The sequence below is a fragment of the Ambystoma mexicanum genome, chromosome 2p (assembly GCF_040938575.1).
Source record: "Ambystoma mexicanum isolate Mex_15411 chromosome 2p, UKY_AmexF1_1, whole genome shotgun sequence".
In the NCBI taxonomy this organism is placed as follows: Eukaryota; Metazoa; Chordata; class Amphibia; order Caudata; family Ambystomatidae; genus Ambystoma; species Ambystoma mexicanum.
The window spans coordinates 1,333,913,994-1,334,058,172 of NC_090923.1; positions in this window are offsets into that span (position 1 = coordinate 1,333,913,994).

Here is a 144,179-nt window from a genome sequence, read left to right on the forward strand (position 1 = left end):
TCCCCTTAAATGATATAATGGGGCACACCTTTACCAGGTCAAACCACAGCATTTTTGCCGCAAATTTTTGTATAGGCAACATTTTTGCTGCGATTTTGTCAGTGCATACCCACTGGTCGAACTACTGAACAAACAATGCGTAAATGCGTCTTAGGTTCCTTGTGGCCATGAGCCTAAAGGCATTTAGGCCATTATCTGCCTGTCACCGGACCATTTTAATAAACTCAAGCCATGCCAACATCAAATTCCTTCCTACCTTTTATGACCAGTTCTAATGGCAACCCTTAACACCATAAACATCCTCAATCTCAGTGCACCTGAACAAAGTTTTAAATGAGTTATGTTAAGCCTAGCACTACTATTACCCATCACAGGCTATGCCAAGCTGCGCACTAACTGAATAAATGTCCACCCTTGCAAATGTGATGCAATTGTTCATTTTTGAAAATATCTAATCTGGCCCAATGGTGGGGAATTGGGTACTTAATCAGCAAAGACTTACTACACCTTGATTGTCCCGCAACGCCTCTCTTCCCTTCTTTATACAAGGCCAACCGTACCACTCAGCTCATTACCTGTACCATGACCAGCTTCCCATATGATCTTTTCTCCACTTAAGGCATCATTGGTCCTGTATTTGAACATAAACAATTTGTTATTACCACAAAGCAGATCATAAGGCATTCTGTTGCCACCCTTTTGGGACTCTTATGTTTGTCCCGAAACCTTTTCCTTGTGGATAGATACCTTCCCAATAAAGAGAAAATCAGTAGTCGCCTAAATTATTAATTAGCCACCCTGCAATTTCCGGAAACTCTTAGTAGGTTCAATTTCTACACCCCCGTATGGACCACCTACTCCGAAAGTAATGTCTCCTGACCAACCCATTCAGTACTTCTGAATGGGTACCACTCAAATCAGGCTCACCCAGTTGAGGGCACGCCCACTGTTCCAAATGCATGCTCACGGCTGCCACCTATGCTGGAGGTTAAGCAAAGCTAGACAAACCTGCTGTTCTCTCCCACAGCTTTGCTGCGGTGTGAAAATACAATGCTGCTATTGTAATTGTAAATTATCTTTTGTACGTGCTGCAACCAAACTATCCTGTCACCCAGTAGCGAAAAGACACCCCATGTTTAACATCTATCCCCGGTGCAGGCACATCAAAATAAGCAGCTCGTATTTGTCATCATTTTAAAAACATGATGTATGGACAGATCAGCAAGGTGCCTCGAGGCAGTGATCCCATGTTCATGAAGTGCTCATGCCAATACACAGCCCCCATGAAATCCCTGCACTACACATACTAACCAATTTTGACATTTAAAATAAATGATCACATTCCCATGGAGTGCTCGTGTTAGAACACCGAAGCAGGGGGGTTGAAAATTGAGGGCACGGCGTCACAGGCACTTTACTGCATTTTCCCAAAAACATTAAGGCCAAAAATGCATCGAGGCGGGCTGCGGCTGCGAACAACTGTATGAATAAGTCACAGGAATTAAACTGCTTGAAGATATTTAAATGTGTTGAGTGGGTCCATCTAAAAATCGAGCCCCCATTACATAACCGCACCACACGCTCTCCAACTTTGTCCGCCAACCCAACACGGGGTCCATTGTACCCCAACCCAATGCCAAAACATTGCTCAAATGAACCTGAGAAAAAAGGTGTTACTGCTAGAAAACACAATCTGCTCAAGTGATGCAGCGTTGCTACCCTAATAGAACACAAATGCAGTTATAGGATTGCGAACCCAGTTAAGTGAACAAGAAGCCTGGCTGCGGTCATCTTCTACTGTTAGGGAGGATTACATTTATGGCTAATTTCCCTTACCTACTGAGTCCCTCAGCAGCTTTGCTGGATTTCTGGGGTTTCTTTTTTCTACCTAGTAAGAGTGTGAGCCTTTTTCAAACTCTTACAGTGTATTTTTTGTGTGTGTTGTACTTTTTGTGGTCATGGGCTATGGAGTGTCACCAACTCCCTAGGCATCATCTTTTTACTTGTGTGTCACCCAGGACCTTTAGTTCAGTGACACAGGGTTGTCTTTTAGACTTCCCTTGTGAACTCCATTTCTGGGGATGACTACTGCCCCCCAGAAACACGTAAAGTCACCATTGGGTTTACTAGTCCTTTTAAAATACAGATCCAGTACAAGCCATCTTACAATGGAGTACTGGAGGAGAATATCTTTCCCCTGTACTTCTGTAACTCAAGGGGCACTTTGTGTCCCCCTTCCCGACTCGACATGGCTGGTGGCAGTGGTAACTATCATTTTTAAACGGATTCCTGTGTTAGTGTTCTGGCTGTGGTGACAGACGTGACCATAAAACCTGCTACCCCATATCATTTTTATCGTGGGTCCTAGCATGGTTTTTCGTCATTTCATGTTGGAAAGGTCTTTCTTTTTGTTTGCTGTTCGCGCCAAACCAGGTTTGGTTTCCTTGTTCGCCGTCCTTTGGCGGGCTACTGCAAAGAAGCCCTCTTTTGGCGTCTGGGTGTCTAGGTGGGCTGAATGTGAGGGAGGGGTTTAATAACCCCCTGCACAGAGTCTCCTTGGAGACCCAAGTCACACTTTGTGTCGATTGGCTGAGGTGGTTGTCTGGGCTGGACAACCCCCATGCTGTGTGATTGACAGCCAGGATGTGTGAATGGGGGATTTTGGCATAAAAGGCAGGACTCTTGGGCTGGAAGTCAGAGTCGCCAGTGGAAGTACAAGAACCGAAGAGAAGTGGAGAAGAAGACAGCTGCTGCAATTCCTGGATCCCGGTGAAGCCCTGTTGCAGTCCTGAGCTATCTACCCTTCAAAGACAGAGAAGATCCAGTCCGGAGTCTTCTTCCCTTGAGCCTGGTGGGATCAACCAGCTCACCTTCTACAGCCAGAGAATCCTCTTCTGGGTCGAAATCGCTGCACTGAGCTGTAGTGGTCCGGATAGCCACCAGAAGAGCCCTCTCCTGTTTTTAAGGATCGCACCTTTTATTCATCGATGCTTTACTGCTGCTGGCTTCATCCCTGGGTAGTTCAGACCGCGCCAGACATCCTCCTTCTTGTCCCCATGACTGTAGCTTCAGGAACCGCGAGTCTGCAGGAACTACCAGGAACAACTGCCGTAGCAGCAGCTTTCTTCATCCAAATAAGGTACTGTGTCCATTTGGTCGTCTCTCTGTCCGACCTTGAGGAATCGGGTGAACCCTTTTCCTTTCCGAAGGCTTGTCCTTTCTTCCCTCCGTCTTATAACATTTGCTTCCCTTTGACAATATCCAGTACTCCTGGCAACTTTAATCTTGAACTATTCTAACTGTGTGATCCTCGACAACAGAGCCCCTGCTCCATTTGACACAGGCGCAGGCCTATTGACTTTTATCTGCCTCTTAGAAAACGTACTCTGATTCTATTGCCTTGACAAAAGAATTGCCTATGATTTTATCCACTATTGCCTTGTTTTAATTCTATGTGCTAAGTGTGTTTGACTTCGGGTGCATTTCTTCTCGCAGGTACCCTTTATTTTCGTAAGACCGAACTGTCATTACTGTCAAAAAGTGATCGCGTATTAACCCACGGTAACGTCTTTGTTTCGAAACACCGGTCTGTCAAATCCTAATGTACTTACCTTGACCTGAACAAGAGGAATCGGTTGTGTGTAGTATATTTAGAGTGTGGTTTTATTTAATAGAAGTGAATTGTTTTGTGAACAGATGGTATAAAAATAAATGTACTTACATTTTTTAACCAGAAACCTTGAGTCAGTGTTTGCTTGAGTCACAGTAATTGTAGTCCTTTGTGTAATCCCTATTACTGCTCATTTGCTCTTGAGATAAGTCTGACTGCTCAGTCATCGCTACCACTTTACTTTGTAGTACGGGTTTGTACCAAAGGTGAAATTGTCCTATCTCTTGTAGTCTTAATTGTATGTAGTGTTCCCTAAAGGTACTGCATATGATTCTGCCTAATATCTAACATCCCGTTTTGACTAAACTAATGATGCTCCACAGAACAACTGACAAGAAAAATCAACATAGTGAGAATTGACATTTAAATTATACTCGTGAAGTCACATTCAACAGGAAATCCCTGTGCATACGGTCAAATGGAACCCTTCATTGCTATAACATAGCTTGGAAACAAAGTGTTCCTTACAAGGCGTAATTGGCAATCCAGTAACTTTTAATTTTTTTGCCCTTTGGATTTTAAAAACAACATAGCGATCTTCACAAGACAATTTCATAGCTGTATTAAAAACATGTGGCTATCCATGTTGCAACGTAGGAGAGAAATACCTGGTGTACACACACCGCCCAGAGTCATAGCTCGCCCAATAGCCTGGTAACCCAAAACACGTGCTTTATATTAGTGCCCCCAGCAATCGAAACACAGAGGCGTGGAGGCCATCCTCTGTGTCAACCATAGCTGGGACCCGTTCTTGGAGGTCGTAACCAACAAAACACATGCTAGAGACATCCAGGTAGCAGGACCCGGGTGCCGGACAGTGGATGCACACAGCGACATGGGCACATAAAGGCATAAAATACAGCTTTTAATTAGGGGAACATACATACAATGAACAGCCCCGCAAAGCAGCCTATGCAAAGACACTAAGGCCCACAGAAGGTGAAAAGGGCAAACCTTTCAGAGCAGATCCGGTGCGGCACGGCGGCCGCATTAACCACATGAATACTAAAATGCCTGGTGTAATCTGCAAAGCCCATGAGGCGCCTAACTCTGCAATCCGACATACTCTGCTCCCGCCCGCCTGAAAAATGAAGAGAAGTTGGACCAACACCAGGGCTTCTGGGGTCCCAGCTATGGGAGGCTCCAACACCTCCCATTTTGCCCAAAGAAATGCAGCAGAGTCCCAAGCAAGCAGCAACATGTTCCAAACTGTGTTTATTTCTGACCAGCAAAAAAACACACAGAGAGCTTTGTGCACAGCAAAAATCCAGGCACTGTCTACCCCGGGGCTGGCTTGCAAGCCAGCTTTTAACACACTGAAGGCTGACATCACAGAATTGGGCCAGTTCGCAGAAACCTATCTTATCCTGCGATTGGCTGCTAAGTGATAGGTTACCTATGGAGCCCTTATAGGAAGCCTGATCTTTGGACATTAGGACTTTTGCGTCAGTGGGCTGGTTTAACTGAGCCACCCCCATTACCTAATTCTAAAATTGTTGCATTATGAATTTGTTCCCATTAGTTTTAGCTGAAACAGGCTTTTCACCCCTGGGCCCTCAGCGTTCATTGGCCAGAGCTGAGCCATTCTTGTTACAATTATGTTTCAAATGATGTGTGGGTTTTTGCGAAAATGTCTTTCGTTCCCAGGGAAAAACAATGGGCCCTGAATGTTCTGCTCTGACTTGCATGTATTTGTGAGGAATTAAAAATGCTTGTCTGCCAGAGTTCATTGTCGTTCAAGGAAAGGAATCTTATCTTACTGTAAGACCTTGGCTGCTGCTGGGTTTGCGAGGAGCATTGCTGAAGTCAGCACAAATCCCCACTGTGGCTGGTGTTCAGTGAGACAAATGCACTTGGCTGTAATTTTCCTGAAACATGGCTTTACACTGCAATTAGATGAGGTTAATTCATATAAGCATCTGCAAGCCTTTAAACAGGGATTCTTGTGTTTTGTAGATTCTGGTATTGCTGCATTGAGGCTACTGCAGCATGTAGGTTGCAATGTTGGTGAAGTGGGTGTCTCTCAGCATATTTGTCACCCATGGGTGTACTGGATTCTGGTGCAAATGATGAGTGCGTTCCTTATTCTTCCTGCTGTTCTGTCTCTTCATCTGCCTGGGGTGAGGGGGCAGGAGTTTGATCTCGATTTTCCCTCTTCAGCATCAACGTTTAGACCATTTGCAGTGGCACAGCGGCCCCGCAAACAAAAAAAGGGGAAGCCGCAATTTTATAATTAGCACACACAACATCTTTTCTCCCAGAGTAAAACCGCCATTGAAAAGCACATAAGCATTTTTACATTTGTACCTAGTTGTAATCACCCAAATGGAACCCACTGGGAAGTGTACCACCCACAGAATGCGACCCCCCCAAGCCCCGACTTCCTTATAGAGGTGGGTGGTAGGGGCAAAATACCAGAGCCTGAGTGCCCTCGGTTGTCGATACTTACAAATAAACTGCTTGCTTCACTTTAATGATGAAATCTACTTCAGGCAGGGGGGGCGGTGAGGGGGCTGGAAAGAGGCTGAGCCGCCAGTCCCCCCCTTATATCCCATCCCCAGGTATGCACTGGATCTGCTGGCCCTGGGGACGCCCCTTCCTCCCAGGGAGGAATGATGGGGGTTCCCAGCACAGGGGAGGGGGTTGCCAGAGGAGCGGACTGCTATGCAGGTTGTCCCTCTAGCGCCCCCTGCGGGGGCTTGGACATCCCCATTTCACAGTATGTATATGTATCTGTTCTCTATCTACAGAACTGTGTAAGCATGTTCTTCGTGTGTACGAGTGTGTGTTTGTTTAACACTGTGCATGTTTGCGAGTGTGCTTCATGACTAATATGTCTATGTCATGGTGTCACTAATGACGTCAGCGCAGTGGTTTCTCTGCATTAGTCAACGTCATCCATCGTGGCATTTGGTTCCATGACCACTGTTGAAGCACCTATATCCATAAACATCTGAGAGAATACCTTTCTGCTTACGAATAGTGAGTGACTTTGTGCGTTTTTGACTCTTTTCGAGCTGTCATGTTCCTGGGGGCGACGAGGGGCATTCCAGGGACCCTCTCTTCAAGTCGATGGACGGGTTAGAAGCCATGAAGTTAGATTACGTCCTTGATCTTATTGCGTCGTTATCTTCTGGCTGCCTTTTTATGTACTTTCTTCTGTATTGACCAGCCTTAGCTGTACTACTGGATGCGTCCATAGTGCCTGTGCCTTTATTTGATTGTATCGCAGGTCCTTTTTCATATTTTCACCTTTACTTATCTTCAGTTGTCTGCGACAATCTTTTCTTGATGCAACAACATCATAATTTGGCTCAGGTTCTATAACTTCTTCCTAGGGATCGTCACTGGATTCGACAAAGGTTGACTCCCTGGGAAGACAGTTTTTGCCCTGTCATCCACCGAGACCATGGATCGAGATGGAACATTTTTCTCACGTCCCTGGCAGGAGTGCTAATAGTATAGTGTGCAGCACTAAGGGAATGAAATTTGTTCCAGGAGGGAAGTCTGTTTCTGAATCTCAGTAGCAGAGTGAGTAGAGCGCCCACTTTCACATCTGTGCAGCGAATCCCGGCAGGCCAAACTCAGCCTTTCGCCAAACTCAGCCTTTCATCCTTCCGAGGTCGATAAAGGAACACTAGACACCGTGGGTATAGGCAGCTCTCAGATGTCTGAAGGTTCGTAGCACTATATAAATGCTAAATAATTATTATTAATAACAGTTTCAAAGCAAAGTTTATAGCTTCGATCTGTACTAAAAAGCCATATGTTATTTTATGTTGATGTTGAGCCATTATGGCTCATCCAAGTCATCCCCTAAAAGACTCTGACTTCCAGGCTCACACCCGGAATCCTCAATGCATGAGCCCAGTAGGTCATGGGGAACACGAGGGTCCTTGGTTGTGATCTACGTCGGCCACCAATTGCTTGATATTATATGTTCCGAGCAAACAGTGCCCATCACTTTAGGACTTGTTCAGCAGGGCAGCTGTTGTACTTCTGACTGGAGGGATGAATGGTTGTTTTCTATCTCTGCAGATGCGTTGCCAAGCCCAAGATGTCTGATGATGTCTGGTGCAACGTTCCTTGAGGGCACTTTCAAAAACGTGCTCATTTTGGAAGGCTCATGCACTGAGAGGCATGCGGGTTCTGACTCTTGGTACATATAGTTGCAGAGGCTGCAATAGAGTCCAAACCATTTACAGATATCGCCAGTGTCGATTTTCCGGTTTTAAAACATTTTCCTTTCCGACTACAGGAGTAAGGTTAAAGCGGGAAACCAGGTGGTTTAATATATAAAACGCTGGCCTTTTCTGGCCTTAACTGCAATTAGCCAAGATAAACAGTCTGTCCGCTTCACCAGGAGGTGATCAAAGATTTTGGAGGGGGAAAAAAGGCATTAAATATCACTGCGTTTTAAAGTCCATAGAAAGCACGGCTGGAGGAGACCGGCAGCTAATGGTCACTATGGCAATCAATAACACCGCCCCCATGCCTCGAATAGCGGCTCAGCAGAACTCGACGGTAATTACAATTGCAGGAGCGTACTGAGTAAGTGTACACCGCGTGTGTTTAATAGCAGACATTCTGTGTCCCTTTTATCACACAATCTCGCCAGGCAACAATGGCACCATGCGAATCGATACGGCAACACTCGTCTCACTCTGAGCCCGCGTGCAGACAGCGAGAGCGTGCGCTGGAGGGCGAAAGGCAGACTTATGGGCTAAGCTTGACAAGATATTATGATCAAATGATTCTGTTTCCTTGGCAAAAAGAAACTAAAGATGTAAGATATCTAAAAATAACATTTTTTTCGTTAAATGGTTAAGAAGGGAGCAGGTGTCAATCGAGAGACACATCGGAATGAAATCATGACAACTGTAGATGTAAATTGGAGTGATGAAATTGGTCATATTAACTGAAATTTGTAATTAAAGTTTATATAAACTACATGTTACAATAAAAAAGGCAGACTTATGGGCTAAGCTTAGTGCCCATTATTTTTCAGGAGTACAGCTCAGGGGCAAAGAGCTTGCCTTGAAAGTAAGACAACACAGAGAACCACAGGTTCATCCCCAGGTCCGCGCTTAGAAGCCTCTGGGTATTAAGCCTCAACAACCTATCATCATGGTCAGACTGGGACAAGAAATAGGCCACGACACCCAAAAAAAAGTGGAAGAAACCCACCTCACGAACCTTGACCTCTGATGATATCACTTTATCCCACCCCCTCCCCCAAGGGATGAAACACGACCTTTCACCCCTTGACAAAACAGGAAGTGGCATCAAATAGCATTGTTCCTAAGTACACTATGGAAAATGTGGTTATGATTTCACTAAATGGAAGTTAAAATAGAAACAACATCACTAGAAAAGGTCAATAACATTAAAGTTCATTGTTATGTATTCTGTCAGACACCTTCTTCCCATTGCCCATCTTACTCACGGAATGCTCTATGCCCAGCCCCGTGCCTATGCCTTCAAGAAATGTCTTGTCCATTCCCCATCCCCATCAGACACCCCATGCCCACAAATCACTTTCAGGCAACTGCTTCCCTTTGCCCACCTAATTCATGAAACACTCTGTGCACACATGGCTTCAGACATTGCCTCTCCTTTCACCTTCTCATCATTTTCCATCTCGTCCAGGCACCCCAAGCCTGTTCAGGCACCCGCATTCCATTGCCCATCTCTTTCAGCCACTCACCCCAATCGCAAACGTACTACTTTGAGACATGTCCCTCCTTTCAAAGACGTTTTGCTCCCCTGCTGGTGCCCATCCCCACCAAGGCCCGCAGACTTCCACTACCAGCATTGCCCAACGCAGAACTCATGATGCGGCCCTGCTAATTTCCTTAAGTCATAACCTTTTCCCATCTCTTTCAGGCCCCATTGCCTTGACTTTCCTCCCCCACGTGCACCAGAGACTCACTGCCCTTCAGTTTCCTATCTCTTAAGAAACCCCATGCTCAACTATCGCTGACGAAGAGTGCCCCCCGCCTCCAGACACTGTGTCAGCTTTATCCAGGTACGCCCCACTTTCCTCAGGTCATGAGCCCTTTCAGGGGTGATCCTTCCACTCAATTATCTCCTGAACCCCTTTGAGGAGGACTGCCCTTGTTTCTCCCTTATTGGCCTTCCTGCGAGGTCTCTTTTCCAACCCCCTTGCCCTTCTGGGCAACCCCACTCTTCCCCTTAGCACTTAATGTCATTATAGAGGCGGAGGGCTCAGGCTCCTCCCAAATCCACTCCCCTGCAGTGTGAAGCCCTGTACCACTCAGTGTTTCTCTCACCCAGGACTGGCAATGATGAAAGAGGGATAGGACAGCCAGCAGCACTACTCTCTTATCCAGCTGCCCTACAATAGTTGCAGGGGGCACTGTGTGATAATCCCACAACCAGTACTCAATGTGGCTGCAGGGGCAGCTTTTCCAGCCACAAAGGGATGCCAGTAGGAAATCAGTACCTGTAGAGGTCGGTGGTCCTGCCATCTCCCTCCCACCCCTCCAGGCAAGTCGTAGTATGCTGTAGGGGCGAATGTTCCAGGCGTTTTCTCCCCAGCGCCCTCCACTCTCCCAGTAACGGAAGTCCCTGCAGCGGTTGAAAACCTTGCTTCATGCACCCCAACCCCTGCCCAACTACCACCTCAAGCATCATGCCCACTGTGATGCTGGAAATGCATCGGAGGAACAGGGCCTCCCTGTCCTTGTTCTGTAGTCCTTTTTCATGTGTGTTCTGTATTTATTTCTGCATAGGAGTCCATGTGGGACTCGTGGCAGTGCAGCTCTTCCTCTTTTTGGTTTGATGTACAGACCTTTGGGATACCCTCATGGCACCCATGGGTGGCTGTACAACCCTGTACCCCTAGTGTATGTTTTTGGGCACCTGTGTGTGGCCCACAGAGCAGGGTATGGGCTGGTGGCAGCTCCATGCTGAATTTGACAGGTGCTCTGAGTGTCCTCCATTTTTAGATACCCAGGCCCCCCAGCCATTGGAATCATTTGATTCCTGATAGGAAACAAAATGGCCCATGTGGCCTCTTGCTTTCTATTGCCTGTTACCTTGTATTCCCAAAGTCCCGGGAAGCCCTGACTCTGTCCCTTCCCCCTGACTGGCTGTTGGGTGGAAGTTCCAAATATGGTATTGTGGGGAAGTCCAGGCCAGACTGGCTGGAGCCTTCCAAGGGACTGTATGTTGTGGGTACACCCTTGGGATGGGACCTGGGTGAATGGAGTGTTTGCCCAATATGCACTTCTTGTTATGGGTGTCTGGTTTCTAGTACATGACACAAAGACTGAGACAGCCCTGCCCAAAACTGGTATGAATGCAGTGTGGCGTGCTGAATGGCTGGGTACTTGTCCCAATACACATTCTTTGTTGTGAGTATCTGAAGGGAGGAGAAGGGTATGAATGCACTCTGAGCCTGATGGGCCGCCTGCCTGCATGAATGCAGTGCTGAATGATTTGTTGCCTGAGTGTGACCCAGCAGAGTGAACGGGAGATCAACAGTATATCCGGGGGCCTCTCACTGATGGAAATCGTTCAGAAGCTAAATTTGATACTTGATGCTTATCCTTGAAGCCCAGCTGGAAGAAGAAGACTTGCTGCTGCATTTGCTTTGACCCGATCTGAAAGCTGTCGAGTTTGTCGAGGACTGATCCGAGATGGGACATGGCTAGGAGACCTCTCCCTGAGCTGCGAGGGAACATCGTGCAGACTGCTAAACTTTCACAGAAGCACCCTGGAAGCCAGCCCTCAAAAGACTGAAGACCAGAGACAGGGACCCCCGAGGCATCGAAGTAAAGCACCTGGACATTCCGACCACCGGCATCGACCAGGGTTAGGAGGACCACCGTAACTGCTGGAGGCCCGTCGAAGCCGTGTTGCCCAGAAGCGGGGCCAGCTTGACGCCATGCCACTGATGACCAGAGCCACAATGCTCCATTGATTAAGACATTTGAATCCAATGACTCTCTCCCCCGCACCGCCCGCCGCTTTTTCCCGCTGGAGAAAGTCAAGGCCACCGACGCGCCAAGGAGAATCCGCCGGTGGGTTTTCCGCCATCCTAAGACCACAAAGACGCTGACGACCCAACGCCCTTGCTGGGCCAAAGTTATTCAGTGAATCTTTGCGGCAACTAACTATAGATGCCGAGGTGCACCACACACCTCGTCTTTGCAGGACGTCCATGACTGATTATTGACGAGCACCGCCAGGACCGAAGCTGCTGCCTCAACGCCATCAAACCTTTTCATCGACGACTCTCGACGCCAAAGCTCACCTTCCGCGAAGACTATCAACGATCCGTGACTCCTGCCTTAAAGTGGGTCACTCAAGAAGGATCTGTCGACGACCCATCGAAGAAATCTGCTATTCCAGGTACATTGGGGTGGTAGAACCTTTATAGAAGGAAATAAGACTTTAATAGACAATATATGGTCTGGGCTTGTTTTATATCTTTATTTACAGGTTGCCCAGGTGGGGGATCCTCATACAGAACTGTGCCTAGCGGCACAGTATCCTGCCTATTGTTTTAACCAACCTGATTTCCTCCTATGTCTATTGTTGGTTTACTTTATGAACTGATTTGTATGACATTTGAACTGAGTACAGTTGATGCATTTTAATGGAATCAAAGTGTAATGGTGGTACCACATAGAAACTGTATATATTTACCATTTTAGATTAACCTGAGCACAAAATGTGTTATTGTGATTGTGTATATAACTTGAGCCTATTCATATAAAGAACTGTGTGTTCACTAACATGATGTGTGGACATTCCTTTGTGGGTGCTTGGGGACTACACTGTACTTAAGAACCAGCCGCATCACCTCCTGAGAGCTTAAGCCTTGATTGCTCGTCCAACGTTACCAAATAGAGAATATTGGCTGGGGTGCTCTGTGCCTCTTCTCTGCCATATAGAGAGCAGCAGTACAGATACCCCCTCAAGTCTTTACACCCACCTTGCCTCACCCCTTCCAGTACCAGAAATCTCTGTAGGGGTGGATGAACCAGACCCTGCCCACCGCACCCGGTCCTGCTCACGCTCCACCGCCTTCTCGCTCCCGAACATCTGCAGCGTGAACTTGTTGAGTCCGGGCTGAAGCATGGAGCTGAGCTACTGCTGCATGAATCGGGCCCCAGGGATGGCAACCTCCTCCTGTCCCGGAGTCAACCGCTGCAGCTCTCAGCCAAGAAGGACATCTTGTCTCTGGGGGTAATCTCTGGGCCCCCAAGCCCAAGCTCTTGCCGGCACTCTCCGTTCGCACTGCCCTTTTCCGGGGACCCCACCAGAGCTCACGGTGCTCTGTCGCGCTCCACTGAACCTGTGGGGGACACCCGCCATCTCTGAGGGTCCTCAGGAGCCCTGCATAGTCCCGCGCTTGGCGAGCCGCCACCTCCTCCCCGCACGTCCATTGTAGCATTGACGAGGAGAGTGAGAAGCCGGGAGCTCCTTCCTCATGACCAAAATCATGCCCCAGCAGCAGGGTCAGAGGCCCAAATAGCCTCAGTCAGTCACGTGGTGTGACGTCACGTGAGTCGTGGTGGCAGCTGCATTTTCAGTGGTCCAATGGCCCACCTGTTGTTCCGGCGGCCCCCAAGCACCACAACAAGTTGCTTTTAACTTTGCAAAGTCCAACAAATTTGTTGCTTCCTGAAAGCACCATAATGTGCGTGCCGGCGCCACTGTGCCGTGGTCCCAGCCAGGCCTATTCCAGTCCAGCTCTGCTACTAATTATGCCATTGCAGGTGCAGCAGGTGCTTTTTGCTTTATTTTTTCGTCACATACACAGGTGTGGGCAGAAACCCGCCCCCAGGGACTCGGCCCCGCACAGAAATTATTTCAGTCCAGCCACGGGCCGAGTGGACGATGGGCCAATCCGATCCTGCCTATCATATTATCATAGCTTATGTGGTGTAAGTGGGGCCCCTCTAACCCTCGACAAACCACTCAGCTGACCATGCAGCTGTCCTTGCTGCTACAGTGATTAAATATCCTCATTGCAGGCCCCTCCATACCTGCCTAGGAGACTCAGGGTTTTTACGCTCTTCTCCGGGTCTCCAGGAAGAGCAATTCAAGGAAATCCATCCACACCTCGACCTGATTGACTACAAACACACTGTTTGTGTTCAATCACATGGAGGTGTGGGTGGACACTAGGGATCTGCAACAGATCTGAAGGCCGATGCCCAGTTAGCAGCATCTCCTGCACTGATGTGAAGAGAGTGACACCTTGTGTTAGGGAGAATTCTCACCCGAGTTCTAATTCCCTCTACCTTAGAGCCCTCCAGCTCTTTTTCTATATTTTGAACTTTTCATTTTCAATATGTTTTCTGTGTTTGTTTCTTTGGATATGGAGTTTCAGACAACTCGATAGGCATCATCTTTTTTTTTTTTAATGGTTTGTTTGGGAACCAAACTTTTCATTATGTTCTCCTTTTTCTGCATCTCATTTAATTCACAGGACTATTTTTCCAAAATTTGATGATAGTAAAAATTGATGTTTTATCGTTGCTACTGAGAATTTGGGTCCATCTTTCGTGCGTGTCGATCTGTTTCTCTGAGATACCAAAAAAGTCCCTGAACAAATTTAGTTTCTCCGTCAATGCAGAACATGTCATTACTACATGAAGAAGAGTTTCAGTACTGTTTTCATGCTTGCAGAATCTACAATGTGGATTCTTTGTGTCCAATTGTTTAGTTTGTACTAGACACTCCCAAGTTGGAAGTATATTCAGACGAAGGGACAGGTAAAGCTCTCAGATATTTTGATCAGGAAATCGAGCTAGATATTCTGGAAGTTCGTTTAGGGCTCTTGTTTCCGTTTCCCATCTGAGATATCTTTTGTATTGGGTTTGTTGGTCTTGCGTTTTAATCCAGTCATTGCATTGTAATTTGCATTTAGCGTATTGGGGTGTCTGTATCAGTATCTCTTCAGAGATTTGTTCCCCTTGCATCACTTTTTCAATCTTCGTTGACCACTGGGATAGTGCAGTCACGTACATCATGTTCTTTTTTTTTCGGAGTATCTCGATTGCAGGAATTTTTTTGTTTAAAATAACTTTTCTGTAGAGATCAATTTGTTTCCACTCTATTAATGATTCGAGTGATTGTAGGACAAGTTCATATCGAATTCTCGGCATCGGAAAATTGGACGGCAATGCTAGTGTTTTCCTCCAAAATGTTGATTCATACTGATGCCACTTGATATGGTGTTGGATGATTAAGGTTTCTCCAACGTAAGTGAGTATCGAAACTACTTTTTGTTTAAATAGAGCCACAACCGGTTTCCATGAAAATGTGCTAAATTTGCTGTGAAAGAAGCGACCTTGGCGCGCGAGCGATAGGGCTTTTGTTTCCAAGTGTTCTTTCCATTCCTGTTCATTGTAAGATGGGTTGATCAATGCACCTAGGTATTTAATGCTTTTCACTAGTGCAATTGGTTGACCTCTGAGTGTGGCTGCTGGATTTCTTTGTTTCTTCCCGTTTTGGTTTATCAACGTCATCAATTTTGTTTTCGCCGTGTTGATTTGTAACCCATTGTCTTTCATCTATTGGTCTAGTTTGTCAAGGCTAACTTGAAGGCCAGTCACTGTTTTATCTAAGATGATAATGTTGTCTGCATAGATCAATATTTGTACGGGTTCGTCATTTATCTTCGGGGGATTCGTCACTGTCTTTTGAATTTGTTCGACAAAGTCTGAGGTGTAGAGGTTGTATAGGATCGCTGCCAGTGGACATCCTTATTTTAATCCATTCCAAGTGGCTATTGGACTAGTCACAGTTCCCTATTTTGTTAATCTAACTCGAATCGTAGTGTTCGAGTAAAGTTGTTTGATCGGATTAAGAACTGCTGCCGGGCATTTCCACGCTGCTAGTTTCCCCCATAATTTTTGCCGATTGACTGTGTCAAATGCTAATTTTAGGTCTATGAAGACCGCGTATACCTGTCGTTGCTTTGTTCTGGCTTCTTGCTTGATCATTTTTAGCAGCAATAGTTTGATGTTATTTCCTACTTTTCGGACGAATCCGTTTTGTCGTTTAGCTAGTCTTTCGTTTGCCTCTGCCCATTGATTCAGATTTTTCAGGCGGAAAGAGGCAAACAATTTCCCAAAGGGTCCAGGAGGGCAATGAGTTTCTAGTTTACAGGATTTTTCTGGTCGCCCTGTTTAAAAATTGGGATAAGTGTTGCACATTTCCAGCTGATCGGTATTTGTATCATTCGATTGATTAATGCTGCGCGAATAGTGCTGGCCACTGTTCTGGAGCGGATTTTATGTTTGTGTTTGAAAGACCAACAGGCCCCAGCACTCGCAATGTTTTCAGGTTCTTAATTGTCATTGCAATATCATCAATTTTCCATTTAAGTTCCCACGAGGGGACCGAGTTAGGTGTATCTATTGTCCTGGAGCCAATCCTCTGCTTGTACATGTTTGTGAAGTGCTGTATCCAATCCTGTTCTCTACTTCTTGAATCATCATATTTGACGACTTAGGATTATGGTTCAAGAGTGCCCATAGTTGCCTCGTGTTTCTTTGGTTCAGGGCTGTCAAGATTGCTTCTGCGTCGGTCTTGTGTAATAAGGCTTTTGCTTCTTTCATCCTGTTTGTGTATTTCTGTTTTTCTTTTTTGATTTCTTGTCTGGATATTACTGTGTTCTGTGTTTTTAATGTGTGTAGTATATTACAGTAAATTTTCTTCATCTGGTTAATCATGCCGTTAAAATGGTGCTTGTGGATTTTCTCTGGTTTCTCCTTGTTTGCAGTGCGTTGTTGGTAGTCTCGTAATATCCATTCATAGTTTAGTTTGTCGTTGTCTGATTTTGTCGTGGATTCAAATTTCTTTAAGAGGGAGGGCATCTACTCGAAGTTTATTTGTTCCGTTGTTCAGTTCTAACTCTGGGAGTTTCATTCGCGCCAGGTTGACTCGTGATTTGTCCCAAGCTATTGGGATTAGATGATGGTCACTATTCATTTGCGGATGATTGGTGGGAGTTCTCAATGTTTGTAATATTCCTTCTGAAATTAATATATAGTTGATGATGGCTCTTCAGTTGGCGTGTGTCCATGTCGGTTGCATTCGCCCTTGCTCATCTATCGCAGTTCCTGTCAGAGTTAGATGGCGCATAGCTACTTCCTTGACCCATTTTCTCGCTCTAGGGGTTAGATTGAGCAGCTGCCTTGGTGTTCCATTTGGATTGAATAAATGGATGTTCAGGTCCCCAGCGAGTATAAATTCGATCTGGCCAAACTTATTTGACAGAGTGTCTATTTCGTCACATATTGAGTCGATAAAGTGGTTGTCATTCATTGCTGTTGGGTTCCAATAAAGAGTAAAGATTCCTAAGTGTTTATGTTGAAGATTTCCAGTACGTTGATTAGTCTCTAGGCGCTTCATGAGTAAAATCAAATATTGGTCCAAAGGGTGCAAATTCTTCTTAGTTATTATGGACCAGTTGGGATCTATTTTGGTTAAGATCAACATTCCTGGTGAAGGCCTACCCTGTTGCGGATGTATTGCAGGATTTGTATGTGTGACATATCCTTCACAAATTACTTCAGAAGTCAGCCATGTCTCTTGCAAACATATTATGTCCATTTTATTCTATTCCTTGGCGCCTTCAGAGAAAATATGAATATAACCTCTAGTATTCCATGATCCTAATGAGTATCCTTGGTTTGGGTGCTCAGTATTGGTTGGTGGTTATAGATATGTTGTCCGGGGGTTTCTTTGATCCTTATAGGGTTCTTGATTGTGATCTTCATGCTGTTGGTCATAAGTCATGTCCCGCCAGATTTCATGTCTCTTATAGGCAATTTTTGAACTATTTTTTGATTGTACGGTTCTATCTGGCTTGGTCTGTTCTTGTGTTTCTAAGTATTCATTTGTGTGATCCTTTCGGGTCATGGTTTGATGATTTCGCCATTGTTTATTTTTTTTGTTACTGTAAGTATAGCTTCCAGCTACTTCTTGACAAATGAAGCCCAGTCTAGCTAGTTGCCCTTTTGCGAGTATTATGTGCTTCTTCGTTGACTCTGTATGTAAGTCGATGTGTACTAGGTGCTGTTGGTCATCGTTTGGAAAGGAAATCACTTCGATATCCTTGGATCGAATCAAAGCCAGTTGTGGGATTACATTAAACAATCGTAATATATTTGTTCTGTTTAATATTGTTGGCTCTTGTGCTTTAGGACTTAATTGGTGCAAGGAGATCTAAAGGTTTTTGATGTTTTTCTCGGGTCAACGAATTTCGGGAGTACTATTGTAAGTTCCAGGTCTTCGTCCTCAGGTTGTGTGGCCGCTGAGCCAGAGAGCCATTCATTGCGGCACTGCTTTCATCATCAGAGATGCCAGAGTATGATAGTGTCGCATGTATAGATTCGTCGTCAGAAATAGAGTTGATCGATGAGTCACACGACTGATTTTCATGGTGCTCATCCAACATTAACAAATCTTTATCTTGTGGATGCCTCGTTAGATCGATTGTTGAAACTTGAATTTCTGATTGTCCTGAAGGTGTTGGGGACAGTTCGTCTTCTGACTGGGTTGGCTTCTGAGCTTTTATTATAGCTATTAACTCATCGATCGGTTCTTCCGGCGGACATGGTGAAGGTTGCTGAACTTGATCAGGATTTTGCGTCACTTTATTATTCTGCCAGTTTCCGGGCAATTGCTCATAATTTGGGTTTGTTTTGACATGCTCGTCTGATTGTGGTAGTTGAAGTTTCCTCAGAAAGGCTCTGTTAGGGAGAATTCTCTGTTTAGGCTGAATTTCCTAACCTAGTGAGTCCCCCAGCAGCTTTGCTGGATTTCTGGAGTTTGTTTTTTTTTCTCCTGCCAAGAGTGAGTCTCTTTTCTTCACACTCTTGGACATGATTTGAGGGGTTCCTTTGACTGTTAATGTGTTTTATGGGCTGTGGGGTCTTTTACTCCATACGGTCTCATGTGTTTTTACTATGTGTGTTACACAGCACCCTCAGTGCAGTGACACAGGGGTGTCATAGTGACACCCCACCATAGACTTCATACACTGGGACTGACTACTGTCTCCCAGGGCATGTAAAGTCACCATTGGCTTTACTAGTCCCAAATTATGAACAGAAACCAGTACAAACCATCATATTGTGGACGTACTGGTCGGGGCAATTCGATTGCCCCGGGGTCTGTTAGTCGAGGGGGCAGTCTCCGTCCCCCCTGAGCGAGTTTTGGCTGGCGGCAGTGGATACTACTTTTTATATTCGACCGCAAATATATCTCTATGGAATTTTCCCATTGTTCGAGGCTACCAACTTTAATTATTTAATTCTCATAGCCTCGAACATAACGTCGGTTTATTTATTTAATATTAATTCGCTGGTTGGTATTTTTTGCCAGAACTCGATTCTAAAATGGCGTTTGTGTTCTCTTCTGTGACTCCAACCCAAGTCGAGCCCTTTGTTCCACTTTTTGGCGGGCTTCTCCACAGAAGCCTCCAAAAGTGGTGCAACTCTGTCTGGGTACCACAGGGTGTGTGGGAGGGGGTTTAGGCACCCTGGACTGAGTTACCTTGGTAACTCAAGTCGCACTCTTGTGTGATTGGCCCAAGTGGTGAGCCGGACGGCTCACCACTTAGCATGTTTGATTGACAGCTAGGCTGAGTGAATGGGGGTGTGCTGCATAAAAGCAGGGATTTTGGGACTGGAACTTCAGAAGTCGCCACAGGACCTGAGAATCCGACGAGGGAGAAGCTAAGCCGACCTGCTACGACGACACCACCAGTGGAGCCCTGCGGAACCGACTCACCACTTCCCGACGACAGAGAAGATGTCCCGGCTGGAGAGTCTTCTTCCCTTGACTGGTGGGCACAACCAGTTTACCTTCTTTTCCTCGCATCCCAGGACGTCTTGTGGTCGAATTGCCTGTGCCAAGCACCCACGCAACTGGATAGCCACTTACCACTGGACCGCGAATAAAAGGACCGCTCCTTTTAATTGAGAACTCCGTGGCTGGTTTCTTCCCTGGCAGTGCAACGGACTCCTGTCTTCCTCCCCGACGAGATCATCTCTTCCCCCAGACGAAGCACTGACTTGCATCCCCCCTGCCAGGAACAACTGCCCCCGCTGGAGTATTCTCACCAATTTAAGGTACCGTGTCCGCCAGGCCTCCCTTTCTAAAGATTGCTACAAGGTTATAATAATCCCTTAACCTTCTGGACTGGGCTGGCCGCCTTGACCATCTAACTGGTCCCTTTCTTTTGGTCCAACTCTTTCTGAACTGATTTCGAGACTTTTGGGCACTTTGAACCGTGTGACCTTGGACACATTTCGACCGGAGCCTCTTACAGTGGGTCTGGCCTTGTTAACTTTGACTTTACGGTTTTAACCTGCCTTCTTCTCCTACTGTGTTCTTCTGAAAGTGTTGAGATCTGTTTCTATCTTTGCTCTACCTTTCTCTCCCTTTTAAACTGATTGATTAGAGTGCCATCTTAGTTAAGCGCTCACCGCTGTCTGAAAATAAGTGTTGCTTTACTTAAGACTTGTCTAACTAATCGTTGAAGGGAGTGTATATAATTTAGTGACCGTGTTTTTGAACTGCTTAATATTAGTGCCTGTGTGTTTTATTAGATGTGGTTTTAAATAAATACTTATATCTCTTTTACACCAAGCTCTGGTCAGTGTTTGCTTGTTCTACTGTGTTCTTTTGACCTATTGTGAATACTCTGTATACTGCCTAACTCTTCTTGAGGGAAGTCTGACTGCTCAGCCACAGCTACCAAGTGAATCCGTGTGGTACAGACTTCTACCAAGTGGGTTTACTGCCAAACACCTGTAGTCTTAAATCTTTTGCAGTGGTCCCATAGGGAACTGCACAGGTTTCTGCCTAACAGGCTCTTGAGCCCGTTTGATGTTTTTTTTATTTCTTTCTTTTTCTTCTTATTGGCTTTCACGTTGGATTCCCGTTTTGTTAAGTGAAAGATGTCAAATGGCGTGCACGGTGGCAGAAGCGCCTTGCTTGCCTGAAGAGTTGTTAGCCCATCTAGTACACTCAGCACTATTTGCTGTTCGATTTGTTGGGCTGTAGCTGGTTGTGGCCCAAGGTCCAGGTGATTTTGGGTTAATATTGTATTCGGTGAGCGAAGGGGAGCCACATGAGTTTTCGCTTTATCCTCCATACGTTTTTTTGGTTATTGCTGCTAAGGTTTCCGTCAGATTTTTGTCTTCTCGATCAGCTCTTGCGATCTCAGCGAGGCAATTTTGGCAAGTTCTGGTAGCCTCCGCTTCATGGTTTGAACGATCTTGGATATATTTAATATGATTGCTTCTGTATTTATCTGTTTTGAATGTATCAAGGCCAATAGAGTTGCTTGGTCTTTTGTGATGTCAACCATGGCATCTTGAATTTTAAAAAAAGGAACCATTGCTACTGACAGTACTGCAATTAGTACTGCAATTAGTGCGTTCTGTAGATCGACCATGGTGGCTGGTATTCTTTCATGTGGATTCTTATCATTTGCGCTTTCATGATGTTGTTCCTCCTGCCCCTGGTGGGTGCTATCCTGGTGTGGTTCCGAGCCTCTTCCTAGTGGGGTGTATTGCAGTTGTTCAGTTGTGTTCTTAGGGAAAAACTTGGTTGACGAGTTCAGGGACGCTACAACCTTTTGCCTTCTAGGATTCGGCATTGGGGTCGACATTGTGTGGGTGTTACTTTCTTTCACCTTGTACAAGTTGCCAAAAATGTCCTTTTTCCGTTCATGCAAGTTCATGATTTTTTCTATTTCGGTTATGTCTACTGATAGCCGTGCAGCTCATCCACAGGCCGGGAGGTTTGTCTTATCCCACACTATGTCTGTTGTGGTTAATTGTCTGAATGTTGTTTGCCATTTTTGTATTGCCATCGATGCTTTTTCTTTCAAGGAGGTATCCTTTAGAGCTTCTTCATGTGTGTTCGGGTGGTTGGGCTCCAGAAGCATCAATTTCTGATTACACTGGGGCACTTCCGGATTCTGATTCTGGGGCGTTTGAAGGTTGCCACCATTGTTTCCTCTCACTTTATGGATGACGGGGTTCTGCATTGTGGGGTGAAGTTTCCCGCTTTGGCGCCATGAGTCAGTTGGTTCTGTCTTTCCTCGGTAGGCAGAGCTTTGGTTTGTTGATGTAGATAAAGCAGAGAGGTTTGCAGTCTTAATTCCCTGTTTGGTCGATATGGAGTGGTTGTCTCTTTGGTGTAGAGATGGGACCTTCTTGCACATGCTCAGTAGCAGGTAGGTACATGGGGGTGTTGTTTGGTATGACCGGCGAGTCAGGAGTTATTGGACAGTTTCAAGACGTAGTGTTTGTCACTTGCGCCGGAACTTGTTCTGGAGGACTTTTATCATCAGCACAGATTTCATTTTCGGGTGAAGGGATGCTCAAAGTCTGCATTCATCATCTGTCCATCATTCACTTTCATCATGGATTTTGGGGGGGTTGTGTGATCGTTGGTCTCCATTGTTTCTTGTACACTAAATGCCACTTGGTCGAGCATTGTGACTGGCAGGGTGGGTTTAAGAACCTTGGACAGATTTGTCAATTTTTCATCCTGTTTTTCACGCTGTCTAGTGCGCGGTCCAGTCGTAGTAGTAATTTTTTTTCCTCCCCTCCTGTTCTCCACTCCTGCTTACCAGCCCTGTTTTAGTGTTAAAGGGCTAAATGTCGGGCCAGTGCTTCGGGGGGTGCGTTGTTTCAAATTGAAGTTTCACCGTTCCCAGCCATGAACAGCAGAAAACAGTAGCTTTCAGACGCCCTTACCTCCTGTGCAGGCTGTACGCCGCAAGGGCTGCAAGGGTCTGATTATGTACGCCTCTTCCTGTGGGTGTGTCAGATCAGCTGAGAAGAATTGTGTGGGGTCGCGCTCTCTTGTTCAAACTGCTACCGGCTCCTGTCTGTAGGCTTACGCGAGTCACAGCGTGGGCCAAGCTGAGTGTTTTACGATCAAACATTGCAGACAAATGCATAGCTCAGCTTCTCTCAGCAGGTCAGTGTCAAGATAGGTTCCTCTCCAGCCGAAGAGCAGAAAACAGTAGCTTTCATACGCCCTTACCTCCTCAGCGGGCTATATGCAACAAGGGCTGCGAGGGTCTGATTATGTATGCCTCTTCCTGTGGGCGTGTCAGATCAGCTGAGATGAATTGTGTGGGTCCGCGCTCTGTAGTTCAAACTGCTACCGGCTCCTGCCTGTAGGCTTACGTGAGTCCGAGCGTGTGCCAAGCTGAGTGTTTTACGATCAAACGTTGCAGCCGGATGCACAGCATGGCTTCTCTCAGCAGGTCAGTGTCAAGATAGGTTCCTCTCCAGCCGAACAGCTAAAACAGTAGCTTTCAGACGCCCTTACCTCCTCAGCGGGCTATACGCCGCAAGGGCTGCGAGGGTCTGATTATGTATGCCTCTTCCTGTGGGTGTGTCAGATCAGCTGAGACAAATTGTGTTGGGCCACGCTCTCTAGTTCAAACTGCTACCGGCTCCTGCCTGTAGGCTTATGCGAGTCAGAGCGTTGGCCAAGCTGAGTGTTTTACGATCAAACGTTGCAGCCGGATGCACAGCATGGCTTCTCTCAGCAGGTTAGTGTCAAGATAGGTTCCTCTCCAGCCGAACAACAGAAAACAGTAGCTTTCAGACGCCCTTACCTCTTCAGCTGGCTTTACCTTTTTCTTGTGTGTCACACAGCACCTTCAGTGCAGTGGCACAGAGATGTCTTTCAGACTTCCCAAGGTTTGAATACTTTCTCTGGGTCTGACTGCTGTCTCCCAGAGCGTGTAAAGTTAAATTTACTTTGCTAGTCTTTTTGAATTCATAGACCCAGCACACACTATCTTCCTATACAGTGCTGGAGGGGTGGCCTAGCACCCCTTGTGTCTAAATACTCATGTAACAGTCAAATGGTACCCTTTCCTCTTGAAGTGGCTGGTGGCAGTGATTTTAGAATGAACTACCATGATTTTTCCCGACCGCGAACACCGGTAGCTAAAAATCGGGTCAGCCATGTTTTTCAATATGGCGCCCAAGACCCCTCTTTAAAACAGACTCCAGTCATCTTTTTTTGCCATTTCTTTTAGGAAAGGTCCTTCTAGTGATTGTCTCTGCATGCCAAACCAGGTTTGGACCCTTTGTTCAATGCCCTTTGGCGGGCTTTAGTGCTGAAGCCCTCCTCTGGCGCCTGAGTGTCTGGGGTGGACAGGATGTGAGGGAGGTGCCCAAAACTCCCAGTGCTTAGCCTCCTAGGAGACCTGAATGCACTCTGGTGTGATTGGCTGGCGGACTGTCCGGCAAGGAGAGCCACCCTACTGGGTGACAGCTAGGCTGGAATGAATGGGAGAAAACTTTTTAAAAGGCGAGTCTCCAGGACTGTAAGGCAGAGTTGACCACTGGAACGAAAGAACCGAAGACGAGCTGAAGGAAGACGACTGCTGCAACTCCTGGACCGTTGGTTTGCCCAGTGAAGCCCTGCTGCAGGTCTGAATTGCTTGAAACGCCATCAACAGAGAAGTCCCTTCAAGGACAACTTCTTCCCTTGAGCTGGTGGGAACAACCAACTCGTAAGCCACCTGGACACTGTCTCCATACTGGTCGAATTTTCATCAGAGTGCTGTTGAAAGCCGGATAGCCAGTGAGAAGGATACCAGTTTGTGGACTTTAAGGCACTCACACCTTAAAGCTGATGTTTTGCCAAGCTTGTAGCCTCTTCTCTGGGCAGTGCAGGAACCTCCCAACGTCCTCTTTCTTGTCCCCACGACTGAAGCTCAGGAACAGCGAGATCTGCAGAAACTGCCAGGAACAAGTGCCTCAGCTACAGCTTTTCTTCATACTTAAGGTACTGTGCAAACGCAGTGTGGAAATCCTTTCTGCCTTGGTGAAACTTTCCCAAATTTAGAGTCTTGTTCGCTCCTAATCCGACATATAACTCTTTTTCTGGCAAACTACTTCTAAGAACATTGACAAAGACTTAACCGTTTATTACCAGAACTGTGCTATACTATCCAAGACACTGAACCATTGACTTTGGCCCAGGCCTATTGAATTGAATTGCCTGTTGTAGTGAACTGAAATCATTTGCCCTGCCGATGAAAGTAATTGTGCTTTAATTCTTTTAACCTTTGTCTTTCTACCCCTTTTGAAAGTTACTGAAGTGCCATTTTGCTCCCACTTCAGGAGAGCCTAACTTGTTCAGAAACGTATTGGTTGTGTACTGTAGTGTATTATAGTGTGATATTGAGCTGCTTCTTACTAGTGGAATGTTTTCCAACTGACTGTGTAAATAAATGTATATTATTTTACCAAGAAACCTTGAACAGTGTTTGTTTGAACTACTGTGATTGCAAGTCCTTTGTGTAACATCTTGTACTGCTCACATCCTTCTTGGGATACGTCTGGCGGCTCAGCCACTGCTACCACATAACTTTGTAGTACAGGCTTGTACCAAAGGTTATATTATGCTTACACCTGTAGTCTTTATTATGTGTAGTGTTCCCAAAGGGTACTGCATGTAATTCTGCCTAACACTGGTGGCAAGCGGCGAGGATAAAATATAGTTATTATAATGAGAGTGCTGCTCTTACCTTTGTTCAAATAACCTTCACAAGGCTAAGCACCACTAGAAAAGCAATTGTTTTATCATGCCTGATATGGATAGCTACATACAGGAGACCCTAGACATTTTAGCATTTGATCAGCTGAGAGAATTGTGTAAAGTTAGGAACCTCACTGTTAAAGGCAAAAAGAATGAATTGATAGAAAGGTTTTGGAATGCCAAAGTCAAAGAAATAGGTCAGATGTACCTACATCTGATGAAAATGTGGAAAATGATGAGGATGATAATGTTTCAGAGTCCAACTCAAATGTTATTGATGAGTTAGATGAGACAGAGGTGTCTCAAGATGTAGGCCTCACTTTACCTCTACCTGCTCTTAGGCCTCAATCTTTTGCCACAGGGGCCCTACAAGGTCCAATGCTGAGTCCAGAGTGTGTCTCTCTTGTGAAGATGAGACTTGAGTTAGAATTCAAAAGAATCCAAGCCCAAACTGAAAGCAAACATAAAGAACTTAAACTAAGGGAAATGGATTTACAACATGCTCTTGAAATGAAGAAGTTGTGTTTTTAGAATGGTTCTCTCCCAGAGTCTTCTAGTTCTTCCAGTCCTAAGAGGCCTTGAATGCCCAAAGATGCAGTAAGTATGTATGAGGTTAAGCTTGATATTTTTGATTGGTTGGCAACTTTTTAATGTAACCATGGGATTCAGAACATTACAGAGAATCAGCTGATCCTTGGCTTTTTTCTAGGCTACCCCCAGTTGCATTTGATGTTGTAATGGAGATGGGAGAAGTAGACAGAATGGAGTATGAAAGTGTGAAACTAGCTTTGATAGCTAGGTTTGGGAAAACTCCTTCCCAGTATTTTAAGAGGGTTAGAACCCTCAAAAAGCATGATGGTAACCCTTGGGCTACCTGGGTGTTTGAATGTTTGAAACACTTAGATGGTTGGGTTAAGGGTTACAGAGTTAACACTTATGAAGGTATGAGAATATGTTTATGTTGGAGTCTATCTATGATGTATGTCTGCTCTCCTGAGCTGAGACAGCACTTGGCTGACTCAAATGAGACTGATCCCAAAAATTTTGGCAAGAGCAGCTGACTCATGGGTGGCCAACAGGGTGACTCATAAGGATTCTGGGGCCACTCATAGAAAGGATGAGGGAAAGCAGCACAAAGGTGAGAATAAAGATAGCTCTAATTCCAACCAACCAGAATATCCCCCCCAAACAACAGAAGGGTAGACCCTGTGGGAAACCTGGTAGGTCTAGTGAATCCTCTGGTGCCCAACCAGAGCGAGGTCAGCAGAAACCCCCATTCCAGAGAGCATATGACAAATGCTATGTCTGTGGGTCAACTGACCATATGAAAGGAGATTCCAGATGCAAGGGTAAACCTGCAGGGGTCAGCACTGCCCCCTTAGCCTTCTCCCCAGAGGAAGAAGTACAAATGGCTAGTGCCCACTTTCAACTATTTGCTGAAGAACTCTTGGGTCTTCAGGCCACTGTATCCTTAGAGTTCATGGGTCTGGGTAAGAAACAGAATATGGGTGTGTATGACTCCATTCCAGAAAACTCCAAAGGGTATTATATGGACAGTGTTCTTGTAAATGGCCAGGACACCCCTGCCATGAGAGACACTGGGGCCAGATGAACAATTGTGGATGAAAGCTTTTTCAAGCCTGAGGATGTTGGTAGGGCACCCAAAGTTCCCACAACATTTCTGGAGGCCCTGTCCAGTTGGTTCCAATTCTACCAGCTCTCATTCAGTGTAATAATATGACAGTGAGGATTCTTGTCAGTGTCCAGGATGAGGTGCATGGGAGAGGCTTGTTGGGGAATGATTTAAAAACTCTAGGAGTAGTATCCAGAACCCCCAGGCCTCCCAGTGAGAGAAAACAGAACCGCACCAAACTGGCTAGAGAGGCAACCTTAAGAGACCACTCTGAGCCTGTGGGAACCTCTACAGACACCCCCACTCTAAGCCCTTGTGTTAGTAAATTGACCTCTAACCAAGGCACATCTGAGGCTAGAATAGTAGGGAAATGGGAGCCCCAAGCAGGCTCCATCACTGCCCATCCAATTGTAAAGTCTTTGACCCCCCTGCTTCCGGGGAAGAGGTGGATAGACAAATTGGACCTCTCTCCAGGCCTGTCAGAAATGGTAATTCTCAAAGCTGGTGGAAAACCAGGAAAAATAGGTCTAAGGCTAAACACCTTAAGACTGTTGGATCTTCTACTGAAGGCTCAGTGTAAATCCTAGTGTTCGGAGGGAAACTTCAAAGCCAGGTAAACTGAGATCTCAGAGGAAGTGGAATCATGTATCTTGCTTGACCACAGCCCCTCCAACGAAGATGCCTGAGACCCAATCTGCTCCTGAGAGAGAGGTGGTGAGGAACCATGGATGCCCCTCTAGATATAAGGGATCCCTTGAAAAAGGCTATTGCAGGTTCAGAGGTCGTCACAACTTCTGAGGGACTGTTAGATCAGATACCTTAAATAAGAGAGATGTACCACAACAGGTTTGTAGGTCATATAGCTTACAAATGAAAACCACTGATAAAAAGTGTCATAGCAAGGGTTACAAAAGGTTGCTGGCGTACTCCACAGGCCATTTAACCGACTTGCAACAAGAAATCCATCCTGGTGGGGATTAGATCCTCCTGTCCCTTAGTCTGGGGGGGACGAGCGTTAGGGAGAATTCTCACCCAAGTGCTAATTCCTGCTACCTTAGACCCATCCAGCTCTTTTGCTATATTTTGGGACTTTGAACTTTCATTTTCAATGTGTTTTCTGTGTTTGTTTCTTTGGATATGGAGTTTTAGACAACTCCATAGGCATCATCTTTTTCTTGTGTGTCACATAGCACCTTCAGTGCAGTGGAACAAGGATGTCTTTCAGACTTCCCAAGGTTTAAATATCTTCTCTGGGACTGACTACTGTCTCCCAGAATGTAAAGTTAAATTGACTTTGCTAGTCTTTTTTAAATTCATAGACCAAGCACACACTATCTTCCTATAGATTGCTGGAGGGGTTGCCTAGCATCCCCTGTGTCTAAACACTCATGTAACAGTCAAATGTTACCCTTTCCTCTTTAAATGGCTGGTGGCAGTGGTTTTAGAACGAACTACCATGATTTTTCCCGACTGCGAACACCAGTAGCTAAAAATCGGGTCAGCCATGTTTTTCAATATGGCGCCCAAGACCCCTCTGTAAAAACAGACTCTGTTCATCTTTTTTTGCCATTTCTTTTAGGAATGGTCCTTCTAGTGTTTGTCTCTGCGCGCCAAACCAGGTTTGGTCCCTTTGTTCACCTCCCTTTGGTGGGCCTCAGTGCTGAAGCCCTCCTCTGGCGCCTGAGTGTCTGGGGTGGACAGGATGTGAGGAAGGTGCCCGAAACTCCCAGTGCTTAGTCTCCTAGGAGACCTGAATGCACTCTGGTGTGATTGGCTTGCAGACTTTCCGGCAAGGACAGCCACCCTGATGGGTGAGTGACAGTTAGGCTGGAATGAATGGGAGAAAACTGTTTAAAAAGCGAGTCTCCAGGACTGAAAGGCAGAGCCGACCACTGGAAAGAAAGAGCCAAAGATGAGCTGTAGGAAGACGACTGCTGCAACTCCTGGACCTTTGGTTTGCCCGGTGAAGCCCTGCTACAGATCCGAATTGCCTGAAACTCCATCGACAGAGAAGCCTCTTCAAGGACGACTTCTTCCCTTGAGCTGGTGGGAACAACCAACTCGTAAGCCACCTGGACACCGTTTCCATACTGGTCGAATTTTCATCAGAGCGCTGTTGAAAACCGGATAGCCAGTGAGAAGGATACCAGTTTGTGGACTTTAAGGCACTCACACCTTAAAACCAACGTTTTGCCAAGCTTGTAGCCTCTTTCCTGGCCAGTGCAGGAACCTCCCAACATCCTCCTTCTTGTCCCCACGACTGAAGCTCAGGAACAGCGAGATCTGCATGAACTGCCAGGAACAAGTGCCTCAGCTACAGCTTTTCTTCATACTTAAGGTACTGTGCAAACGCAGTGTGGAAATCCTTTCTGCCGCAATGAAAGTTTGTGAAACTTTCACAACTTTGGAGTCTTGTTCGCTCCTAATCCAAAATATAACTCTTTCTCTGGCAAACTACTTCTAAGAACATTGGCAAAGACTTAACCGTTTATTACTAGAACTGTGCTATCCTATCCAAGACACTGAACCATTGACTTTGGCCCAGGCGTATTGAATTGAATTGCCTCTTGTAGTGAACTGAAACTATTTATCCTGCCAATGAAAGTAATTGTGCTTTAACTCTTTTAACCTTTGTCTTGTTACCCCTTTTGAAAGTTACTGAAGTGCCATTTTGCTCTCACTTCAGAGGAGCCTTATTTGTTCAGAAACCGATTGGTTGTGTACTGTAGTGTATTAGAGTGTGATATTGAGCTGCTTCTTACTAGAGGAATGTTTGCCAACTGAATGTGTAAATAAATGTATATTCTTTTACCAAGAAACCTTGAATAGTGTTTATTTTAACTATTGTGATTGCAAGTCCTTTGTGTAACATCTTGTACTGCTCACATCCCTCTTGAGATAAGTCTGGCTGCTCAGCCACTGCTACCACATAACTGTGTAGTACAGGCTTGTACCAAAGGTGAGATTGTGCTTACACCTGTAGTCTTAATTGTGTGTGGGGTTCCCAAATGGTACTGCATGTAATTCTGCCTAACACTGCGCACTTTCTTTTTAAGTGGTTGAGTAGGGTGTGCGGGGTCTTGGGGAAGGTGGCGTGGCATGGGTGACATCATTCCTCAGGTTTAGAATTTGGGAATGTAGACAGGTATGCGCACCTCCTCCTCGAACAGCAAAAACAGTAGACTGCCACTAGAAACCACTCTCCTGCCACTATGCTGAATGATTAATTCTTAAACAGCCTGTTCCTCATCCTCAGAATTGTGAGTTGGGATTGTATGTCAGGGGGCATTATATCGAGGTATCCACTGAATGAGCAACTAATATATCAACATATTAATCAAAATCATTACAGGGGATATGGGCCAATGGACAATGGCCCATTTACTTTTGGTTGTATTGGTAAGACAGAGACAGTGCCCATTACCAGTGGGATCTGGTTAGTTACTAGGCAGGACATTTAGCCATGGTCAAAGGCCCAATTATCCAAAGCAAGTTGGCTCGGGATAACATATAGCATAACAAAAAACTTGAAATTCAGTGAAAAAACTTTACAAAACACAGTTCACTTTATATGGCTAGTGCCATAAAAGTTACAATTAATACATTATCAGACATCTAAAAATGCATTGATCACAATATCAATCACTGATGCCCGTTATTCAGCCCATTAGTACATACATGCCATCACACCAGGGATTAACAAAGAGATACAAATGACCTAATGGTGGACACGTGCAGGGAGATGCACAGTAGTCACTTCCCACAACTGCTAAATTAGGAGGGTTTTGAAGTAAAAAATGAGATCATCTAAACTCTGTCTTGACTAAAGTTTTTTTTTCCCCAAATATATAGATCACTGAAAGTATTTTAACAAAAGAATACTGAATCAAACAGATAATTCGACCTCACTCAATTGTGCTAAAGACAATATCCATTAGCACATTGTGCAGATATATGTATAAACAGGTGTAAGCCTTTTACCTACAAAACTATTGTTCATTTGCACGTACAATGGACACGAATTCTATGGCACGACAAGGAGGCTCATATTATGCTTAACAATCTTTACTACTGACCAAATAGCAGCAAAGAAAAAATTGGAAAAAAAAAAAATAACTTTTCTTTAATACAGAAAAAACACAGAAGTCATAAGCACCACAGTGCATGAACCCAGTCCAAGATGGGGCTAAGAACTAGCCCATGAACCAATCAGGATGAACCCACCCCCATAAATGTCCTTTCCTCTAATGAAACTTCCTCTTTCTTTGTTGCTGATGCAATGAGATAATTCCTATTTGTTTCACGCTAGTCCTTACTTTCTGTGAGGGGGTTATTTTATACATTGTATCTGTGATTCAATTATTTCTTTGGACACCTTGGAACTGGCGTTCGCCTGTTAGAATGTTGGGGGAGACTGTAATTATCTTGAATACCGCTCGGCGTGAGGCATTAGCCTCGCCTCTGCCACGCCCAGAGTCGGCCCCCTTTGCTTCTGCCCTTCCCCTCCGCCCTCCCCCGTCCTCCTCCCCTCCCTTTCCATTAAAATTCTATAAAAATGTTATGTTACGCCTGCTCGGCGTGCTCCGTGTATTTGCGCATAGCCCCTTCCCCCCTTGTGTTCGTGCCTGCTCGGAGCCGTGTCACAATACTCGCCTTGCTGAGGCGTGAGCGTATTTCCACTTGGTCACACCGTGTGTGTGTAGAGGTGTGGACTACGCAGTATTCGCCTGCTCGGCGAATCGCGTAATTAACTGCCTCAGGCAGAACGTGTACAATTCACTTCGCGTTGCTCACGCGAGCCTTGATTTTTCTTTTTTTTTCTTTTGTGCTTTGCTGGTTCACATATTGCCTGCTTGGCTCCCGGGTTTCACCTGGACTAATTTCATAATTTTATATTTTCATATACATATATATTGGATACGCAATTTTGTCCACATTGCTCAGGTGGAGCGTTTATAGACCTGCTTGGTCTTGGGTTGTCTGTGGCTGTTGGGTGTTACTTATATTCTGTTATACCTTTGTTGACAGCATGCAGTCAGCTAAAGGAGTAGAGGGGGTCCCTGTGGTAGATGCCAGCACCCAGGTTAGGGCTGCTTCAAAGAAAAGTGATAGACCTGTTGAAGGTTTTGGTGCTATGGGGCTGGGGGAGGCTTCTATGATTCCAACTCCGTCTGTCTCCAATGTTATAAGGGATTCAATGGACTCAGCCTTGTTGAATTTAAACTCTACCTTGGCTTCGGCATTTGACAGATTAATTAATAAAATTGCCGATTTTTATCCCAATCCTGTTCAGGTTCCTTCTACAGTACCCAAAAAATGCACAGCCAAATCTAAATATCTCTAAACTAAGCCCGGTTCAGAACTCTCCCTCTTTCCCTGACTCCCCGGTTAGATCTTTGAAACGTAGGTTCAGGGAGGGTATTGCTCAGTCTTCTGCCCCTATTATAGTTACCTCTACTCCGCTTTCATCCCCTGACTCTTCTGAGGACTCAGATTCTCAGCCGAAGAGGCCTAAGAGAAAGGTTTCTTCTGTGGGAATGTCTCAGGCAACTGATGACCAATTGTTGGATGACAGTGGGGTGCCATTTTTTGATCCCTCTCTCATACAACACCCTAGATCAGCGGAATGGCACCCTTCGGAGGCGGTTTCCGCGTTCCTCCATCATTGGGTCAGGAGGTCTCTTCCGAGCAAAGACAGGAACAAGTTAAGAGCAGAATGCCCCCGGCCTATTATTCCTGACAAGGTGGCAATGACCCCAGTGATTGATCAATCTATGGTGGCTTTCCTGTCCCAGAGGGGAAAAGACCCAAAGAAGGGGGTTGACGGGGCTCTCAAGGGTTGTCAGGACAAGCTGTTGGACATGTTAAGTGCCTTGACCCAGATATTCGAGCTGGCAGAGGAAGCTGCCATTAACGAGTCACAGATCGATGTCCGGGCGCTCAGGCACTGGGTACAGCATTAATTTTGCCTGCTCTGCAATGCTAATTGCAGTATATCAAAGGAGAGGCGCAAAGCTCTCCTTAGGCGCATAGATCCTAAGTTACAGGATATGGCAGAAGGAGAGGCTGGCCCCAAGGCACAAGGAAATCTTTTTGGAGATAAATTCATTAAAGACCTCTCGGCCTATGTGCATACATTTACCGCACTAGACAAGGCCCAGACAAACATTAGAAAGGTGTTTGCACCTAGAATTTTTGATAAGGCCGGACGAGGAAGAGCCCGCTCTTCTGGCCGTTCCCCTTTCAGGAGCTCTTCCCATCCCCAGCAGTACGCCTCTCGGGGGGCTCATCACTCTCCCTCTGCTCGAGGATTCCAGACGCCCTTCTACCCTCAAAGAGGAATCCAGTGGAGAGGTCAACATGGCAGGGTGCTAGTAGAGCGAGGTCCGCTCCAGGTATTGCCTCGTCTCGTAAATGTTTCTTCCCACAAAGGTTTGGGGGGCAGGTTGGTTCGATTTCTTCATCAGTGGAGGGGTCTCACCGTGGATCCTTGGGTGTTACAGACGGTTCAGGGGTTTCAGATAGAATTTTACTCCCCCCATGTCAGCTATCTCCACCTCCTCCTCTTGTGTTCGATCAAGAGAAACAGAGGCTGGTGGATACGGAGATTCAGGATCTCATTTTCAAGGGTGCAGTGGTTCCAGCCACCTTCAGAGCTTCCCAGTTCCTCAGCACAATTTTCCTGGTTCCAAAACCCGAAGAAGGGTTTCGCCCTGTGATGAATCTCAGAGCCCTCAACTCATTTGTAGTTTATCATCATTTCAAAATGGAGGGCATTCATTTTTTGAGGGATACCCTTCTCCCGTGGGATTGTATGGTCAAATTGGACCTCAAGGATGCATATCTGGTGGTTCCAGTCTTCCCTCTTCACCAGGAGTTTCTGCAGTTTTCATGGGGGGGTCGCCGTTGGCAGTTTGCCGCCCTTCCGTTTGCCCTGTCATCATCCCCGTGGTGTTTCACCAAGCTCATGAAGCCGGAGATGGCTTTTCTCAGGTCAAAGGGGATCAGGAGTATAATTTATTTAGACGATATGCTTCTCCTAGCTCAGGATCTCTGAGTTCTGCAAGGTCATTTGGATCAAACAATCTCTCTGTTGCAGGACCTAGGGTTTGTACTAAATGCCAAGAAGTCCAAATGTGGTCCTACTCAATGTGCCCAATTTCTGGGCTTCAATATAGATTCAAAGCGATGCATCCTTCTTCTTCCAGAGTCCAGACTCTACCGGATTCGGAAGGAGATTTGCTTAATTTTAAGAAAGGGTCTGGTGTCCCTTCGTCAGTTAGCGAGGGTTGTGGGAATGTTGTCCGCCTCCATTCAGGCTATATTTCTGGCACCCCTTCATTACAGAGCGCTTCAACGTCTCAAGGGAAGACATCTGCGCAAAAGTCTGCCATATTGTCAAAGGGTGATGCTGGATCAAGAAGCCCGGTTGGAGCTTCATTGGTGGCTCAGACATATGGATGCCTGGAATGGCAGGGCGATCTTTGGGCTGTCCCCAGATGTGGTTCTCCAGTCAGATGCCAGCATAGCCGGTTAGGGGCCAGGATAGGTCAGACTTCCACTGGGGGAAAATGGTCAGATCAAGAGAAGTTGCTCCATATAAATTGTCTAGAGCTGCTGGCAGGTTCCTTCGCGGTCAAGAGCCTTCTCAAAGACCAAGTGAATTGCTGTGTCCTCTTTCGGATGGACAATATTTCAGCAGTTCGGTATATCAATCTCCTGGGGGGACCTGCTGAAAGGCCCTTGCGGCAAGGGAATTTTGGCATTATTGCCTGGACAGGAATATTCTGTTACAAGCAGAGTATCTGCCAGGTTCTAGCAATATAGTGGTGGATTGGAACTCCCGTCCCCTTCAGGACAGGAGCGACTGGATGCTGGACAAGGAAATTTTTGCCTTGATTCAGTCTCTTTTGGGTCCCATTCAGATAGACCTTTCTGCCTCTCATCTCAACTGTCAGGTTCCTCGGTTTTACAGTTGGAGACCGGACCCCCTAGCACTGGCGACCGATGCGTTTCTCCAGGACTGGTCGGGCCCTCTGCCCTATGCTTTTCCTCCATTCACCATGATAGCCAGGGCGCTGGTGCAACTGCGCAGGCTACCATGGTAATAGTGACCCCATTTTGGCCCTCTCAGTTTTGGTTTCCAGCTCTCTTGGAGTTGGCGACAGACTATCCTCATCTTCTCCCTGTCCACCCCGGGCTCCTCACAGACCCGGCAGGTCTTCCTCACAACCTGGTACTTCAGGGACATATTTCCCTTTTGGCCTGGAAGATTTCAGCTCTTCCTGGTGCTTCAGAGGCCTTTCGCAGGACTCTATTAACATCATCAGAGACTCTTGGGCAGCCTCCACCAAGGCGGGGTACTCCTCAGCATGGGGTTGCTGGGTTAGCTGGTGTAGGGCTAGGCACCTCAATCCCATTTTTGCTCCTCCGGTAGACATAGTGAATTTTTTAGTGGAATTGTTCAGAGAGGGCAAGGCCTATAGCAATATTAATGGCTTTAGGTCTGCGATATCGTCCGGGCATGTTCTGGTTAAAGGGGAACCAGTTGGGAAGCATTTCCTGGTAAGAAAGGCCCTTAAGTCAATCAGGGTTAAGGTTCCTCCTAAAGCCAGGTATTCCTTTCTGTGTGATGTTAATAAGGTGGTGAATTTATTTATTGATTGGCCTCTTAATAAGGATGTATCCCTTCAACAACTTTTTTCAAAGCTAGAAATACTTCTATGTCTTGTCTCCATTAAGAGAGTGGGCCTCATTCCGAGTATGGCGGTAAGGGATAGCGGCCACCGGTAACGAGAGCGGTGGCGGTGATCCCTTACCGCCATACTCCGAGTTCCCTTTGCGCCCTCGCCCTTAACGCCTGCTTTGAGCAGGTGTTAAAGTCGAGGGCGCAAAGGGGCCTCCAAGCCAATAACGGTGACCGTAATGAACGGTCACCGTTATTTGCATCTTCCCCATTCCCATTGAGCACTATGGGGGCTCATTTGGGAATGGGGAAGAGCCCTGGTGAATGGGGAATTACCGCCCCGCCAACCTTGGAATGGGGCGGTAATTCCGCCATCCACCAAGGCGCTGCCGGTCCGGGTACGGCGTCAACCAAGGCGTTAATAGCGCCATTGGTTAGCGCCGTACTCGGAATGAGGCCCAGTGTCTGATATCAGAACTCTTGATGTGGACAATAAGGTCTTCTCTCCTCAGGGAGTAACTTTCTTTGTGACTAAAAGAGCGAAATGTATGAGTTCTTCTGTTTCTTATCCTGCATTTCCTGAGAATGATAAGTTGTGTGTGGTTCAGTGTTTGAAGTGTTTTGAAGCTAAAACAGAAGGTCTTCACCCCCAGGTACCTCGGAGCTGCTTATTTCCTACCGTAAACCTTATAAGGCAGTGTCCTCAGCTACTTTGGCTAGATGAGTTAAATCGGTTATGGGAGAGGCTGGTATTGATATCTCTTCCTTTAGGGCTCCTTCGGTGAGGGGTGCTATGGCATCTAAGGCGGCTTTCCTTGGGGGAGGCTTGGATCGGATTCTAAAAGCAGCTGATTGGTCCAGGGAATCCACTTTTAAAACTTTCTATCATAAGCGGACTGATCATGTGGTTTTTAATGTGTTGCTAGGGCTTTGAACTTCCATAATATGAGCCTCCTTGTCATGCCATAGAATACCTAATCCCCCGCACTATTGTGAGTGGGGGTTTAGATTCTATTAAAGACAAGGAGGCAATTATTATCCCACCCACACACCCATTGTTAATGTTTGTTCACTTTTTCAGCTTCAGGTTGAGGAGCTTGAGGAAGGTGATCTGGTGCAAAGTTTCTGGAGTTTTCGCCTGGAGGAGTTGGCTGTTCAGTTCAGTTCTTCGTTTGGATAGTGGACCCCTTTTGTTTCGTTTCTATGGCGTCTTGTCGCAGCTTCAGAAGAGGAAGTGTCATTAGAGGAAAGGACATTTATGGGGGTGGGTTGATCTTGATTGGTTCATGGGCTGGTTCTTAGCCCCATCTTGGACTGGGTTCCTGCACTGTGGTGCTTATGACTTCTGTGTTTTTTCTGTATTAAAGAAAAGTTATTGTTTTTTTTCCCAAATTTTTTCTTTGCTGCTATTTGGTCAGTAGTAAAGATTGTTAATCATAATACTCGCCTCCTTGTATTTAATAGAATCTAAACCCCCACTCACGATAGTGCAGGGATTAGGTATTGCAAACTCTTAGGTCAGGAATACCAATCAGGCAAAACTTTGGAGAGTATGCCACTCATACGTGGGCCCAAGGGAAAACATGTCTCACTCAGTTCACATGTTGCTCTTTAGTACACAATGTCCCATACTTCTTGATCGGCTTACTTCACAGATCCAGCCTCACCTTTTACTATAAGGGCTCTCTCGCTGGCTTTAGTCATACTTTATGTCCATGGCCCTGTTCTTCCGCCAAGCACTGATTTATCTGCTGCTAAAACGCCCTTTACAGGAAGCTAACGCTTGAAAACATATTTGTTGAGCTGCAGCGGTACTGTACTTTGAGGGAACCGCGGGACGGCACTCGCATCCACAAAATGTCAAATGAAACCGACATAAAATAAAATCATAAATCAACACCTCATCCCTGAAGCTTTTCAAGTGAGCTGTGCGTTGATACCTGACAGGCTCGCCAAATGTATATGCGAACCTTGGGACTATTTTCTGTGTATCTGCAGTGGCGGGAACAGGCAATTAAACCTGAATGTTTCATTGAGGGCCGTCTAGCGGCTGGGTGTCACGCGGCCTTCTGCCGCCAGAAATCTAACGGCTCCCTTTGCACCAGAGAGCTGACTGAAACTGCGCGTGAGCATGCAGCAGCCATGGAAAACTGCCCAGAAACCGCTCATCTGAAAACCCGAGAAACCACTGTACTGTGGTGTGGAGGATTCAATCTCTGCTGTCTGTATCGGGCATTTATCAGGGAACTCACCTATTTGATACCGAGCACATTGTATGTATTGATGGAACTCACCTACTTGATACCGAGCACATTGTACGTATTGATCTCTGTTGTGCCGAGCATTTTCCCCTTCCCCACCCACATTCCAGAAATGAAACAGCAGCATCTGAAAGCTACTACTGTTTAAATGACTGATATTTGTTTAATTAAACAGAATCGCTTGCAAACTGTTCAAGCAATAGTTTTCTGGAGCAATGCAGGAATCCTTAACAATCATTTTCAATGGCAACAGTTTGGGCTGTTTGTGTGGGTATGGGAGCGGCACTTACCGTGCACTGCTGTTGGGTATTAACTGCCCATTGATGGTAGCAGCAGCAAAACTGTGCATGTAGCTGGGGCTCTAATGACAGTGCCTGGCAAATGCCGGATGCATACACAAGCCAAAACTGTTGGTTTTTCCAATGTTTGTTTTTAAGATGACTTCAGTGAAGGACATGCAGAGTGCTTATAAATCGAGTGGCTGAAGGCAGACCTGGTTAAGGCATTTGTATTGCACCGGTAGCATGTTTACAGCTCAAATTAAGCCATTAACTGTCAGAAGACTGTTTTGTAAAAACACAGGCATGCACTTCAAATGCAGTTTGATGGAAAGGCTTGAATCAAGCAAGCTCAACCAGTTACCATGAGGGGGCGTTTTAGGCAGGGAAGGGCGGTAATTGGGCAGGAATGGCCATAGGGATTACCATAGTCAAGGGCAGTCAATGGGTGGGCAAATAACCAAACAACACCTGCAAGCTGTGTGTCGCTCCTTATGTGCCATTTCTCCCAATCAGTAATACAATAATTTCGATGTATAGGGTGCGCAAGTGCCACAGAATAGCCCAGACTAAAAATGTATATTGTCCTTTTTGTTGCCAAGCTGTACAGGATCTCAAACAGCCTTTATGCGGAGGCACTGATCGAAGCATGTAATCAATCTTTCAAGTCATATTTTTGTTTTTTTGTGTTACAACTATTTAGGACTCTCTGCATCTTTTGACTGGGTCCATGCAGATTACATTTGTTTTCACGGTTTGGGAATTTTTTTTATAACCTTTGATTCATTAATGCTGGATAAATTGTTACATTTTAAAGTTTGTAGTTTTTATGTGGATATGCCTTTTAAATAAGGAAGATTCAGTTGTATGGTTTCAAAACAAAGCTTGCATCAACTAATAAACAAATTATTAATAATAATAATAATAATAATAATAATAATAATAATAATAATAATAAAGAACATAATCTGAACTGTTTTGACACCCTGCTACATTCATTGGAGATCGTTTTAAAAACGAGCGTAAATTGCACGAAGGGGACCGCTTACATGCGCACTTATGTGAAAACAGGTGCCCTCCGAGCAATTTTCGTCAATTACACTGTGGAGTGCAAAAGAGAAGTGTAAAGTGATGGCAGAAGCATCTTTACAGCTCTCCTTTGCACTGTGCAATGCAAAATCAGTAAACGCTGCCTTCCATTTAATTATGGCAGGCAGTGTTTACAATGGGCCTCATTACAAGTTTGCCAATTGTGCCAGTAATAACGTTTACCAGCGCCTTTCCGCACCAACAAACTACAAGTTTGCCAGTGGGGGGACTGATCTACCTCCAGCCTAGCGCTGGAGGTAAGTCAGGCACCCCACCTTCAAAAAACAGCCGGTATTACGCCTTAAGACTCCATGGAATGGGAAATTCCCACCCTTCTCGCCATTTGTAATCTGCCAGTAATTCCGGCAGACCAAGTGCCTGGAACGATATTATCATTTGACGATATCCCCCAGGATTTACCCCGGGAATGCCACCAAACTTATATTTTTTATTGTATTTATTTCTAATGAGCCCCAATGAGTTCCTATGGAATCCGCCGGCTTTTTGCTGGTGTAAAAAGCAGGCGGATTCCATAGGAATTAATTGATTTTATACCAGCGTGAAAATGTCATGCTAGCATGAATTCAAGTCGTTTTTGAATGCGAAACGCAAAATGGAGGCAGAGACGTAACTTCCGTCCTGCCCCCACCATCTATCTTCAAAAACAATGAAAATGCCCGGGAGCATGAATGCAAGTGTTAAGACAGGGGCAACAACTTTACCCCTGTCCTTTGCACCTTCAATAAAAATCCGGGGACTTCCAAAATGAGCCCCACAGTGTTTGCTCATTATAGCCATGAATTCCTTCTATCTCACATGGACATGATTTAACTCTCTTCCCTGCATCTTTCTTCAATCTTAGAAAACAACAGGGTCAGTCTTTACAATACTTTGTGTGTCAAGATGACCATTTGTGTTCAAAGTTTATGCGGAAATGGCTAGTCCAATAAGGAAAATGCTGCATTTTTCACTGCTCACTAATGCGTTTGGAGCACCCTGCCCTTATTCATTGTTGTGACTGAAATGTTCAGTAGCAAATAGGTTGAAAAACAGTGCGCAGGATCGTGAGACTTAACACCTTCTTGTACATCAATGTGCATATGACAAATTCATTATTAACAACAACAACACTGCAGAAATGCAGACATCTATTCCACATAAAGCTTCCGCGCACTGGTAACTCCTGGCTTGCCTTGCATAGCTGACCTAATTGCAAACTCTGCTCTGATACCTCTTCTCCCAATAACACAGCACATAACGTGCTTTCACATAATCAGACATAAATTCCAGTATAACCCCAGGTTTATTTCATTCACAAAGATTCAATGAATTGTATATCTTGAGGCATTAAGAAAAAAATATTACTATATCAACAAGTTGACAGTGAATAGGTACTCACGACTGATAAAGTGCTTTGAAAACCAGTTATAGCACAGTGCTCTGTGTTTGATGGTGGTCAGAAATCAAAGAAAAGCTCAGCGTTAGCAATAGGGCATAACCACAAGACGGGAAGCAAAATACTAAGGGCCCGATTCATGGAAAAGAGCACATTAATCCCACAAATGCTACGCGCTGAGACCGACACTGCGCGGGCCTGTGTGCAGAATAAAAAATGTGTGTCCCGTGCATACATGGAATTGTCTGCACAAAGTAACCGTATACGCAAGTCGTGGCCGCACCGCCCCGAACATGCCCCCACGCAAAAGAAAAAGAGCAAGAATAGCTACCTTTGCGTGCACCTCCGGGTGCAAATATAGGCACCCTTCAAACAGTGCATGGGGTCCCCCACAAGCAGGCCTGCATCTCGGGGACCCTGTGCGGGGTCCCACGTAATTGTAACCGGCATCCTGAGGACATGCATACAGTTTCATGCAAAGCATTTATTTTTCCAGTCAAACTACATGCAAACTCTTGTAAACAGTCCCTGCACCCCATTATGCTCTATACACGCACCCCTAAGTGCCATCGGAACCCCATCTGCATGCACCCACCCCTAAATCCGACATGAAAACTCACCTCCAGAGTTGCGATTCCTCCACGATTCTGAGGGAACTGTGTGGGTATTTCGCAGGCGAGAGGTTGCACGGTCACCTCCATGAATACGCTTTGTCATCCGCATTTGTGGGCATGCTATGGACCGCCTGCGGTCTGTCCCTCGTAATGGCCACTTTCTGGCTTGTTCTTCCCGATTTTGCGTGTTCCACCCCATATTCCGGCCACTATGCAGGCCACGCCCAAACCCTTTGTGGAGTCTCGTGCAAGGAGCTCAGCCACTCGCAGTGCCATGCCGAGCCTGCACAAACTCCATGTAAGTCCCGAAAAAGTCCAGCGCAGTCGCTTCCATGAATTGACGAGCAGTGTTTTGCACGCAGTTTGACATGCAAGTACCAGATTTTACGCACAAATAATACCATGAATCGGGCCTTAAATCTTGAAAGACACACAACAGTGACTACACAAAGTACTGATCATTTTCCTCCTGGTGCTTGGGGAAAAGGGATAGGATGAATACGAGAAATAGAGCCAAGTGGGCCAGCACACAAATTCGCAAACCATTTATAGGTCGCACGACTTCAATGTGTTGACAATGTTGCAAAGTGTATTTAGAAAAACACAGTTTGGCTTGAGGGAAATCGCCTCATGCCCAAAAAACGGAAGAGTCCAGAAATGTGACAAATTGATATTTTTATCATTCCAAACATGGATATGAACATGGATTCTACAGCTCCAAATGCACTCTCATCTCATTACAGGCAGGCAGTGAATTTATAAACTTCTGTGACCCCCACAACCAAAAGATACATTCCTCGCTCTTAGGCCAAATGAGATTAGGTGAACAGTATAGGCATAATTACAGTCTATAGGGGAAAGATAATTTGATTGGTCTGGCTAGATCTGGTAGCTCCACCCGGCACCACCCCCCAGGTCAGTGCAAGCCTTGTCAGTTTAGGAAATTTACCACCATGTGAGCAAAGATGATGTGTGGGGAAGGTGAGCTCAGAGCACCGCCTGCTTCCCACTATTGTTTCACCCCTCTGACTTCCCAGTCCTTGAACAAGGACACTCCATTCTCCATCTTCATGTTTTGTTGCATTTATTCATCTTCTGTCTTAAATTCAATGGGAATTACCTTATCTGTCTGAATGGGCCTTGGTCCCCAGCACCAGGTCACGTGTTCAGGAACAGTAAACATGATTTTGCCTGCTGGCATTTATGAGGGATTTCGTCCTTTTTGTACTTGCAGGTGCTGTATTGTTTCTGCTTACTCAAGCCCTCGCCCCCAGCGTCCTTGGTAGCGCGGGACATGCTGCCAGGCCTGTTTTGAGTCTCTCAGAAAAGTCAGTGTACCAGGCCTCAGCCCTGTGTTTTGAGCTTTGCCAATTCTTTTCAACGCAGCTGTGGTTTCCATTATGCTTTCATGGCTGTTGTTAATGGCAATTGCTTTTTCAGTGTCAGCAAGCAGTTCATGTGTGTTGTTTTGCACTTTGCTAATTTCTCTGCGGGTGTCTTCAGCCATGTTGCTTTTTCATGATTACTTTGGTGATGTCATCTGGGTATGGTCTGTGGGGCTGCTTCAGTGTGTGGCATCCATCATTTTAGGGGTATGCTGAGGGGATTGTTTGAGACCCCCTCAACAGCTGCATTTGAAACACATTCCCCCCTTGCAGTAGATCAACATTGTAAGTAACAACAAGTACATATTAAGTGCAATCTAGGTTCTGCAGTGTTAAGGGAGTAGCCAAAAAGTACTGAACCCATTACTGGGTACAACTTCCTGAAAAGTATTTTTAAGAACATTTATGAATTTATGGTGGCCAGTTGTAGCCTAAAATCCAAAGGGAGCGAGTTCCAGAGTTATGGGGCGACGACTGCAAGTATTTTCTTACCAATTTTTTTCAATCTGTATGTAACACTGTTGATATCACTGGATGAAAACCTTCTGCAGGGAACGTAGTTGATGAAGAGTTTTGGAAGGAATTTGGGAGCTGAGTGTCATATTGCTTTCTTTGTGATGCACAAGGACTTGAATTCAATTCAGTGTATTTCCCAGAGCCAATGCAGATTCTGATGAGCTTTGGCAACACAGTTGCATTTTGTGGGTCTGAAAATCAAGATGCCCTGTTTTGCAAAGTTCGCTGTCAGGCAATATCTTTCCTTCGGAGATCGAGAAGGCTGCCACAGTAGTCCAGTCTCAACATTACCTATGACGGAGTCTTTCAGATTGTATACTTCTTGTCCAAGGCATTGGGAATCATTTGCAGATGACTGAATAGGAATTGACACTCGCTCACTCAAATTTGTTGAGGAAAGGAGAGATATTGAACAATGATGATGCAGAGATTTCTTACATGGCTGATGGGGAGCTGTGCTCAATTAGTGAGACCAGAACTTGGGAATGTCAGCAGCTTGGGAAGTGAAGAGGGAAAATGGGATGATCCCTTCCTCGATTCTCATACAGACCATGGCCTGAAACGTCACGACCCAAGCACCAACTGCGGGAGGAATTCAACCCGCTCACGGATGCCCCAGATGTCAAGATCCAGTGTGGCCATGCCTCACACAGCTAGGGAAGCTGTCCGTCAATCAAACCACAGGCCGGAGCCTCAGATGGAGCCGATACTAATCGTATGGATCAACTCGACTAGACAGCAACCACAAAACACCGCCATTGTTAGAGATGCCATGACGACATAGCCAGTAGACAAGAACACACGTGCAACCAAGCACATTTTTCATACGTACACCAATCCACACAAATAACATACTCAGTGCTATGACGTAGAGGACCATTTACACTCACACATACATTGTTGTTATTTTTCACATAGGCCGCCTACAGCCCCGCAGAAACGCAAGATGCCAGAAGAGATTGTGAACATGCTTGCAGACGCTTCCCTGCTACTAAAACCACGAAGATGTAATGAACTAATGTATAAGGACCTGTGTCGCCCCGCACGACCCTGTGTCACAAACCATATGCCGCCATGCATAGACCAGGCCAGAGTAGACCTCAGCACCGCAGGAGGCTGCAAAACCAAAATCCCAGTCCCAGAGCGGCTCAGACGGAGCTGCAAGGTGCTGACCGTGCAGAACAAACCCTGATGAGGGCCTTGCAGCCAAGGCCACAAGGTTGCAACTTACACGAGCTGGGAACGACGATGGTCCCAGGCTTGGGGGATCGTGGGTGGACCAATCAGGACACGGGGGGCTAACTACTGACGATATTACAATTCAGCCAATCACTAACCCACTCTATGTAACTACTTTTGTGCAACTAATTTTCGGGATGACCCACGCATACCACCTGACCTATTCTCTACCAATAATTAACTTTTCAATATGTGTCTATACCACTTGGGGAGCCAACCCGAGGTGGCGTTAGGTTTTGGGGGACGTTTCCCAGGTGACGCACGTTGTGGCGTCATGTAGATAGAAAAAGGGCATGCGAGCCCACCATTGCTGAGATGACCCTGGGTTACCTGTGATCCCCGAACCGATCCCTGCCTGTTTGTGCAAATAAACAGCAGTAACGCTCTTGCTCTTGGTGTGTCTCATAATCATTTGGAACGTGGGAGGAATTGGGGCCTCCCAACCCCCGGAAAATTACCCCGACAAGTTGGAGGCACTGCAGAGATCTGAGATTGAGAGAGAGATCACAGTGAGGCCGCCTGCACGAAGGTGGCCCCGCAACGCGGCCCCCTGTGCCGTCGCCCCCTTTGGAGGACTACAGGACCATCGCGGAACTGCGAGACGACCGGACAGCGCAATCCAGAGATTGGCCGTCAGGAGCCGAATTGAGAAGTATCCTGCCCGCGGTTGGCGAGTGTCCAGACGTGGTCTAGATGAAGTGAGGCGGTGAGCTGATTGGGAGGGGTGCCCGCAGTCGAGCGGCACTGGCAGGCGAAAATCGATGTGAGTATGGCACACACAACCAGCAATGTAATGTTGTGTGGCTGGCGCAAGGAGCTGTAACAAGGGTGGCAGATGGTTTTTTGCAGTGTGTCAAGAAAAGATTTTGGCCATTGAGCAGCGATGATGTGTAAGGCTACGCGGGGACCGGCACGAGGGCCACCCCGTTTAGTATTATAGAGTGAGCTGGGAGGGGCTTAAAGTACCCACATGTGACTGGTGAATCGCTCCGATTGGTCTGGATCATGGACACCTGTGTAAAGGGGGTGTGGCATTCCTATGAGATGGCATTTTTGATCAATGAGTAGATGAGGATTCATATTGATGGAGTGTTCTAGCTCGGTAAATAGATGACGTATTCCTGCAAGAGGTAGCTTGATTGTTTCTCGGTGCACAAGATAGTTGGCTGGTTAAGTTCCCCCAGTGAGGGAGCGTATCACATGCGAGGCGACGCAGCATGCGCAGTCCAATTATAATAACAAAGTGATTAATGACTACTCCACTCCAGGCGCGATGGGAAGACATCTGTGGGGATTGTGGGGAATAACATTGTCAAAATAGCGTGCATCCTATTTACTGTTGTAATTGTACGTACCCGTATCTCATTTGCAGTAGTTGGTGACGTCACCATAGTTTGCATAGGACTCTGCGATCTTTCTGAATCGTGATCAGGGCAGAGGCACGCGGTAAAGGAGGGGTGAAGGGGGAGAGACAGCCATGCATGGAGAACGCTGGCGCGTATCAATAAAGGGGGGGGGTTGGAGATAGTGCGACAAGCGGGAGGGGGAAGAGAAGAACAAACACCTAGCAGGCGGTGAAATAGGAGGGGAAAGGAGGAGGAGTTTGAAGGCACTAGAAGGCACACTGAGTAGCGGTGGTGCAAGGAAGGCGGGCGGCTCAAAAGCACGCCGCGCGGGACACAAAGCCGCAGGGGGTTTCACGCACCACGGGTCAAAGGGGCCCTAGCTCCGGAAGGAGAAACAAAAGGAAGGTGATATTGCGGTGAAAGTGAAGAGGGCGGTGGCGCCCGACACAGAAGTATTGTAATAAAAACTTGCTTTTCTTTGCAGCGGAAAGTCGGAAGACCCCAGTTTACGGGGCCAGGTAACGGTGGTGCTGAGAAAGTAAAGTTTTAATTTATTTTCAAATTTGTTTATTGGCATTTTCATTAGTATCAATACACAATGTTCATTTGTGCCATACGCTTGTAGCGATAGTGGTATTTTATCTTAACATTAACATTATACAAACAACAATAACCGTCTCCTAGCTTAGTTCGCCTCTTGTATTGTCTCTTGTCCTGGGGGGGTTGGGAGCGAGGGGGATCCATCTGGCAACATCAGAGGGGGATGGTTCCCAGGGGGCTTCCATCTGTCACAATTCTGCAACCTTGGTTGACCCTTGGGTGAGCCGAGAGTGGGTCTAGTCTAAACTCTAGCTCAAGGGGGCTTATCATCAGAAGGGCGAAACACATGTCTTGTGAGTTCCTTCCATGCCTCGAGTGACATACTAGAGTCATCCGTAGATCTAGCAACACATTCCTCCCATGCCTTGGTCTCAGCTAGCACCCAACGTTCAGTCTCATTGTGCCATAGTTTGTATTGTGGGCCCGCAGGCTTCTTCTAGGCCACATTACGGATACGCCGGCCCACACGAAGGCCTTATAAAGGCGTTATTTTGCCCCCAGGACCCCCCTTCCTGACGACCTTCGACGAGGGTGGAGGGCAGGAGCCCCCCCTCCCATCCAGCAGACCACCCGGCAGCAGCAAGTGCAGATCCGCTGCACTGCACACGGCGGCCTGCCTGTCTATGTCTCTCCCGCTCGCCTGACTTCCCCATGCCGGGCGCGACGCGGCTTCAAAGCGAGGCTGAGCCTCGATCTGGGCACTACTAAGCCCTCTGCTTCCGCCGGCAGGCGGATACGCCGGCCCACACGAAGGCCATACAAAGGCCCTGTTTTGCGCCCTGTTCGGCGCATGGGAGGCGTAGCCTACTCCTATTGCGCCTGCTCCCTAAATGCTGCAAGGACCTTTGCTCACTGCCTGACGGACCCATACCACCATGGTAAACCCAGGGGCTTTTATTTTTTCCTTACATCTCTTAATAGGGGAACCATCAATTTGACATTTTGACATTGGTAACCTGCAAGCTTATGCTAATCTATGCTCACTGTGCCTTGTGCAACTTAGTCATTACCTATGCTTATCTATGCCCACTGTGCCTTGTGCAACTTAGTCATTGCCTATGCTAATCTATGCCCACTGTGCTCTGTGCAACTTAGTCATTGCCTATGCTTATCTATGCCCACTGTGCCTTGTGCAACTTAGTCATTGCCTATGCTAATCTATGCCCACTGTGCCCTGTGCAACTTAGTCATTGCCTATGCTAATCTATGCTCACTGTGCCCTGTGCAACTTAGTAACTGCCTACTCTGATCTGTGCCCACTGTGCCCCTGTGCAACCTAGTCATTGCATATGCTGATCTATGCCCACCGTGCACAGTGTATCCAGCTCCACATCATGAGTATCACACTTTGCAGCCTGCTATTGTACCTATCTGCAATTATCTTCCACCATAGAGAGGACAGTAGCCTCCCTACTATGCTCACAAGACCCCTAAATTCCACCATGACCACCCTCTCTACTGACACCAGTATGGAACACCCGGATCTGAATCCCCTATCCGAGTTTCCCAGCAACCCATGTAGTCTACTCTGTCGAAACTCTAGGCTCAGAGCTAGACTCTCGAAACTTTATGAGCCTCTGACCAGAACCCTACCTCCTAACAACAAAAGATCCAATACCCAGAAGCCCAACACCAACATCCCCCCAAAAAACAGGATACTTCCTCCCACTACCCAGACCAAAACTGTACCACCTCATCCGTCATACCACCTACTCAAAGGAGGACTAATAAATGCAAGATCCCTGATAGCATATGCCACAGATATCTGTGATCTGATAGTGCTCGACAATCTGGACTTCATCGCCATCACCGAGTCCTGGCTGCACAACGCAGCAGGTCCCCTACTCTCCTTAGCCATCCCAGAAGACTTTACTATATTCAGGCAAGATAGAACCAACACGCGCGGCGGTGGCATTGCCATCATCGCAAAGACCAGCTTAGATATGAGAATCTCACCTACAATAGCAGCTGACTCATGTGAATCACTTACTATCAAACTTCCACTAGCTAGCTCCCAAACTTTGACGATCCACCTCATCTACAGACCACCTGGTCCCTTAGGGACCTTCGAGGAGGATCTCCATAATTCACTCTCCAACAACCTTAAAACCTCTTCACAACTACTTGTCCTAGGGGACTTCAATTTGGGCTTCAATGACCCTTCAGATAAAAATGCCACCATCATTGCCAATTCCCTCTCAAATCTGGGCATGACGCAAAAAACTCTTGAACCTACACATAATAAGGGAAGAATCCTTGATTGGCTAGTAGACTACAATTGCACTGCCAATATCAAAGCTATTATCCCTCAACCTTGGACAGACCACTTCTTCCTGTCATTTGAACTATCTACCTCCCGACCACCTTCACCAGCCTCCATCATGACCCAGCCTTGCCCAACAAGAAACAAAAAGAGCATCACCAGAGACAAAGTGATCCCAGCCATTCTACCTACACTTAACGGATTAGTAGATCATCTAGACCCAGAAACACTAGTCAACGAGTACAACAAAATTATGCTAACTACCCTCTACAACATCGCACCCTTGAAACTCAGAAAAAGTAAACCCAAATCTCACCTAAATAAATGGTTTACCCCCGAACTAAAGGATTTGCGACTACTTAAGAGGAGCTGCGAAACAGCATGGAGGCTCACCCCTTCAGTAGACCATAAAATGAAACTAACAGAAATCTCCTCCCAATATAAAAAAGAAATCCATCTGGCCAAACAGAACTCCTTTAATAAGCGGATCTCCAATGCCAATTCAAGCATGAGGGAACTATTCACCATCCTCAAAGAACTAGAGTCACCCATCCCCATTCCGGATACATGCACCAAAGACAAAACTTGGTGCTCCAACATTCAGCTAGCCTTATCCAATAAAATCTCCCTACTCCAAACGAAAATAACCAAAAAGAAAGCCTCCCTTACTCATCATCCCAAGACTAACAACCTCATTACAGACCCTACCCCAAAGACCCAGGACACAGCCACATGGTTCATGTTTTCCAAAACATCGATTCTCGAGGTGGAGAAAGTCATCCTCTCTCTTAAGCCGTCTAACTGCCAGGGCGATTCTTGCCCTGCCCAGCTTATAAAAGACGCAGCTGGAGATCTCTCCCCGTTTATTGCCAAACTCGTCAACTCCTCATTCACGTCCGGCACGGTACCCACCAATTTAAAACAATCCTGGGTACTACCATTGCTTAAAAAGCAAACGCTAGACCCTCTTATACCCACAAACTACCGCCCCATTACAACAGTCCCCTTCCTGCTCAAAATCCTGGATAAGATCGCCTACAATCAAACCCAAAGTTTCCTGGAACAACATAAACTTTTAGGAGAGCGCCAATCAGGATTCCGTCCACAACATGGTACAGAGACTGCCCTTATCGACCTAAAGGCACAAATAGATGAAATAAGAGATAAAGGTAAAATGGCTCTCCTCTTGCTGCTGGACCTCTCGGCGGCATTCGACCTTGTAGACCATGGAGTACTTTGTAGCCATTTAGACTCAGCCGCACATTTTTCTAAGGAGGCCATATCTTGGATTGAATCCTTCCTCAGTGATAGGACCATGAGGGTGTTCTCCCCTTCGGCAGCGGCGGACCCAATCCCCATCCGATGTGGAGTCCCTCATGGCTCATGCGTCTCCCCGACTCTCTACAACATATTCACTAAGCCCCTTTTTGATGATCTGGACCTTCTTGGTATCACCTACACCGACTATGCAGATGATACCCAGATTCTCCTCCCACTTTCCGGGGACTACAACAAGGATTTGGCCTTGGTGAATAGGGTGTATATCATCGTCCAGGCATGGATGGCAACCCACGGTCTATGCCTGAACGATGACAAAACAGAGTTGCTCATCCTAGGGACACATTCTAACATGCAGAAACTCAGTCAGGACTATACCTCATTTGAAATTGACGGGAACATTATCAAGGTTTCCAAAGATGTGAAGACACTTGGCTTCTATCTGGATGCCACCCTCTCTTTTGACAAGCAGGTGAAGTCATTGGCATCTGCCACCGCCTACACATGCAAGCTCATTAGAGCAGGCAAGCATTTTCTCTCCGATAACAACTGCCTTATCCTAGCGAGAGCATTAATCCTCTCGAGGCTTGATTATTGTAATGCCCTCTACATCGGAGCAAACAAATCCATTACCCACCGACTTCAAATTCTTCAAAACAATGCCCTACGAGCCGCCCTTGGTGTACCTAAAAGATCACATATTTCAAACATCAGGCGTCAAAACAACTGGATGTCCTCCCAAAACAAAATCCACCTTAAAGTAGCATCCCTGGTTCATAAAGCCCTGAACAATGCAGCACCAAGCTATCTCCGCAATAAACTCACAAAAAGACATCACTCGCGCCCTGCCAGAACTGCAAATGCCAACAGCCTCATCATTCCGAGATTCAGGTTATCTAAGGCGGGGGGTAGTAGCTTCCCGGTACAAGCAGCTCAATTATGGAACTCATTGCCTAATCCTCTACGCGAGGCACAGCCCTTCCCTAAATTCAGAGATAACTACATCAATCTGCTAAGGACTGCCAATGAATAGCCTACTGGCGCCCACTTATCCTTCACCCCACCCTAGAACATACATTTCATCATGATCTTATGGTCCCACTCACTTTGCCCACCTGACCGATGAGCTTTCGCCCACACAGTACCTGTACATAGACTGTCTTGATCATATTTTGTATTTATTCTGCATGTAAACCGCAACTGCTGCCTTACTGTGATATTTTGCATTCTATATTTGTATTTTGTATTTGTACAGTGTATGTATCCCATGACCCCACCCTGCAACCTAAGCTTCGCATTTTCTGTACTGCTGCGCCCGGCTACCTTCGGATCTGGTGCGCATTATAAGTGAATAAAACAAACAAACAAACAAACAAACATTGCAATTGTTCTTTTGGCCAGTATGCATGATATGTCCATGAGTTTTATCGCATGTTTAAGCTTGGCATATCTGGGGTAAGTTCCTAGGAGGCACTCCTCAGGTGTCCAGTTGTATTTGCCCAAGCCTGCTTTTTCACATGCATGTTTCACTTTGTCCCACAAGGTTCTAGTTTTGGGGCATTCCCATAGCATGTGGATCAGATCTGCTTTTTCCCCCATGCACCAGATGCAGGTTGATTGTGTCTGCTGATTGAATTTAGCTAATCTGCGTGGGGTCAGATAGGTTCTGTATAGTATATTTAGCTGGATCTGTCTGAATCTATGATTCCTGGATACCTCTCTGGGAAACGCAAGAGCTCTATTCCACTCCTCCTCAGTCATTTCTCTGCCTGTGTCCCTTTCCCATTTGTTTTTCATTTCCATACTCTGAGGATTAGGTATGTCGCTTAGGTGGCCGTATATTTGAGATATGGGTCTGCAGCCCTCCCCTAAATTGTACATTAGTGTTAGGAATGGATCTGTTTCTGGTTCTTCAGGCCATGTTTCCCATTTGTGTCGAGCTACAGTGCGGAGTCTTTGATACCATAGGAATTGGCCGGGGCGAATTCCTTCTTTCTCCTGTAACGAAGCGAACTCTCTAAAGGTGCCCTCATCATACAGGTCTCCCCAGGTGTAGACCCCTTCCCTTTCCCATAGTCTGATTTGGTTCATAGACATAATTTCGAATACAAAATATTCGAAAGTCAAAAAGTCGAAAAAAAAACGTCGAAAAAAAAAATGTCGAATTTTTTTTTAATGACGTTTTTTTTTCGAAATGGGGGGGTTCCCCCCCAACCCCCCTTTTTTTTTATTTTTACCTTTTTTTTCACAGAAACTAGAGCCCAAAAAAAAAATATCGAAAAAAAAAACAATTCGACATTTTTTTTTCGACATTTTTGATTCGACTTTTTTGATTTTCGAAATTTTGTTTTCGAAATTATGACTGGACACCGTCTGATTTGTTTCAGGTCTGAGTTGGTCGTGCATAGGTCTGTGATCAGTGGTATTTCCGGGTCGTAGGGGTTTCGCAAGTGGGTAAGCGTTTTCACTCTGCGCTAGATTTTCCTCCCAAGATCAGCCAGAAAGGGTATGGTCCACAGTAGTTTGGTCGGTGCCCAGATCAGCTCCTTCAGGTGGAACAGAGGTATCAGGGCTTGCAGCAGTGGCGTTTCTGATGTGGGTTCATCATCCAGCCACTTGGTCACAAAACTAAGCTGTGCTGCCAGGTAGTATCCCTCTAGGTTCGAGGTATCAGAATGATGTGGTCTGCCAACTGATCCCCACTGCAGGGAGTGCCTTCACGTCCACATCTTTCAGTGCCGCTAGGGGGAACAGGCAGGACTTCAGCTTGCTGAAGTGTATCCCAGACACCCTGGAATAGTTATCCAATACCTCGAGCATGGTCGGCACGTTGAGGTGCGGGTCCCGAACATACAGTAGGACATCGTCTGCATAGAGTGAGATGATGTGGTCCACGCCTCCCAGTCTTATACCTGCATCACAAAACTTCTTTCTAAAGTATATGGCTATGGGTTCCAGTCCTAATATGTAAAGCATTGGGGATAGTGGACAGCCCTGTCTAGTCCGTCTGTATATGCCACAGGCCTCTGACACATGCTTCCCAGTCTTCACTCTTGCCCTAGGATTAGTGTACAGGATATTAATCCACCTAATAAACCCAGGACCAAAGCCGAACTCCCTGAGCACCACGACTAGCCACTCCCAATAGATGGAATCGAACGCTTTAACTGCATCCAGAGACAGCAGTGCGTAAGAGTCCTTTTCATTATCAGTTTGTGCTATAACGTGTTGCAGCCTGCGCAAGTTCATGGATGTGTTGCGGCCTGGTACAAAGCCACACTGATCGGTGTGTATTATGTCTCCTATTATTCTGGACAGCCGCCTTGCCAAAATTGTGGTTAGAATTTTAACATCATAATTTAGCATTGCGAGGGGCAGATATGAGTCACATTGGTCTGGTGGTTTATTGGGCTTAAGTATCGGGACAACAAGCGTCTCTCTCATGCTTTCGGGCAGTATGCCTTCTTCATACGCCTCTTGGTAGACCGCATGTAGCAGGGGGGTCAAGGAGGACTCATATGTTTTGTAAAACTCTGTGGTTAGCCCATCAGTACCAGGAGCCTTACATGTGGCCAAGGATCTGATAGCTTCAGTGATATCTTCAGGTGTGATTTCTGCTTCAAGGGAGTCGGATTGTTCTGGGGACAACCTGGGGAGCCCTATCTCCTCCAGTGTTTCTGTTAGCTGTTCCTGGGGGACCAGTTCCTCGTGTGAGTATAGGTGTGCATAAAAATGTGTGAATGTGTCATTTATGCTCTGCTGTGTGTGGTGCATGTTCACTTCTGCATCCTGTATTGAGGTGATGGTGTGTCTGGGGTGCTCCTTCCGGCAGAGCCAGGCCAGTAACCTGCCGGCTTGTCCGCCTCAATTTGTGCTCTATTCGTCTTGGCAGTATAGTCAAACTTTTCTAGTCTGTTCCACGCATTTGTGTTCCTCATCCTCAACTTCTGCGGCTCCGCCTCCCCCTGTTGGGTGTTTATGGGAGTGGCTTCCAGCTTTCCGATTTCCCGCTCTACTTGATCTAGTTCTTTTCTGAGCAGCCTCCTGATGCCCCCTGCCTTCGCAATGATTTCTCCACTAGCTACTACTTTCAGAGCGTCCCACACTGTGCTTATGTGGTCTACACTTCCCATGTTAACCTCTAGATAGGCATCAATAGAGTCTCGTAATTCCTCCTTGAAGGCTGGGTCTTTCAGAGCCTCCGTAGGCATCTTCCACATAGGAATCGGGGGTCTGGGTCCTCTGTGATTCCATGTCACTAGGAGCAGGGAGTGGTCAGAGATGGTCCATCCCAAGTACTGTGCCCCCTCCACCCGGGACAGGTGTTCCCTACCTGTGAGGATATAATCTAATCTGGTGTGTAGGGTATGTGGGGATGAGTAGTATGAGTATCCACGTATTCCTGGGTGCTTTTCACGCCATATATCCGCCATGTCTAGCCTGTCCAGCATGACGGCCAGAGCCGTCATAGCCGTTGATGGGCCTTTTGGATGAGGTGCAGACCTGTCCAGCATTGGGTCATGGACACAATTAAAGTCTCCTCCCCAAATGAAAAGGTCGTTTCTATACTGTGCGACTCTGGGGTACAGTGTGTTTAGATATGTCGGTATATTGTTATTAGGGAGATGTGAGTTCATAATGCATATTGCTTCCTGTTCAATGAATCCCCATATTATAACAAACCTGCCTTCCGGGTCTATCTCTGATTTGACCACACGGAGAGGGAGCTGTGGGTGGATTCAGGTGTAGACTCCTCTTGCATATTTAGAGTAAGTGGTGCCAAATCCCTGACCTCTCCAATGCGTTTGGAGTTTGGTCATAGAGTCCACTGTGCAGTGGGTCTCCTGAAGCAATGCTATCATTACCCCTTTTCTGTATAGGAAGGTTTTAACTCTATTCCTGTGGAGGTAAGTGTTCAAGCCTTTTACATTCCATGACATTATGTTGATTGTGGTTGTAGCCATGGTGGTTCAATGCGGGTTAAAGTGTTCTCCCGTTTCTCCTCCCCAGCTGCCCACGGGCCTGTGTCGACTTCCTTGAGGTCAGCCGGTGTCTGGATCGGGGCTCGGGCCCCTCTCTTCCCCCGTTCCCCATTTCCTCCCCCATCGGTGTCACCAGGAGACTTACTAACAATAACAACCTTCATTCTGGTGAATGGAAACAACAAACCTTTCAACTTTAAACTGCCCCCAGCAGTTGCCTCAAACTTGCAGCTCTCAGGGGCACCCGAGCCTCTCAGGCCTTTCCAGGCCTCCTGGTCCGGGCAGTGTGTCGGCAGTCAGCCTCCATGTGTTCCAGGGGGTGTGTCGGCTTCGTCGTTGCACGTGTGGGTAGGTGCGCTCCTGCCCGTTGTGACATACAAGGTGTTGTAAATCTTAATGCGGTCCGATGGTTCGTTCCTTGGGTATGCGCTCCTTGGTCATATTCCTGTTGCTTGGGGTATTCAGTGGCCCGTGACCTCCTTCACCTTTCTTTCCTCATCATCTGCGAGGTTGTTGTCTTCAAGCAACATATTTGCAGCTGCTGGAGTCTCTAGGAAGATATCTTTCCCCTTGTACAATACTTTAAGGTGCGAGGGGTACATTAGCATGTACTTTAGGTTTAGCTTGCGTAGTCTTGCTTTCACCGGCACAAATGAGTTCCTTGCCCGTTGCACCGCAGGGGTATAGTCTGGATAGATGACTATTTTGGCATCCTGCCTTTCGATTTCTCCGCCCTCCCTCAAAAATCTCAATATTGTCTCTCTGTCTCAGAAATTGAAGACTTTTGCAATTATCGGGCGCGGGCACGAACCTGGGGGAGGTCTTTTTTGCAATGACCTATGGGCCGTTCTATTGAAAAACCCTGGGTGAGTTTGCCAGCCCCAATTTCTTGCAATAGCATTGTCTCTATAAATTCTGTTGGATTTGGGCCCTCCATATCTTCTGGGACCCCCAGGATTCGAATGTTGCTGCGGCGGGCGCACCCTTCCGCGTCTTCTGACCGCGCTTCCAGCTGCGCAACTTGCAGTTCAAGTTCCTGGACCTTAGATTTAAGCTCTGTCGTACTGCCAACATTGTCTTGTAGTGTTGCTTCCGCTGTGGTCACCCTTTCAGTGAGATTTCGGGCGTCTTGCCTCATCAACTGCATGTCCGATTTGATTTCGTCTATTCTGGTTTCGATGGACGTGCGTAGCGCCGCTATGGCCTATAGCACTTGCGCGTTCGTGGGATCATCATCCTTGGTTGTTGGGGCATCCGGAGCCCCTGCTCCCAGTTGCTGTTTGGGTCTAACCGTCGTAAAGGTGTCCATTGTCACTGCTTTCGGTTTGTTCTTGGGGGTGACATCCCTTATCTCCGGGTTCTCCCCTCAGCCTGTCTCGGGGGACAGTTATTCTGCGCTGATTGCGAAATTAGTGGCAGCCTTATCCGGGTTAGGTGGTCTTTAAGTCGTTGGTTGTAGATGGGCGTGCTGCGCTCCTAGTCCCATGTGTGCTTGCGATTGATGCATGTCAGTGTAGCTGCGATTCTGTTCTTTGTTCTGTGTCCAGGCCTTGAGTCTATGGCGCATTAATAAGCAGTCTTTCGTGAGGCCCAATGCGTCGTGTGGAGGACTGGATCTATTGCAACCAGCTTCCCATGACTTTGCTTCCCTCTCACTCGTGGCGGAGGCCCTCCGTTAAGTGCTGGCCCAGAAGCATGTAACCAGGCACTCAAATTGCAACTTGTCTAGGGGCATTCAGACGCTACTCATTTTTGCACACTTTTAGGTCCTTCGTGCCGCCTCAGGCCTTCCAGGCTGCCCCCGGGATCTCTGTCCTGTTGCCCCGTGGGCCGTTCAGTGGGCGAGGAGCTTTGGCGACTCACCGTCAGTCAGGAGCCGTCCACTTCCCGATGTTCCTAGGGCCGGCGATTCCGGCTGGGTGCACCACCCGGCCCGCTCCTCCTCCTGCCTGCAGATGGTGCTCGGGCTCCTCGCCTCCGCTTCACGAGTGGGGCCTTGGTGGTCGGTGACAGCTCTTGGCGGCTGTGTGTCGTGGTCCCGTCTCTCTGCCTTCCTCCTTCCTCAGCTCTTTCGTCTTTCGGCGCCGTCCCCGCCGCGAGCCGCGATCTGAGTGGCAAAGACGCCGGCTGTAGTCTGCATTGTGGATCCGCTCCCTCCAGGGTGCAGTCGGCGCGCAGGGCTGGAAGTATCGGGCCTTACTTCCTGCAGCCTGAAGGCTATCCGCTCCTCCGCTGTGCAGTTCCGATGGAAACCGCGGGCGCCGCCATCTTGTCGGGCGGGGAGTCACGTCTTTGCCCGCTCTGTTTACCGACTATCTCGGTCTGATTTTGCACAGGATATTCACCGAGGGTGAGGAAACGGTTCTTCTCCTCGCTGCACCCCTATTTGTGTCTGTACATCGCGTTGAAGCTGAACGGTTCGGTCCGTTGTAGGATCTCGGGCAGGAGCGCTGGGAATGTTTGTCCTCACGCCATGCGCCACGCCCCCAGAAAGTAAAGTTTTAAAAGATGTCTGTGTACTATGGGATAGGAGCAGGGTATAGGGCCAGCACCCTAACCACACCACTTCAACACATCTGCGCCACACTAATACTGCACAGGGTTAAACAGTAAAGTACAGTATTGAATGGACACAATGCACAGACAACAAAATAAGAATACCATGGCCCCCAACGGCAGTTTTGACATGTGTACCCAACATTCACTCCTAGCATATCTACATAACACATACAAGGGGAAGAAACTAGCGAGTCACCTAGAAGTGTTTGATCTCTGGAAAATGTTCCAGGGGTGTGCACCTGGAGTACCCGGGATGTTCACAATGCAGGAAGTAAAGGGGGAGAAGTTGAAGGAGGGGGGCGGGTGTAACGCACCCCCAGCTCCTCCCAGCGCAGAGGAAAGTGAGCAAGAATCAGAAGGATCATACCCAGTTGCAGAGGTAAAACAGGAAGGGGAAGGTGAGACGCCCATACATAATGAAGTAAAGAAAGAAGCAGAAGGCCAGCACCCGATAAGAGAGTTGAGAGAAGCGGCACGATCACAGTTAATAGCAGCTGAATGGTATTCAAATCCTACATACAGCCCACCACCATACGTGCCAGCAGACAACTATCAAAAGGGACGGAGAACGGGGAGCACAGCAGACACTCCGCAGGTACCGGTGAACCCCAGGAGCACACAAAAGACGCACATAGGGCCTCATTACGAGGTAAGTGGTAAGGGATTACCGGCACCGGTAAGGACACCAGCGCCGGTAATCCCTTACCACCCTATTCTCAGGTCCCTTAGCGGGTCCCTTCCTTAATGCCTGGTTTTACCAGGCGTTATGGATGGGACCCGTTAAGGGACTTCAGAGCTAATAACGGTACCGCAAATTCGGTACTCTTATTAGCTCCATCCCCATTCCCATTGAGCCCTATGGGGGCTCGAATGGGAATGAGGAATGGTTCCCGGAAAGGGGACTTACCGGGTCCTCCAAGGTTGGAATGACCCGGTAAGTCCCTATTTCGGGAACCCGGAATGCGGTAAGGGGGTAGCCATGGTGCTAACAGCACCATGGCTACCTCCTACCTCGTAATGAGGCCCATAAACCAGGAAAATATAGGACCAGATGAATGGATAGCCGCCCAGGTGTTACTGAAGCTACGAGGGACGTTAACAGGGGAGGAGGAAGGAGCAGTAAAGAAGGTAGGTAAAGAAGAAACAGAACACACTCAGAGGGGGTGCGAGGCAACTACAAAGGAGAAAGGAAGAATGACGCAGGAGGAAGAGGAGATGCTGGAGGAGAAATGAGCAGAACTGAGGGAGGCACGGAGCGCACTGATCAGACAGTTCGAGCAGGAAAGGAAGGAGAAGAAGGAAGGGAGTAAGGGGGACAAGGCAGGATCAAGCCAGCAAGAGGAAGAGCGAAGGAAACAAGAGGAGGACTGCATAAATGGAATTGCAGAAAGAGTAGCACGCATGGAGCAGCGGGAGATCAGGAGGAAAGAGGAGGGACGAGAAGAGAACGACAGAGAGATGACGCTATGGAAGAGGAAGATTATAGCAGAAGGTGCACATAAGTACGATGAGGGGAGAATAATAGAGAGCTTATTGACAAAGGAGAGCAGCAAATGGAACGACAAGGATAGAGACGCAAGGATATTAGAACAGGTACATGACGCAATAATGAATGACCTTTGTAGGGCAAGAGCGAAGCTAGAGGATGAGGAGAACAAACAAAGAAATGCAGAACTAAGAGGAACTGGCAGGACACATGAGGATATGCCACCTGCGTGTGACAAGAAGGAGGTAACGATGGCACACACGCAGGGAGACACGAAGAAGAGAGGTGAGTAAACAGGCATAGACTTAGACACAGTAACAGTGGGGGGAAAAGCCATAAACACAAAGTTGACATTCTCAGATGGTTTTTGCAGTGAAGAAGAAGAAGGATCTTGCAGAGGACGAAGCAATGGAAGTGGGGAAGTGTTAAGTAAACTATACATAACACACACAGACTGTGGGTCATCATGGGAGTGTAAGACACAAGACGAGGAAGAGGTAGAAAGGGTAAGCAATAGACAACAAAGACAAAGAACACAATGACCACTAACATCACCAGCACAACACACCCATATGTCAATAGGCTTAGGGACCTCCCAGGACGTAGAATGGAGGGGTCAGCAACACCACACAACAAAGACAATATAGACCCACGGAGAGGACATATGGGCATAGGAGAGAATAGGGTTACACAACATCTTACTGACCTTATTGAAGAATTTTCTGACATGGAAGAGGATAGCGAATACACACATGTAAAACCACCCAGACGCACACAAGGGGAGGTCAGAGAATACACACAAATGACATTACTAGAGAAAGGGGGAGCAAGACCACAATATGTTCAATGGAAGCACGCAGATAAGGAAAACATTAAATGCAGGTTACCATCCTTGAGTGGAGGAGCTGGGAAATGGATATATGAAATGGAAAAACAAACTGCAGGACAAAAGCTAGCAGTGGGTGATGTGAAGGGGCTATTAATTTCAATACTGGGTGATGCAGCAGATGACATTTGGAAGAGGGCGGGATTCCCAGGGGTAACTGTAAGTGACACATCACATGATGCGGCGCTGTTTGCAAATTGCACACACGCACTGAGGGTGCAATACCCAGACACTTCAGACATAGGAGCTATAACGTCACGCAAAATGCATGAGAATGAAGATCCCGTTGATTACATCTGGAAATACAGGAGAAATGGCGCCTGGAAACGTGGGAACCGTGGGACAAAACACTAGCAATATTTTACCACATACTGATTCAAGGCCTCCCAGAACCAGTACAGAGACAATTAAAGAAATTGGTAGGAATGGAAGCAAAGGCATGGCCAGAGATACAGCTGACAATAGTGCACCATTGTAGGTTATGGCAAGAAAAGATGAAACAGAAAGAGGAAGACAGGAGGAGGCGAAATTGGTCCAAAGAAAACTGTCCAAATATGCCATGAAGGGTGCGCTAATAACAGGCCCCACCCAGTCCACTCCGGCTCCAGATACTACACAACAACAAGTAGCATCACTACAGCCAACACAAATGACGATGCGGCAAATGCCACCACCCCCACCATACCCAGCACAGCTGGGAGGCAGATACACACAGATGGGAAATGGATACATAAATAGCTACCGGGGGAGGGGTGGGGTAGCAAGAGGGAGGGTACTTTGACCAGCAGCGCCACAGCAAGGGGGAGGGTTCCGAGGATACAACCAATATGGACATCAGGGGTACTTATACAACACTGGAGGGTACCCATGGCAAGCCAGAGAGCCACCAACATGCTGGTCATGTGGACTGGTAGGGCACGTGTCACGAACATGCAGGGCAAGACCGGCACAAGCAGGATGGGGAGAGCAAGGACAACAGGGTTACAATGGGGGACAACAGTACTATCAACAACCACAGCCACAAGAGGTGACAGAAACACAAGCACAACAACAACAAATACCATCACAGCAGCAACTGCATACGTACCTAACGCCCCCTACACCACAAGTGCAGAACCAACCAGCGCAGCAGCAACCACAACAGCAAATGGCAACAGCACAACAACACGTCCAGGCAGTACAACAGCTCACACAAATACAGGACAACATGCAATCACCTACAGACATACCAATGCAAGAGACACAATTGGGTAGGGTGACAATAGTGGGTCACAATTGATACACAGGGAATGCAAAATCCCTATACCCCCAATAGGACAGCCCACAGACATCCTTGTTGTGTCCAAACCTGTCGGTAACACCTAACCCTGTGGAGGAACCACGCATAAAGGTGGCAATAGGTGACAAAACATTTTCCTTCTTAGTAGATACAGGTGCAACTAGGTCCTGTATCAGGGAAGTTCAACTTGTCAGGCGAGGACATGCACAATCAAGGATTCTCTGGGACTCGAGGGCTGGTTCCTTTTACTGATAACATCTCCTTATCTGTTGGAGAACACGATCTATCCCTGCCATTGTTATATTCAAAACAATCACCAGTAAGTATACTTGGGAGAGGCATTATGAGCAGGCTCAACATTACTATATACTTCACTGACAAAGGAATAGTGTGTTCCACACCAGGCATAAACATGCTCACAGCACGGCACATACTTCATGCTTACTGTGGCAAGAAAGTGGCAAGGGCAGAACCAGTGGACGGGGACCTCTTCCAATATGGAACAGCCATGGCAATAGCATGGCTGCCAAGAATTGAAGGCAAGGTGTGGAGAAGACCAGCAGCATATCTTTTCAGGCCAGAGACGCCCACTAGTGAGGAGGAAGGGACGATAATATCAGTGGACATCGAGAGTATTGTGGCAACACAAGATTACATTGCAGTTCACGCCCAGTATGGGGAAGGGAACGTATGGAGAGCATTGATAGCATTGGCAGAAGGATGCAGGCTAACATAGGTGTCAGATGAGGAACTGTTCTCAGACGGGGAAGGAGATGGGGAGATGGTGCTTGGGATGAACGTCTATGTTTGGCTGAAAGTGACATACAAGGACGTAGCTCAAAAGATGGCAATGACACTAGAAGCGCCTTTTCCTACTCATGTACCCTTCTATGAGGAAGACTTAGCAGCTGTACCCGCCACTCTATGGACTACTAGTCCCTATGACGTGGGTTGCATAAAGAGCATTGGAGGTGTACAAATAAAACTAAAGGAAGGTGCAATGCTGCCCAGGGTGAAGCAGTACCCACTATCTAAAGAAGCTGATGAAGGGATCTATGAAACAATAACTGCCCTAGTGGATAGAGGAATATTGGTACCGTCAGAGTCACCATGCAACACTGCGGTGTATCCTGTGCGCAAGGCAAAGGGAGGGTCGTGGCGTTTCATACAAGATTTGAGACCCCTCAACCACATTGTAGAGGCAGAGTACCCAATAGCAGCTAACCCAGCCACTATACTGTGCGGAATACCAGCAGAGGTGTCACAATTCACTGTGATCGACCTCAAGAACACCTTTTTCTCAATACCTCTAGACCCTGATTCACAAGACTTAACAAGCTTCGCATACCGCAACACAAAGTGGAAACACACTAGACTACCCCAAGGGTACTGCGAGTCACCATCTATCTTTAACAGAGTGATACAAATGGATCTAGATAACATAGAGATGGAAAGCACGGTGCTGCAGTATGTAGATGAAAATCATCATCTGCAGCACCAATGAGGAAAAGTGCAGAAGGGATTCTATAAAAATGCTCACAGGTTTGGCTGAAAAAGGATACAAGGTGGACAAGGAGAAACTGCAAAACTGTAAAGAACTGGTACTATGTATCAGGCAGATAATTTCACAGAAAGGAAGGAACATTGCACCACAAAGGGCACAGGCAATAAAGAACACACCACAGCCACAGACAGTAAGAGAACTGCAGCAATTCCCTGGCCTATGCAACTACTGCAGGGCATGGGTCTTTGACTATAGCTCATAAATAGGACCACTGCTAGAGGCCCTCCGAGAGGCACAGAGAGGGGCAAGGAAGTTGAGATGGACAAGGGAAATGACAGATGCATTCAATTAATTAAAACATGTCATTCAACTGCACCAGTACTAGCTACCCCTAATTACGAAAAATAATTCTACATCTTCTCACATTGTGATACTGCAATAATGAAAGCAGTACTGATTCAGAAGACAAGCATGGGGCATAAACCAGTGGCATTTTACAGTGGCCATTTGGATCCTGTAATGATGGGCCACTTCCCGTGCGAACAGAACCTAGCCGCAGAAGCATTTGCAGTAGAAAAATCTTCCTCAGTAACAATGGGATGCTCCACCACACTGTACGTAGAACACGCTCTCTTTGCAGTACTAAACAAGCCAAAATTCACACTGACCCCCCAAAAAGCTACAGGTTACGGGATCATACTGTCCAGACCAGATCTCAAAATAGTAAGGTGCAGTAACGTTAACCCAGCACGGTTCATAGCAGAAGTAGTGGAAGATGGAGAGTATGCACATGATTGCACACAGGCAATTGATGTTTACTCGAGTACCAGGAAGGTGGAGGAAAATGACCTAGAAGGGGGAGAGATCATGTACATAGATGGGTCATCAACAATTAACCAAAGCGATGGGATAAGAAGGACAGGAACAGCAGTAGTACGATTGAGGGAAGACAGGACTTACGTTCCAGTGAAGTGTGTACAATTACCAAAACACTATTCGGCGCAAGCAGCAGAGCTAGTAGCACTCATTTTGGCCTTAGAAGAAAGCAAGAAGAAAAGAGTAACACTATACTCTGACAGTACCTATGTTACATCAACGGTACACTCAGGATTAATAAAATGGCTTAGAAGAGGATTCAGAAGAGCATACAGTACCCCGGTACAACATGCTCTCCTACTGGCTGAACTAATAAAAGTGATCAATTACCCAGAAGAGGTAGCATTGGTTATGTGTCAAGCCCACGATAATGGGGATGACCCAATATCAAGAGGTAACGAGACAGCAGACGCACATGCAAAACATGATGCGTATTTTGGCGAGACATGGGCCCTCCCAGAAAAACAAAAAGATAAGGGGGGGGGTAAGACAGATGTGGATGAAAGATGGGTACACACACATCCCAGAGACACAGATCATGGAGCTACAGGTAGCAGCTCCAATGGCAGAAAAAGAAATATGGGTCAAAAGAGGATGCACCATGTCCCCACAGATGCATTATGGCGGCAGAATAATACAAGGAAAGTTGTGATTCCCCTGACCCTATTGAAAACAGCTCTGACTCAATTACACTGTCATGCGCATGCAGGGAAAGAAGTCATTGCTGCACGGATAAAAGAATCATGGTTCTGCCCCGAGCTAAATTCACATGTTGCAAATTTCATTAGCAACTGTCTCACATGTCAGCAATTCACAGCCGGTCACACACTGCAAGTGATTAAAGGTACAATCGCCCGGCCTGAAGGACCCTTTCTGCACCTCCACATTGACTATGTTGACATGATCAATGTATGTCAAGGCTATAGATACATGATTGTAGTAGTGTGCCCATTCTCAAGGTGGATCGAGGCTGGTCCATGCTCCCATGCAGATGCATTCAGAGCAGCCAAATTCTTTGTCAGGGAGGTGTTCCCAAGGTGGGGAGTATGCGAAGTGTTGCGGTCAGACAATGGCCCCCACTTTGGCAATGAATTGTTCCAACACGTAACTGTCCTTTTGGGAATAAAACATAAATTTGCATGTGCGTGTCATCCCCAAGCAAATGGTGTCTGCGAACGCCTCAACGGCCTCCTAAAAGAAGAGATAGCAAAGATCCAACAAACAACCAAAAACAGTTGGCTGTACTGCCTTCCTTTGGGCTTGTTTGAATTGAGGAACAGACCAGGGTCGGCCCACCACCTCACACCCCACGAGGTGGTGACTGGATGCCAAATTCACCTTCCACTAACACTACCATTAAGGGCAACAACTGACTGCCACAATTCCAGCACTGTTTTTGGTGATGAAATGCACGAGTATGTCTCTTCCTTGGTTACTAGTGCCGCTTTTATCTCTCAACAGATCCAACGGACAGAGGGCGGGTTGAAGAACAACCAACAAGGAGAAGCAACCAACGAGGAACAGGATCAGACTGCACAGTGGACAATAAAAGAGGGAGATCAGGAATTACCGCAGGACATGGAATAACCCCAGATTCACAGGTCCGCATTTGGTGGAAGAAATAGCACCTAGAGCAGTCAAGCTGCAGGGCAAAAGCATATGAAACCACATTCACAATATCAAGCCCTACAAAGCACAGACCCTCCATCACCTCAGCGAATGGGCCAACGCTCCAGCAACAACAGCCGTCAACGCCAACAATACAGCGCAAGATCAAAACACCCCAAAAGACACAAACAATCAGCCACCCATAGGCCACCCCATGATCACGAGGTCCCAGCAAAGTAAATAAACTTAGCATGAATTAACTCTTCCCAACCAATAGCTAATGAAGAACATTGTCAAAGGAATTTGTAATATACACCACACTGTGTAAACACATGCATGCTTTCTTCTCTTTTTGTCTCGCACATGCAGGTATTGCGCACTGCTATTATATCTGTAATAAAAGGACAAAAGTACATACACAATTGAAACGTACGTCACTGCCCAGGGGTAAATGCTACCCGCAGACGAGAACACCGCAGAAGCACTGTCCCACCAATTTGTATATGTTATAAAAAAGGCCAAACTACTTAAAACGAAGGCGAATACGTGTATATTGTAACACGTTCCTTATGATAATAGTTCAAACATTTCCACACCTCCACGTAGCATTACCCGCCCTAAGGGATAGGACGGTAAGGAAACCGTAGGAAGAGCTTTTCGCCTGGGCATTGAACGACTACCTGATACGCAGGGCTTAAATAAAAATACTAACAATAGTAACGCATATTTTGAGAAATGTTCAGCCGGGCACCTATATCATCTAAAGTAAAGTAGCTGCAGGACTGCAGCAAAGGTAAGAGGGACATGCCAGTGGTATTAGCAACTGTAATAAAAATGTTAGGGATATTTTTCACCACTGGTCTGATTACTTCTGCTGTCTGGCAGGCATACTATGCTTTCTATGTGGCTGCAACTCCCATTGCTAATATCTCCCCCACCATGCCTGCAAGGATCACTGTGTCAGGTGGTACAAGTAGCACTGGGCCAAACATAAAGAGAGATAAATGAAGTGTTTCTATTGACGCACATTGGGTGGACACATATCTCACAGAATCAGCACATGTCTCTAACAACGTGTGGTATAAGCACATGTCCAAAATTGGTAAGGACACAACAAAGGACAACTGCTATGTCTGTTCATTGATCCCATACGCCATGAGCGCCTGGGCAACTGAAGCACCTGCAACCTGCTGAATGCTTGTTATATCTAGCATTGTTCCAAACAAGTGGGCGATTTCAAGGGAAAAGAGCAACCCTAAGATGGAAGTCAAGGTCAACCAACCCCTATGAATATAATTTCATCAAAACACTACCAATTGATAATGAATCATGGCAGCAGACCAAAGGGCTCAAGTACATAACAGAGGGTCCCAACAAAGGAGAGATAGAAGAAACTACATTGAATTACCTACCATGTGAATGGTATGCAAATGAAGTTGCTGGAGAACCAGGATGCTGGGAAAGGCCACTAATATTAATGTATGTCAAGGTGTACACTGAAGGTGGATGGGTGGACGGAGTTGTAGGAAGCAAAATGTTGACATTGGCAAAGTCACTGGTGATGAAAGTGCAAGAAGAAAATGACAAATGCTATAAGGAATGGAAAAGAGTGCAGCACTGGTGACATGGTTGGATAAAGAGGAGGAACACATAACAATACTTAGGCTCACAGCTCCAGCACTGTGTTACCAGCATGACAGAGAAGTTGACATTGGAACAAATGAAGGGTGCAAGAGAACGATCAAACTTCCTGAGGGGGGTGCAGGAACAGCAGTATTAATGGACCACTATTGGGCCTGCGGAGCAAAGGCATACAACAGCTTGCCACCGTTGTGGAATGGCGTATGCACCATGGAACACATCAACGTACCATCACTGGTAGTACCAAAAAAGCACGTCAACATGGAGAGCTTCCCTAAGATGGATGAAGGTAATAAAAGGAAGAAAAGATCACTGAGGAGGGTAGAAAGCCAGCAACAGAACAACACTACACACTTATCTAGGGTAAAGAGACAAGGAGAACCGCTGACAGGGAACTATCTGTGGGGAAAGCCTGAAACAGCTCTGAGTGACATCCCACCAGCACACAGACTATTCAACAGAGCAGCGATGTTCTTATCCTCCATCATACATCCAGGAGTGCAAGCATACACAAATTCAAAATGGTTACAAATAACCCAGTGGGAGCTGATGATGATGATCAACGTGATAAAGGAAGAATTAAGAGCGATAAGGATGGTGGCCCTACAGAACAGATATGTGCTGGACATCTTGACGGCAATGGAAGGAGGTATTTTCGCAAAAATTGGAAGCTTGTGTTGCACGTTTATACCTGCCAACGACGAGGACAATGGTACGTTATCTGAGGCAGTATCACAGCTGGCCAAGATGCACGCCAAAATGGAAGAGGAAGCAAAGGGAGTGAAGAAGGACGGTAGCTGGTTCTCCTACATCTGGTCCTGGATGCCACCATGGCTCTCTGATGGTCTCAAGGTTGTGGCAGGTGCATAATTTTAGGTATGGCTCTTCTGATGGGGATAGAGGTATGGAAGGAGAGATCAAAGCATACTGCTGAAGAAATGATCGGCATGCACGTCCTAATGCCAACTGAAGATGACCAACACACTGACGTCATTATTAAGGAATGTGAACTGCTGCGCCAGCAAATAGTAGAAGCAGACTTGCATCCACCCTCAATAAAGGTTGAGAACCCAAGGAACCCCAAAAGCTAAATTGGGAAATGGGTCTATTGCAAACCCGATGGCGGATGCATTTATATGTACTGGCCATTTGACGATCATGTGGACCGGTACGGACACTTGGCCGGAATAACAAAGGTATGGCGATTAAGAGGAGACAAGAGAGTGGATAATTTTGTGGTCGACAAGTCGACCATAGGGGGGACTGAAGAGGGAAAATGGGACAGTCACTTCCCCCGATTCTCATCCAGACCATGGCCTAGAACGTCACAACCCAAGCACCCACCGCGGGAGGAATTCGACCCACTCACGGCTGCCCCAGATGTCAAGATCCACTGTGGCCACGCTTCACACAGCCAGGGAAGCTGCCCGTCAATCAAACTGTGGGCCAGAGCCTCAGATGGAGCCGATACCAATTGTATGGATCAACTCGACTAGACAGCAACCACAAAACACTGCCATCGTTAGAGATGCCATGGAGACATAGCCAGCGGACAAGAACACACGTGCAACCAAGCACATTTTTCATACATACACCAATCCACACGAAGAACATACTCAGTGCTATGACGTAGAGGACCATTTACACTCAGACATACATTGTTGGTATTTTTCACATAGGCCAACTACAGCACCGCAGAAACGCAAGACGCCAGAAGAGATCGTGAACATGCTTGCAGACACTTCCCTGCTACTAAAACCACAAAGACGTAATGAACTAATGTATAAGGACCCGTGTTGCCCCGCGCGACCCCATGTCACGAACCATACGCTGCCATCCATAGACCAGGCTAGAGTAGGCCTCAGCACCGCAGTAGGCTGCAAAACCAAAATGCCAGGCACAGAGCGGCTCAGACGGAGCTGCAAGGTGCTGACCATGCAGAACAAACCCTGATGAGGGCCTTACAGCCAAGGCCATGAAGTTGCAACTTACACGCCGCGCTCCGTGAGCCAAGGTTACACCTGCCACTGCTAAATGCTCCCCAGAGCTGAAATACAAATTAAATACTCATAATTCTACTCCAGCCACAGTCTCTCAACACGTGACCAGGCCGATCTGATGCAATGCCAAGTTCCAAAGACCAGGAAAACTCAGGGGTCTCACGTTTTGGACACAGACTGCAACAATGAAGTGACAAATTGGACACTGACAGCGGTGAGAAGTAGCTCTCCTGCAGCAAATGGCAGACCTGTTCATTGTCCTCCACCGACAGATAGTCATACATTGTTTCCAACACCAGGTACACCGTGAGCTGGGAACGACGATGGTCCCAGGCTTGGGGGCTCGTGGATGGACCAATCAGGACACGGGGGCTAACTACTGACAATATTACAATTCAGCCAATCACTAACCCACTCTATGTAACCACTTTTGTGTAACAAATTTTAGGGACGACCCAAGCGTACCACCTGACCTCTTCTCTATCAATACTTAACTTTTCTATATGTGTCTATACTGACCATAACAGTCGGGGGGCCAACCCGAGGTGGCGTTAGGTTTTGGGGGACATTTCCCAGGTGACGCACGTTGTGGCGTCATGTAGATAGAAAAAGGGCCTGCAAGCCCACTATTGCTGAGATGTTCTGGGTTACCTGTGATCCCGGAACCGATCCCTGCCTGTTTGTGCAAATAAACAGCAGTAACTCTCTTGCTCTTGTGTGTGTCTCATACTCATTTGGAATGCGGGAGGAGTTGGGGCCTCCCCAACCCCCGAGGTCCACAGACGGCCCTGCCGACCCCTAGAAAATGACCCCGACAGAAGGGTCACAGAATATGATTTCTGTCACTCCAGGTTTCAAAAGAGGTGGATCTCTGACATCCAGATTTGGGTGGCAAACAGCCAAAACGAGATGTTTGTTGTGTTACTGGTGAGTTTACTTCTAGGAGGATTCTCAGTTGCATGTAATTTGCATAGATGCTGTAGGGTATGTTGAAAAGGTCCAATAAAGTTTCTAGGGGTTGGTGAAGTCTTTCATAGGGTGAATTATCAGCTCTGTGGGACTCAGCAGGTTAGGGTAATAGGCTTGAGGGAAGCCCTGTTTCACTCTAGCGGCCATATATTAAAGGAAGGATAAGCTCCAGTTTACGGCTATGCCATGAACACCCGCATATGATTTTAGCCTGGACAGCAGGAGTGAGTGAACTGCTATGTTGGATGCTACAGTGAAAGTGAACAGGATGACTGGCACAGGGTGCTCCGAGTCTCGGTTTTGAAGAATGTCTAGAAGATTTGATTTTCTACTTCATTCTAGACTGAAGCCAGACTGTTTGTTGTCAAAAAATAATTTGCTCTCCCTATATTTCTGTAGTAGTTTGGTAACCATCCTTTCAGTGAGTTTGGATTCAAGGGGAAGGGTGGAAATTGGGCAGCAGTTCATCAAAAAAGTTGGCACTGTGTCTAGGTTTTTGAGGGGGGTTATAATTGTAGCAGCTTTGAGGGAAGTTGGTACGGTGCCAAAATAAATGGATATGAGGTTTTTACTCGAAGTGCATACCCGTGCTTTTTTCGCCTCTATAGATCCTGGTGTAGATCACATCTTTTGCTTCAATCTTTGTGTTGGTTTTCAGGGTATCTTCTAGGGATGGGGAACACAACTCTGAGAATGTTGTGGTTTGCATACAGATCCACACTTGAGGGGGCTCTGAGAGGAGTGGTGATTGGAGTGAATTGGTGATGTATCTAGTTTAGTTGTGTAGAAAGATGCAATGTTATCATCTGACTCTTCAAAGGGCCCCATGGTGGTGGCATTGTGAATGGGATTAACTATTTCTAAATGGTAAAGATGTCATTTGTTTTGTTCGATTCATCCTTGTATTGGTAGTAGGATGCAGCGTCTTTGTTTTGGAAGGTGCAAATATACATTCTAACATGTTTGCATTATGATGAATTTTCTTTGTCCACTGGCCTGTGTCAAGTTCTGTTCTGATTTCCATCCTTCCCATTTTATAAGAACTACTTTGAGGTTTCACCCATTTACTCTTTGAATTAGAGGTGGTTTTGGGATGTTTGGTAATGTAGCAGGGTGTTCGTGGTGGTGAATGCAGCGTGGAGATATAACAGCAAGGATACCAGGTTGCTTGTACAATTGGGGTCATCCAGGCCAAGGGCCAACCAGGTAGCACAGCCCTGTGGGGTAGTCTTTTTCTCAGGTCTGAATGTATCAGATCCCTGTGTAATGATGGGTAGTTTTTGTTCTTCCTGGGAGGAGAATTAAGGAATCCATTGATCAGGAAGTGATCAGACCAGAATAGGGGTAATTACTTTGTGTCGGAGAAGTCATAGTTTGATGAGAAAATGACATCCAGTCGGCCACCATGGGAGTGCTTTCTCCTCTATATTTGTGCTTTATTGAGCATTGTCCTGTCATGGTGTCAAAATGGCCTAGTGCTGGGATATTTTCTTTAATAAAAATTCATTTATTTCAGACCCCTTGCTTCAATATTTTGTCTAAACTTTTTGCAGTACCAGCCATCTGATTCATCCATTACTGATGGAAGGTAGGATTTGGGACAGGGGCGCAGCAGGCAACACAATAAGGAAACAAGTGTTAATGCTGATTCATGCTTTGAGTGTTGTGGAGGAAAAGTCACAGTTAGGACTCCAATTTAGATGAGGTTAGTTTGATAAATATTTAGTAGCAGCATCTGCTAGAGGGACACAGAAGCGCACACTAACAAGACAATTCATATGATCCTGATGCTGCGTACTGATCGGCCCCAATATATAATCTTTAAATACATTTTTTTACTACATTGCAACAAATGAGCACAGCAAAAGAATGCATGATTTAATTAAGGAGGCTTTCACACCTTCCAATTGACACAATGCTCACTTTTGCAAAAGCGGTCATGCAACAGACTCTTGCGGAACAGTCTCTACACGTCTTACAGATAACAGCGCAGCCATGCACCCACATACCAATTAAAATTGCAAATTCTTATCAGTATTCTATTTGAAATTAGGCCACTTCACACCAATCTGCCAATTAGATCTGTGTGAGGTGTTACTTAAACAAGATCTGGTGTTGCAGATAGCAAGTAGGTGACTAAATCCCACTTTCGTGTTCCAAACCGGAACCCATCTAGTCAGCAAGTGTGTTTGTATTGCAAAATGAAGCCATTTCGAACTATCCTAGGCTGGTGCAAGATTAATAAGGCCGAACCTTCTTAAATCAGTACAATATATTTTTCATCAGAATTCACTTGCACATACTTTGACTCCATTTAAACTAACTTAATTTTTCTTTCACTGTGTTCTGTGTTTAAATGATGTATGTATGCCCCAATCAAATCAAATCAAATCAAAAATATCTTTATTCCATCTAAAGTCATTAGGTATACAAGAACATGAATACAAACAATTGATCTTTGCAAAGAAGAATGATAAAACATGATAAAATGATATGCAACTAACACCGACTAGGTCACCAGGTAACCTCAGCCATTATTGACTAGGAGTAGTCCACCAATGGGGTAAGCATAATATCACACAAGGGTGACCAATCCAACATTCATGTCACCAACCTATTTAACTCTGATGCGCTGCCTATCTAATAGGGATAGCAGAGAAATAAGTCCCTAAACTAAATGATGTTGGATATTTACACCACACACTGTTCCCATGCAGTGGTCCCCTGGCACTCTGGCAGATCTGAAAAGCAAGAGGGTAGGATAAGTTAGTAGGACTGAATTGGAGAAAAGAGTAAGAGAGCTGTGATGTGCTGTTGGCAGCTTCAGTTCGGTTTACACCATTCGCTAAGCGTAGGTGTGTTTACGGTTGGTAGCCTTTATGTGCTGTCGTACGAGGCTATGTTTGGTTTGTTTTGTTGTTGCGGTGTAGTGTAATGCGTGCAGTTTGTTGTGCTTTAGAGGTATGGTTGGGTTTAGTTCAGAGTTTGAGAGGTGTACACAGAGGGGTGAGGTTTTCTTTATTAGTAGGGTTGGTTAGTGGTGTCACTATCTAGATGGGGCGCATGCTAATCTTCACAATTCTTTCTGGATGTGACTCGAGCTAATATTCACAATTCTGTCTAGATGTGACAAAGGCTAATCTTTACAGTTCTGTCTAGATGTGACGCTGGCTAATATTCACAATTCTGTCTGGATGAGACGCAATTGAATGTTCACAATTCTGTCTAGATGTGACACTGGCTAATCTTCACAGTTTTGTCTGGATGTGACGCAAGCTAATATTCACAAGTTTGTCTAAATGTGATACAAGCTAATATTCACTATTCTGTCTAGATGTGACACAAGCTCATATTTATAATTCTGTCTAGATATGACACAGGCTAATATTAACAATTCTGTCTGGATTTGACGCAAACTAATATTCACACTTCTGTCAGGATGTGATGAAAGCTAATCTTGATAATCCTGTCTCGATATGACACCGGTTGATCTTCACGGTTCTGTCTAGATGTGACGCAAGCTAATATTCACAATTTTGTCTTGATGTGACACAGACTAATATTCAAAATTCTGTCTAGATGTGATGCAAGCTTATATTCACAATACTGTCTGGATGTGACACAAGGTAATATTCAAAATTCTGTCTGGATGTGACTCAAGCTAATATTCACAATTCTGTCTGGATGTGACACAGGGTAATATTCACACTTCTGTCCAGATATGAGGCAAGCTAATACTCACAATTATACCACATCCATAACTACACAAATGTAAACTGTGTCTGACTAACCCAATTGGCTTGAAGCAATGTATGACAATCTCACACATTGAGCATAGAATCAGAAGGCTACCTTATACAAGTGGGGTAAATGCTGACTATGGCTGATAAGCAACAATTAGGCGGAGTGCCTGGGGAGTAGGATATTGGGCATTGGGACGGGTGGGGTAGTTCATGGAATACAGTAATGTCTGTACTCCCTACCTGCACCACATTTACTGTATCAGTCGCTACTGGTTGACGGCTGCAGGCTTCACAGGCGAACACGGGCAAATACAACCTGGAGCTGCTTCTTCCGGAGCTGCCCTTGGCCTTGGGGCCCTTAGTCAAAGGGGCTGCATGGTCAGGCCCTCTGAAATACAGCTGTTCCAGTCACAGGTGTGGCATGGACAAATGAGAATCAAATGGGCAAAGAGACACCTGACTGTTTCACCCAATTGCAAGGGCTGGGTTTGGAGAGTAGAAAAAGCCAGAAACAAACAAAGGACTACTCCACAGAGGCGATATACCTTAGATGCAGTCTGGGAGTCAACAAAAACACAAAATAAACCCCACAGAAAACTACAAGCTAGTCAGAAAACAATTGCAGAAATCACTCTAATGCCTCCACAAAGGCCCCTAAAACAGGGCAGAAATTGATTGAAATCAATATGAAACTACACACTGATAATCAGCCAGTTCCTAAGACTTCTTTTCGGCATAACCTATGCTAAAAATAAACAATTTCTTACAACCACACTTCCAGAAACAACTGGAGTACAGAATCACAAAGATACAGTCAGATGGGGACCTTTTCCTACTTCAATGCACCCTCACCTGAGTGTGTATCAAGGATCCTATTATTAAATAATGTATTTGTAATTATTGTAATATGTCTATCAAAGAGTGCCCAAGAATAATTATATAGCGAGGACAATGCGCACACTCTATAATAGAATAAATCCAAAGACCAGCAACCAACGGTTGCCCAAAGAACAGTAAGGTGGGGACCCTTTCTCACTTCATTGCACCCTCACCCGAGTGTGTATCATAGGTCCTCTTATTAATAACTGACCAAAAACCACTCAAGGAATGGCAGAAAACAATAAAACCTATGTGTGAGATAACTACGATTTATCAATGTATCATAATTATTGAAAAGGATGTTACCAGAGCTGGTTGACCGGTTTCGGTGACTGTTATTCATATCACCTTCATCATAAAAAGGATTTAACAAAATGTGTCTTGTGGGTCTTCACAGCTTATTGATAGGCATGATCAAGGCTCTGATCAAAGTGATGCAGTTGATATCCGAAATGAAAGGCTTCACATGGCGCAGGAGCCTCCGGTAGTACTGAGTGTTTTTCATTATGCTCGCAACTTGGGCATCTACATTAAGCGATGCCTCAATTATGACACCGAGTGTTTTAACCTTGTTTACTTGTTTTACCTAATTTTACATATGAAATACATTCCCGCTCCTGCACACACAAAAACGCTACCCTCCCCCGAGCCATTGACATCTCTCAATGCTTCAGCCAAAGAATGTAAGACAGAAAAGAAAAATCTGCAATCATCTCCCATCTTGAAATGCACCCTGATCAATGCCAGATCTGTCACTGCTCCTCCAGTGGACATCCAGGGCCTAATTACCTCCAACGATATAGACATCAATGCCATTACCGAAAAAAGGCTTTGCCCTTTGGTCGGGCCAGCACTATCCAAAGCCATCCCCTTAGACTATGCCCTACTCAGAGAGGCAAGAACAGACAACAAAGGCTCTCAAGGTCCCCCATCGACCTTTGAGGAGAACCTTCTCCAAGACATAAGCACCATCCTTAAGCCTAATACAGAGTTTATAATCCTGGGAGACTTCAATCTGGGCTATAACAACCCCTCAGATACCCATGCCTAATCCCTGGCCAAAACCTTCTCCCTCCTAGGCTGCTCTCATGGATTGTAGAGCCCACACCCTTCCAAGGTTGTACACTCGATTGGCTACTTGACCATAGCACATCAATCCTCTCCAATGTCACCTACCCATGGACAGACCACCACGCTGATTCCTCCGATCTTCCCACTCGACTGAAGAACAACGACCAAGCACTTCGCCTACCCCCACTCTCACTCGAAGCACACAGAACCTCACAAGTGAATGACTTCTCCTGCTATTCACGACCAAGGTACCGACAGACCACCATGTTGAATTCTTAGTGGACCAGTGCAATTCCCTAGTCTCAAACGCAGTGGAGTCCTTAGCCACCTTAAAGTTAGCAAAGATAGGAACACCAACCATAAAAACACATGGTTCACCACACATCTCCACTCCTTACAAGCAAAAATAAAGAGCTGCCGAAGCTGCATGGCAGAAGAACCCAAATGCTTCCAACAAGGCACTACTCTCAGAACAGTCCAACATATACAAACAGCCCGTCCTCTCCACCAAGGCGGACTCCTACGACTCCGACAACAGCAGAATATCAGAAGATGTTTCAAGTTCACGTGCACTGTTAATCATTCTGCAAAAACTCGAAATCCCCACCACACCCCCTTCGACCATCACCAAAGATGACACTTGGTGTAGTAACATTCAAGATGTCCTCACTGGAAAAACAACACATCTACGATTGAAAATTGACTCCAAAGTACTCAACGTAGCCATCAGCCCACCATAGAACCTATCCAACATGCCTCCTGCAAACTTACAGCCTTTGCTGAATTGACCTAGCCAACCCAGGGAAAGCCCTCCAGTCCTCATAGTGCAAAGGAGACACCTTCCCTGCCACCATGGTCAAACAATGCCATACACTGTTCACCCCCCTCATCACTGCCATTGTCAATGCCTCCTTCTCCTCCAACACTGTGCCTTCCTGGCTTAAAGAATCCTGGATTAGCCCATTTCTAAAAGAAACAGCACTTGACCCCACCATACCCACCAACTATTGACCCATAACCACCATCCCATTCCTACTTAAAATCTTAGAGAGAATCACCTATACCCAAATACAGGCATTTCTGGAAACTCATTCCATCCCCAGCCCGCACCAATCCGGCTTTTGCCCAGGTCACAGAATGGAAATGTCCCTCCTCGACCTCAAGAATCAACTGGATGATGCAAATGATGCAGAAAAACTCTCCCTTCTGATGCTACTCGATCTCTCTGCGGCATTTGATCTGGTGGGCCACAAATCCTCTGCCGCCACATGACATCAGTGGCACACTTCTGCCCAGAAGCAGCTAGCTGTGTTGCCTCCTTCCTCGAAAGCTGAACCTCACGAGTCTTCGCTGGTGTAGCCACAGCCCGCCTACTCCAATGCCATGTAGCATCCCGCAAGGCCCCTGCCTCTTCCCCATCCTCTACAATATTTACACAAATCCTCTGTTCAACCACCTAGACTCCCTAGTCATCTCCTTCACTAACTATGTGGATGACACAAAAATACTCATCCCCTTGTCAGGCTCTTATGACCAGGACTGCACCACTATAAATGCCATCTACCAGACTATCCAAATCTGGATGGTCCAGCACAACCTATGTCACAACGATGAGAAGTCCAAGCTGCTTCTAGTTGGCCCCTCAAACCATCTTTCAAACCTTGATCTAGCATACCAGCATTTCACCATAGATGGCCACAACATTCCTGTCTACACATCTGTCAAAACATTGGGTATCTACTTCAATGCATCCCTCAACATGACCCTTCCAAATCAACAACATCACCTCTCCGACAGCCTAAACTCATACGAGCAAGCAGCCCTCTCTAATCCACCACAAACCGCTTCTCAGTTGGCCACACTCTTGAGCTTATGGCCCTTTGGAATATGCATATGTAATGGATGGGATTACACCAGAATAATTCTGAGTCCAAATAACCGGACAAACTCAAGAAGATGGCAAGTCACTGTTTTATTAACAATTACCTAAAACAGGGAGTTTATAACGAACATCAACGGAAGCACGCTCAGTCTCTCAATGATCTCCACAAAAACTACAATTCTTAATAAAAAATTATGTGTCAGAGTGATGTCATACTACATAAAAATAGTGAAAAACCTATTAAGGGTCAGTATTGGTTAAGGGACACATCTAGATATGTACTCATATAGGAGCTAGGATTGTAATTGGCTATCCTTTATCAGGTGGACAATTTAGGTCTACCTCTTAAAACATGTAATTTCAGAAAAATTAGATACACAGTTTCTCATTGGTCTTACAAGCTATAAGGTCCTTCATTAAACCGACTAATACAATTGGTTGGCACACCTGTGCCATTTCTTGAACATTTGGTTCATTTAGCAGCCCATAAGCTCAGACCCAGGTACAGGGAGATAGGACATGAAGTTACCTCACCACCTAATTAGCCTAGCATCTCTCATCACCCATGCCTTCTGCCATGCAATTGTCTTTATACTTGGCCTTGTAGAGTATTGTCATCTTTGGAAATGTGCAGGAGTGAGGGCACTCGCTATTGTGTCTGGAATTCCAAGTACAAGCTCTATTTCCATCCTTGGCTCACATGACAGGAGACCACGATCTGGTCAATCTTTCAGTTTTTAAATTCTCTAAATGAATACAAATTTGGCATCCTTTGTGTTCCTTCTTGCACCTTAATGTGAGAAGATACATCCTCCACACATTTGTTCTACTTCGAGCAGATAGCTGACCTCGATTTCTCGAATCTTGACTTCAGGCCAGACAACCTCGCCACGCAGCTCCACTAGCCTGCTATTCTGCTGCAACACAGCTTTACATTCTCCCTTCATGGTTTCTGGCTTATTTATTTCATGATACCAATGTCCAGTTTCTGTACAATGGCGGCTTTGCCTGCATTCTATTTACTACTCATAGCTAGCCTATATGATGACTTGATCTACTTGTGTTTCAGCGTCTGTACAGTTACTGAACTTATCTTTTCTGCAGCACTTTGTTAACATTGTCAGTTGACTCGATTCTTTACTTCATCCTTTGCCCTCTAGGATCCATGCATTGTCTTCATTCAGTATCTCGGGACATTGTGCACACTTTCTTAGGATGTCATCAGTTCATTTGCTTAGCTCTTTCTCATATTCCTTCATTTTGTTCCTCCTGAAGGTTGTCATTACTTCGGGGGTACATGCGATAGGGCTGTCTCAATGGGTATCTCCTTCCAAATTCTTGCTGCAGTATTGGCATGACAGCTGGTGTCAGGCAAGGCATGGTCTCCTGTCTCCAATACAGGGGAGGAAGGGTTGTGGGATCTCCTTCCGAGGTATACAACTTCCCCTCTACATCCCCCCTCTGGTCGAGTCCACAACCAACTCCTCAGTTTTTCTTCTTCTTTGTATCTTCTCTTGAAGAAGTGTTTTTTGGGTGTCCATATCATCTTCACCCCCCTCCAGGTGCCCACTATTTTAATGTGTTCATTCACACTCTAGATCATGTCATTGCATTGCCCATTTAGGGTACAGTAGATCCAACGTCCCACATAATTCTTATGATCCTTCGGATACCAGAATTCTGTTCCTTCAGGTGCCAAATACTTGTTTTTATGTAGTCTCAGATGGCATCATCAATCAGTACCTTGGCTTCTGGTTCATCTTTTTTTGCGTCAATCATGATTTTCATTCCCACTGCTTTCTTCATGGTTTTGTTACATTGCCCAATTATTATCATTATCATACAGAATCCAAATATTATTATCACCAGTATTGTTTTTCGGAACTTGAATAAGTTTGCCATCCAATAAGGAATCCATAAAAACAGGAGTGCAAACCAAATGTCATCTCCAATGGCCTCTGTCTCTTCACCATTTTTACAGGTCGATCTGTCAACATCGATATGGCCTCATGGATAAAAACATGGATAAAAGCCACTAACTTCCATGGACGAAATAAGTGCAGTATGCATCTTCATATTTGTTGTAGGTGGTATAAGTAATGGGTGCACGTCATCTATATGAATGCGGTATGCTATAAATTGTTACCTGTACATCTTAGTTTTGAGGTCTTCTAAAAAGCTGGCAAGGAACACATATCTTGGTATATATGTCCCGTATGTGGCTTTTTAAATTCCATTTGTATTCAACTGCTGAAAGTAGTGTAATAGCATCTGGTCCACCTTGTGAACCATCAATCATGAATACCATTTATTTGCACGTGTATGTCTGCAATTCCTGCTATAAGGTGGCGCTGAATGTGGTGCACTGAATCCCGGTGACTGTGCCGTTACACATGACTGAGTGCGTAACGTGATGCAGGCTTTGGTTTTGTATAGAGCCGAGAGTTGCATAACACCTTTAGAATGGAAAGCGATGCCGCAATAGCAAGGTGCAGATTTGGGCTCCCAAGCTAATCAGGAAGAGGTCATGTGTTGCCCTCTGTAATGGTCACCTCCTTATTTGGCACTTATTTGTAATTCTGGGATTCTTTTCCCATCCCCACGCCCTTTTCATAGTGAGCGGAGATCGAACAGTTGAAATGCAGTGACACTGTGAGTGAAAGGAGCAAGTATTTGGGCTGTGGTGCTGTTGTGATTAAATGTAATTTGGCAACTGTGAGCAAAGCACTACAAGGGGACTAGTACAGTGGCTGTGCGAGTTGGGTCTCTCCGTTTTTTCCAGTTAGTTTTTTCACTCTGTTTATAAGCACTGTTTAGACCTATGGCCCCTCTAACAGAATATACATGGTTGTTTGCTTTGGGTAGTAGGTGCATTTGCATGTTGGTGGGAGCCAGTGATAGGCACATGCACATTAGAGGAATGCAGTAGGAGAAGGAATGAAGTGGCCTAGTGGCTGCATCCACTCTGTGTTTGCACATATCCTTAAAAAGCACAGATTTGTCTGTAGTGTGAGTGTATGCCGTTATGTTTTTTCCATTGTAGGCGCTGTCTGGCCAGTTCTGATTGGCCCTCGAGCATGTGGTGATTGATGATTCCCTGAAGGTCATATGATTCTCATGATGACACTATGAAGTTGAGTTGCGCAAGCCAAACAGGTAGGCGCCATCATTTGGTTTTAGCCTTTAGGAGATGTCTATCTGTGAGTGCCTTATGATCTAAAGTGCTTTTTTTAGCTATATATATATATATATTCACTGAAAATACTTTGTTAAAGAGACGTTATGGTTAAGTTGTGCTACTAAAAACCTATGAAATGCAGTGAAAAAACTTTGTTAAAGGGACGTTATGGTTCCAAGTAAAACTGAAAAACCCCTGAAATTCGCCAGTTATGGTAAGCTAAGCAACCATAACTCACGTCACCACAGTGCACTGCTAAGACTAACACCCAGACATCAAAGATGACATCACAAATGTCATTGATGACCTCACTGATGACATCACATGTCTGGCTCACTTTCTTTTTTCAGGAACAAAAAATTCAAAAAGTACTATATTTGTAGACTTATACTTCAAATATGTTCTTACAGTAATTCACTTAGGTCCACGCACAGTATATGAAACATATACAAAAGGGAAAACCCAGACTTGGAAGACAGCAATGCTTTCTATGTATGAAGATGATTAGTAAGGTTATCAACACTGTCTTATAGTTCTGTTGTGTTTTTATTACTGTACTTTCCCTGGATATGCTCATATTTGTACACATTGCACTTACACTACTTTCCTTAGGGCCTAGTCACAATATGTGATAGTTATACATAGGGAAGTAGTAGCTTTGAAGCAGAGCAATCATTTCTGTGCATGAAGATAATCAGTTAGGTTACTTCACTTTCCCTGTATATGCTCATATTTGTATGTGTTGTTGTCTGTTTGTGTTTTGTGTGCAGTAATGCAATAATGTAGTAAGTGGGTTTTATTAGGTACTTATTAAATGTTTCACAGTATGCAAAACTCTAATAAGAAAGCATTTATAATTTTAGTATTTAACATGGCAAAATTATTAATATTGCATCTCCATCATGTCTGCTGCACAGTATGCCTATGTTACTACATGTGTACCTTAGTATATTGGAAAACATTTCATAATACAATGCTATTTCGATTAATGCATTGCTTAATGCACTACGTACCTCATAATATTTATTCCAATGATCCTTGACACTTTTATTTATTAACATTACAATAACAATCCCTTGTACAGACTTTTCATGAAAGGTAAAGGCACACGTGATGTCATCAGTGATGTCATCAATGACATCACTAATGTCATCTTTGATGTCCTGGGTGACAGCCTTAGCAGTGCACGGTGGTGACGCGAGTTATGGTTGCTTAGCTTACCATAACTGGTGAATTTTAGGGGGTTTTCGGTTTTACTTGGAACCATAACGTCCCTTTAACAAAGTTTTTTCACTGAATTTCAAAGGTTTTTATTAATGCAACTTACCCACAATTTCTACAAACATTTGACTTCATTGCAGACCTTCCAAAGAGTGCCACGTAACCATATGCTGGCGCTCAGCATGATGACGTGTCCGAGAACCCGTACGCACTTCACAATAAGATCTGTGCTTCGTGGACAGTTTGGAACTGCATTTTCTACTGATCTAGGAACTTTCCACTTCAACATTTCCCTTGCACAGCTCCAACACCTATTCCTACTCATCCATTAACAATGTACTACACAGTACATACTTTTAGCAAAACTGCTAATAATCTTAAAATAGCATCAGCTAAGGCCATCCCTCCTCCCCAAGAGACACCACCACTGCTGTAATGAAGGAGCACAACAAACACTGCCACCTACCTTAGAGATAACACACCCGAAACATTATCCCCTGTCCACCTGCCCTCCATATTAGTGTTTGGTGCCTCTTCCCTCATTTCCCTCCCCAGCTTTCGTTCTTAGCTGTCCTGCCAAAAAAAACAAAAATACATCTAAAAACAACAAAGGAAATGTTCCATTAGGAACCAGCTTTCACATTTAAAAAATAGAACTAAAAAAAAACGTATAGATTCCATCTACTTTATATTTCTCTGTAAACTGCATAGAGTCAATAATATTTTCCAACATTTCCATCTGCATTTTGTGTTATGCTAATGGCAATATTGGGGCATTCATCCTCAGTTCCAGCAGTCCAAGTTATCAAACCCAGTGAAGCAAGAGTGGATAATGAGGTCTCTGGACGATTATCCCCCCCATTCCAGCCCCTCAAATGGGGTATGAACTCTATTAGCAGCCTAAGTTCCCAAAGCGGGAACCCGTGGTACTAAGAAAGAGGATTTTTCGTCCTACACCGGGACGCCTGTGGCGTCCCGGCTTAGGAAGGAAAATCCTTTTCCAAGATGGCCACCATGGAAAGGGAAGGCGGGGGTTCCAAACAGAGCCCCTCTTCGCTTTCCATGGCATCCTGCAGAAGGCAAAAAGAACACCCTATGACCATATAAACATGAGCACATTTTTCTTCCCTTTCAAATCTATCCTAATTGCTAATAACTTTACCACAAAGCCAGTCCCAGGTGGACATGACCACTTTAATCCTATGTTTTGTCCCTTCTGGTCATGGCCAGTAGCCACATTGTCCGGATCATGACCTTATACCATGACCCCGACATTCTGGCCACTCCCCATGGCTAGAGCCTACCCCTCAGGCACTAAAGCTATACCACTATTTATTTTTAGAAAACACAGCCACATTTGCAAAACCATGCTTTTCGATCGTTGCCAATGAGCCTTACGCAAATTTTCTGGAAATCCACCACATTTTATTTTTTCAAAACTGTCAAATGATTTGTCATATAAGCTGTGCACAAAATCCCAACAAACTTTGTAAACTCATTCGAAATCACATCAGAAATATTCCACCCATCCTCATGACCCTTCACCTCCCCAAACATTATTTCATAAGTTTCACAAGTGCAACGCTCAGAAAATATTATTGTCCCAAGAGTTTGACCATGTATTTTTGTACATACGTTGATCTATCGCAAACATTTCCAATTCACCTTACCTCATTTGTCCTCTTTTTGAAACATACGAAATCTGGCAGCAGGGTGCGTCCACCTTGTGCTATTCTTATCCATTGCTGCATGAGCCTCAGGTAAACTGCAGTGACATCACTAAATCATATGCCCCGCCCCAGACCCTCACATAACCAACCCTAGTGATATTCAACACCTTTCTCGTTGACGTTCCTCTTCAGCGTAGCCAATACGTCCATAATGACCAACGTGCCGTGACGCAGAACCCGAAAATTGACTAACAACATAGCATGTCACAATTCAAAATATTAAACCAGTCTTTAAAACAAAACAATAACAGTGTACAATTTGTAAAGTACTTTTATTTCACAATGAACTCTCCGAGAACATTCGACTATTGCCATAATCAATCAAATTGCAAATTTGTTTCTTCGCTCATGATTGAAAATGTTAATCGTGAGGCACACGTTGTTCATTTTCCATACACAGAGTGTTTGTTTTCAATAAAGGAACTGCTTGGGTGGCACAGGGAATTCCAGAGCGTCTGCATCAACTTGGGCCTACACCACCATAAAAGATGTTATGTTACTCCTAATCGCTAGTGCAGCGTACGGGCCATTGGCCCTGGTCGATCGTCTGACAAAACAGTCATGGTGATCCAGCCGTTGACTACGTGCACCTGGCGAATGAAGAAGCCATCAGTTGGCATCTGGAGTCCATGGCAATCGCAGTAAGGCAGCATGTAGCTATTTGGAAAACATAACAGAAAATATGTATCAATACCAAACCTTTATTACAATACATCTATTGATTTCCTAATTCGGCATACAGTTTAAACTAACGATTAGCACACACATCAAACAATCTCAAAAAAGACCAAAAGAACATGGAAACTGATACACATTTCGATATGGTCATACATGACATTTTAAAGAAATATTAGCGTGGAACCTGGGTGAATCTAGTGATAGTCAACATACACCTAGATTCTGCACTCCCCATAACCACATAAAAAAGACAACGACACAGAAACATAGTACTTCAGTTACATTGCCAAAAATAATGTTCAGATAATAATAAGTTAAAGCTCGTTCCGGTGTACAGTCGTCAAAAGCAAACTTACATGATATTCACCGTCTCCATTCTCTTCGCGTAACTCAGACCTCAATGCCCAATGCACTCGCACCAAAGAATGTTCATGAACTGATTTTACATGTTTCTTACAAACTTTTGAAATGCATAACTTTATCAAATGTTCCTTATTCCTCTCAATGCATTCTTACTGAATATTCCCTTTCCCTCAAGGTCACAAAACAATTGACCCTTATAGTTTCTGTCCCAGGCGTGGGCTTCCTTAGCTCGCAACCAAAAAATCAAAGCTGCTGACCTTCACTCAGAATCTAAATACATTCTCACTTTGCAACAACATCACTCAATGCAATCATGAGAACTCGTACTCGCATACACGTGCAGAGCCGCTGTTTCCATCAAACACTACAGGTGGCTGCCTCAGATGCCAAACTCTAGGGGGAGCCAGTCTGACTCCAATATTATTTTAAATACATTGGATCTCATTACACAGAACGCGGTAAAATACTGCCCTTACCGGCATGACGCTATTAACGTGTTTGCCTTGGCAAGAGGCCGCTAATTGCGTGCCATTACAAGTACGCGGACACGAGCACAGCGCCATGCCAGTAATGACCCTACCGCCATGCAGCTAAAGACCCCAAAAAGACCCTTAGCGGCACCGACGAAAGCGCTGATAGCACTTCCGACCTCCAGCAACACGCAAATAGCGGTCACCGTAAAATTGCGGAAACAGAAATAGCGTCATCGCGCAGGAACGGGAAAGAGCACGGCGGCCATCTTTAAAAACATAATCCATTGCCATCCTCTGCCCCCAGGACCTGTTTCCACACCAGTGCCATACCAAAGCATCAAGGATCCCCTCACAATGCCCAAGGCAATCAAGAAAACAGCAGATCGCCAGTGCAAGGAGAAATTCACAAATGAGGAGCTGATCATGCTGATGGAGACCCTTGCTGCGAACGCGGATGTTGTATTCATGATTGACATGCGGCGTGAGACCCTGATTAAAAAAAAGGCCATCTGGGCAGAGGTGGCCCAGAAAGTCAGTGCGGTGGGCACCACCACCAGCACCGTTAAAGACTGCAGGAAGCGGTGGGATGATCTCCGCCTCCGGGTCCGCAGCATACTGTCTGCAAATCGTAAGCTGGCCATGGCCACAGGAGGTGGCGCTGATTCCCCCATTAAACTCAGGGAGTAGGAGGAGACCTGCGCCAGCACGATTGGCGTAGAATCCATAGAGGGAGTCGGGGACATGGAGCGTGGTGCGCCCACAACATCAGATGGAGGTGAGTGTACACATGAAACAATGCACTGTGAAAGGTGAGGCACCCCGCAAATGTGAGCCCAGAATCACCTCATGTATGCGGCCACAAACATACATGCACACAACCCTGCCCATGTGAGTGTCACACCTCAACACACACACATGCACGCATCACCACAGACACGTGCCCCACAGACCCATGCATGGGTGACCCACCCAACAGCCCCATGACCTGAATGCCCACTAATGAAGTCCCAATGCACAGAACAGCATGATGAACAAAATCTGCATGAAGCACGTTGAACCATCACCAATGCCATCCCCCTCTTTGTCCCACACAGGCTCACAGACCGACAGTGATGGGCAGGACACTGCGACACAGGCTCCCCCTGCCAAAAAACAAGCCAGGGCACAGGAGACAGGGAACACCACCACCACATCAAGGGGCACAGGGAGGAGTGAGCACCTGCAGATGGGCAAACACAGCAAGAGAGCCACTGCAACAATACCTGAAGCTACAGCTGCAACAATTGCTGCACCCACTTCTGTGATCCCCCCAACACAGGAAACACCCACGGAGGGCCCACTCTCTGCTGCAACCAGTTCGACTGGTGAAGCTGCAGCCACTGCGCAGCTGTCTGACATGGAGGAGACCAGTGACTTGCCCATGCAAATGCAGACCCCCAGCCCCCCAGGATCCAGAGAAGCAAGCCCACGGCCAACACCACGATCCAGTAGCCATGGCCAGTCTGGCGACGAGACCATGGCAGGGTGCTGGAGCCCACAGCTGCCCTCACCTGATGGCCGAGACATACACCAAGGTGCAGCAGCCACCCCACGAGCTGGACACAGTGGCCATGACCTGGCCACCATCAGGCAGCGCCAGGAGGATATTACAGCGCTGGTTGGCCAGCATGTAGATGAGGCAGCCCGTCTGAGGGAGGAGTTCAGGGAGGATGCTAGGCAGTCGAGGGTGGGCATGGAAGCCTGCACCCCCAGGCTCTGCGAGGAGATGGCACAACTGAGGCAGGTCCTCACCCGTAAAACGGATGCAATTGACCGACAGTACCCACCACCACCACAGGAACAACTAGGCACCTCCTCCTCTGCAAGTTCAAGGCAGACAAGCCCCCGCCGCCGCTCCTTGCGCACCATGAGGCGCACACCCTCCCAACCTCCTAATGGTGGTGATGGGCATGGGAAGTAGGGCCAGCAGGATCTAGCTGGCACATGTGCAGCAGGACACCAACATTGTGCAAGCCACACATGGGGGTGTTGTGGGGGGAGGGGGGAAAGGGTTTTTTGGGAGTGTTGTGGGGGAGGGGGGAAAGGGTGTTTTGGGAGTGTTGTGGAGGGAGGGGGAAAGGGTGGTTTGGGAGTGTTGTGGGGGAAGGGGGGAAAGGGTGTTTTGGGAGCATTGTGGGGTTAGGGGGGAAAGAGTGGTTGCATATTCGGGGCCATGCACTTTTTCTTCTCAAAATATGTTTAATACACTGGTGACAAGTTAAGACACAGGCTTGGACTTCATCATTGTGTATGTGAACTTTATTGGGGGACAGGGCCCATTGTGCGCTTCACCACAAACACCAGTGCACTAATACCCACATCCATCCAACAGAGTTGAACCATGTGATTCAGAATATTTGGTTTATCAGATGCTGACGCACATCGAGTCTCTCCTGGGCATCCTGGCATCGCCTCTTGCATCCTCATCAGGTGGTTGCATTTCAACGTCAGGGGGCAGTGACACATTCCGTCTGATACACATATTGTGCAGCATGACATATGCCATGGTGATCTTGGCCACCTTCTCATGGCCGTACAGGAGAGCCCCACCCGACCTGCTTAGGCACCGGAACCGTGTCTTCAAGAGCCCAAAGGTCTGCTCAATCACAAGGGTACGGGTATGTGCATGATTGTATTCCTATTCGTGCCTGTTCTGTGGGTTCCGTACAGGGGTAAGGAGCCACCTCTTCAGGGGATAGCCAGCATCACCTGCATGGGTAGAACAATGGGGACTTGTTACTGTTCACCTCAAGTGCAACCTGTACATATCACACTAATCCAGTTTGCATTGTGATTGGCATCCACGAATCCCAGCATGCATGGAGACGATCTGTGTAACTGCAATGTGAGAAGGTGAGCTAGTCTCTGCAAGTGGGCATGCACCATGCATGCCTCTGCCAGTAATTGACATGTCCTGGGTGTGGACAGGTCTTAGGTGTTCCTGGGCCCAGGCAAAATTGGTACCCCACTGCTAGTGTACTGCCATTCTGAAATCGATATCGCCATGCTGTGAAGCGTCACTTCAGTAGTGGAGTGGGGTGTGGTTCAGTACAATGGCTAGAGGTGATCCCTTTGCATGCACTCAAGGGCGCATAGCTGTAGTGATGTTGTGCAGCGCTAATTTTCTAATCGCATTTTGGTGCCATGTTGCTGATTTGTGTCATATGGGGTGTGGTATGATGTGCAATGTGCATGTGGATGGATGTGTCATATTTGGCATCTTGGATTGTTTTCAATGTTGTGCTGCTTCAAATTGCATGTTGTTTTGTTTCCGGTCAATTGTGGCCTGCCTTGGTGGACATTGGCCTACATCTGTATGTCCATTTGTTCTACAGACGACAGTCCACACCCAGTTGGAGTATGCATCTCTTCCCCCCCCATCACACCCAGTTGGAGTATGCATCTCCCCCCCCAATCACAACCCACATCACACTGCCATGTGCTTGCCCTGCTACTCACCAAGTAGCCACGAACGTTGTCCGGCTTGTCGCTCAATGTAGCGTGGTATCGTTGAGTTCCGCAGGACCATTGAATCATGGGTTGATCCGGGATATCAGGCACAACAATGTGTGATTATCTTGTTTGAGTCACATACCATTTGGACATTGATGGAGTGGAATTGCTTTCTGTTTCGGTAGACTGCTTCATTGTAATGTGGGACCACCAATTCCACATGGGTGCAGTCGATGGCCCCGATGCAACTTGGGATGCCTGCCAGTGAATAGAAGACAACTTTGGTGTGAGAGATCTCCTGGGCAGTCCGTGGCAGGGATATGTGTTTACTTGTGTGCTTGAGGAGGGCATCGAGCACCTGAGTCAGCGTGCGTGAGAATACTGGTTGTGAGATGCCATGCATCTGCCCTACTGTATGCTGGTAGGTGCCTGTGGCCAGGAAGTGGAGCACAGTTACCACCTTCAGTAGAGGGGGGGTGGCAGTTCGGATGTCTATGAGGCTCACAATGTCGTCATGTATCATGTCCATGATGCTGGTGATGGTATCCCGGTCCAGACGGTACAGGGTGTGTATCTGCTCAGGGGTTAGGTTGAATGGACTGGCTCGGATCCTGGGGATTGCTGGCTGCCTCTGTGGTATTACTAGGTGCACTGGTGGGGCTTGCTGCGCCTGTCTCGCCCTCCTCCTCCTCCTCCTGCGTCTCCTCTGTGCTGCCTGTTGTTGTTGGTGCTGCAATGCAATCATGGCCTCCAGCCCATGTAATGCTGCTAGTATTGGAACCATCTTGGTGTGGAAAGGGGTGTGGTGTGCTCCTTTTGTGCTGCCACAGTCTCCATTGCCTCCACCTGTGCTGATTATGTCCACCTGTGGCAGGTGAGAACACTGCTCATTTCTCTTAGCGGGTGGTTCGCGATGCCGGTATTTACACCATGCCGGTATGGGATTTTTGGGGCTGTTCCATGCCGCTATTAGCATGTCCGCATGGCTTATGATGGTGTGCTAATAGCGGCATGCCGCTATTTACGGGAATAGGGGTCGCGTGCCCGCGGACTAGCCGCTATTAGTGGCACCGTTCTTAGCGGTGCCGTTAATTGCGGTTGGCCGGGTCGTAATTGGGAAGGGTTTTTAACGATACCGGTATTCCCTTACCGGTATCGTTATTCCCTTACCGCAATCCGTGTAATGAGGCCCATTGTAACTCAGACACATTAGTCCTTCGCCTGTACTTTACGCACAATATATTGAGGAACACCTTCACCAGTCTGACTCCAATATTATTTTAAATACATTGTAGCACAGACACATTAATCCTTCGCCTGTACTTTACGCACATTATATTGAGTGAGAAACACCTTCAAATGTACAATATGACTTTCGTGACAAAACACCACCACTTTTTTGCTTCTTGCTGCCATATCCCTTCCCAGCCTCATCAACCCTCACCTTCCGAGACAGTATGTGATAACTTTAACAAGTGCAATGTTGTGTTTTTTTATATGTTTTTGTGGCGATGTCCACGCACACCAAAACACGGATGAAAGATGGCAGGCGCATCGGAACAATCTGACGCACTTCACGCTCTTAACCATCCAATGAGCAAACGCGTCATATGTCTGCGGACATGGCGCGCCCGTTATCTTGTGCGCGAAGCGAACAGGGAAGTGTGTCCGCGGAGCGGACATAGATATCACTAATTTTTTTAGACCTACTTTTTGGTCGTTTAAAAAAGAACTACTGGACGGATTTTCACCAAATTTGCAAAAGTACGCTTTCGGGACCAAACCGCTGCGCTGCTCCTGCCGCAAATTTGGTGAAAATCCGTCCAGCGGTTTGATTAGTAGCTGTGCGCAAAGTTTTTCCCCCATTCAGTCTATGGGAAAAAAATAAGTTTTGGGACCCACCCTATAACCCCCCCCCCCTCGACCAAACCTCACCAAACTTTGCAAAAAAATTCAGAGTGGGCCATATACTTTTTTTGCAAAGTTTAGTAAGGGGGAGCGAAGTTATAAGCCACCCAAAAAGTGCTCTTCCTATGGAAACAGCAACTTAACCATAACTACACAGCCACTACCGTGGCTGTGTAATATGTATATATATATATATATATATATATATATATATATATATATATCGAGAGAGAGAGAGAGAGAGAGAGTATTTTTATACCATGTCAGTGTTGAGGATCTTGTCTCCATTTTGTATCATGAAGCTGTGAAGACCAACAAGACAGATTTTGTTAAATCCTTTTTAGGTCCTGAAGAAGGTGATGCAAATAGCTTGTACAGTCCCCGAAACCGGCCGACCATATCTGTTGATATCCTTTTCAGTATTTAGAATACATTGAAAAATGGTAGTTAGCTGACACGTACTTTGTATTGTTTTCTTCCATTCCTCGTGAATTTTTGGTCCGTTTTTTATCTTTAATAATAAGACCCTTGATACACAATCAAGTGAGGGCGCAATAAATTTAGAAAATATCCCCACTTGACTGTATCTTTGAACGTTCTGTACACCAGTTGTTTCTGGAAGTGTGGTTGTAAGAAATTGTTTATTTTTAGCATAGTTTAGTTTAGGGACTTCTTTTCCTGCTATCCCTATTTGATAGGCAGCACATCAGCGTTTTTCCAGGGACAGCAGTCACACAGGGGCAGTTCAGCCTTTCTAGAGGGACTTTTCCAGTTTAGAAATAGGTTGGTAACATGAATGTTGGATTGTTTTCCACGTGGCATTGTATTACAATTATATGCAAGGCATAACTAGCGGCAGATAATTAAGCACAATATACGACATTCTGGTAAGAAAGGCATTAGACCTAGTCAAATAAATCCCTACAATGACAATATCAACATAAACATTTAACGTAGTGTGTTCTGTCATTTCTTCCTAAGTAGCCATGCCCTATGTATATGCTAGCCAGGGGTGTTGCTAGGTCTGGGAAAGATCAGGGGCTGATCTAATGTCGGGACTGGTGGGACACGGGGCTAGCTAGAAATTTGGTTGTAGCACCTGAGCTTCTATCCGGGGCTACAACCAAAAGACCTGGGGCTATAGCCCCCTCAGCCCCCCACTAGCAACGCCTCCTCTGCGATAGCCGCACCACAGACAATGAGTGCATCCTTAGTGAACAAGTAAAGATTCAATGCTTCTCTGATAGAACACCTATTATATTAAAGGAACAGTGGTCTAATGTGTGACTTCCTATATTTAGTGTAAGGTGGTCATATTAACAGAAAGTGGGGGGGGGCGTTTCTCGCTTGCTGCGACGGTGACAGTGCATGCATAGATCAGAGTTAGAGGCCCCCCAAGCATTTATACAACTGGCCAGGGGCACAGTGCCAAATCGGAATATAATATATATGGAGTGTGCAACTGAGGGGGTTATGTAACCATGGTAGGCTTCAGGGCAAAGGTGGAGTTGGCCCCAATCAGTGGCGAGACAAATGGTGTCAGTTGGGTCAAACCAGATGTTACCCCACCACACATGGAACAATTAAGATTGACTGTTGGCTGGCTGGCAATGGCATTGAACATTCCCCCGAGGCTGGTAAATCCCTTTGAACCCAATTATAGCACAATGGGTTGTGTTTGGTGGTATGTCAGGGAAATTATGAAATAAGGACAACATTGGCTGCACACTGGTAGCATAACCGAGTGCCGGTTTCCATGCCAACAAAATGAATGAAATAAAAGTTAATGAAAACACTGGTTTTGGGTGTTGCACTATAATGGTGGACTGTTACAACCAATGCATTTCTGGGAAGTGGGATATTCCATTGCAGGTTGGATAAAAATGTAGGATTCTCAAAGGACAGTCAGCTGCCCCACCATGCCCTGTTCATGATGCCACCCTTGATAACACAGGAGAAATGCACCCACCTAAAGTTACCACAGAGCAGGAAGAGCAGAAGCAGCTATGAAAAACATGAATAACATAAACTGCTTATGTTTAGTTTTACTTTTGACTTGAGGGCCAAAACAAAACTCAACTGAGTGGTAAAGATTATATTTAGGAGTTCGAGTTCAATGTAATTGAGCGCAGTGTCAGACGTCATGAGCAGCCCTTAGTCATCACTGCGCTGCGTTATGGCTAGAGACTTACTGTGCGTTTTGGTTTGAGTTGCAACCATGATTTTCCTTCAACACACGTTTTTCGGTGAATTTATAAGGTTTTTGTTACAGGAGATGAAAAATTAGTGTATTCAGGTTTTGGTTAGGTTCACCTTCAGAAAATTTTGAAATAGAGTTGAACAAACATCGTCATATTGATGTTATTGTCTCAGCACAAAACAACAAAACCCCACAGGTTCACTAATTCCCAGAGCTTTAAGTGGGGTAAGAAATCGAGAGGGGGCCCTCATTTGGGGTGTGGCTTCTGGGATGGGCACGGCCTAAAAAGCATGCAAATCGTAAGGTCTGCACATAAATATATATACATGTATATATATTTGTGTGCGTACCTCACGGTTTGCCTAGTTTTCAGGCCATTTTTTCGGGTTTATAAAAGATGGCTTTGAAAGTACACAATTCAAGCCATCTTTCCTAAAGCTTTGAATACGGACAAAATTGTCCGTCGGCAAAGCTTTATAAAAGATGGCTTGAATTGTGTACTTTTCAAGCCATCTTTTATAAATCTCGAGGAATCCCCAGGTTCGCCGAGGGTTAAAGACGCCTCGGCGACCTGGGGAAACAAAGGGACAGTAACTGCCTTTGGTGACCCCTCGCGCGAGGGGTCACCAAAGGCAGTTACTATGACGGACGGAAGTGGCAGCCAGGCACAGCATCGCTGCAGTTGGCTGCCACTTCTGTCAGCTAGCCTGACTTCATGGCAATGTTGCGTGCGGTGGTACTGGGGGCCCCGGCAGGACCCCGGCTCAGCCCCACTTTTTGGAGACTGCCGGGGCCCGGCCCCGGCCCACTTAAAGCACTGCTAATTCCGATTCAGCAAGCAACCACATCTCTGCAACCACTATGCACAGCTCATAATGTCCCTCGTTGTGACTTGGCAAATCAACATTTAAAATCGTCACAGTTCTTTTCTGGTCTTTTGAGGAGTTGGCCTTAATCTGTATCTTAACACGTCCCTTAGCAGTTTGGGATGCTACTATTTTTCTTTGGCTATATGTGTTGCTCATGTCATTTACAAACTGTCGGTATCAGTGGCGGCTCATTTGTAATGGATGACACAGCATTAACCCTCTAGCCATTATGGAGAAGCTAAGCCAGTGCAGGGAAACACTTGACTACTCCCTCACGTGCAGAGAACAGCCAAGGATGGATTGGTGTTAGCGCAATCTGACTTCACTTCGGTTACAGTACCCCAGCCATGCATGCCCAAGAGCCATGCCAGGCCAGGAATCTTTTGCTTTCCCATCTTTGCGTGGCCCATTGGACATGCAGGTCCATAAGTGTGTTTGGTATCCCAAGCATTCAGAGAGACTAGGACATTCAATTTAAAGGGCTACCACATAGGTCAGAAACCATAAATGTTTGATTGACACCTCCCAATTCCTGGTTCCTACTGTCGTGCCCAGGCAGGCCCATCCCGCGCAGGTCTGAGGATAGTGGGAGTCCCATGCTATGGAAGATGTAGGAGTTGGGGGCTGTGTTATTAGATTAGCATGCATATGTAGTGTTAGCGGGCTTATGTATAGACAGGGCAATAGAAACACATGCACGTAATGGCAATTGCAGCCGACGCGCGCACCAGGAGGAAATGCATACATTTTCACAGAGAGCACATGTTAAAAACGTTTTATTTCAGGATAATATTTAATTTGACTGGCTTGCACCACTTCATCTAAATACTAAAATAAACTAATAGGCTAACACCTTCCCAGTAACCTGTAACATGTCCTTAATAAATTAGTGCAAATTGGTCCAGATGAAATAACTTGAAAACGATTTTGGAAAGTGCTCTCTTGCAATGGGGTAAGTGTACAGTTATGAGCTGTGTGGCTTCATTCAATGAGAGTTTTAAATGTGAGGCGTAGCCGAAGCTTTGGATATGAAAATATGCTGCTAAAGAACAACATCATTGTGTGCGCAGGAAGAAGATGTTACATTTGTAGTTAGCAGGAATGGCATTCTCAAAAGGAAAAAGGAAGGGAAGGATTTCTTTTGAGTGGCAGCGAGAGGTCATAAAAGAGACAGTAGAGGGTTCACCAAGTCAGATGTTTAGGAACCTCCTGGGAGACAGGCAGACATCCACTGGCATCCAGGGAGTGACAGTCTGGAGGGATCCTCAAGACAGGCAGTCTGACAAGATTTGCTGAGGCAGTGCTGGCAGGTTTTCTGAAGTCCTGATAATCCTTATCTTTGGGCGAACCAAGTGTGAGGGAGTCCCACATTCACTAGTGCAAGGAATCTCGCCAATTTCTAGGTAAATGTAGGTCTGAAGTGAGTGTGCGCTGGATTTGCCTGTCCGATAGTCAGTCAGGACTAGGTCATTTCATTTGTAATGTTTCAATGATATAAGTGCATGCCGTACTGAATTTACAAAATTGCTTTACAGTTTTATTAAGGTCGGTTTGCTAGGGCTGGTTACAGCTCGATCTTTTTTTTTTATGTGCCTTTTGCATTTTTTTTAACATAGTTATATCTGTGTGAAAAGCCTCCAATAGCGTGTACAGTGTTCGCACAGCGAGAGTTAAGGCTAGCATATCAAGCTTTACAGATAATCGGGCAGGTTGATGAAGAAGCTTTGGACTTCATGGACTTAAGTAATAATTCTTGTAATAATGATGAAGTCATATTTGTGCATTCTAACACGGGAGATTTAATGCAAGTAGAGGACATCTACCAAATCAAGAGTCCATTCGACAATGATCCTGCTCTTTCAGTCGCACTTGACAATAAAGAGCCATTCACACTAGAGAAATATATATTACCACAATCACCTGCTTGCCTAGACTTCTCAGAACACAATGGGCCTCCTTACGAGTCTCGCGGTAGCCATGCTGGAAAACCGGCAGGCTGCCACCGGACCCGGAATGAATTACCGCCTCCAGACTTGCCGGATTTACCAGGGCATTACAACCGGGTAATTCCGGAGGCGGAATTCCGTTAATCCCCATTCCCATGGAGTCCCATAGGACTCCATGGGTGTGGGGACCATGGAAACGCTGGCACCGTAAATAACAGTGCTGGTGTTTCCATTTATGTCTGCAGGCATGTGGTGTTACTCCCGCCAGGTCAGACCTTGCAGGAGTGACACCACCCACCTGCAGAACTCTTAATCTGCCGGTCCGGAGACAACGGTAGCAGCGGGTTTACCGCCACCGTTGTTTCCGGACCAGCAGGGACATGATGAGGCCCAATTTCCCATTGCATTCCTTGTCTTTCATTCCACCTACACCTCGACAAGCATTTATATATGTGGGATGAAATGCATCAAATCATATTTCTAAAACACAACAGTCCCCTATAGACGCACATATTGATTTAACTATGGTCAATAACACTCTAACTGTGATGAATACCGCCTTGCTAACTATAGCAACATTATATGGAGTAATGGACCAGAAAATAAATTATGAAACAATTGTTCTGTCTCAGTTAGCAAACTCTAATGAAAAAAATGTGAACAGTGCAAACATTAATGCAACGGATCACACATACAACATTTTCAGGCATTGTGAACAGAAAAATGACGGCTCACAAACTGAGACCGCAGAAACAAATGCAGGCTCTCAAATTGAGTCTGCAGTAGAAATCGGGATTGCAACCTCAAGTGGTGGGAGTCAACTCACACATGGAGCTACTTGTCTTTTTGACAAAGATTTTCCTGGATAAAATCATTAGTGCCAAAGTCCATGGAAAACTTAACTTCAATAAACACTGCTAGTACTGAAAACTCCATCCCAAACCACAGAAATGATTCAAGCAAAGCAGTACACTTAAACACATTTAATATATTCTCTAAGGACGATTCAAAAAAAGAGAAAAGGAAACAACTGTCCAATTCTAAAGGAGTAAAACAGAGATAAGTAGTGACAATCCAAAAGAAGGCAAAAGTAGGCCCAAGGACTAGGCGACTTTTAAAGATCATAAACACACCAAATAAAAAAATAGACATTATAAATCAAAAAGATAAATGTCAAGGAAGTGAACAAAAAATGCAGCAATCCCTCTCCAGTTAAATAACACCCCCCAACTATAATGACATATAAGCCGCTTGACGATCTAATTGCAGCTTCGGCTGCATTGAATATGTCTAATCGAAACCTCCAGAAAAAACTCTTTGCTGCTCACCAAGACCAAAGAAATCCTGTGGTGATTATACCAACAATGGTAAAGACACCACCGAATTTAACTTTAGAACAGATAAGGGATGAAATAAGTAGATCAGTAGCAAGGTATATGGCGAATAGGAAAGAAGACCAAAAATCCATAAGTTCGGACTGCAGCCAGTAACCAGTTCCATTCTATCATCCAACCCTTCATGGTCCTGGTCTTGGATTCGCTACTAATAAAGCATCAATTCAGAAAAACCTACGTATTGATCAGAATAATCAAGTAAAAAAAAATGCAGACTTTTATATCTGATACAACAAACAAGAATAAAATGGCATGTAACAATCAACGTATTCAAATGAGCCACCATTGTTTCATAATTGAATGCCGCGAGCATCCTTTCACTAAATTTGATTTAATTCACTCAAGTACTTTAAGCATTTGCAGAGAACTTCCGAAATTGAGGAACATTAACTTGGCTGATATTGAAAGGGTAGAATTTTTGGATGACAAAGATCTTATGAAGTCACAGATTTTTGTTTGCTCAACTGTGATAGCAAACCTCATATGGGATGAAAGATCCTTACTATTTGAAATTGGCTTTAAGCTAATCCAAGAATACAGTCAGTTGGAATTGGATAACAGTCAGATGCTAGCCAAAAATTACGTACGTATATATGGTGCAGATCGGATGGGTGCTGATCAGCCAAATGCTAATCATATGAACAGCGATTACCATGGCAAGCAAGATAATTACCTTCATGCATAACAATTTGAGATGAATCACAACTTTGAGAGCATCCTACTTGTCTCCTGGAACACTTGAGGTTTCTGTCACCTTAACAATTCAAATGAAAGTGCTTTGCATAACTATGATATTACCATCCTCCAGGAGACATGGCTTACAGAGGTGCCCATATGGGATGGTTTTAACATTTTTATAACACCTGCCTTATCCAGTGCAGAGGTCGGCCTATAGCTGGACTAATGATAATCCTGAAAAAGTCAAACATTTTCATAGCTAAAACATGCATCCCACCAACCCCCTTTATACAAATGGTAAAGCAAATAAAATATACTTATGTCATGATCATATTAAACATCTATTGGGGTAGAACCCAGGTATCTCCTGACCTCTTTTTCAGTCATTTAGAAACAGTGCTTGACAACCTAGCTATGGAATGCAAGATACATTTTCTTTTTAATAGCTGGTGATTTGAATCTTCATTTAATTTCAAATTTGACTGGGAGGTAAAAACCAGAAGAAACAAGATGATGTTCGATAATGAAGGACAGGAAATATGTCATGCTAAATGGCGCGATAGAGGGTGACATCCCTGCATGCAATACATGGCTTAGAGGCCCGCTGAGAGCAACAATTGATTACCTCTTTACTAATTGGGATTATATGAAAATAGTGCAATCTCCTAATGTAAAACCTAGCGGTATGAGTGAACATTGCCAACTGTGTCTCGCCTTAAACTGGCCATTGATGTACAACAAGAAAGCTAAAGATCAATATAAAGGGCATGTATTAGCAAACAATGGCAAAAATCGCTTAAGATGGACAGTGCTAATCGAATTTGATACCTTATTAACAACACAATGAGGAAGGAGCTATGTCTTCTCAATACAAAAGTATATCCAAGTAACATCTGGGATCCAAGGTTACACTTATAAACATTCTCATGTATTTGATCATGCAGTAAAAGACAAGAAATTTGATTTAAGGTGGCAAATTAGACAGCTTAAGCATCTTCCATTGCTGGAGAGACTAAATCAAACAATTCATTTAAAATCAGTCTTTAAGAACTGGCTTCGTGGAAGGAAAGCCTTATGCTACCAGTTGAACAGTGAGCAAATGTTGAACAAAATAGCAACTAAAACATCAGGGGAGATCTGGGGATTATTGAATAAAGCAACCTTTAAATCGCAAGCGTCTGTACAGATAAATTCCATTTCAGAGAGATCATGGTGTGACTACTACCAGGCTGTTTATCAAACTCCCTTACCCGATACTCAAAACATTCTGGCTGGAGGTGAATGGTGTCACACTGTGCTGTTTTATCAAGAGGACTTACTCTATTACATCTCCAAATTGAGCAGCTCCCGAGCACTTGGCCCCGACGGCTTGAACAACAGCATGATAAAGAAACACCCTGAATTATGGGCATTCATTCTTCACAAAATCTTTAATCAAGTCTTGGCAAGAGGAGTGATCCCAATATCATGTAAAAGGTCAGTGAAAAAACCACTCTTTAGAAAGGGAAATAGAGTAGATCCAAGTTCTTACAGGCTCATAGCCTTACTAGACTGCCTGGGAATTTTTTTTGCACATCTGATCTTAAGGGACTTCAACCAATGGCTCTCGGAAAAAAATTTAAGAGACCCATTGCAAACGGGCTTTCTTGTTGGCCTGGGCACAAGTATTAATTTACTTATTTTAAACGCAATCATAGCTAAGCACCATCAAATAAAGCAACCACTATACATAGCATTTGTTAATTTCCGCACGGCCTTTGAATAAATACCAAGGGAATTGTCTTTTATTAAATTAATGAATCACAATTGCCTGCGGCATATATTAAAATGGTTAATTGAATTTCACGAAGACACTGAAATTCAAATAAGATTAAACTAAGATGGTTTAGTATAGGATCCAATACCAACATCAAGGGGGCTGAAGCAAGGATGTATTCGCTCTCCACTCTTGCTTCTCGACTCTTTTTGACTGCTTACTCTCTGTCCTCTCCTCCTTTCCCTTCTCCCTTTTCCTATCTCCTCCCCTTACTTTCTTCTATGCACTTACTCTATCAGAATTGTCCCTGGACCTAATAGGATAGCAACCTCGTCTGTTTCCTCCACCCTCCCATTACTGTTTTTTCTTCCCCACGCCCCCTCCAGCACTATCTGAAATGTCGTCAGGCCTAGTATCATAGTCGCTTGTTTTGTTCCTCCCCTGCCTTTCTGCACCCCTCTCCCTCACCTTTTGTTTTTTTCTCTGGCTCTACCAGAAATGTTGTCAGGCCTAGTACGGTAGTCGCCCCGCTGTTTCCATTTCCTTACCACTCGCTCCCTCCCTTCCTTATCTATGTCTTAGCTCTTGGACTATCTGAAATGTCGTCAGGCCGAGTATTGGTGTTCATGGCCTGTATGGGTGTCATTGTATTTTCCCTTGTTCCCTCCCTTGCCTTGAAGCGCTTTGAAACACAATGTGTATAGGCGCTATATAAATAAACTATCATATCATATCATGTATACTTGCTTCAACCCTCTTTAATTATTTCATATCCAATATGGGCCTGGGTTTTGTAAACATTATAACAGACACGCGCAAGTTGGAGGGCCACGTTGTAAAATGGCTGCTTTATGCAGACGACCTCCTGTTAATCCCCAAAACTACTAAAGGTTTGAAGAAAATGTTTAAAGTGCTGGAAATATATGCCTGGAATAATAAAATTACAATAAACACCAAAAATACGCAAATAATGCAGTTTAGTAATAAGAAACAACAAAAGATATGGCAATTAGATCAAATAATTCTACAAGTCGTTCCAAACTGCACCTACCTTGGAATATGCGTGCACAATCACCCCAAGGATTTGCCTTATGAAACAAGTATACAATTGAAATTAAATACACTCCTGTCACAAGCAAGGATCATCAATGGAAAATGCTGTAAGAGGATTCAATTCAACACTACAGCTAAGTCAACGCCTAGTCTATAATACTGAATGAAAACCCTTATTGATATAACTTTATGTCCAGTTCATGCGTTCTGGATGACTACCCCTATATAACACCCCTCTCTTGGAATCCCCCTGACCCCACTGAGCCAAGAAGTAGTTCTGTTTTGCAAGTTTAAAGGTTTATTTGATAACTTAAACTATATATATTATATCACGCTTTATAATAAATTAATAATTGGATATCACACTTAATCTGGTATGATAAAGATTAACAACGGAGAATCTGGCACTAGCACACTTCTTGATAATCACTAAGGAGTTGACATGAAATGGATAAGATAGCAACAATACTTTTAAGGTTTCCAATGGATGCAATGTGGAATGAAATGCAGTACAGAAAATAACTTGATAGGATTTCAGCAAAAACAATGTAATCACTTTCTTGTACAATTCACCCCCCCCTTTTATGCAATGCAAGGAAATGGAAGGAAGGCACACAGTTCTCAGAAATGCAATTAAATGTGATTCAGTTCACCCCAGCAAGCTTAGACTACAGAAGTTGAAAACACAGGCAAAATGCTTTGATATGTGCTGGCAATGGAGTGAAAAATATGCTAAATTTGCTTTTAATTCCCTCTAGAAGTTCAGGGTGAGTGGTATCTAGTCAATATTAGTCCAGGCTCACACTAGCAATGATTCAGGGATGATTAGCAGGTTAAACGAATTTCTGGCAAATGGAAGGCAAGCAGCAGCAGATTTTTACACGTGAAGAAATTTGCAAATCGCGGCAAAATTCGCGAATGCGTGTTCCGCGATTGCGGTAAAACTAAGTTATACATTTCTGTCATTTGATTACAAAGAGTTATCAGTGTTTTTGTAAAATATATATTTTACTTTCACTTCAGTCCTCAGAGTGTTGGAGTCCGCCTCCAAGACTTGGGTGGGTCAGTCACATGTCTTCTGGCAGGCAGGCCTTTGTTGACAGTAAAACAGTAAAAATCAACATATTCCTTTCAGAGGAGAGGGGCCATTGTGTGGTCTCTGGGAAGCTGACATCATGAGGCCAGGGAGCCACTTTGCATTTAATTAACAGAACCCTGTGATTTCCTGGCTTCTTGTGTTGAGTTCTGAAGTGTCAAGAGTTCTCAGGACAGGCAACCCCTTTGAACTTTTGATGAAATGAGACCCCTTTCTTTGCACTAGACAGTTTTGCAAGACAGCTCTCCTGTCAGAGTTTAGACCGCCAGCGCCACCCTCAGGATTTTGCGGTTACTGCATCCCTCCTTGGGATTTTTTTTAGATTGATTCATTTCAGCAAGTGATATTACATGGAGTATATTGTCCATGTTCAGGACATGGCATTGGTGTGTTTCTGAAGTAAAGTAATTCTGTGCCCATGATTTTGCCATATTTGACATTCAAGAAAAATGAATTCCCCACAATTCTAGGTGGCTTTTGGCAATCAGCATTGCCATTCCCAATGGTTTCAGACTACTGTGCGGGTAGTCCAATGGTGGTTTTAGGCAGTGCCCTTCTGTGCCCATAACATCGGCAAAATGGGTGGCAGCCTATTCTTCATGCCCTTCCCTGGGCATCTTCTGGGAAGTTCTGGCCATCATGATGTTTTCAATGCCAGTAATGCACAGTTTTGAGGTAGGGCTCGGATGCATGGGTAAATACATCCCACAATGCTGTACATTTTCCATTCATCCACTTATAGTGTATTATAAGCAAAAGGTTTTACGTATTTTGTTATACGGCTCAGAAACGAAGAAATGGAAATCTAGCCATTTTTTGGAACCTAATGGAAGGCAAATTCTGGAAACCTTTGTTAAAATTGCCATTAGCCGTGCCTATAGCTATGATTGGGCATGAATTAGGGCTCATTTCTTTAAATGCAAATTACAAATGGAAAATATGTGCCCTATACCGAAAATGCATTTCTGATGGATATGAGAATGGATTAGTTTCCATCTTGTCTAACTATGTGAAATATTCTGAAGATGATTTTATACAAAGTGGAAAATAAAGGCGCAGGAGTTCATGCACGATGCTGATATTACGGAAGATTTGTTAATACATAACCCTGAGAAAGCCAAAAAAAAATGATGTGGGAACTTGAATGGATTCATAATAGAGAACAAATACAAAACATTTATTCAAAATACTTTCTCCCTTAAACGTTTTGGAACATTAGAACCATATCTCATGAAATCTCCTGATTCAAAGCATCATGCAGGTCTTCTGCGCCTGAGATTTAACCTATGGAAAACAAGGGAAATCACTGCAAGGTGGCGTCCTCATGACCAAATATTTGAAATGTGTTGTTATTGTCAAAAAATGAGTGAAACCTTGGAATATATCATTGTTGAATGCGAGAATCTAGTATGTTTACGAAACAAGTACTTCCAAAAATTCTCCATGGTTCCTGTAGATGCTCTGACACTATGCAAGTACATCTTTCACATACAATCCAAATCATTGAGATATGCAACTGTAAATTATCTACAAGAATTAAAATTGGGGGAGGAAGAAATTGTTCAGATTTGAATTGATGAGGTTGATGATTTGAATGGAGTTGTATCATCTCATGAAACATGTGAGAAATGTTATTCACATATGAAATAGTTTTAAATATTTTGCTTTTATTATATATATTTCATTGATACTGATTATTGAGCAATACATTAATTGTTAACATTTTGTATAAAGTGTTGAAAGGTTGAATGTTTCTGCCAAATCAATAAAAAAAATAAAGAAATAAAGATCTCTTAAAAAAAAGAGGGTGGTCTTAAACAAAAAAGAAAAAAAGATATATATATATATATATACACACACACACATCATTTTTCAAAAAATATATCATTTAGAAAATAGAGATCAGACCACTGATAAAAATGATGAGATCTAAAGATTAAAAAATAAAACAAAACAAAAAGAAGATTGCACCATTATTGTATTATTGTTTAATGATGTTAAAAATATTTTTATTTTCTCTATATGATTGTGGAATGATGATTGTTCAAAGCTGAGGGATATACATAATTTCTGATGCCTGGATTTCAATGTAAATAATATTTATTTCAAAACATACATTTTAAAGCATTTGATGTTGTTTTCCTGCAGTGATTTCCAGTGGATCCCAACAGTAAAAAAAGGAGGGAATATGTAGGAGTTGGGGGCTGTGTTACATGGGTCTAATAGATTAGCATGCATATATAGTGTTAGCGGGCTTATGTAGAGACAAGGCAATAGAAACACATGCAAGAAATGGCATTTGCAGCCGGCATGTGTACCAGATGTAATTGCACACCTTTTCACAGAGAGCACATGTTAAAAATGTTTTATTTCAGGATAATATTTCATTTGACTGGCTTGCACTACATCTAAGTACTAATATAAACTAACAGGCTAACCCCTTCCCAGTAACCTGTAACATGTCTTTAACAAATTAGTGCAAAATGGCGCAGATGAAATAACGTGAAAACGATTTTGGAAAGTGCTCTCATGCAATGGGGTAAGTGTACAGTAATGAGCTGTGTGGCTTCATTCAATGTGAGTTTGAAACGTGCAGCGGCTGCAGATATGAAATTATGGTATTTGTGAGAGACCCTGGGATAAAAAAGGACAAGTGTTACACTATATTCTGAGGAGAGTTTTACCACTATAAAGGAAATCCACCAACATTTCACTACAATAATTATAACAATAACAATATACCACAGTAAGATATCGCCATTTACCACAATAATAAAATACCACAGGATTAGGTGTAACTCTTCCAGAAAATAAAGCTAACAAAGAGCAGAGGCAGCAAGTGACACCAAGTGACAAAATAAATTGTGTGTATGTATGTGTTTATGTATGCATGTATGTATGTCTACAGTCTGACCTTACATGGTCAGGCTTTAGGCAGGAGAACTATCCCCATAAATTGCATATACTTTAGCATACATGTTCATGCTTTACACAGCAGAGCTCCACACAGCACAAGAAGGTAGAAAATGATGACCAGACAAGCAAAGGGGGACCATCTGGCCATAAAACATATATTTTCGAAGCACTTAGAACCAGTGCAAAATTATGGAAGCACAATTCTTTGACATTTCATCCTCGGAAATCATACCAATTTGTGTAAAAGTTGTATATGCCTCTGCACACAGTCACCATCCCTTTATTTATTTCCTCTCTTTTGTTGCATAAATAACTGTTAGTGTTTGAGGCAGCACCTTCTAGGCTGTAGGAGGCCACGTGTATGAAAAGGTCTCACTGTGTCTTACTGTGTGCATATTCTAATCCCTGACCTCCCTTTACTACTGTTGGACGGTCAGTACTTAAACTCTAAATCACTAAAACATGCCTATTTTTGCCATGTTCATGTAATTTACATGTGGCACAGAGCTGTATAAGAACTCCGGCAGAAATGCTTACCTAACCAGTGACCAGAACGATTACAAAGGTGAGATTGCAGTGTTATTGGACTGTCAATCATATCTTCCCCTCACCAAAGCCCCTTTATTTCAATGCCAGCATGTTTCTCTTCACCTTCCTGCTGCCACCAAACCTCATTTAGGTCAAGGTGATGGACTTGCAGGAAACCACACTCCACTGTCTATCTTTTCTGCTCCTTGATTCATCCTGAAGAACCCCCACAGGCTGCACCATCACTCTGAAACAAAAGTCCTGGTGTGGTGTGTATTGTCATTGCAGTCTGTAGCTGTGTGCCCTGTTTGAAAACAGCATGAGGCTTGTGGAAGACAGTAGGGTAGGCCTCTGGAAGAAGTGAGATTAGATTCTGGCACCTACCTCAACCGTATGACATTACAAATGCTTGACAAATGAATTGTTCTTTGATGATTGAGACTATAAGCATGATCAGGTTGCCAATAACACAAGTGATGTGTTACCCATCTTAGATGATTGTTAACTTTTGTTTAAAACTTCAGTTTGATGTGTTGAAATGAAATTTAAAGGTGATTCTCTTTTGAAAAATAAGTAATGAGATTAATCTATTATCCATATATGTTCTTTATAGATGCTTGTGAAAATTATTTTGAAATTTAAGCCCCTGATGAAGAGAGAATGAATCTCGAAACGTGTTGGGCGAACAGAAAAAATCATTAAAAAGGAAAAGACCATCTTTCTCTAAAGAAAACGGCCTATTGAATTTTCTTTATGCAAAAATCTTTTTTATGAATTTTCTTATGAAACTTAACATATTTGAATCTTCAGAGACGCTAAACCCATTTCTCATTATTCTCATAAGTGTATGATTAAATCTACTTAGGCCTTCGGCCTCTTGGAAAGTGTGCAGGGGACGCAGTTGTCCATAACTTGGATTTCTTTGTGTTCTCTATTGTATTCCGGCCTAGGTACCAAGGCAGAGTCCTTCTCCCCTGCACCTTGAATATTACTACCTACCTCAAGAATGTATATCCTCAATTTAACATTGAAATGGTATTGAAAATTGATGTGCAAGTGTAATTTGGTGTTTTGTCAGTTATAGTTTCCCACTGAGGTGGGTTGGTATCTATATATAACACTAGCACCCAACAAGCAGAACATGTCATTTTCGAGTATTAGTACATTAACAGATAAGTCAGCTACAACCTTAGCCTTCACAGAGGAGGAGGCAACAAGAATTTTAGGTCTGATCAAGGACACTAGCAAAGTCACTTCATTAGATAACAATCCAGAACGACTAATACAAAAATTAGAACGCCTAATTAGGAGAGAGATCTCACAGAAACTCCATGCAACTACGCTTGCACAATACTACAGAGCCAAACGCATTCCACATGGCTTGAGAATTTATCTCAAACCAACCCTCTGTAAAGAGAATAAATAATTTGTCAACAGATGGGAGCACATCCTCAATAAGTGTTCATTGGACCTGATTCTGCTTACCATAGAAGAACTATCAAAATCGGTACTAACATTACAGCAGGAAAAAGAAGAAGTCACAGTACAATTGTCAAAACTCAAGACAGAAACAGAACTGAAACAAATTTTGGAAGGCACAAACAATAAATTGGATTCGTACAAACAGGACATAGAGCAACGCAAAATCAGAAAATTCCGCCTGACACATTGGATTATGCCAGAGACATTGTTTACTCGTGGCAGGAGTTTTATGCAAACAACAGACCAACACCAAGGAGACCACAGAGACCACAAAGCACACCAGATAGCAATAACGACAGCAGCGAAGTACTAAGTGAGGAGGTTGAGGATAGAAGTCATTCCTCAGTAGCATCAACCTCTATTAACAACTTAACCCCAGAAAATCTTGAAGACTCTAGACCGGGACCCACAGCGGATACACAACCACGTCCTTCTTTAGGAAACGCAAAACAAGACGAGGACAGAAGAAAATTACGCCAGAAAAAGAAATAGACAAACACTTGGTGATTAATATTTCATCCAAGCAACTCACCACGGCACAAATTGATACATTAAACTTGGGAAGCTCCTTCATACCAACCAACTCCACAATTTTTTTTGAAGAAGTCAATTTGTTTAAATTAATAAGGAAGATGGAGCTAAAAGTATTTTTTCATAACATCGAAGATAACCTACAACCCAGAGACACACCTAGATACTTGGAGATGAAAAATAAGAGTACCTTTCACCTTCAGGTGAACCATCCTATAATAAACTTGTTTAAACAAAAAATGATGAAGGATCTTAAACGCAGAAAGTATGTACCCTCCAAAAAATGTATCATCAGGAAACATCAACTCAAGCTCATAAAACAACTGGCGGAAGACAATACCCTTACGCTCAAACAAGCGGACAAAGGGGGTGCCCTAGTTCTCATGGACACCACACTCTACGACAAGGGATGCATGAAACTTCTAGAAGATATTCGTACCTACAAACTACTTGACAATGACCCAGGATTAGGAACAATGGCCATTATCCAAACAACAGTTGATAAAGCTGAAACCATGAACTGGATTTCAGAGAAAACAGCAGACTACCTAATAAAAAAAAAACAGTCACCCCAGTATTTTGTGGTCTCCCAAAAATACATAAGAATGTCAGAGACCCACCATTTCGCCCAATAGTTGCAGGAACGGGCAGCATTTTTCAACCTCTTGCCATTTACCTAGATACTGCTCTTCAACCATTGGTACAATCAATAAGTACATATCTCAAAGATACCACACATTTCTTGAGAACCTTACATTCACTACAATTGCCAGAAGAAAATCTATTGCTTTTCACAATGGATGTCAATAGCTTGTACACTTCCATCCCACACTAAGAAGGAATTGAAGCTATGGAATGGTTCCTGTTGTCACACAGAGAAGTTAATATTCAAAAAGTCTTCGCTTTGGAATTGCTTCACATTATCCTTTACAATAACTACTTTAGGTATAATGGACGATATTATCTTCAAATTTCTGGCACATCGATGGGGTCCTCAGTGGCCCCATCCTATGCTAATATTTTCATGTATCACTATGAGAAAATACATGTACTGGACAACCCCATCTGGAAAAACAAAATACAAATCTGGCTAAGATATATCGATGACACATTTGGAATTTGGAATGGCACAGAAACAGAATTGCTTGAATTTTGGAATTATCTGAACACCTGCAACCCAAGAATAGGGTTCACGTTGGAAATTGGCAAACCCTCTGTGAACTTCCTTGATGTCACGGTTGAATACACAGGCACAAACATTAAAACTAAAATCTTTCGAAAACCTACGGATGTGAACAGTTGCTTACATCATGCGAGTCATCACCCGAAACACTTGAAAGACAATTTACCCTACAGTCAGCTATTAAGAGTTAAAAGGATCACATCAGAGACAAACACGCTACAGGATGAATACAACAACATGAGAAAAAGATTCCTGCAAAGAGGTTTTCCTTCAGATACCATCAACAAAGCTATAGAACGGACTGAAGCTCATGACAGAAATGCTCTCTTACAAGAGAAACAGAAGACTGAAGAAAAAAATAATTTAATACACACGCTCAAATACTCAAGTCAGAGTTTCCAGATAAAATGAATTATTCACAAAAATTGGGAACTAATCAAATCCGATGAGACTTTATCACATTTATTCCCCGATCCACCGATGATGACCTACAAACGAGGAAGGAACTTTAGAGACCAACTGATAAGAGCAGAAAGAATAAAACCAACATCCCAGAGGACATTAAGCAAACCCAAGGTTGGCACTTTTGCCTGTTTACATTGCCAGCACTGTAACAATCTGATCAAAGGCGACCATATACGTCATCCACAAACAGGTAAAAAGATCTTTCTAAGGAACTTTGTGACATGTGACACAAAAAATGTCATTTATGCGATACACTGCGCATGCGGGAAGTATTATGTTGGGAAAACCAATAGAAGGGCCAAAGACAGATGGACGGAACATAAATCATGCATCAGGACAAACAATGTAAGTTCACCTATCTTCAGACACTTTAGAGACATGAGACACAATATTCCCCAGATGAGACTAGCAATTCTGGAAGTCATACGTCCATTCAGCAGAGGGGGCAACTTGCCTAAATTCTTGGCGCAGAGGGAACTCTTTTCGATCAACAAACTAGATGCCATGACTCCCCTATGATTAAATGAAGAGTATTATCTAGGATCATTTTTATAGGCAAATATTCAGATTCCATGAAACCTCAGGTTTCCCAGATTTTACTAAAATGTTTTGATGTGTCTGATATATATATATGTTTTAAACTAAGTAAGAAATCCATCAAGGGCCCTAGTCCCTTTAAGATTGAACACCCATCTATCTTGGGATAGACAATTATGGAAAAAAAGTTTTTCGATTATATATTCACAAACTTGTTTTATGATACCATAGCATGGGTCCAATACTATGGTCTGCTATCATTACATCTTTTTTACCTTTTTTCTATATAGGGTTGACATCGGCGGCACACAATAGCGCTGCTTAGAGTGGTATACATCCAATCACTAAGATTTATCCCTACACGGAATAATCCTTCCTTTCTCCAATCATTTCTCCAATTGGAAGTACACTTAGCAGCCTAGAGGTAGACAAATACCATTCTTTTCGTTTTGGGTTAGGCTGGACAACACTATTTTTTTCTTCTTCAACTAATTTATACTTGGGGGCGTCCCCCTTTTTTAACATGCCTAGATACAGGCCACTACGAGTATCAGTAGAGATCCACTATCTAGACTACTATACATGCAAGATTTACTTAAGACATGTAGCTGCTCGCGCTATTTTTAGTGACAGGTGCATCCTATTTATTTATATGGCATTCCCAGCACTCACGCAATTCCGGTGCGCCCCGGTACCGCATCATCATTTACAGACGTCATCTGCGCATGCGCGAATGACATCATAGGGGACTTAATACATTTATCACATATAGGAAACACCTATGTTGCTCGCGCATGTGCGAGTGACATCACCACTTCTGACGCCGCTCGCGCACGCGCGAGTGACGTCACAGGACCCATTTACCATATATAAACAGAGTAGCAGACAAGGCGGTCGGAAAGCTGCGCTTCCTGACCGCGTCTCTGCATCAGATCCCGGATCAAGTAAGTTTAGATGGATGAGGAACCTCTCCTACACCAACTTGTATACTCCCCTAACCCCCTTTTTTCAATAATTATTTTTCACACTTTACTTTACCTTAGGAGACTGTTATCATCCTTCTCCCAAGGAAACCAGGTTCTGGCTATTGCACTGGACTACCTGGGGTTTACTTTCAGACCCAGTTCTAAACTTTTTCTCATAAAGACTTCTTCAAGATGGGTGAGTCCATTCTTCGCTCTCTTTACCTAATATTTATTTGGCATGACTAGGTTTTTTACATATATAGTGAGAATGGGACACAACATCAGCACTTTAGCCTTAAAACAACTTTCTCCTTGTTATAACAGGAAAAGTTTTTCCATATAACAAACACCCAACATAAGATTCATCTCCCTTTAATGTTTGATTTTTTGATGATTGAGACTATAAGCATGATCAGGTTGCCAATAACACAAGTGATGTGTTACCCATCTTAGATTATTGTTAACTTTTGTTTAAAACGTCAGTTTGATGTGTTGAAACAAAATTTAAAGGTGATTCTCTTTTGAAAAATAAGTAATCAGATTAATCTATTATCCATATATGTTCTTTATAGATGCTTGTGAAAATTATTTTGAAATTTAAGCCCCTGATGAAGAGAGAATGAATCTCGAAACGCGTTGGGCGAACAGAAAAAATCAGTAAAAAGGAGAAGACCATCTTTCTCTAAAGAAAACGGCCTATTGAATTTTCTTTATGCAAAAATCTTTTTTATGAATTTTCTTATGAAACTTAACATATTTGAATCTTCAGAGACGCTAAACCCATTTCTCATTATTTTCATAATTGTATGAATAAATCTACTTAGGCCTTCGGCCTCTTGGAAAGTGTGCAGAGGACGCAGTTGTCCATAACTTGGATTTCTTTGTGTTCTCTATTGTATTCCGGCCTAGGTACCAAGGCTGAGTCCTTCTCCCCTGCACCTTGAATATTACTACCTACCCAAGAATGTATATCCTCAATTTAACATTGAAATGGTATTGAAAATTGGTGTGCAAGTGTAATTTGGTGTTTTTAAATGAATTGTTCTGTCCCAACTTGCCGTGCCGTGACCACTTAGCATAGCACTTGAGCATGTAAGAGCAAGGTTTGATGCATCTCCCATCCCATCAGGCAACAGACTAAGGAAGGTTGAATTGGTGAATGCACTCCTCAAATTTGAAACAGCCCTTTCTTGAACCAAAATGACTTGCCTTACAGAACAATTAGCATGTAACCTCTGCTAATTAGCAGGGTTTCTAAACTGCCAATTTCCCTCAGCTTTCAACTCGCCAATAGTTGTTTTTCTTTGCACATGTGGTACAATGCATCTATTTGAGAGAGACACACACACAGATAGAGTGACAGAGAGAAAAGGTAAAATGGGATTCACAGTGGCAATGTGAGATAGTGAAATGGGCCTGTTTGCAAGAGCACAGTGGTGAGAGTGCAGGGTTTTGGGATATTTTACTATGTAAGGCCCACTCTCCTCATCCTTCAACTATCTGACTCCCATCTCAGATCTCCCACTACCTTATACTATACAACAAATTACTCACAGACAGCCACCAATAAACTAGCCATTAGCAGATCAATAATAATTGAACCATGACCAAGATCTTCTCTTTATCCCTATAACACTAGTCCCCATCAATGGCTAACCAGACCCAATGAGCTGTAGTCTATCAGATCTTGGACACTTCCCTATGAATAAAAATGACAACTCCCAGGCTTCTCTGCCAAACCCAAACAAAGCAAATTTGCATAAGGCACTTTCCCATCTGCTTCTAGCACTGTCCCGCTAATTGCCACCACCCTTTAATTACAGAGACAAATGCTTTGAAGCCACAAAAAGTGCAAGAAGGGAACTATACAAGACCAGTTACATTATATATAAGTATGTATGTACATATGTACATGCAAGAGGTTGTGTCTATGTAAGTATTAATGTGAATGTGTGTGGGTGGAAATGAGAGTGGTGTGTGTGTGTGTGTGTGTGTGTGTGTGCGTGTGTAGGTGTGTAGATGTGTAGGTGTGTGTGTGTGTGTGTGTGTGTGGGTGTGTGTGTGTGTGTGTGTGTGTGTGTGTGGGTGTGTGTGTGTATTTAGCCTGGGGGCGAAGGATGGTGATTTAGCTGCAAGTGAGGGAGTGGCAGTGGGGATTTGACAAGTTCCTGGTGCATACTAACATGAATGAGTCGTTTCTTCTTACTGATGGATACTGGCCTAAAAGAGTACAGCTAGCAGGAACATGTTTTCTTTTACTGGCATGGCATTTTTACTGTCATTATGGGCAATGACAAGCTGCTGAATGTTCTCACATGGGAAATTCTGGCCTTTATAATCACAACCAGGAAGGACATGTTTTATAGTGTTGGCATTACATTATTTCAGTGTTCCTACATGGATATACTGGCCTAAATTGTTGCTGCCAGCATGGACAGCTGCATAGCATGAATGGTCAAAGCCAACATGAAGCGTTTTCTTACAGACATATATGGACTTCCATGGGAACAGACAGCCTGGAGATTTTTTCTTACAGTGACAAGGCAATATTTATTACTGGTATTATAAGCAAAGCACACATGCAAAGTAGTAGTAAGCAGCAGGTATTCAGGAATAAAAGAACAGTGTATAAGGTTTGAATGCAATCTTCCCTCCCCAAACAAGAGAGAAAAGCGTTTTGGAAATTTACACTTTTAAAATGACAGTTGAAAATGGCTTTGTGAAACAATGAAAAGTATGCAAAAATCCTTAAATTGATTAAATTCCTATGGGAGCAACACTAGACCGATTCTAACAAACATAAGCTATCATATGAGCAACAGCAAACACTTTAAATCAGGATGGGAGTTTAGAAACACTTTGAATGGGAAAATACACATGTAAATCTTTTGCAAAAATGCAAATTCCCGCCTAATTTTCACTACTCGATTTTTAATAATGAACTGTTTTGCGATGCTTATGGATGTAGCTACAGGTCTTAGGTTTAACACAGAGTTGAAATTAAGTCTCTAGCTATAACATAGAAGAAGTTATGCAAGTTTGGATGAGAGGCGTTTTTTAAAAAAAGGTGCGAAAATGAAAACAAAAATCAATTTCTTCAATGACAATTAAGCTCTAAACTAGGGTATTCAGGCTGGTTACCAGTTTGAAGCACAGTAAGCTCCAGAGTGGTCCGCGGAAACCAACCCCAGCACCTCCGTACCAACCCCAGCACCTCTGTGTCCGCCTTGGAGGACTCAGTCGGAATACCCGTGGGATGATTTTAAGGGTTTGGGATTTCACAAGACAAAACGATTTTTAAGAAATTATCACTAGCACAAGAAATGGAAGCAAGATTTCAAGACTGGTGTGACACTATTACAAGTTCTTAAATTAAGAAGAGGATGGGTTGGGTTTGGGGTAGGACAAGGCAAATATACTATGGTTACTATGACTCCTGTTTATACTTACAGTCCACTGTAAATTAAGGTCCTGGTCATCACAGATCGGGTCTACAGGCAGCAGGGCACTTCTGGAGGCATGGTCAGCTGGGAGGTTCTAGTCAATTGGACTGCACCTCCGATTGGATTGGATTGGATTGTCCCTTCTGGTCACTGGACTTCAGCAGGCAAGCATGAATGCTAGCAAGCCAGACTGGATCAAAATTATTTCCCTGAAGTTTTTTTTGGGATGGTTTCTGGATTTGGGCCTAGCTGTAAAGCATCCAGCAAATGCTAAGGCCTTGGTTTGGTAAAGAAATCTGGAACAGGAACAAGATGAAGAATTCTGGAATAGGGCATCACGCGGAAATCAGGATGGAGTCAGGAATCAGTGTGTGTGTGTGTGTGTGTGTGTGGTGAAGTTCCCTTATTTATGATGCCAAGTGACATCACTAAGTTTATGGTAGGGGCAGAATTACAACGCACAACCCCAAGGCTGTGATAGGTCAAAGGCACTTGCCTTTTTCTAGTTGGAAGCCAGAAAGAGCTGTCATATTTTATGATGTGACTTGGGAACTCCCACAGTTTATTTGATCCACAATTTAACTTTCCCACAAATACACATTTCTATAATTATGCCCTCAAATAAAATCGGACACATACATTACATATTTTGTGGGTTACCCTTACATCCGACTCCCCTGTCAGTGAGAGCTAGCTTTGTCGTTCTGTGGAATTTTGTCAATTTTAATCATAAAGGTTTGGCCTAACAATTCCTAATTCAGTTCATATCTGTGCAATCACCCCTAGAACATGGGCATACAATATTATATTTGCAGCATCAATAGTCTTGCCACAATTATTCTTTCTGTGTAACTTTTGTTCCTTATGTAGTACAGGGTTCAATCACGTCTTCAAAGAAAGGGTGTAAAATTAGATTTACAACTACCAACTCTTAGATTTATCCTCCTTCATGTGACAAAGTTAAAGGTTTTTAAAGCTTAATTACAAATAGGCATTTAACCACCAAAAGTCCTTCAGAAGTTGTTTTATTTTTCTTTCAACTGGCAGCAGCTGTCAAATTCCTTTGATCAGGGTGGGGTCCAGAGGGAAGTTTCCTTCCCCGCCCCGGTAGGGATGAGTGTTCATACCTGCCATTGTCTTTGGCTGGGCCACAGACGAATGTCTAATGAGTTCTTTGTTCTGAGTATGCAAAAACATTCCAGCCGCAATTAGTCCTTTCCTGCCAGTAGTAAGGTGTCAACCATTCCCAGGCTGAGGCTGTCAGCCCAGAATTAAATATTTAATTAACTCAATACTGGGTTTTGACTTTAAGTTACCTACATCTTTCATTAAAACACATACATGAACACAGTTTATAGGTGGATTTTGACACTTAAAGAATTAAGCCTTTTAACAAAAACATGCTGTTAAAGAGGCGATTTTACACTTCATCCTGAAAAAGCACATAAAACGGAGTCCTTTACATCAGATTCTCCTCTGCAGCACATACATTTTATTCAGCACCAGTTCTTCCCTTAAGTGCTGGAATTTGTCTGCAGTCTGGCTGTATGTATCCAGCCTTTGCTTGGAGTTCTCTCTGCACAGCTGAAATTGTTACGTGTTACCATTTTAGCCGCATTTGTCCTGTGAAACTGAAAACAAATGTTGCTGGTCTGGTTTTTCATGAGATACATTTCTTAGCTGCTGTCAGTCACTGAGGCCCGGCTCCTCTGAGCCACCTGGATGACCTGTAACCCTTTTGCTCTCAAGGATTCACTGGAACATGAATGGATCTAGCACCAAAACAGCACTTTGAAGGTTGCAAAGCTGCATTTTAAAAGGCATTTTCGTTTTTTAGCCCAATTCTGCGGCCTTGCTTCATGTTCAAAGTAACAGCATCCTCTGGCATGCTCTTGCAATGAGAATTCTGTTTTCACCCCCACTTTGACTGTGTGTGTCAGGGGTGTGCAGCCTTTTGTGATTGTGACGCACACGCACATGCAGTTTTGCAGATTTTTGCGTGCACAGGGATTAGCGAATCAATTTTTGGCTGTTTCTTTCCCCACTTGTAAAGTGGTGCAGTGGGGCACATCGGCGTGGGTCAAAATATACCATAATACATATGTTTTATCACAGTATCAGAGATGTAATATCACTAGCAACTACAAGGCAAGGTATCAGCAAAGGCATACAGTTAAAAAAAAGACTTGAAATGAAAACACAGTGATGCCAAATTCACACGTTCAAAAGTTGCAATTTGCACATTTTTGCATTTTTAAATGTCAAAACAGTTATTTTAAAAAACAGGTGAAATATACAGAAATGTGGTTTGTTGGCTGGGTGATAGATGCACATCACAGGGACAAGGTAGAAGTGAAAGAGTGACTGTAGCTGAATAATTGGATGAGATTGTCAAGTGGAATAAATTCCCTTTTGGTAAAATAAAGCAGTTAAAATGTGAAAATCGGTTTGGAAAGAAAAAGGACAAGTTTCACTTACACTAGATTTAATAGCCAGAACAGAGGAATGCCACCTGTGAATGTAAAAGTTACGCTGCAGTTGTAACCTTTCACGCAGTGTACCCCTTATCTTTGAGGAAAATTAATTTATTTAATCAAAATGTTGCTAAAAAGTTACAAGATTGGGTGAATGTAAGAATGGTGCTAACACTAGGAATTCAAGGATGATGCACAGAGAATTCTAACATTCTTAAACAAGTTACCAGGGTATGAATAGGATTACTTAGATAATAGGACAACGACAAAGGGTCAAGATGGGATAGGCTATGTGTTGCTTTGGGATGGGGAAATACTCACAATCCGCACTTGAGTTTAGGATCTGGGAGAGCCAACCGGGTTACTGGGCTCCAGGGTCTAGTAACTGCACGGCGGACTCTCCTGCCAAAAGACAGCTGGGCAAGCCTGGTCAAAGGATGGCAAGGGTACAGCAGGCATGCAGGTAGTGGGCAAGAAAACGGTCACGGGATGCTTCCAAAAGGGTACCACAGCTTTTCCCCCTTGTTATTGGGATTTTTGTGGGGTTTCTGGATCAATGGCCTTGCTGGGATAGGGTCAGCTGTGCTTTGGCCTTGCTGCGATAGGGTCAGCTATGCTTTGGCCTGGCAGTAGAGTATGGAGTCTTGCAAAGATGGATCTTGAATGTCTGGATACACTGGCGCTGGTAATTCAGGAGAGAGTGTGTCCTGTCCCTGTGAGCTCCCACCCCTTATATAAGAGCAGGTGACATCACAAGGTTTATTATTGGGCAGAACTAGGCTAGACCTACCCCCAAGAACCAGATAGGTCATCGTAAATTGGTTCCCTCCTCCAGAATGTGACTCAGTTTAGGCTGTTGTGTTTTATGAGGTGAAAATCCACCCCACAGTCCTTTTTGCCAAAAATCAATCTTAACATAAGTCACACATGTATACAGTTGTGGCATTTTTACAAATTACATGGGCAGATTACAAATTTCACACAGAACAGGGCAATCCAACTCTCCAGTTTGTAGAACTTTGTTTCGTCCATCTGATAGCTTTTCGTCATTTTCAATGACATTACTTTACCTTAAATTAACTTTATACATGTGTATATATTATCATAAGGCATGTGGATATTGAATTTCAAAGTGGCATCATATACACTTTCCTCAATATCCAATCCAATTCTCTGCCATTTCTATCCACAATATGCCAGTGAAGGCTACCACGTCTCATTTAAAAGCCACAAAAATTACATTTAAACTGTTAAACTTTTACATTTCTGCAAAATCCTGTTGCAGAGATAAAAGTCTTACAAGTTTATTAATAAAATAGTCTTTTCAGCCAAATAGCCAGCATTGTCTATCAAATAAGGGCATAGCCCAGTAGAAGTTGCTGGGAGGTGTTACATGAGTTTTCACAAGTAGGCATCCCAGAATCTATTTTACCAACCTGGAGCAGAGACAGAAGTCTGATGAGTGTGTGATATTTTGCCTCCTGGTCCATTCAACATTTCAAAGGGCATAAATAATACAGAGGTGTCCCGGAATCTACTGTGGTTTCTCTTGGGGGTAGGGCACTCCTGTTGTCAGCACCCAACTGTCCCTTGAGCCATGGCAGAAACCTGTTTGGGCTGATTTCCCAGTCCAGCCAATACATTTATTTCTTTATTTTATTTTATTTTGACCTGATCAGAAGCAAGCCTGTTGAAATAAAACATCCCATATTTGTTTCCAAGCAAAATCCCCTTTACAATGCTAGGCAAGGATAGGGCATTATTTGACATTGCACTTTTAAAACAGGTATTTTTCTTATTTGCAAAAGCACATTTTGACACATGGTGAAGTCTGCTGGTATGGCCCTCTCAAATTCGGGTTTTCTCTTCCATCTGAATTCCCAATATTGTTTTGCAGCCCTAGTAAGTTTCTTTCACACAGCAGTATGTTCAAGGCAAAGGTCCACTGAAATTGACCTATGAGCAGAGAGCCAGGGTTTGTTTTGAAGGGTTTCTTTGACATTTTGTATCTCAAAAGTCAAGTGGTTTCCCGTGCGGGTGAAAGTAAAGCTTCTGTTGATTTCCCAGATCTGGTCTGACACAGCCTGTCATTCAGGGATAATGCTCTCTTCTGCTGGAGCACAATCTGAATATGGATGGGCATGGCAGGATCTCACTGATAAAAGCAGTGTGATGTTAAACAGATGAAATGAGCGTCAGGACAGCATCATTTCACATGTAAAATATTCCCTTTTCAATGGGAACTTTTTAGCAAGCAGCGGAGCAGCGCTGCTTTTCACTTCGCTTCTTTAGTGCACACAAGAGAACACACCGGCGGCCATTTTCGGTGTGCTCCCTGTTCCAACCTGCCCACTAGGTGCTTGGCAAGCCAGTGCAGCCATCATTTTGTAGCTGCAAAACGCAGTTTTGATGCACGGCAGTGGTGTTCAAAGGAGCCAGCACAGCCATTTTGCTGTTAACTGCTAAAGTGCAGCTAGGTTATGGATGGGAATTTTGCTGAGTTGGTTGATGAATCCCACAGTCAGCATGGACATGTTTTTTTAATTATTTTTTAAAATATGTTTATTTTAAATCAAGGCAGGTTGACAATCATACAACATGAGCAATAGATGAGACACGTTGACCCCCAAACATTCCCTTCAAGCCCCACCCCCATTCCCAAACCAGGGGCTCCTCCCCCTGGGCCGTCTGCTCTGTGGCCCCATTGACTATGTGTCCCCTCCGGGGTCTTCCTGGTCCCTCAGGGTCCACCTGGCATTGATGGGTTTGTAGGTCAGGGCTGGAAATTGCTGGTCGTATTCCAGTACTGGGGCCCAAATGTTCTGAAAACGGTGGAGGACACCAGCTTTTGCCGCTGTCACCTTCTATGCGATCAGAATGTCCCATAGTTTCGTCCACCACTGGGCCATGAGGGGGCCGTCCGGGGATTTCCAGAAGCGGGCCAGCACCGTTTTCCAGCTAGGAGACATTCGGTCAGCAATTTCACTCTGTTCCCGCAGCGTGGATAGATCGCGGGGACTGGGGCCCCCAGCAGGACGGGTTCCGGTTCCAGAGGGATTGCTGTCCCGGTGATATGTGCAATATTTCGCAAACATAGTTTCCAGAATTGCTGGATCTTCGGGCATGTCCACCACATGTGAAAGAAGGAGCCTGGATGACTGCACCCTGTGGTGAAGCCTGAGGGGGGGGGAGTACAACTGCAGGATGATCTTATATGCACATTCCCTGTTGGTGACACAGGTGGACGAGGAGTGTGCTCGGGTCCAGATGTCCACCCATGTCTGGTCCTCAATTGGGTGTCCCAGGTCGGCCTCCCACTGGGCCATGCATCAGGTTTTTGATGCCAGGAAGTCGCCCAAAAAGCACCTATATAGGGTGGAGATCCTGCCTCGAGTTGGGAGGTCCTTGAGTGTTAGTTTGAGGGCAGTGAGGGTACGCGTTGCTGCCTGGAGGGTCTGGGGGTGTGAGCACCAGTGACGCAGTTGAATATATGTAAATCTGTCCTTTTCCTGGAGTTGAAACTTTTCCTTGCACTGTTTGAATGTGTGGGGTACATTTCCCATGTATAGCTGGTCTAGGGTCTCGAGGCCACCGTTTATCCAGTTCTGGAAGCTACGAGGATTCGCTACGGGTGAGAAAGCTGGATTATGGAAAATTGGCGATTGTGGGCCCAGACCCCTCGGAATTCCCTTTCGTTTTAGTGCCCAGTCCCAGGAGCTCAGGGTGTGTTTGGTCGCCAATAGCAGTCCTTCCCAGCACATTCTGAGGGGGGGGTGGGATGTGTGGCATGAATCGCAAGGGTAGGGTAAGTTGCGACTGCTCCAGTTCTACCCATCTGGGGTGGTTTGTGATTGTCTGCCATGCGTGGACATGTGCCAGTTGTGCTGCCACCCTGTAGGCCTGTAGGTCCGGGACCCCCAGCCCTCCTAGTTTAGAGCCGCCCAGCATTGTCTTGTGGGGGATTCTAGCCCTCTTACCCCTCCAGATGAACTTCAGCATTTTCCTCTGCAGGTCGCGAAGGGTTGGTGCGGGGATTGCCACTGGGAGGGAAGAGCAGGCATAGAGAAACCTCAGGAGAAGGTTCACTTTGCAGGCTGTTCTGCGTCCCATCAGTGAAATTTCCTGGGTCGTCCAGCGTTTCAGATCTCCTTCTAGTTCCTTGAACAGCCGGGGAAAGTTGGCCTGGTATGTGTCTTTTGGTTTCGCTGGAATGTGGACTCCCAGGTAGGGGATGGCCCTTCTATTCCACGTGATTGGGCACATCTTGGCCAATGCCTCCCGTTCCTCTGGGGGGGAGGCCGGTGCCCAAATCCACTGACTTGGTGAAGTTGACGAAGAAGCCAGAAACCTCTCCATAGCTGGTTATTTCCGCCAGAGCATACTTTAAAGAGGAGCGGGCCTCCGAGATCGTGAGCAATACGCCATCGGCGTATAGGGCGATTTTATGTTGCGATGAGCCAACCTGAGGGTCTTTAATCTGGTTGTTCCGTCTGATTCTCTGAGCGAAGGGTTCCGTGGTGAGTGTGAAAAGCAGAGGCCATAGTGGGCAGCCCTGTCTGGTTCCGCAGGGCAGGGGCATTGGGGCCGAGATGGATCTGTTGGTCCTCAGAAATGTCTTTGGCGCTTTGTAGTTAGCCAGGATCATTGTCTGGAACATTGTTCCAAAACCAAAGGCCTCTAGAGTGAGTTTCATGAACGACCAGTCCACCTTATCAAATGCCTTGGTAGCATCTAAGGCCATTAGTACAAGTCTCTGAGAACTTCGGGCGGCGAGTTCAACCAAGTTCAAGGTTCTGCGGATATTATCCCCTGTTGTTCGGTTTAAGATGAAGCCCGCCTGGTCAGGATGGATTATCTCCAGCAGTATGCGACCAAGGCGGTTTACCAGAATTTTGGAATACAGGTTTGCGTCTATGTTCAACAGTGCTATTGGCCTGTATGAGGCCGGGTCTCTCGGGTCTTTCCCTGGCTTGGGCAGGAGGATGGTGGTAGATTCCTGCATCGAGGGGATCACTGATCCTGTTTCCCTGAAGGAGTTGAAGAGTGTCACCAAGGGGGGAACCAGCAGGGGTCTGAATAGTTTGTAGAATCTGGTGGAGAATCCGTCTGGGCCTGGGGCCCGGGATTTAAGAGCTTTGATGGCTTCCTCGACCTCCTCCTCTGTGATGGGCACCTTCAGACTCTCTCTTGCCGAGTCGGTAAGTTGGGGAAGGGCCACTCTTTGCAGGTATTCTACCTGTTTGGGCTGGTCTCGTGGAAGAGCGGACATTACCTGGGCCAGGTGTTCCACATCCGGTTGTTGTTTTTTTAGTTCTGAATATTGGATGACTCCCTGGGAGTCGCGCAGGCCGGAGATGGTGTTAGTTTGCCTTGTTTTGGTCAGTTTAGCTACCAGGATTTTGTTTGCTTTATTGTTCTTTGCGTAGTAAGATTGTTTGGCCTTGGCCATTAGTTGCGCAGTTTGTTCAGCATAATGGGGGTCTAGTTTCTTCCTGGCTATGCGTATGGCTCGCTGCGTCCTAGGAGACCAGCCTTTTTTCTTGTGAGCTTCCTCCGCAGCTCTGAGCTCTTCCTCCAGGGCCATCTGGATTTGCCGCCTGTTCCGGTGGTAGGCCACCCCTTGTGCAATCAAGACACCTCTAATCACTGCCTTCATGGCATCCCAGTTATTTGCCGCAGAGGTGTCTGAGACTGGGTTTTCTTCGAGGAAGTTCTTGATCGCGGTTGTGATCTTGTCCCTTGTCGACATATCATTGAGGATTGGGTCATAAAGGCACCATTTACGTGGGGAGTTGGGCTTGAGGTCGTGTGCCCGGATCTCCATGATTACTGGGGCGTGGTCAGATAGGATCCTTGAGCCAATAGACACTTCGTTGACAAAGGCGAGAGTCTGCGGGGACGTCAGTAGGAGGTCGATCCTTGAGAAGGTTTGGTGAACGTAAGAATAAAAGGAGTAATCTTTTTCAGTGGAATGAAGGACCTGCCACGAGTCCACCACCTCCAGGGATCTAAATAGATGTAGAAGGCTAAGCGCCTGGGTGAAGTCGCTTGGATTCGGGGGGGTGAGATTTATCCCTTATGGGGTCTGACACTCCATTGAAGTCCCCTCCAATTATCATCTGGCCTTCTACAAAGCATGAGAGAGAGGAACTCACTGAGTCATAGAAGCTTTATTGCCCAGAGTTGGGGGCATATACTGAGACGAAGGTGTACAGGTCTCCCAGCAGAAGGCATTTGATTGCTACAAAACGGCCTTTTGGACATGTTTTTGAATCTAGGAACTGAGGGTTTAGGTCCTTCCTGAAAAGGATTGCGGTACCTCCTTTTTTAGTACCTCCTGAGGCAAAAAACTGGAGCGGGTACAGCCGGGAGCAGAGCCGCCCGACGTCTGCCGGTAGTCGGTGAGTCTCCTGGAGCATTGCCACCGCAGCCTCCTCATCCTGAAGTTTTTGCAGAATCGCTCTCCGTTTGGTTGGGGAGTTCAGCCCATTGACATTAAGAGAGAGGAGCTTTAAGTTTTGATGTTCCAGGGCTAGATCCTTCCCTGCCATCCTGTCTAGAGGGGGGGTCAATGGTGAGCGGGTCAACCGCCATCTCTTGTGAGAGCTAAAAGTGTGTCATCCTGCACTTGGAGTTTTAACACAAGCCCCCAACGGAGGCCGTAACTTTAACTGGCGGGTGGGCCAACATTGTTAGTGCGGTCGCACCCTTGGCCAACCGGGCCAACAAGTAAATCGAAGTACTATGGATTTCCAAGGACTCATAGGTGGAACGTACCTTGGAATGGGCATGAGCCGTGAGTGTAGCCCGCTGCCATTGTTGCAGGTGTTCGCTCGCTGGATCAGAGATGGTGATTCCCTGTGGAGCCGGGCAAGGCGGCCAGTGAGTAAATGTGGCGTAGGTCTATAGGACGCGGACCCACCCCCGACTATCTCCTCTTATTGCTCTGCTGCGCCTTTGACCACGACGGCCGCCTGAGTTTTGTGGTGGGTGCTGATTCTGGATTTTCGGCCGCCTACAGGTCCGGTGAAGTGGTCTCTCTAGGTGAGGTTGGGTGCATGATTTTATTGGTGTCTTCCAAGTGGCTGATTCACGGAAACGTGCCCTTGTGTGAGAACTGTAGGGCCGTTGGGATTAGACATCTGTATCGCACCTGGTGGTCTTGGAGAAAGAGTGTCAGGGGCCGGAGTGATCTTCTTTTCTGGAGAGTGAGCATTGAGAGGTCATAGTAAATCTGGAGCGGTGAGCCCTGGAAAGAGAGTTCATCCCGAGAACGATTTATGGCTGAGGTGGCCTCTTTTGTAGTGAAGAAATGGACCCTGGTGATGACATCTGGGGGGAGGTCCGAATCCGCTCCCCGGCATGGGCGCAGTCTATGGGTGTGGTCCAACAGAAGCTGGGATTTGTCCAGCTGTGGGAGCAAGGTCTGGAAAAAGTCCCCTATGTATTCTGCCAGGTTTTTATCGAGGACAGAGGACGGAATCCCTCGGATCCGGAGGTTGTTGCGACGTGCCCTATTTTCAAGGTCCTCTTGTTTAAATTCTAGGATTTCACATTTGTCCTGTAGAGCTCTGTTTGAGCGTTGGACTTCCCCCAGTGTAGCTGTATGTTCTTGTGAGCAATCCTCAATCTCTCCTAGCCTCTGCTCCACCTCACTCACCCTTTGATCGGTCTGTTCTACTTTGGTGGTGAGTTCTGTCATGCAAGAACGAAATTCAGACTTAATATCAGCCATAAAAGCTGCTATGTCTCCTTTGGTAGCGAGGGATTCTCCTTTTTCTTGAAGTTTCTGCGGGGTGAGCCTAGGAGGTTCCTGCTTCTTTCCTTTGTCCGATGTTGAGAACATAGTGGCTATATCTGGGTTCTTGCCGGCCTTTGCTTGTTTGGTCATGGTGGCAGTACGGAGGGGATGCGTTGAGAGGCGCTGAGGTTTCCTGATGGGGGTCTTAGACCGGAGTGCGGGTCCAGAGGACAACAACTTCAGTGGTTGTTGGGGGGAGAGCTCCGCAGGTTCGGGACAGGGCCCGTCAGTGTCACTGGTCCAGTAGGTTGTGTCCTCCCAATGTTAGGCGGAGACGAGTGGTTGGTTACAGTTCTTCCGGTAGGGGGGAGAATTCCAGAGGCTTACTCCGTTCCTTGGGCAAGGGAGGCACAGCTGAGTGAGGATGTGGGCCAGGGCACCCTAGGAAGTGAGCAGGGAGTAGAGGCTGGGGGGTTCCTGTTGGTTCTCGGGAGACCCCCTTTGGCTGCAGGGGCCTTCTAGTAGCTTAGTTAGGCTGCTTTGGAAGGGTCCCTGATGAATGCGTTCCATTGCCCGCCGTGCCTGTAGATGTGGCTGTCGTGTTGTTGCAGGTTCAATTTGTCTCTCTGTTGGGGGGCTTGAGGGGCCTGCTTGCGGGGAGGACACAGCTAAGGGGCCTCCCGACCCAAAACTGCCAGCCAAGGGCTCTATTATGCAGGGCATCGGGGTTCGCCCCAGGTATCTCTAACCTGGGGGGGGCATAGATCCACTACGTAGGGTAAGGGTGTAGCCTAGGTTGGTAAGTAAGGCAAGAAGGTGTCTGGTGGTGATCTGGGGTTGTAAAGCATCCATTCTCCCCCTTTCAAGTGGTCCTCCTCACCTTGTTGTTGTCTGTCCAATCTGTGCTGTGTCTCTATCCAGCTGGTCCCCCTCCTCCTGAGTAGGGGACTGATGGCAGATGTATCTGAAATCCGGTCAGCAAGGGGGGGGGCGTTCTTTGTAGGGCCACTTGGGTGATTAGGATGAGGTCAGGGCTGGCACACCGCTATGGCATTGTTGGAGCTGCTTGTTTCTTCTAGGGGGCTGAGGGGAGAGAGAGGAGGGATTCCACTGCCTCTTATGGTAAATGGCCTCTGCCCCCCCGCTCAGTCCCATATGTGGGGGTGGTTGTCTCCAGAGCGTCCGGCCTTGCTACCGCAGTGCCTCCAGCCTGGGCGCTCGTGGTCCGGGACGGGCTGGTGTTGCTGGGCACAACAGGGGCCGCCTCCAGATGACAGCGGCAGAGGGGAGCGGAGGACGGGGCCCCGCTGTGCGGCCCCTCCAGCTGGGCTCCGTCGCTGGGTCTGGATGCTGGGTGCAGCAGGGGCCGTGTGCCAATGCTGGCGGCACCGGGAAACGTGGCTCCTCGAGAGGAGGGGGCGGAGGATGAGGCCCCGCTGCTAGGCACTTCGTGGCTGACGATCCCCGGCGGAAGGTTGCATCCAAGTGACAGCGGCCGCGGAGGAACGTGGCTTCCCGAAGGGGGAAGGGAAGCGGAGAATGGGGCCCCATCACACGGCCCCCTAGGGCTGGGGATCTCCGCCAGCTGGGCTCCTCTCAGCGTTGTTGCTAGGTTCAGGTGCTACACCTGCCATCTTGAGAGAGGTGGCGGGAGCTCGCAGGGAATAACAGTCTTGTTCTCTGGTTTCCCGGTGGCCTGGGTTCTCGCTCTCACTCCGGCCGCCGCTACAGAGCTTCCCACATTATTAAAGGGAGCCCCGCTCCCATCTGCAGCGACGAAAGTCTGCCAAGGATGCTAACGCAGCGGGCTCTTCACGGAGGCCATTAGAGGAGCGACCACATCACTGGTGCTCCAGGCCACGCCCGACATGTTTTGTTTTAAAGGCATGGCATTTTAGTGACATTATGGTCAAAAGCAACATGAGTGTTTTTATATGGAAATACTAGCTTTTTTGGTCATAGTCTGCATACACATTTCTTTCTAGCAGGGCATTTCCTTATTACTGGCCTGCTTCTAGCAAAGCTAACCTGATAAGTGGTCTTAAGTGGGGATACTGACCTGCATGCAAGCAATCAGACTGAACACATTGCATTTCAGTGACATGGCATGTTTACTGTCATTATGGGCAATGGCAACTTGATTAGTGTTCTTACATGGGGACATTGGCCTCAATGGGCTGAGTCTGCATGGGCATGTTTTCTTCCGCTACTATGGGATTTGTACTGTCTTTATAGGTAAAGTGATCTTGATGAGTTTTCTTAAGTGGGGATACTGGCCTAAATAGGCGCAACCAGCAAGGACATGTTTTATTTCAGTAGGAAGTCACTAATACTGGCATTATAGGTATATCCAATCTGAGTGTTCTTATGTGAAGATAATGGCCTACACGAGCAAAGCAACAAGGATATGCATTCATAAATTAACAAGGCATTATTTATTTCTGGCATTATGAGTAACCATGAGTATTCTTACATGGAAATACTAGCATATATTGGCACAGCCAGCATACACATGTACACATGATATATAATGGTAATACCAGCATTGTTGAGCACAACCAGCATGACAAATTGGCAGAATACTGGCATATATTGTTGGAAAAGACATCATGAAAACATTTTTTATTTTTTTTATTTGCTCTTTGTGCAATTTTGGTGACCTAGCTTCTATTGGATATGCTCCTGTGCTACCCTACAAAGCAGATTGAAAATTGTGTTTACCACATTTTTCATTGAAAGAAGGCTGTACAATATACCCTTTGAATCTATAATTTTGCAAACTATCTCTGTGGACCCCTGGAACACAAATTGGCTGGTTGTACCTGTGATTGGTGGATTGAACACATTCATGGGAAATGTTCATGCCCCTCCAATAAAAAGAAGGCAAGCCTCCACTGGGGGTTATGTGCATGTAATGTGTGGTGGCATATGTGGCATTATGAGGCACATCATGATATGCGTTGCATGGTGGATTACGAGTTATGGCTGTTTTGCGATGGCAGTGGCTGAGAAATGAATCTGTAAGAACGATAACTAGTAAACCTATGGAGTTTTGTAGTTTTACGCTGCAAACATAATGCCCGTTGAATAGCTTTTTTATTGAACTTGAATGTTTTTTTAAGGCAAAAGTAGCCATGAAGTCTTATTTACTATCTTATAGGTTACTGTATACGATTTTGGTTCTCGCCTACTTAACGTACGGCCTCCTCTATTTTGGTTTTCATTTTCAGAAGTCCAGAAGCTGGTCACCTAAATATTGCAATACATAATTAGTCAAATACATTTAATAATATAATTAATGTTTGGTCACCTGAACTGACTCACTGGAGAGTTACATTTAGAACAGAAAATATTTGTTGAAAAAGAAGCATTATTTCCAAGCTTAAAAACGAAAATGCCAATACATGGTTCTACCAACAGAAATATTTTCTTTACACTTTACACCCACTTACATATTCTTAATTCTTACCCTTCCATTTTCCTATATAAATGTAATTAAATATTGTGTTTCGATGCGGATATACGCCTCACAATTGTGGGGCATGCAGTTGCCTTAATTTATAATGTTGGAGGTACAGAAGTTGGAACTCATTCTTTTTTTAAAAAAATGTATTTATTTATACATACAAGCTATTAAACATTACAAATATAACAACACAATATTTCACACCCCTGAAAACAATAGAAACAAAAAAAACAAAAAAAAGTTCTAATGGATTCAAATAAAAAGTTAATCCTAATACAATTCAAGAAATCTTCCCAGTTAGTGCTCCTCTGAACAAGATCTCATTCTTAACATGGTGGTTTGAATTTCTCTAATTTATGTTTGACAGCAAAGAGCAACACACAGTTTAAAACGTTATTTAATTGAACAAGAAACGAAAATGTCTAGTGGTTAATGTTAGACAGACAGAATTAAGTAAAACAAATGAAATTCACAAGTCATTCTTCTCTCAGAAAAACATGCTAGGCGGCAGACTCTAATGAAAGGGAAATAATGGAATGGAATGGAACTTCTGTATTTATGCATCCATGTTCTATTATGGAAAATTACAGACTGTTAAGTATGGGTCTGGCTGCACAGGCCTTTTCCCGAAGCATGATCAGATTACCGGAGACAGATTTTGGAGCAGGTGCACAGACTTGAAGGAAAGACTTACCTGGCAGAGTTCCCCATGGCAGGCTGGTGTCCGTACCTGTCCTGGACCTTTGAAAGACAAGCATGAAGTGAGTATCACTGTCCCAAATTATTTAGAACAATTTCACAATAATTAATAAATCCCATATAACAATTGAAATTATTTCAGGAAACCCTGTTTAAAAGTTAAAGCACTGAACGGGGGGTGTTTTTTAAACCCATATACCCACCGGTGAGTATAGCAGCATTCAAAATGCAATGAATTCTTTACTGCCCACAATACAGTGCACCTTTATTTATGTATTTATGTATTGGATTTAGGGTGCATTTACACACTCCTCTGCCTCCCTTCCACCTTCAGCCTGGTATTGTGCTGGACCCCCACCTCCCAGACCATCCAGCGACATGTGATTGTCCCATGGGGCCTAGCCACAACAGCAACCAAGGTCTAACCCCCTCGTGGCACGCTGGAGCACATTTTTAACCCATGGGCCAAGCAGTGAGTATAGCAGCATTTAAACTGCAATCTGCTCCTCTGTTGCCCGCGATAAAGCATGCCTTTATTTATTTCTTTATGTGTTTGATTCCGGGCACATTTCTGCACTCCTTGGCCTCTCTCCCTGCCTTTCTCTGCTGCCCCCCACCTCCCAGCCTGCCCAGAGACCTGTGATTGGCCCATGGGGCCCCATTAAGACAGTCTTCCAGGGCAGCCTTCTGCCAAGGGCAACAAAGCAAAGGGCAGCTCCTGAAGAACCAGCTCCACTCCGTGTTTGCCCGTGTTCGCTTGGGAACACTGCCACAGTCAAGCAGTAGCCAATGATAAGGCAAGGGTGGTCTGGGCGGTGAGTACTGCCATTAATGCACTCCAGTAAAACCCCACCACTCTTATTACCTAATATCTTATACCTACTTGCACTTATTCTACTTGTAAACATTAGACGTAGCTTGCATGTAGCCCGGTTGTGTAAATTACCCATATGTGCACTTAGCCTGTTTGCCTAGATTAACCATGTTCTGCATCTGGTCCAACTAAATGGGTTACGCATAAGATGGCCATGGTGTGGCAGCTATATTGTGCTGTGTCCCGCCCCCAAAGATGGATTGTTGAAAGGGGGATTGCTGGGAGTAGGATAAGTACCAGACCTAGATGGATTGTTGGGGGTAAGAAATGCACCCCACTTAGATTGGTTGTTGGGGGTAGGAAATGTACCATACTTAGATGGATTGTTGGGGGTGGGATATGTAACACACTTAGGTGGATGGTTGGGGTAGGATATGTACCACACTTAGGTGGATTGTTGGGGATAGGAAATGTACAGCACTTAGATAGACTGTTGAGAACACTAATGTATCACACTTAGATCGATTGTTGGGGGTAGGAAATGTATGGCTACTAACTAACCATGCTAAAGCGCACCATTCTACATACTGATCCTCAAACTCTAAACTGGAACACAACCATACCTCTACCGCACCACAAACTGCACCAACTTCACAACACCCAACATGAAACAGAACCATACACAATCTCCCCTCAACACCACATGACAGCTACTGACCGAAAACGCATCAACGCTCAATGACTGTTATCTCCAAACTGAAGCTACCAACAGCACATCAAAGCTCTCTTGCTCTTTTCCCGCTCAATCCGACTAACAAACCCCGCTACCCCCTGGCATTGCAGATCCACCAGAGTACCAGGAGACCAACCAGGTGGTATCTTGCTATCATTATCATTCTTAACTTTATTTCGGCTAAAAGCCATAAATGTTTTGCAACAACAGAAAATATACATTTCAAAACTTTCCCATGGCAATCAGTGGCACTGGAAAAATACAGAAATAAATATGGTCAGAGCATCCAATATTGGATCATGACAGTACAGATTTTCAGAAATAAATTATAGATAGACAGACATTAGTTCCCATGACCGGGAACGGTCCCTACAGGTCTTTCTGCCAGCGGGACAGCATTTGCTCAAGACACAACAGAGCCTTGTGTCTTTAATCCCCAGGGAGGTGGGCTCAGATTAATTGTGGGGTTTGCCGGTGGATTGAATGCCTTGTTAGTTCTCAATAGATCTCTGACCAGTCTGGGATCTCAAAACTTTAGTTCAACAATGTTAGAGTCAGAAGCAGACCCCTCATTTTACAAATCCTGCAAAAGTCAACATTTTGTTCCATAGTAACAAAATGTAATCCCCTCACGTGTTTCAGTCAATGTAGGCACTTGTTACGAAGTGCTCCGTTTGGTTCATGCCATTTCAGGGACATCATTTCACCAAAATGCCAGGGGTCGCGGAGTGACATATCATGACAGGAAGTGATATCATATGACCCCACCCCAAAGTGACATCACAGGAAGCGATGGAACACAACCTTTCACCCCTTGACAAAACAGGAAGTGCATCACATAGCATTGTTCCTAACTACACTTTGAAAAATATGGTTATGATATCGCTGTAATGTGATATACATTTCATACGAGCATGTATCACCATATGTATAGTTAATATCAGTGTACATAGGCCCATATTACCAAATTACTGTGAATGCAAGCAGACATCCAAGGCGAAATGATTAAGATGTGTTATTATATGGCACTTACACTTAAGTGCTTAAAAGGGTAGTTCGGTCAGAAATGTTATTGGCCCAACGGATCGGGCATGTATTCCAGAGCATATATCGATCGTTCTTAAACAAATTTCCAATGCAACTTACCCAAGTTTTTCTCACTTTAACACATGCAAAAACAACACCTCAGGTACCGCCATCTTGTGCTATTCTTATCTGTTGATCTGTCGGCATAAATTCAAGGACCTTGCAGCACTGATTTGGTTACCCACGCCTAATGTTGACATCACTAGATGCTCAGGATGAGCTCCACCTATTTCAATGACGTAAGTGGGCAGCATATCCAAATGTACCCTGTCATCACCAACATCATAACGTTATCTAATGCAGAAACAGGAACTTAAACACACACATCCACAAAAAATGCTAAAGTTTTGTCTCTTTTTACAAAACTGAAACATTTTATTTTGAAGAAAACAGCAATAGTCGGGAGTGTAACAAGTAGTTTTCATTTTGACACAATGATGAAAGTAATAAAGTCCACGAAAACTTTGTTAACTTGTTTAAACACAGTTCATAGCTTGCAAACTTTGCATTGTTCTAATTTTTGGTGTAACTGTGAATTGTGATCTTCTAATGCCGAAACCGATTATCGATCAATTAATCCAAGTCTTTCCGTTCTTCACAGAAAGTTATATCCAGTGCTGGGAAAGAGCTGATCTCAGGCTACCAGACAGAAGACTACAACAAATATGCTACAATTTGAGAGGCATGAAAGGGTAATAATGAGGGAGAGAGAGTTACAGGGATCATGGAAGAGTGTACAGGCACGAACATTGCATTCCAGTTGTATGTTGAAGTCAACAAGAAGGAGTAGTTTGAAGGCAGAAGTCACAGAAGAGGGTGTGAAGTAATCCCTTTCAGAAAGGAAGACAGGCACAGGGCCAGGGGGTATGCACATAGTGGCAAGGGTGAGAGAGAGAATCGGAGAGAGACCCATCTTGCAGACAAGACTTTCAAAGGAGGAATAGCGCTGGGTGGGTATGAGAGGGGTACAGTCCAATTCAGGGGAGATCAGGGCTACTCCATCGCCAGAAAGGTTGTTCCAAGGCTTGGACAGGATTTTGTAGACATCATTGAGAAGGGAGTTAAAAGCAGTGACAAAGCTGGCATTGAACCACGTCTCATTGAGAGTGAGGACATCAAGATAAAAGTTTTCAAGAAGGAGGCAGATGTCAGTAGAGGCTTACTAGCTGCTGTGTAGATCTATTCCCACAATCAAATTGATTTTTGCATTGATGCAGGCGCGCCTGGTTGTCATCCACATGTGGGCCTCCACAGTAAGATGTAAATGTGCAAAGGCCACAGGCGCATGTTCATAATGGACATTGGCAATGCATATTCCTTTGACCGTTATTTAAATACTGTCCACAGCTGTTTCTAGGTGCAACAAGACAAATCAGCGGAAGACAAAGGCAAACAGAACAAAAAATCTTACTAGGCCTTGTGTTATTCAGATCATACAAGTGCAAGGGGGATGGAGAGGACAAGTGCCAGGGGGAAGCAAGAGGAGAGTGCAATATGTGAGCTCAAGTAAGTGCAAGTAGGGAAGGGACTTTGGGGATTGCAGATACAGTCCATAGTGTGCCGTAGGCCTGGAGTCAGTGTATGGGGCTACTGGTCATGAGGGAACCTCTTCCCCATAAACTGTGAAACAACTAGCCCAATGGGGCATGCATTCTATACAGTAAATACATAACACAATAAGCATAAACATGTTTGTGTTGGCAATAAAAGGCTGTGGCTTTTTTTAAACATAATACTACTAAAAACATAACTTGGGTATTCCCCAACAACAGGTGTGCAGTATTTTCTTAGTTCTGTACTTTTAGGCCGTTGGGGCAGGAAATGGAAGTTGCCCTTATTTGCTCACAGGGTGTCCCCAGCATGAGCTCCCAGGTCTGTGTGTTTGGGACCTGTAAAATGGCTGGTGAGCACTCTTGTGCCTGATGGCAGTTTCCATCCAGGCCCATGCCTCCTTTCCTGCTCTTCTTTTCCACGACTTTCAGACAACGACCATTGTCCTGTGCTTGCCTAAATGTACCTCTTCCAGGGGTGGGTGGTATCCTTGCAAACGAGAAGCTGGGTTTGTGAAAGCAGAGTCCAGATACACTTAGGTCAGCATGTTCTTTATGCAGGTCTGCTCCATATGCTCTGCCTATATAGGGCAAATATGCCCTGGGGCCATGCCAGCATATTGTTACTCCCCCACAAGGTCAGCCTGTGCCGACAGCTACTTAGCACCTATGTGTGTGGCTTCCTGCCTTTCCCCTCTCTTATTATTAGAGTATTCTGTCAGAGACACAGTGAAATTCCACATTCTGAAAACACCAAACAATACAGAGATACAATCCAATCCAAGGCAGAGGAATGGGCTACAGAGGAAGAGGTGGTTTCAATAACAACCAAGGCAGTTTCCAGAATATGCAGAATGATAATCAGAATGTGCAAGGAGGATTTAACCATATCATACTATTTACAGATAACTACTAACGAATTGGGAATTATGAAAAGATGACGTTTCCATAATCTCACAACAGACTAGTTACCACTGAAAAATCCTGAGGATACATTTATTAAAAAGGATATGTTGTTTTCACTCTACATTGAAGTATCATTTTGAATTTATGATGAAGAATTGTTGAAACTAGTGATTACTGTACTAGATAGAAATAAGTTACTGCTCCTGAAGAAGAGAGGCAAATCTCTCGAAACGCGTTGAGCTCATTATTAACTAGCTTTTCTTAGAAATTCATTTGAACTCTCTTGTTTTTCTTGAACCTTTTAGAAATCCGTTTGAAATTTTTGAATTTTGTTGAATTTGTTGAAAGAAACTGCTTTTGATTATTTGTTAAATTGCAATTGAGTGAATAGAACTCAAAGAAACAATTATATTATTTTGTACAATATTGAGAAACATCATTAGTAAAAAAACATATACTTTCAAGGTAAAAATCTGTTGATTGAACTTTCAATGTTTGTCTACGTTGATTGTGGCTAAATATTTTTTGAAAGACTAATATAACTAATATTTGAAACTACTAAAAATATTGAGATTTGTTTGGAAAATGTTCTTTCCACTCTTGAATGGTGTGCAGGGGACGGGAGTTCCTATTACTTATAGGAACTACATTTTTTTGACGATAAAGTTGAAGCCAGGAGTGATTTTACCTCGAGCAATACAGTACCCAATGGCTCGAGAGGCAGATGAGTGTATTTTAAAACTATTTCAGCCCTGATGGAACAAAGTATTTTAGTGATGTCAGAGTCACAGTGTAATACTGCGGTGTATAATAATAATTTAATAATTTAGCACTATGAACCCTCAGGCATCTGAGCGCTGCTTATTATTACCCATGGTGTGTGGTGCTCATTTACCTACCTCGGAAGGATGAAAGGCTGCGTTTGGCCCTGCCGCAATTCGAACCTGCCTTAGCAGGCTCTGCATGGATGTCAAAGCGAGCGCTCAACTCGCTGTGCTATCAGACCGGCTGTATCCTAACAAGAAATCAAAAGGGGGGTCACAGAGATACATACAAAACATGAGACCAATTAACCAGATTGTAGAGGCAGAGTTTCCTTTAGTTCCTAACCCGGCGACAATATTATGCAGTACCCCAGCAGAAGCACGATATTTTATGGTGATTGACTTCAAAAATGTGTTTTTCTCAATCCCGCTGCATAAGGACTCCCAAGACCTCACATCATTTAAATTTTGCCAAACTAGACCGAAAAGCACCTGTTTGCCCCAAGGGTACTGTGAGTCTCCATCAATCTTAAATAGGGTCCTCCAGATGGACCTGGGCAATATTTATTTGAAAAGCATTGTGATACACTATGTAGATGATATTTTGGTTTGTAGGTCAACAGAAGATAAGTGCAGACAAGACTTGATTCAGTTAATGACTATCCTGGCAAACAAGGGATATAAGGTAGACAAAGAGAAGTTGCACTATTGTCAAGAAGTGTTGTGTATAGGCCAGTTGATCTCACATGAGGGAAAGAGGGTCACACCTGAGAAAGCTGAGGCGATCATGAAAACAGCAAAACTGCACACGGTAAAACACATGCAACAGTTTTTGGGATTATGCAACTACGTTAGAGCGTGGGTGTTTGATTATAGTTTGCTCACAAGACCAATGTTGCAGGCTGTAAAGAAAGCACAAGTGGATAAGGAAAAAATAGAATGGACTGAGGGAATAAGGAAGGGTTTGAATGGTTGAAGAAAGCAATTTGTACAGCTCCAGTTTTAAGAATTCCCAATCATGACGAGGAGTTCTTTTTATTTTCGCACACAAATGGAACACTCATGACAGCAGTGCTTACACAGAGAACTACACTGGGGTACATACCTCTGGCATATTATAGTGGGATTCTGGATGCATTTATGAAAGGGCACTTTCCTTGCAAACTTTTGCTGGCTGCAATTGAGAAGTCTACCAGTATTGTGATGGTGTGTTCTATGACACTCTTTGTGGAGCATGCTTTGTTTGCAATTTGGAAAAACCTAAGGGTACAGTGACATCTCAGAGAGCTTCTGCGTATGAGGTGGTTATATTGAATCCAGCAATCAAGATAGTCAGGTGTAAAATAGTGAACCCTGTCACATTTGAAGTTGAGCCCGTGATAAAGGGTGAGTATGAGCATGATTGCATGAACTACGAAGAATTCTACGATGACATCCCGCGTGTAAATTAAAATGCATTAGCAGGGGGGAGATTCTCTTTATTGATGGTTCTTAGAAAATTGATCAAACTAGTCGGGAAAGGCTTTCTGGCTCAGCTGTCGTGATACAAAGAGCAAATGAAGAATTTGTGGTGGCAAGTGCAAGACTACCGTCTCACTTTTCAGCGCAAGAGGCAGAATTGGTGGCGGTTATTGATGCGCTTGAGAAACACGTAGGGCAGGAAGTGACAGTGTACAGTGACTCCCCCTATGTGATGTCAACTGTGCATGCAGGGCTAGCACGTTGGAAAAGGAGGGGCTACCTCTAAGCGGATGGCACTCCAGTGCAACACGCAGCATTATTGGACAGGCTTATTAAGGCACTGCAACTCCCAGTAGCCATTGCAATAGTTAAATGCGCAGCACATACTAAGCAAACTGACTTTATCTCTTGCGGGAACGAAGCCACAGAAGTAGACACCAAAAGGGTTGCATATTCGCCAGATATTTCAAGTTTTGATACTCCAGATGTAAAGGAGAAGATAGTCAGTATCGTGATAGTAAATGAAGGGTTTAATCATTTATCGAGAACACAGTTGATGGAAGTTTAGGGCAGTGCACCGCAGGAAGAGCAAGAGATATGGAAAAGAAGGGGGTGCTCTTTATCCCCATCCGAAGCATTATGGCGGCAAAACAGCACTGGAAAGACGGTGATGCCAGTCGCATTGTTAAAGGTAGCGCTTGAACAGCTGCACTACCCTGCGCATGTAACTAGGGAAAGCCTTGCAGCAGCTATTGCGGACTATTGGTTTATACCGAATCTGTTACAAAACATTTCATTTTATGTCGTAAATTGTATTGTATGTCAAAGGTTTACCACTGGGCATACACTGCGAATGATCAGAGGAGTGATTCCTCGACCAAACGGTCCTTTTCAGCATTTACATATCGATTATTTTGACATGCTGTGGATACAAGTATATGATAGTGGTGGTATGTCCCTTTTCCAGGTGGATCGAAGCAGGTCTTTGTACGCAACCTGATGCCACTTGCGCAGAAAAGTTCTTAGTCTGTAAAGTTTTTCCCAGATGGGGAGCGTGTGTGGTGCTGAGATCCGACAATGGGCCCCATTTTGTTAATGAGGTATTTGAGCAGATTAGTCTATTATTGAACATTAAGCAGAAGCTTTCTTCTGCTTATCACCTGAAAGTGAACAGGATATGTGAGCGACGCAATGGTCTCCTTAAGGAGAGAATTGCGAAACTCAAATTGACACTGAAGAAGGGATGGCTGTATTGCCTGCCCCTTGCATTATATGTATTAAGGAATCAGCCTGGGTCAGACCACCACCTTACACCCCACGAGCTAGTGACAGGAAGACGAGTGAGAATGCCTTTGTCTCCTCCATCGAGGAGCAGAAGTGATGCCCAGAAGACTGCAGAAATGTTAGGAAATTAGATACGTGCTTATTTGACATGTATGACCACTAGTATCTCTGTCAGATCAACTCAAACGCCAGGGGGGTCGGTCTCAGGACACAGATAAAGACCATTCAGCAACCAGAGCTTTGGAACTACTACCTCTGCCTAGACTTTTTTTATTGGAGATCCAATACTAATAAAGAATTTCACCAGGAAGTGGCACAAGCCATGCTTTAGTGGTCCATACTTGGTGGAAAACATTACTCCCTCAGCAGTGAAGGTCCAAGGGAGATGCGCTTGGATCCATTTGAGAAACGTAAAGCCACACGCTGGTGAGACGGATGCACCCCTGACTATCGATTCAGAAGCAAGACAAGGAGAATAAGTTCAGCATGTGCAGACCCGATCAATGTCAAGGAAGAAGGAAGCTAAGGTTGCTGATTAAAATAAATGCAAGTGTGCATTTGGACTGTGGCTCACAACGGACACTCTTTATAGATATTATAGGAGGAGTGCAAGTTCAGTTCTTGAGTCACAGGAATCTTTTTAATTTGACTTTAGAAAGTGTTGAAGTAATATAAATATGCCAAACCTAGAGTTCGAATTTGATGACTGGAAATGTGAGCAGTTTCCAGACTCGTTCCGCACTGAGTTTGTGTTTAGTTAATTCAATGGTCCTGACAGATGTCGATGCCCATAGGCTCCTTTTCGCTGTTTTCGTTGTCATTCTTCGAGCTTATCCTGCTCTTGTTGGGCGCAATGTTGATGTATGCACTTTCCTGCATGATCCTAAAAATGGCCCTGCAATCAGGAGACTGCTTATGGCGATAGTTGAACAGATCCTGCAGTTACCTGACCATTTAACAGAGTTGCCTGATTAAAGAGGTTTTTTCCTTCCTTAAAGCAGTATACAGACACAATGAGGAATGTCGAACATGGTACAGTATTGGAAAGTGAGCAAACTCAATGACGTGTGGAGAATCATAATTGGTGGGTATAAATGTATTTTAAATATATGCAAGCTCAGCATTTATTGTTGTTTTCCTGATTCTTTTAGTCCATACTGTTTACTTCATTGGTCCAAGCAAGGCAGAAATCCCTTTAATTCTTCCCACTCCAGTGACTAACGCAGAAATACCCATTACTGAAAGACCAAGACCATTTGTGATTTTCCCCACACCAGTAGCTCATGTAAGGTTGCCTATTGCTAAAGCAAATGTACCGATGATCTCCCCTGTCGGGAGGACCATTACTGATATGCTTCTGGAGAGTTGTGCAAGCACTCATTTTGCAAGACGGAGACACAGGAGAAGCACAGGTGAAGATGATAATGGGATAAACACATACAGCACACCTGGGTAACAACTTGTGGTATCAGCACATCAAAAAGGTGTGAGAGAGAACATCTAAAGAGATTTGCTACATTTGTGCTCTCATGCCGTATGCCATGAATGCAGCCTGAACTTTTATTGCTAAAGAAATCCCGGAGTATGATGCCAGATGTCTCATTCACCTTGCAGCATGCATGACAAGAGACCAGTTTCAAGGGAAATGGGCCACTTTGTGATGGAGATCGAGATGGTTATTCCCATTTCAGGATGATTATATCAAGACCACAGAAATGGAAAAGGAGCCTGCTTAGAAAAACTAGATGCTTACGTATTCAGAGTCAGGACAATATGAAGTGGCCATAGATGAAATTAAGAGAATAGACTGTCCTGACAAGTAAGGAAGGCCTTGGGCACCTGGGTGCTGTTAACGAACTCAGAAGTTAGTCTATGGCGAGTGAAAACAAAGAAAGGATGGGAAGAGGGACTGATGCTCTGACCGTCTCATCTATTGAAGTCAGAATATGTGCGTGAAGTACAAAAGTTGAATGATGAGTGTTAAATGGCATGGGCCGAAAATGCTCAATTATTGACATGGGTAGAAGATGAATCAGGTCCAATGAGTGTGATCCCATTGATAAATGCAACATTGTGCTTCCAGAGAAACAGGAAAAGGTACATGGGAGCTAATGTAGGATGCAAGCCTACAGTTGATGTCTCTAAAATGGGAGCAGGGACAGACGTCCTAATGGACTGATACTGGGCCTGTGGATCTAGAGCCTATATGAAGTTGCCCGAGGATTGGGGAGGAACATGCTCCATAGTACTTGTTCATGTTCCAGCATTGGTGATTCCAAAAAGTGACCTGAACATAGGAGATTTTCCAAAAGCAGATACTCACATGAGGAAGAGGAGTTTAGTTGGATTTCTCAATCGAACAAAAAGGGAGAATTACTTTTCAGCTAAGTCCATAGAAGCCTTTGATTCTATTCCATATGAACACAAGTTGTTCAGTCAAACTGCTGCAGTATTCACAATTATCTTCATGCCAGGGAGCCAGACGATGGCGATTGCAAAGTGGTTGCAAATCACTCACTGGGAGCTCCTGCAGATGATCAACACAACCATGAAGGGATTCAATGCTATCAAGGAAGAATTCAGAGCCATAAGATTGATGACCCTCCAGAACAGATACGTCCTGGACATGCTTACAGCAATGGATGGAGGTGTTTTGCCAAAATCAGAGAATCATGTTGCACATTCATACCTTCTCACGATGACGAGAATGAGACCTTGACAGAGGCCATAAAAATGCCAATTAACTTGCATACCAAGATGGAAGATGAAGTGGAAGATAATACAGATGACAGCTGGTTTGCCACGATCTTCTCATGGGTTCCACAATGGATGGCAAATATTTTCAGGTTTCTTGGAGCACTATTGGTGATGATCATGTTTGGATTCTGTGTAATCAGTATAATAATCACACAGTGCAAGAAGACAGCAGAGAAGGCAGTAGGAATGATGATCATGATCAATGTCAAGTCTGGGTTTGGACCCAAAGAGCTGACAGATGAAGAAATCAGAAAATATATAGAAGCAAGCATTCCAGCACCTGAGGGAACAAAGTTCCTGTATCCAAGATACCACAAGAAGTATGTGGGACAATGGATCTATTGCAGCCCGAATGGGCAATGTAGCCACATGACATGGAGTGTTGATGACCATGTAAAATCAGCAGGATCTCTGAAAGGAGAAGTGAAGTTATGGACTCCAAAGAGGTACTTTTTCAGACGTGTATGCTTAGACGTGAAGACTGATTGGAGAGTGGTTGATGAATCAACCACAGGGTGGTGTAGAGGAGGAGCCAAATGCCTCTACTGGAAATCCTGCCCACGCCTTTCCTATATGTTGGGAACCAGAAATTGTGACAAGCAAAACACCAGTAATGATGCCTATAACATGAAAAGCCTTTGAGATAAGGTATCCATTGAGAAAACCGTTCTTCATGTATCCTCAGAGAGCTGACAGCCTCTTAGGAGCGGTCACCCAGAAGAAGTGTAAAGATGAATGAAAAAGGAGGTTGGTGATGTCAAATGAAGCAAAGACGACGCGCCAAGAAGAGATGCCAAGAGAGAAGGTGAATGGACCTTATAGAATCTGATGACGAAATAAAGGATCAAGTAACATTTATGTGCGAAATGAAGATTGCACGTGCCTAGAACACTGAAGAAAATATAAGTCACTTTATAACTGTAGAGATGCTGTAACGCAAGTAGACTAAATAAGCATGAAGGCTTGCTATATGTAATGAATAGACTGCAGGCGGTGCTGCCAATATATATTTGTGTATAGAATCTGGATGTTCCATGATGCATTTTAGCAAACCAGGACCTCGGTAGCAAAAGGGCTGAAAGTGTGGCGCAGCAGAGAAAAGCATCTGAAGATGGAAGAAGAATCGAGAAGGATTGTCTGGCCCAGCGTCAGGGGTTGAGGCAGCCAAGAAACTGGTTATATATTCGAGAAGATACAATGAACGTGAGAAGCGAGGCAAGCTCCTGTTGAGGTGCAATCAAAAAACACTATGAGTGTCAAGTTTTGTTCATTTAATAGTATTGAATATGAAGAAGGAGCAATAACATGTTCTCCTGTCACATGGGGTAGATGGAAATAGACTTTGGGCAAGCTACATCGAGACTGAAGATAAGAACAGGCTCACACTCCCTTCTATTCTCAGGCACATTGATACTTTGCAAGGCCGAGTTCAAAGACAATTCGAATGGCAGGCAGCAGGAGTGATGATGGATGATGGGCTAATTGGATGCGGAGGCATAGTCAAGTCCAACCACAAGCATGTGGGGTACCAACTTGTGTACTGCTAGCAAGTGGAATATTCCAGAAGGGTACAAGCATGCCAACCAGTCATAGAGGGCCATGTAGCAAAGAGCCCTATAGTTTGAGAGCCAACAAAACGTTATGTATTTGATGGCAATGAAGATGACTTGCACTAGGGTTGGGCATAGTTGTCCACCTAACTATAGAAACCCAATCATAATCCTAACCCCCATAGAAAGTATACCTAGATGTTCAATGTAGACCAACCACAATCCCATATAAGTTTTCTTAGTTTGCCACGTAGTATGACGTCAATGATGATGAATTTTTGCTATAAAAGTGTATTTCTTCATGTAAAACGTTGAGAGAAATGCTGTGAGACGTCTGGTGATGTCCTTGTACTCTCTCTTTTAGACAATTGAAAATAAAACAGCTTTGTTTTGCCAACTTCCTGAGTCTGTCTTATTATTGGTGTAAGAGTAAATTCTGCATCCCCATCCAGCCAATAAAGCATTACCTCACGTAAAAGGGCCTACAGGTTCACATTTGTGGTGGGCGGGCATAGGTGTGGGGGGTGCACAAATCTCACACAGGGGGCTGGCTGACCTGGGGCCACCACTGACCCTCAAGGTCATCACTCTCTCCAGATCTCTTGGCATCTCTTTCCAATTGTTCCTCTTCACATTGCATTCACAACAGCCAATCCAGCCAATCATAAGCATCTCTGACTCGTCAACCAATCACCTTTTGGGGCTGAAAGCTCCACCAGAAAGACCTTGAAGGCACATGTAATGGCATGCAACTCTACCAACGAGTTCCAGACTCTTCTGCCCCCAGGGACTTAAATGATACCCTCCACTTTGCCTCAGCCATCCGATTTCAGTAGGTGGTTTCAAAATGTCCATTATTACCAGTGCTTGCATTCCTCTGAATGGAGATAAACCCAAAATGCCAAAAGTGTGTCAGCCGCAATGCTATCTCTGTAATTCACAATTGGTCCTGAAAAAAGACCCACAAACTGTGCTCCCAGAACGAGGGATTGCCGGTGTTTTTTTTGATGTGCTTACTTTCTGTAGCTGAGTGTTAATATTGTCAAGCACACACTACTGTGAGAGCGTCTTTGGATTTGTGCTTTTATGCATTGTAGGAATATGGAGATTGTGAATGGTGGGAGAGACGGCATTGAAAACGGTGTCTAGAGCTCATTTATCTCTGAGGACTTCTGCAGCAGTCTTTTACTGCAAGGCCACTAATCACTGTGTGCTGCCTCTCTCTTAATTAGCATGAACTCTGCCTCACATTCTGCAGTTTCATGCCACCTGCCATAGTTTGGCAATAAAGAATTAACTACTTAGAAATTGCATACATGTTAGGTTGCAGAACAACGCATCAAGAGTGTATCTCCGTTAGCCCTTCGGCGTAGCATTATAATTGGTTCACAGCTCAGCCCCTACAATGGTTCTGCTCATACTGTCAACTCCAAGAAACCGCATAGGAAAGAGGTCATTCTTCCCAGCATCACTTGCGCAGGGGTTAGGAGAGGCCAGTACACGCTTCTTACAAAAGCGTGGCAAGAAGCCTTGTGGTGTGGCTCCTGTGTAGTAGTATTCTCTGCACGTGCAGAAGGCCGCAATAGCGTCGGCTAAATCGGAGCTCAAGTGCTCCCGCATGTATTATTTCCATTTCTAAGCACCTCCCAGGGGTCTATAGACGTGCTGGAAGCTAAGCTGTAAAGTAAACAAGATAATTGGCGGCATTCCGGAGCTTTGCCCAGGTGCCGGAGTGCCATGCACCTGGTACACAACGTAGGGCCTTGTGGGTTTTTCAGAGTCCCGCATTAAAGTAAACATTCAGCTCGCTGCCTCCCACTGAAGGAAAAGCACATCTTCGTAAATTAATATAATTCCTCGTGTCAGCACTTAAATATTCCCTAGAGTCTTATTAGCAATTGACAACGTTCTTCTGAAGAATAATGCAAAAGAAACCCATCTGGAGACATGTTACTATGTTTTAATTAAAATTAACGAGTATGTTCTCCTTGGCCTGTATTTATCATGAAACAGGGGTGCCTCCTTCACACGAGGAATGGTCTTTTTGAAACATCATGCAGTTACATCCATGTGCATAACGGTGCCTGTCCTTTTGCCTTGTTGATTGAGCTGTATGAGAATGGGGACTTTAGGTACTTGCCTGGTGTGGGGCTGATATTGCCTCGTGCGCTGGGACCTCTCTTGGACCTTCTGCTATGAACTAAATGTAATGAACCAATAAGAATGCTTTTTGACTATGTGCATCTCGAGGTGGCGAGCAGCCCGTTTTATTTCCCAGTACCACTCCATCCAGCACCAGGTCCTTATTCTGTCTATTCCTTAACATCCTTCATAAGGTCCCTTTCTCTGTCTAATTAGTGATTGGCTGCTCTCCCTATTTGCATAATTTCTCTGTGTCACTATTGTACTTTCCAAAAACATACGTAAAATTGAAAAATGTTGCCTTAATGGACTTTGAGCGGTATCCTCTGTGCAGAAATCTGAATGCAGGCTCGCTCTTTAAACGAGGACAGGAGGAATTCCAAAGTGCAACAGCTCCTCCAAAAAGGAGCCTTTCCGAATTAAGCTGCAACTAGGTCAGGATCTAGAATTCACAGAATCCTTCAAACTGAGTTCCACCAAGCCGAACCTCAAGGGCAAAAATGTGCCCCGATATTTTGCACTCCGCTCATATGATTATAGTGGTACATTGGGTGGTTGGAAAGCAGTGGTTCGAATCATCTATGATATAATATGATATGATATGGCATTTATAACGCGCCTATACACAAGCGTTTCAAGGCGCAATGAGGCAAGGGAGGGGAAACAGAGGTAAGACAGGCGGCGATCCTATCAGGCCAGGTGACATAGAGATTGCGCAAGCGCAGGGAAGGTGGGGAGGGGAAAAGTGCAGAGGGAAAGGGGAGGGCAGTGCAGTACATAGGATAACACTAAAATAAATAAAGACAATAAATAAAAGTGCAGCCAGCTGGTGGCAAGTGTAAGGGTAATTGCAAACATCAGGTGTCAAGTGCTAGTAGGTGCTGCAGGGATACAGAAACAGTCCCTGAGTGCAAGGGTTGCCAGGGGGGCAGTGCAGGTGTGCAACTGGTGGGGGGGGCGTGACCTGGACCCAAGATCAGAGGGTAGCCAGGTAACCAGTGCAGTTTCAGATTCAGCCAATAGATCAGCAAGGGAGAGGAGGAGAGAAAGCAGAATCAAAGAGGAAGGTCTTGAGGTGCTTGCGGAACCGGAGATGGATCTCCTCAAGTTTCAGAGAGGCAGGGAAGCTGTTCCAGAGGGAGGCCCCAGCAGAAGAAAGAGATCTTCCACCAACTCGCTGCTTGAAGAAGCGACTAACCCTGAGGGAGTTGGAGGCAAATGAGCGAAGAGCAAAAGAAGGAAGATATTTAGGAAGAGAGAGTTGAAGGTATAGAGGTCCCAGACCCCAGAAGGCATTATGGACAATGCGGAGGGTTTTGAACTTAATCCTCGCTGCCACTGGGAGCCAGTGCAGAGCTTTCAATCCTGGAGAGATATGATCCCTGGGCTTGAGGCCAAGGACAAGTCTTGCAGTCCTGTTTTGGAAGAGTTGTAGAGGGCGGAGAGTAGGGGTAGGCAGATTT